Source organism: Mobula birostris, chromosome 8 (genome assembly GCF_030028105.1).
Source record: "Mobula birostris isolate sMobBir1 chromosome 8, sMobBir1.hap1, whole genome shotgun sequence".
NCBI lineage: Eukaryota > Metazoa > Chordata > Chondrichthyes > Myliobatiformes > Myliobatidae > Mobula > Mobula birostris.
The window spans coordinates 161,859,652-162,003,830 of record NC_092377.1 but is presented as its reverse complement, the minus strand read 5'-3'; the positions used below and the strand labels follow the sequence as shown (position 1 = coordinate 162,003,830).

At 42.4% G+C, this 144,179-nt stretch overlaps 3 protein-coding genes and 2 long non-coding RNA genes across 5 annotated transcripts; 3 read left to right on the top strand and 2 right to left on the bottom strand.

Annotated features, from left to right (window-relative positions):
* The first annotated feature begins 27,827 nt into the window (after positions 1–27,827).
* LOC140202344 (interleukin-1 beta-like) lies at positions 27,828–32,633 on the top strand. The gene is made up of 6 exons (XM_072267255.1): positions 27,828–27,940; positions 28,743–28,809; positions 29,117–29,381; positions 30,067–30,231; positions 30,704–30,837; positions 31,847–32,633. Exons 1-6 carry the CDS (start codon positions 27,885–27,887, stop codon positions 32,057–32,059), a joined length of 900 nt encoding a protein of 299 aa, XP_072123356.1. The 5' UTR covers positions 27,828–27,884; the 3' UTR covers positions 32,060–32,633.
* A 9,112-nt stretch (positions 32,634–41,745) lies between these two features.
* LOC140201890 (uncharacterized) lies at positions 41,746–59,332 on the bottom strand. The gene is made up of 3 exons (XR_011886976.1): positions 59,221–59,332; positions 51,291–51,475; positions 41,746–44,969 (listed from the first exon to the last, which is right to left on the bottom strand). It is a non-coding gene; the product is annotated as an uncharacterized lncRNA (long non-coding RNA).
* On the top strand, positions 47,152–51,576 carry LOC140201889 (interleukin-1 beta-like). The gene is made up of 6 exons (XM_072266656.1): positions 47,152–47,242; positions 48,006–48,072; positions 48,366–48,636; positions 49,475–49,639; positions 50,109–50,242; positions 51,249–51,576. Exons 1-6 carry the CDS (start codon positions 47,220–47,222, stop codon positions 51,459–51,461), a joined length of 873 nt encoding a protein of 290 aa, XP_072122757.1. The 5' UTR covers positions 47,152–47,219; the 3' UTR covers positions 51,462–51,576.
* On the top strand, positions 58,863–96,966 carry LOC140201888 (uncharacterized). Its single transcript, XM_072266655.1, has 9 exons — positions 58,863–59,530; positions 63,746–63,818; positions 67,323–67,389; positions 68,930–70,017; positions 81,160–81,361; positions 87,590–87,748; positions 87,859–87,931; positions 90,817–90,961; positions 94,315–96,966. Exons 1-9 carry the CDS (start codon positions 59,485–59,487, stop codon positions 94,532–94,534), a joined length of 2,073 nt encoding a protein of 690 aa, XP_072122756.1. The 5' UTR covers positions 58,863–59,484; the 3' UTR covers positions 94,535–96,966.
* A 5,552-nt stretch (positions 96,967–102,518) lies between these two features.
* On the bottom strand, positions 102,519–116,956 carry LOC140202343 (uncharacterized). The gene is made up of 4 exons (XR_011887078.1): positions 116,882–116,956; positions 112,547–112,670; positions 110,056–110,171; positions 102,519–104,650 (listed from the first exon to the last, which is right to left on the bottom strand). It is a non-coding gene; the product is annotated as an uncharacterized lncRNA (long non-coding RNA).
* Between the last annotated feature and the right edge of the window lie 27,223 nt (positions 116,957–144,179).

The window sequence follows — 144,179 nt, the reverse complement described above, 5'->3', positions numbered from 1 at the left end:
GCTGGGTGGTGAGGATCTTTGATGATGGATGCTGCTTTCCTATGACAGTGTTTCATGTAAATGTCAAGGTGGCATATGGTAACTTTGGTAATAAATTTACTTTAACTTTGGATTCAGAAAGGAAAACACGGAGCAGGAAATGAAATGGATAAAATTAGTATGAGATTTTGGGAGCCTGAACAAACTAAGGTTATAAAAGACAACAGAAAGCAGCCAGACTGCGCATTATCATGTATAACTATATGCAAGGCTGACAGTGACTGAGGGTCAGGTACACAAATCAAAGTACAATATCTGAATGATTACTGAAATGCTGCCCAAAGTGAGGCAGGGTGGCAGTTTAATATTCCTCATCACAGGTTTTCAGCTGAAACAACAGCTTTATAAAGTGAAGGTGGTATTATAATAATCACAATTACATAATGTCAAAAGGATCATCAAATTTGGTCATGTGAGTTGAACTATAGAACAATAAAAAGGGAAATGCACTACTCGATAGAAAATTGAGGATACGGAATTTCTAAACTTAAAGGGAAATACTACCAATTCCAAAGCCCCTGAGATGACATCAGCATGAAGTATCCAGAATACTGTAGTCTCTATTCATCATCATCATCACCTCTGACCTACAAACCTGCCGTGCAAGTGTTGCAGTTTAAGCAAAAACTCAATTTTAAATTATTTCTAGAACTTCTCGTAATTACCCCCCCTTCACCATTTCCCATTCCTGTTTCCCTCTCTCAACTTATCTCCTTACCTGCCCATCACCTCCCTTTGGTGTTCCTCCTCTTTTTTCTTTCTTCCATGTCTTCTATCCTCTCCTATCAGATTCCTCCTCCTCCAGCCCTTTAACTCCGTCACCAGTCAACTTGCCAGATCTTTACTTCACCCCCAACCCCTCTCCCGGTTTCTCCTATCACCTAATATCTTGTACTTCTTCCTCTCCTCCCTCCACCTTCTTATTCTGACTTCTCATCTTTCTTTCCAGTCCTGATGAAGGGTCTGAGCCCGAAACGTCGACTGTTTACTCTTTTCCACGGATGCTGCCTGGCCTGCTGAGTTCCTCCAGCACTTTGTGTGTGTTGCTCTCAATTTTAAGTCAATGTCTTTCATTTCAAATCCATCTTTTACCTAATCTCTCCTTCTCTCTCTATTATTTTCCAGGCATACAACTCTGGAAGTGATCTTCAGTACCTTAGTCTGCCAACCTAAAAGTTACAAATTTACGAGACAGTTTACTACTACAATGTAGAAACACTAAGGCCACTCTGATCATTTGCCCTAAAATAAGTACCGTACATTTATTATCAAAGTATATATGCAGTTCACAACCCTGAGATTTGTCTTCTCCCGAGACAGTCACAAAAACAACAAACAACAAAGAAACAACAAAAATGAACTCTTGTTCTAATTCTTCCCCCACCTTTCTCTTTTTCCATTCCCCATTTGGGCTCATCTCAAACACTTTCCCTTCTCCTCATCTGCCCATCTCCTCACTCTGTTCCCCCCCCCCCACCTTACCTTTCTCCTATGGCTCACTATCCTCTCCTATTAGATTCCTTCTTCTTCGGCCCTTTGCCTCTTTCCACCTATCCCATCACAGCTCTTCACTTCATCTCCCCTCCCCCACCCAACCACCTTCCCCCTCACCTGGTCTCACCTTTCACCTGCCAGCTTGTACTCCTCCCCATCCCCCACCTTCTTTTTCATGCTTCTTCCCCCTTCCCTCCAGTCCTGATGGAAGGTCTCAGACTAAAACATCAACTGTTTATTCCTCGCCACAGATACTACCTGATCAGCTGAGTTCCTCCAGTATTTTGTTCTACCGTACTTAAATCTTGTACAAAATGTGTATAATCTTTGTTTATTTTATGCTTTTCTTGTGAATGTTGTTTTATTATGCTGGGGTTGCTTGGTAGCGTAGCGGTTACTGCAACCACTCTGCGGCGCCAGCAGATCACCAGTTGGAGTCAACACCTGCTGCTGTCTAGAAGTGTGAGCAGAATTATCTGCAGCTTAATGTGAAAAAGACTAAGGAGCTGGTGGTAGACCTGAGGAGAGCTAAGGTACCGGTGACCCGTTTTCATCCAGGGGGTCAGTGTGGACATGGTGGAGGATTACAAATACCTGGGGATACGTATTGACAATAAACTGAGTCATCAAAGAACACTGAGGCTGTCTACAAGAAGAGTCAGAGCCGTCCCTATTTCCTGAGGAGACTGAGGTCCTTTAACATCTGCCGGACGATGCTGAGGATGCTCTGCGAGTCTGTGGTGGCCAGTGCCATCATGTTTGCTGCTGTGTGCTGGGGCAGCAGGCTGAGGGTAGCAGACACCAACAGAATGAACAAACTTATTCGTAAGGCCAGTGAGGTTGTGGGAATGGAACTGGACTCTCTCACGGTGGTGTCTGAAAAGAGGATGTTGCCTAAGTTGCATGCCATCTTGGTCAATGTCTCCCATCCACTACATAATGTACTGGGTGAGCACAGGAGTACATTCAGCCAGAGACTCATTCCTCCAAGATGCAGCACAGAGCGTCATAGGAAGTCATTCCTGCCTGTGGCCATCAAACTTTACAACTCCTCCCTTGGAGGGTCAGACACCCTGTGCCGATAGGCTGGTCCTGGATTTATTTCATAATTTACTGGCATAATTTACATATTACTATTTATGGTTCTATTACTATTTATTATTTATGGTGCGACTGTAATGAAAACCAATTTCTTCCTGGGATCAATAAAGTATGACTATGACTATGTGACAAATAAAGTTAATTTTTAATCTTTATATGATGCTATGTTCATGTGATGCTGCTGCAAGTACCTTCTTTCTTTTGTACCCATGCATACATGTACACATATGCATCTTCCTGTGCAGTAACAATAAACAGGCCTTTAATCAAAGACTAAAGTCGGGAATTTCCTCCCAAACTTCTCCACTTAATTTTCCTCCTCTAACACACATAATAAAATCTACCACCTTGATAAAACTTTACATCATCTGTTCCACTAACTCCTTAAGAAGCTCTATGCTCATTTATGGGGTAAAGCAGTCCTGTCAAGTATCTGATATTATTTAACAATAGTCAAGAGGTATTACAAATAAAGAGAGAAAGTGCTGGAAATGCTCATCAGACTAGTCAGTGTAGGTGGAGAGAAACAAAGTTAATACTACACTCAGTGGCTACATTTATGCAGTATATCTGTAACCCTGACCATTAATGCAAATGTCTCATCAGCCATTCATGTGGCAGCAACTCAATGCATAAAAGCATGCAGACATGGTCAAGAGGTTCAGTTGTTGTTCAGACTAAACTTCGGAATGGGGAAGAAATGTGATCTAAGTGATTTTGAATGTGGAATGATTGTTGGTGCCAGATGAGGTGGCTTGACTATCCGAGAAACTGGAATTTTCATGCACGACAGTCTCTTGTTGAGACAGAGTGGTGCAAAAATCAAAAAAACATCCAGTGAGTAGCAGTCTTGTGGATAGAAACACCTTGTTAATGAGAGCGATCAAGTGAGGATGGCCATACAGGTTCAAGCTGACAGTAACTCAAATAACCACGTGTTACAACACTGGTGTTTAGAAGATAAGTTCTGAATGCACAACAGGTTGAACCTTGAAGTGGATGGGCAAAAGCAGCAGAAGACCATGAACATACACTCAGTGGCCACATTATTAGGTACAGGGGGTATCAAATTAAGTGACCATTGCTTGCAAAGGTCTGAAAATGTTAATTCTGTTTTACTCTACAAACTCTGCCTAACCTTCTATTTATTTCCAGAACTTTCCAATTCATCACACATTTCCAGCAACTTTCATACAATATTTTTGAACTATGAATAGAGTTGTTTATGTTGTACAATGTATGACGTATCACCATTTAATGCTGAGAAAAACGTTTGAAAAAATTCAGAAGTGGAATTAAAGTAGTCCCCTAACTTCAAATGTAGGCTTGGGGAAGAAAATGAGGATGTAAAAGTAACTTTCATTTCCTAAGAATATTTTTCCAGTGGACTCACACAGGTTTCGCTTCCTTGTGATCTTTTTGCCGATGAAGTTAACTGCTTGCAGCCTACCATCAAAACACAATGATTCATTACACTTGTTGCTTGTTAGCTTTGTTCTCTAGAGCACAGTCACCCTCATTTCTAGACCAATAACCTTGCAAGTCCTCTCTTTGTCTCAAACTGTACCACTTCTTTTAAAACAACCAGAATAAGCCAGCTTCTTGAGATTTAAGATTCAAGATTGTTTATTGTCATTCTTCAGTATACAAGTGTAAGGGAGAACAAAACAATTGTTACTCCAGATCCAATGCAGCAAAAAATACACAGTAAATATAAATACATATGATTACAATAGATAAGATAGACTGTATGTACATAGCGTGACACAAGGTAGAGGAGCATCTGTAGAAGTGATTTATAGTTCAAAGTACATTTCTGATCAAAGTATATATATATATTCATAAGACCATAAAACACAGGAGCAGAATTAGGCCATTCAGCCTAATTCCATCATGGCAGATCCCAGATTCCACTCAACACCATACACGTACCTTTTCGGCATATCCGTTGATGCCCTGACCAATCAGAAACTATCAACTTCTGCCTTAAATGTACCCATGGACTTGCCCTCTACTGCAGTCTGTGGCACAGCATTCCAGATTCACTATTCTCTGGCTAAAAAAATCCTCCTTACCTCTGTTCCAAAAGATCACCCCTCAATTTTGAAGCTGTGCTCATTAGTTCTGGATACCCCCACCAGAGGAAATATCATTTCCACATCCACCTTGTCTAGTCCTTTCAACATTTGGTAGGTTTCAGTGAGATTCCCCTGCATTCTTCTAAATTCTAGTGAGGACAGGCCCAAGACTGCCAAATGCTCCTCATATGTGAATACCTTCATTCCTGGAATCATCCTTTTGAGCCTCTTCAAGACTCTCTCAAATGACAACACATCCTTTCTGAGATATGGGGCCCAAAACTGTTAATAATACTCTAAGGGAGGCCTAACTAGTGTCTTATAAAGTCTCAGCATTATCTCCCCGCTTTCATATTCTATCCCCCTTGAAATAAATCTCAACATTGCATTTGCCTTCTTTACCACAGACTCAGCCTGTAAATTAACCTTCTGGGAGTCTTGCACAAGGACTCTTTAAGTCCCTCTGCACTTCTGATGTTTAAACCTTCTCCCTATTTAGATAATAGTCTGCACTATTGGTCTTTTTACCAAAATGCATCATCATACAATTCCCAAAACTATAGTTCATCTGCCACTTTTTTGCCCATTATTCCAATTTGTCTAAGTCCTGCTGCAATTGCATTACTTCCTCAGCACCAGCTGGCCCTCCACCCATCTTCGTATCATCCGCAAATTTTGTCACAAAGCCATCAATTCCAGTATCCAAATTATGGACAGACTGTGAAAATTAGTGGTCCCAATACATCCATCATCTATTTATAAAACCTGCTGGCTCATTCTCAGCTCTACCATACTGCTACCCGTCCCCCTGCCATTTTAGTTTGAACCACTCCCAACAGCTCTAGTAAACCTGTCTGCAAGAATATTTGTCCCCCTCAGATTCAAGTGCAACCCAACCCTTTTGTATGGTTCACACCTGCCTCAGTCTGAAGAGATCCCAATTATCCAGAAATCTGAATCCCATCCTCCTGCTCCAATTCTTCAGCCACGCATTTATCTGTCACCTCACTATACTCCTATCCTCACTGTCGCATAGCACAGGCAGCAATCCCTTGAGGTTCTGCTTCTCAGCTTCCTTCCTAACTCCCTGTATTCTGCTTTCAGGACTTCCTCCTTTTCTATACCTATGTCATTGGTATCAATATATACAATGACTTCTGGCCGCTCACCCTCCCTTTTCAGGATATTGTGGATGTATGCAGAGACATCCTGGACCCTGGCACCCCGGAGGCAAACAACCATCTGCAGAATTGTCTATCTGTCTTCCTAACTTTAGAGTCCCCTATTACTGCTGCCACCCTCTACAGTTCCCTACCTTTCTGAGCCACAAGGCCGGACTGCCAAAGGTGTGGCCACAGTTGCATCCCTCAGGTAGGTTCCTCTCCCTCCCCCTCACCCAACAGTACACAAAATGGAGTACTTATTGTTGAGCGGGACAGCCACGGAAATGCTCCCCAGTATCTGACATTCTCCCTTCCGTCTTCTGAACCTTGTGGAGGGAAAATGGCTGGAGGTGTTGAGTAGACTGATGGCTGGAAGTAAAGTAACTGTTTTTGAATCTGGTGATCCTGGCATGGAAGCTGTGTAGCCTCGTCTCCAGTGGGGGGGGGGGCTGCAAGGAGGGGGTTCATACAGGGGCAACTGAATAATGTAGTAAGTTAAAAAAGGGGTGGAATGGGAACAGAGCAGTTAGTGTAATGCTGTTACAGTGACACAACAATCTGTGTTCAATTCCCATGTTGTCTGTAAGGAGTCTGTATGTTCTCCCGTGACCAAATGTCTTTCCTCTGGGTGCTCCAGTTTCCTCCCAAATTCCAAACATGTACAGGTTAGTAGGTTAAATGGTCACATGGGTGTAATTGTGTGGCACAGGCCTGTTGGGCCTGTAGGGCCTATTAAAATGCTGTGTTGAGACTTTATAAAGCACTGAAGAGGCCTTACTTGGGGTACTGTGAGCAGTTTTAGGCCCCTTACCAAAGAAAGTATGTGCTGACATGGGAGAGGATTCAAAGGAGATTTACAAAATAATTCTGTGATTGAAAACCTTGCCATATGAGGGGTATTTGATGGTTCTGGGCCTCTACTCCCAGGTATTCAGAAGAAATTAAAACCTATAGAATGTTGAAAAGCCTCGATAGTGGGAAAGTTATGAAATCCTTTGGCTTGCTTTTAATATTTAAATGAATCAAAAATTAGCTTTATTTGTAACATACAGTGAAATGTATTGCTTTGTTCAATGACCAACACAGTCTGAGGATGTGCCGGGGACAGCCTGCAAGTGTCACCATGTTTCTGGTACCAGCATTGCATGCCCACAACTTACTAACGCTCATCCATACATCTTTGGAATGTTGGGGGAAACCGGAGAATCTGATTGAAACTCACATAGTCACAGGGAGACCATAGCAGCTCCTTACAAACAGCAGTGGGAAATGAAACCTGACCTGACATTGGAGAGGAGGTTCACAATTTTGGGATTGAAAGGCTTGTCATATGAAGAGTGTTTGATGGCTCTGGGCCTCTACTCCTTGGAATTCAGAAGAATTGGGGGTGATTTTATTGAAACCTATTGAACAATAAGAACAATAGTGACCTATCAAGTGTGACAATGGGAAAGTACTTATGGAACCGGAGGAAATAGCAGAAGTACTTAATGAATACTTTACTTCACTATTCACTACGGAAAAGGATCTTGGTGATTGTAGTGATGACTTGCAGCAGACTGAAAAGCTTGAGCATGTAGATATTAAGAAAGAGGATGTGCTGGAGCTTTTGGAAAGCATCAAGTTGGATAAGTTGCCAGGACCGGATGAGATGTACCCCAGGCTACTGTGGGAGGCGAGATTGTTGAGCCTCTGGCGATGACCTTTGCATCATCAATGGGGACGGGAGAGGTTCCGGAGGATTGGAGGGTTGTGGATGTTGTTCCTTTAATCAAGAAAGGGAGTAGAGGTAGCCCAGGAAATTATAGACCAGTGAGTCTTACCTCAGTGGTTGGTAAGTTGTTGAAGATCCTGACAGGCAAGATTTATGAACACTTGGAGAGGTATAATATGATTAGGAGTAGTCAGCATGGCTTTGGCAAGGACAGGTCACGCCTTACAATAGACAATAGGTGCAGGAGTAGGCCATTTGGCCCTTTGAGCCAGCATCACCATTCACTGTGATCATGGCTGATCATCCACAATCAATATCCAGTTCCTGCCTTATCCCCATAACCTTTGATTCCACTATCATTAAGAGCTCTATCCATCTCTTTCTTGAAAGCATCCAGAGACTTGGCCTCCAGTGCCTTCTGGGGCACAGCATTCCACATATCCACCACTTACGAGCCCAACTGAATTTTTTGAGGATGTACACATTGATGAAGGAAGAGCAGTAGATGTAGTGTATATGGATTTCAGCGAGGCATTTGATAAGGTACCCCATGCAAAGCTTATTGAGAAAGCAAGGAGGCATGGAATCCAAGGGGACATTGCTTTGTGGATCCAGAACTGGCTTGCCCACAGAAGGCAAAGAGTGGTTGTAGATGGGTCATATTCTGCATGGAGGTTGGTCACCAGTGGAGTGCCTCAGGGATCTGTTCTGGGACCCTTATCCTTCGTGATTTTTATAAATGACCTGGATGAGGAAGTCGAGGGATGGGTTAATAAGTTTGCTGATGACACAAAGGTTGGAGGTGTTGTGGATAGTGTGGAGGGCTGTCAGAGGTTACAGCAACCTGGGCTGAGAAGTGGCAGATGGAGTGTGAGGTGGTTCATTTTGGTAGGTCAAATATGATGGCAGAATATAGTATTAATGGTAAGACTCTTGGCAGTGTGGAGGATCAGAGGGATCGTGGGATCTGAGTCCACAGGACGCTCAAAGCAGCTGCGCGGGTTGACTCTGTGGTTAAGAAGGCATATGGTGCATTGGCCTTCATCAATCGTGGAATTGAATTTAGGAGCCGAGAGGTAATGTTGCAGCTATATAGGACCCTGGTCAGACCACACTTGGAGTACTGTGCTCAGTTCTGGTCGCCTCACTACAGGAAGGATGTGGAAACCATAGAAAGGGTGCAGAGGAGATTTACAAGGATGTTGCCTGGATTGGGGAGCATGCCTTATGAGAATAGGTTGAATGAACTCGGCCTTTTCTCCCTGGAGCGACGGAGGATGAGAGGTGACCTGATGGAGGTGTATAAGATGATGAGAGGCACTGATCGTGTGGATAGTCAGAGGCTTTTTCCCAGGGCTGAAATGGTTACCACAGGAGGACACAGGTTTAAGGTGCTGGGGAGTAGGTACAGAGGAGATATCAGGGTTAAGTTTTTTACTCAGAGAGTGGTGAGTGTGTGGAATGGGCTGCTGGCAACGATGGTGGAGGCAGATACTATAGGGTCTTTTAAGAGACTTTTAGATAGGTACATGGAGCTTAGTAAAATAGAGGGCTATAGGTAAGCCTAGAAATTTCTAAGGTAGGGACATGTTTGGCATAAATCTGTGGGCTGAAGGGCCTGCATTGTGCTGTAGGTTTCCTATATTTCTATCTAATATTGAAATGCTTTGATAGAATGGATGTGGAGAGTATATTTCCTATGGGGGGGGAATCTAAGACCAGAGGACACAGCCTCAGATTAGAGGGGTATCCTTTTAGAAAGGAGATGAGGAGGAATTTCTTTAGCCAGAGTGGTGAATCTATGGAATTCGTTGCCACAGGTGGCTGTGGAGACCAAGTCATCAAGACAGAGGTTGATAGATTCTTGATTAGTCAGAGCATGAAGAGATATGGGGAGAAGGCAGAAGTCTGGGGTTGAGAGGGAAAATAGATCAGCCATGATGGATTGGTGGAACAGACTCAATGGACCAAATGACCTAACTCTGCTCCTATATCTTATGGTCTTTTGTTATCTTTAAGTAAACTCTAGAAGTGGTGCCTTTTTTAACATTGGAAAAGGAGAAGGGGGATCCAATTGCTTTTGGAATCAATAATTTAGGCAAAAGGTACCAACTAAAATATAAATGAGGATGTCAAAGATTATAATTCACACATTGTTACCTGATTCATGTAGAAAATGGCACAGGCAGATAAGGGGGGGTGAATGCAAGAAAAACAGGCAATGTTAGAAACATTTGGCTGGTTGGACAGCATCCAAAGAAAGAGGAAGAGCTTATGTGTTAATGTTATAACTGCCTGAATTGATGAGTGTTTCCAGCATTTTCTGTCTTTTATTTCATTTGACCAGAATCTTTTTTTTTTAAGAGGTTAAATTATTTCAAGATTGAAGAAGTGGTGCAGACCAGTTGTTTTTTTTTTAAAGCCACACTGACAGTTACACTGGCACAAAGAGGAAGGGCAGTATCAGATTGGTTCTGTTTTGCCCAGTTTCCGAACAGAGTGGTCAAGAGATCTTTCCACACACACCACCTGACCTGCTGAGTGTTTCTAGCACTTCCTGTTCTTTATTTCAGATTTTTATCTACAATTTTTCTTCATTTTCAAATAAAAAGATCAAGACTCAGTTTCAACAACTCAAAACTCATATTGTCAGTTTTATTTACTAACTGTTTATTTATTATTTATTTGTTTATTCATTTTTATTGATTGAGATACAGCCGTTTGAGCCACACTGCTTAGCAAACCACTTACTTAACCCTAGCCTAATTACAGGACAATTTACAATGACCAATTAATCTTCTAAGACTAACCAGTACACCTTTGGACTGTGGAAGGAAACTGGAGTACCTGGAAAATTTTCACCCAGTCATGGGAAGAACGTGCAAGTTCCTTACAGACAGTGGTGGGAATTGAACCCAGGTTTCTGGCAATGTAAAGCGTTTTGCCGCCCCACTGTATTTGCAGTTTGACCACTTTTGCACATGGGCTGTTTGTCAGTCTCTTTGTGTCGCTTACATTGATTTTAATGTATTTCTTTGTTCTACTGTGAATGTCCGCAATAAAATTAATCTCAGAATAGTATAGGTGACACGTATGTACTTTGAAAATAAATGTTCTTTGAACTTGAACAGTGAACCTTGGCAGTTACTTAAACAAATGAAAGGAAAGAAACAGAACATTGAAATCAAAATACCATCAGACATCGGAGAAGAATTAGGCCATTTGGCCCATTGAGTCTGCTCTACCACCCCATCATGGCTGATTTAAAATTCCTCTCAAACCCGTCCTCCTGTCTGCTCAATGTAACCTCTAATGCCCTTCCAAATCAAGAACCTAGCAACCTCTGCTTTAAATAGCTTGGTTAAAATTCGGTCAAAGAATATGCAATAGGATTTTCAGACAAAGTTAAAGCAGTCACAAAACAAAAATAGCAATAAATTCAAGAGAAATATGTCAGTAAAACTTTAGTGCATCAACAGGTTATGGTGCATACTTTTAAAAAATTTTATCACACAGTGGGGAATGGACACTTCCAGCTCTTCAAGCCGTGCCGCCCAGCAACCCCTGATCTAACCCTAGTCTAATCACAGGACAATTTATAACGACCAATTAACCTACCAATCCATACTTCTTTGGACAGTGGGAGGAAACCGGAGAATCGGGAGGAAGTCCACACAGTTGCGGGGAGAACGTACAAACTGCTTGCAGACAGCAGTGGGAATTAAGCTTGGGTCGCTGGTACTGTAAAGCGTTGTGCTAACCACTATGCAACTGTGCGCATAGCATCTCATAAATCCAAGGGAGTGTGGGTTGAGAAGAAAGTGTATTGTTGGAGGATAGTAAAAGAATTGCACTTTCTTCACACTATTGTCACAACATCAGCAATAAAAGATGCAGTGATAGCAAGCACCAACCCTTTCAGGTTCATTTATTTATCACAGAAATGACTAAACATATAGTGAAATGCATCATTTGTATTAATAGCCAACACAACCTAAGATGTGCTGGGGTGACCCGTAAGTTCTGGTGCCAACATAGCATGCCCACAATGTTCAGCAGAACACAACAAGCACTGAAACAACAGCAAAACAAGTTCCTGTCCTTCCTCTCTTCCACAATGACAGTCCTTCAACAGCAGATCAGGCCTCTGGGTTTCCACTGGACTCATGGTCGACAGGCCTCCAACTTCCCCAGTGGGCTTCAGACCCGAGGACCCAATGCTTCAGCCACTAAGCTTCAACTTCTGATTGATTTTCAGGCTTCAACCTTCAGTATTGACCCCAGGAATAGGCGATTACTGGACCCCGAGCTTCAGACCTCAAGCTCTGGACTCATCGATTTCAAGGCCCCAAACTCAAGACTCATCAACTTGTGTACCAAGAGAGTCATGGGCTCTCGTGCATCCTGGGACCCACCGAGCTGGGAGGAGCTCACTGATCCAGTGGGCCTCCAACCCTCAATCTTGCTGGTCCTTGTCCACAGCAATTGCCAGTCCTTCATGTTGCTGGCCTTCAAATGCGAAGCAGAGGCCAGGACTCCAGATGTCCTTTGTACCCATTGCCACATGTTGTTAGCCTTCAAGTGCGGAGTGGAGGCATAGACTGTGGATGTTCTTCACCACACGTCCAAGTTGCTGGCCTTCATACACAGAGTGTGGAACAGACTTTGCCTGACCTCTAAATCCTCCATATCCCTATTCTTAAACCCTAGCCTGGCCCCTGACTCCCTTCTTGTCTCTTATGAATTTAAAAAACAACTAAATCTAAATCACAAATTTGACAGAGACTGCAGCTTGTGGGTGTCTTGCAGGAATCAAGTATAAGGCATTGGATGCAATTTAGTCAAGTCTTAGGCATACGGATGTAGTTAAGTCACCCTGTATTTTGCAACTTAATACATATGTGACTTTTTTCAACAACGTCAAATGAACACAGGTGTGGTGATTGTTAGTTAAGACATCTTCGTGCGAGAGATTTATAGGAGTTTGCTTACAGGTGAGTGACGAGGAAGGTGTTGAAATGAGAATTGCCTGAGGCTAGTAATTCAAATGGAAGGATAAATGATATTTTATTCTCACTTTTGGAATGTGTGATGTCACTGGCATATCAAGTATTTATTATAACCCCTCCCTGAACTGTAGCAAACCATATGATATCGTAAATTTTCAGACTGTTGGCAGATAAGTAGGATTCTGTGCCAATAATGATGAAAGAAGAGTAATACTGTCATGTCAGGAGGGCATGTAACAAAGAGAGCTTTTGCAGGGCATTCTACTAGTCACCTGATTTGTAGCCATTGGTAAAAATGTTTAAAGTAGTTTCTGTCACATCACAGAATACCCATCATCTGGCTTCTTGTCTCTGGCCTTATGTTCATGTGCCTAATCCAGTTAGGAGTGACCTATATATTAATGGTAGGCTTTCAATAATGGTAACTGTTCACTTCTATCTTGTTGGATGTGATCATTGTCTGGAATTTATGTGGTCTAGACTGCTACTGATCAGTCATAAAGTCATAAAGCCCAGAAAGAGGTTATTTTGCCCATTACTTCTGTGCTGACATTAATTACTATATTATACTAATCTTATTAACCAACATGGCCTTTTATGTCTTGGTGACTTGTGTAGTTATCTAGATATTTAAATGTCATTACCTGCCTCTACTACCACCAGCAGTTCATGTTCCTGATTCCAAATACACCCTGGATAGAAAAAATTCTTTCTTAGATCCTCTCTAAACTTCCAACACTAATTCTAAATCCTTGCCCTCTAATTTTAGATGCTTCTCACATGGGGAAAAGTTTCCAATGATCTATCCTTTCTATGCTACTCATACTTTAGTTAATTTCAATTAGGATCCCCACTCAGGTTCCTCTGCTCCAAGGAAAATAAACCAAGCCAGTCCAGCCCTTCTTTATAACTTTAAGTCAACTAAAACATCTAATATTTCATTTTTGACTGACACCATGTTTTAGAATTTCCCCCTCCCTGAATTCACCAGCTATAATGTCCTTTTTCCTCGTGAGTACAGATGAGGTCTTTATTAGCGAAGATACTCAAATCACAAGAACATAAGAAACATAAGAACTAGGAGCAGGAGTAGGTCATCTGGCCCATTGAGCCTGCTCTGCCATTCAATAAGATCATGGCTGATCTGACCATGGGCTCACCTCCATCTACCTGCCTTTTCCCCATAACCCTTAATTCCTCGACCATGCAAAAATATACCCCACCTTGTCTTAAATATATTTACTGAGGTAGCCTCCACTGCTTCATTGGGCAGAGAATTCCACAGATTCACCACTCTTTGGGAAAAGCAGTTCCTCCTCATCTTCCTGCTCAACTTACTCCCCCGAATCTTGAGGTTACGTACCTTAGTTCTAGCCTCACCTACCAGTGGAAACAACTTTCCTGCCTCTATAATTTAAATGTTTCTTTAAGATCTCCTCTCATCCTTCTGAATTCTAGTCAGTACAGTCCCAGGCGACTCAATCGCTCCTCATAGTCTAACCCCCTCATCTCTGGAATCAACCTGGTGAACTTCCTCTGCACCGTCTCCAAAGCCAGTATATCCTTCCTCAAGTATGGAGACCAGAACTGCACACAGTTCTCCAGATGTGGCCTCACCAGTATCCTGTAGAGTTGCAGTATAACCTCCCTGTTCTTAAATTCAATCCCTCTGGCCAAAATTCCATTTGCTTTCTTGATAACCTACTGTATCTGCAAACCAACCTTTTGCAATCCATGCACAAGTACTCCCAAATCCTTCTGCACAGCAGCATGCTGCAATCTTTTACCATTTAAATAATAATCTGATCTTCCATTTTTCCCTCCAAAGTGGATGACCTTGCATTTGCCAACATTATACTCTAACTGCAAGACCTATGACCACTCACTTAATCTAACTATAACTCTTTGCAGACTCTCCGTATCCTCTGCACAATTTGCTTTTCCACTCAGTTTAGTGTCATCAGCAAACTTAGATACACTACACATGGTCTCCTCTTCCAGACCATTAATGTATATTGTGAACAGTTGCGGGCCCAGCACTGACTCCGGCAGCATACCACTGATTGCCAACAAGAGAAACACCCATGTATCCCAACTCTCTGCTTTCTTTTAGTTAACCAATGCTCTATCCATGCTAATACATCACCCCAACTCTATGCATCATTATCTTATGGATGTCTTTTATGTGGTACCTTATCAAATGCCTTCTGGAAATCCAAGTAATTAACATCCATCTGTTCCCCTCTATCTGCACACTTGTTATATCCTCAAAGAGTTCCAGCAATCTGTCAAACAGGGCCTGCCTTTGCAGAATCCATGCTGAGTCTCCATGACAGATGCATTTCTTTCTAAATGCCTTGCTATTTCTTCTTTAGTAGTAGCTTCAAGTACTTTCCCAACTACGGATGTTAAACTAATTGGCCTATAGTTACCTGCCTTTTGCCTACATCCTTTTTTGAACAGAGGCCTGACATTCGCTTTCTTCCAATCCGCCTAGACCTGCCCAGAGTCCAGAAAATTTTGGTAAATTATCATCAAAGCCTCTACAATAAACTCTGCCATTTCCTTCAGTACCCTGGGATGCATTCTATCAGGACCAAGGAACTTGTTTATCTTTGGGCCCACAAGTTTGCTCAGCACTAGCTCCCCAGCAATAGCTATTGTATCAAGGTCCTGACCTCCCATCGCATCCACATCATCTCTCTTTGGCATGTCCTCCACTGTGAAAATTGACACAAAAAAAGTCATTCAAAGCCTTGGCCATTTCCCCATTACCCAATATCAATTCCCCCTTCTCATCCTCCAAGGGACCTATGTTCACTTTGGCCACCCTTTTCCACTTTATATAATTATAAAAAGTTTATAATTTTTATAATTTATAAATTAAAAGTTTTATAATATACAAATCAGGAGGTCAGGCAGTATCTATGGAGAGGAATAAACAGTCCACATTTTAGGCCAAGACCCTTCATCAAGACTGGAAAGCTGGAATGGGTCCTGTTTTAACCCTTCTCTTCTCTTCTCTTCATTTGTCCATTAACTTCCTTGGGTGCCCTCCTCCTTCCCTTTTTCTCATGGTCTTCAGTCCCCTTCTATTAGATTTCTTCTTCAGCCCTTTAACTTTTCCCCTTTTCACCTCCCAACCTCAATTCATTCCCCTCCACCCACCTACCCTCTCACCTGCTTTCACCGGTCACCTGCCAGTTGTGCTCCTCCCTCCTTCTTGTTCTGGCTTCTTCCCTCTTCCATCTTCGTCCTGCTGAAGGGTCTCAGCCCGAAACGTTGACTGTTCATTCCTCTTCATAGATGCTGACTGACCTGCGGAGTTCCTCAGGCATTTTGCATTTGCTGCTTCCACCAGTACATGAACTTTATTTCCAGACTATCCTTATTCCTTTCCATGGCTACCCTGAAACTTACAGAGCTAGGTCACTGTCTGCAAAATTCTCTCCTAGTAGCACCTCAATCACTTGCTTGTATACATTGACTAAGACTATGTCCAGTAGTGCCTCCTCTACTGGAACGGTATAGATAAGATAGAAATAGAAAAGTTGTTTCCATGTGAGAATAGAACTAGGTGACATTGCCTCAAGATTCAGGGGAGAAGATTTAGGACGGAGGTGAGGGGAAATTGTTTTTCCCAGAGAGTGGTGAATCTGTGGAATTCTCTGCCCAGGGAAGGAGTTGAGGCTTCTTCACTAAATATATTTAAGAAACAGTTAGATAGGTTTTTACATAGTAATGGAATTAAAGGTTATGGGGAAAAGGCAGGTAGGTGGAGCTGAGTTTACGGACAGATCAGCCATGATCTTATTGAATGGCGGGGCAGGCTCAATGGGCCGGATGGCCTACTCCTGCTTCTATCTCTTATGTTCTTATTATGTTCTCTGGTAGATTATCAGTACACTAGTTCAAAATGCTCTTCTGGACACACTTTAAAAATTCCATCCCCTGTATGCCTTTTACACTGAAGTGATCCCAGTTAATATTGGGGATGCTGAAATCCCCTACTACTATAACCTTACTATAATACCGCATTGTGATGTTTCCATCTCTGCTCTTCTATCTCCGAATGACTATTGGGAGGCTAGGAGTACACCGCCAGCAAAATGATCATGCCTCCTCTTTTAAAACGCAAACAACAGGAATTGTGCAGATGCTGGAAATTCAAGCAACACACATCAAAGTTGCTGGTGAACGCAGCAGACCAGGCAGCATCTCTAGGAAAAGGTATAGTCGACATTTCAGGCCTGACACTCACTGTTTCCTAATAGATATGTCTGGAGGGCTTTCTATTCCTATGTGGATACAGCATATCTTCCCATCTCCTCCAATAACATGTACAGTACAGCGTCCCAATATACACTCATTGGCCACTTTATTAGAAACACCAACTTGTTAATGCAAATATCTAATCAGCTTACGTGGCAGCAACTCAATAGATAAAACTATGCAGACACGGTCAAGAGGTTCAGTTGCTGTTCAGACCAAGCATGGGAATGGGGAAGAAATATGATCTAAGTGGCTTTCATCATTGGTGCCAGACAGTTTGTATATCTCAGAAACTGGGATTTCCACACACAACAGTCTCTAGAGTTTACAGAGAAACAGAGCGAGAAACAAAAAGAAATCCAGTGAGTGGCATTTCTGTGGGAGAAAATGCCTTGTTAAAGGGAAGTGTCAGAGGACAATGGCCAGACTGGTTCATGCTGACAGAGAAGTTTAGATTATGAGAAAACTCAGTCCCCTTTCACAGTCATTTAGAAATGCATACATGCATTAAGAAATGATACAATGTTTCTCCAGAGTGGTATCACAGAAAAACAGGACAAACCAAAGACTAACACTGACAGAACCACATAATTATAACATATAGTTACAGCAGTGCAAAGCAATACCATAATTTGATGAAGAACAAACCATGGGCACAGTAAAAAAAAGTCTCAAAGTCCCTGAGTCGATCGACTCCCGAGTCCCCGATAGCAGGTGGCAAAAGGGAGAAACTCCCTGCCATAAACCTCCAGGCACCGTCAACTTGCCGATACCTTGGAAGCAGCCGACCACAGCCAACACTGAGCCCATCCGTCCGAAAACTTCGAGCCTCCAACCAGCCCCTCCGATACAGCCTACTGAGAGCCACCCTCTGCCGAGTGCCTTCGTCCTCACCCTGGCCGCTGAAACAAGCAAAACCAAGGATTCGGGGCCTTCTGTTCCGGAGATTCCGGTTACCACACAGTAACAGCAGCAGCGAAGCGGGCATTTCAGAAGTTTTCCAGATGTTCCTCCGTACTCTCACGTCTATCTCCATCAAATCAGAATTGTGCGCGGTACCCTACTTGACAGATTACAGATATCATTCACTGGAGAGGCCGCGCGTGCTGCTGTCGTGCCGCCATCTTCTCCTCCAGTTGGAGTCCATAATTAAGGGTGAGGTATTAGAGTACTTGAAAGCACATAATAAAATAGGTTGAAGTCAGTGGTTTCCTTAAGAGGAAATTTTGCCTGGAAAATCTGTTAGAATTCTTTGAGGAAATAACAAACAAGATAGATAAAGGAAAGTCAGTAGATGTTGCTTATGTGGATTTTCAGAAGGTCTTTGATAAGGTACCATATAAGAGGCTGCTTAACAAGATAAAAGCTCATGGTATTACAGGAAAGATACTAGCGTAAAGAGAGGATTAGCTGGTTGGCAGGAGGCAAAGAGTTCGAATCAAGGGTACCTTTGCTAGTCATGTTCCACAAGAGTCGGTGTTGGGTCCGCTATTTATTTTATATGTTAATGATCTGAATGATGGAATTGATGGCTTTGTGGTCAAAATTTGTGGACAATATGAAGGTAGGTGGAAGGGCAAGTGGTGTTGAGGAAGCAGGGAGTCTGCAGAAGGACTTGGACAGCTAGGAAGAAGTGGCAGATGGAAAATAGTGAAAGGAAGTGTATGGTCATGCACTTTGATGGAAGGAATAAAGGCAAAGACTATTTTCTAAATGGGGAGAAATTTCAGAAATCAGAAGTGCAAAGGGACTTGGAGTCCTCATGCAGGATTCCCTAAAGGTTAACTTGCAGGTTGAGTCGGTGATAAGGAAGGTGAATGCAATGTTAACATTCATTTCAAGAGGACTAGAATAAAAAAGGAAGGGTGTAATGCTGAGGCTTTATAAGGCATTGGTCAGACCGCACTTGGAGTATCGTCAGCAATTCTGGGACCCCCAATCAAGGTCACATGAAGCCATGGGAGCAGGCAGTGAATGGTCGTATGAGCAGCTGGTGCATATCACAAGTCCTGGTTATGCGACCACTGATGCCAGGCAGACAATCTCTGAAGAATATTGATCATCTTTGGAGTCATCTTCCTTATAAAGCCACTACCCAGAAGAAGGCAATGGCAAACCATTTCCGTGGAAAAATTTGCCAAAAACAATCATGATCACCATGATTGCCTACATCATACAACATGGGACATAATGATGATGATATTATCTTTAAAAAGGTATTCCGGCACTGGACAGGGTCCAGAGGAGGCTCATGAGAATAATTCCTGGAATGAAAGAGTTAAGATATGAGGAATGTTTGATGGCACTAGGCCTCTGTTCACTAGAGTTTAGAAGAATAAGGGGGGATCTCATTGAAATCTACTTGATATTGAAAGGCCTAGATAGAGTGGATATGAAGAGCATGTTTCCTATAGTTGGGGAGCCTAGGACCAGAGGGCACAGAAGGACATCCATTTAGAACAGAGATGAGGAGGAATTTAGCCATAACGTAGTGAACCTGTGGAATTCATTGCCACATAGACTGTAGGGGTATATTTAAAGTGGAGGTTGATAAGTTCTTGATTCGTCAGGGCATCAAAGGTTATGGGGAGAAAGCAGGAGAATGGGGTTGAGAGAGATAATAAATCAGCCATATTGGAATGGCGGAGCAGACTTGATGGGCTAAATGACCTAATTCTGCTCCTATGTCTTATCATCTAAGCTGACTGTTGGTGTAGTGGCATCCACACTGGACTTCTAGGTCAGTGGTCCCAGGTTTGAATCTGGCCAGCTCCTTGCACGCTTTTCCTTCATGCTGGGTTGAGTGTCGAGCTAGCAACTCAGCCTCGTAAAAAACAGACAAATGCTAAAGAAATGGCAAGGTGCCGCTCGATGTGCCACAAGGCGCAGAGAGGAACAACAACAACAACAATGTCCTATCGTCTCAGGTGACTGTAACTCAAATAGCCTCACGTTACAACAGTGATGTGCAGAAGAGCATCACTGAATGCACAACATGTTGAACCATGAAGTAATGGGCTACAGCAGCAGAAGACCATGAACATACACTCAGTAGCCACTTTATTAGGTACTGGAGATACCTGATAAAGTGGCCACTGAGTGCAGTTGTGATCCATGTTTTTCCTGGTTCCACAACTTACACACTTTCCCCAAATCATCCTCAGTTGCATAGCTTCTGACAGGCCTTTTCCCAGTTCAGCCTCGTTTTTAACAGATTTCAGCTAGCCTTAATCAGTACCAGCCTTCATCAATATGTATCCATTTTGTAAGCAGTCTCGTCTGACACTAGCTACATAAAAAGCAAATCAATTATGATTGAGAATATCAAAGTTCAAAGTACATTTATTGTCAAAGTATGTATACATTATACAGTCTTGAGATTCATCTTCCTACATGCAGCCACAAAACAAAGAAACCCAAAAGAATCCATAAAAAGTAGACTAGCAAACACCCAATGTATAGAGGGGGAAATCACAAATCATGCAAACAATAAAAGTAAGCAAATAGCATTTTGAGCGTAAGTGAGTACTCAGACACGAAGCCCAGAGCAGGCCACAGCCTCAGCCTCAGTTTGGCGCATAGTGGAATAAACATCGTGGAGCAGCGAGCAGAACCCTTGCCTCTGGTTCTGACACCCTGCCTTTCAATCCACCTGGCCCGGTATTTAAATCACAGTATCAGTTTGAGATCTTTTTAAACCACCTTTCTCGACAATACTACAGCTTCTCGAAACAAGTTCCTGAATACATAACAGCTCCTATCAAACATATAAAACATAAAGCAGAACTATAATTATCCTGGCAAATAGTACACGTAAAACTCCAAGAACAAACAAATCAACAATGTTTGTTAAGGCTGTAAAGAGCAGCGAACAGTGCGTGGTAAATCAATAAATAGTAATCAGAGGAGTATCGATGAAGTAAAATGCACTGGGGTGTAGTAAGATCCTCATCTCCTTGTTTCTAAGTCTCTTTTCCTTACACATGGCAAACTACTTTGATTTCAGTCAACTGTAAACATAGACCATGATGATCTAGCAGCTCAAGATAAGTAACAGGGAAATTGTGGACCCAAGACCATAGAAAACCAATGCAAGAAAGCCAAACTATAAACAAATGAGGAAGTGTTGTGTGTGTAGGAGTACTGTGGCATAATATAGCAGGACGATAATCTGAAGGTTCTGTATCTGCAGTTTACAGATACTGTAATTTGTACTGGAACAATGTGATCAAAAATTTCCAAAAAGCAAAACCCCTTCCTTATTTGAAATTTTGCTCTGGTTTCAGTTCCTCCTTCACATAGCACTTGGAAGTTTCAATCCCCGTGGTCTTGATCCATTCTGCATAATTAAGAAACAGCAAGGTTTTTGGTCAGATTCTTTCATGTTAGTTTCTTACCTTAGACTAATGATATCCGGGGGAAAATGACTGGTTTTATCTGCATATTGGATATTCCAGTACCCTTGCATCTTTTGGTTCAGTGTGTATTTATGGCCACTTCATTGAAAATTTAAAAACTCCTTTAATACATATAAGCTCAGTATCCATTTTATAAGGTACTTTCTGTACCTAATAATGTGGCCACTGAGTGTATGTTCGTGGTCTTCTTGACCATGTCTGCATGCTTTTATGCATTGTGTTGCTGCACATGATTGGCTGATTAGATATTTGCATTAATGAGCAAGTGGACAGGTGTAGATAATAAAGTAGCCATTGAGTGCCAACTTTTCTTCAGCGTAAACAGGGCAGCACAGTGCCCAACACCCTGGTTTAATCCTGACCTCTGATGCTGTCCTTTAGAAGTTTGCATATTCTCATACCGTCAGCGTTAGGTAGAACAAAGGATTGACTGTGGACTTCAGGAAGCAAAGATGGGAGAACGCACTCCAGTGCTCATCGTGGGGTCAGCAGTGGAAAGGGTGTACAACTTCAAATTCAACAAGACCTTGCTGCCTAGAAAACTGAAGCTCTGGTGCTTACAGTTTGGGCTTCTACCCCGGGTGATGTGGCCTCTCACTGTCTATGAGGTCCCACTAACAACTGCGAAGAAGCTCGAGCAAACCATCACGTCATTCATAAAGAAGAGGCTCAGTGTCCCAAGGTGTATCAGTAACATCAGTCTCTATGGTAAAGGAGTTCTTGAACTACCTTTCACTGGCCTTAATGAGGAATTCAAGTGTTCTAAAGTACATCTGCTGATGACACTCAAAGACTCTCATGACAAGATCATCAGTAACGCTGCACGGACCTTATCAACTGGGCGGAAATGGACCCCAGCTGATGCAGTGCAGCAAGCAACAGCAGCCCTTAAGCACAGAGACATGTTGGGCAAGTCCAACAGGGCAGGGGTGGCTTTGGTCTGGCAGCAAGTAGACTCACCTGGCACAAGGCCACAATTCCAGAGCAAAGGAGGATGGTTGCTGAGGAAGTGCGATGACAAGAAGAGTCAGATGGAAGTGCAAAGGCTGTCTCGCTGGCGAAGTGGGGCAAAGGTTGGTTGTTGAGGAAGTGCAGCAACAAGAAGAGTCAGATAGAAGTGCAAAGGCTGTCTCCTTGGCAAAGCAGGGGCAAAGGATGTGGTGGGAAAGCACTGAGAAGAGGAAAATCAGCTGGAAGGTCATATGGGAGATGGAAGCAGGCAGACTTAGCTTTCTCCTCAGAGCTACATATGATGTGCTTCCCTCTCAATAAAACCTCCACCAGCGGTTTGGTGAGGACCCAACATGTTCCCTGTGCCTAATTCCAGCAACCCTCAAGCATATCCTGGCAAGCTGCAAAACCAGCCTCACACAAGGTAGATAAACATGGTGTCACAACCAAGTCTTAAAGAGTCTGACAGCGGCAATCAAGACCAAGAGGGTAGCAACCAACTCCTTGCCCCCTAGAACGACTAATGCTCTGACGTCAACAGCATTCGTCTGGGAGGGAGAGAAAAACCAACTAATCTCCCTCCTTAGCCAGAAACAAGACAGACTAACATGGCCAGTGACTGGAAAATGCTGGTGGATGTCAAAAAACAACTCACTTTTCCACCGGACATTGCTGCCACTAACCTTAGTCTAGACTTGGTTCTCTGGTCCAATTCACCACAGATGGTCTACATCACGGAACTCACAGCCCCGTGGGAGGACTCAGTGGCTGAAGCATATGAGCAGAAGAGGCTACGCTATGCAGATCTAGCAGCTGAAGCTCAGCGACGGGCTGGAAAACCAAAGTTTGTCCCGTGGAAGTGGGTTGTAGGGGATTTATAGCCACATCCACCATCGAATTGCTGAAGGAGCTAAGGATCCATGGTCAAACTCGACAGCAATCCAACAGACTCACGAGAGGTGGTGGAAAAAAGCAGTCACTGGCTTTGGATCAAGAGAAAAGACCTCTCCTGGGCTCCAGGATAGCATCAAGAGAGTGGGAAGACACAACAGGGGGTGAATCTGACACACTGGAAGTCATTGTCGAGCCCTCTGGAGATCTAGTGGCTAATCGAAGAAACATCGAAGAAGGAGGATGCCCACTTAAAAACCTCTGTGTGTTGCTCTGTGCAACTCCCAACATCAAGGCAGTATTGAGCAAGTGCTCACGACCCACTGGCATGAGAGGCATTAGCATCTTATCCTGTGTGTCTTGATTTTGATTAACTGGACCTGTCAGGGCAGCTGACGACAAGGGAAACACTTTGTGACAGCATGGGAAGACAGCTGACAGGAGGGAATCGACCCCAATGGGGCTGTCATGGACTAGCTACCCATGGCAGCAGTCCTCAATGCTGCTTTAGCACTGCACAAGAGACCACCAAAACACCAGCAGCAATAGTGGGACACAAGTGTTGAGACTGCATCTGTGGGTGGGAGAAAGTAACATAAGAAAAGGGGTTGAAGTTCCATTAAGGGAGCAAAGGGTGCTTGAGGGAGCAGGGACAGGGACCTCACATTGACCAGTACTTCTTGCAAAATCAATCAACTAAGTCAAGTGAAGCGCAGTGACTGGACACAAACCAAAGTTTGCAGAGCACTAGCACCCCTGACACTGAGGTTAGCAGAGAAATCCCAGCTGAGGGAACCACCCAACCACCAACACCTCCTAAACAGAGAAAGATTACAGGGCATAAACCGCTCGTGGTGACCCAAAACTGCTGATAAGAAAGAGTAGTAACCCATCAACAACTTGATGAAAATTTTGGAGCAATTAAAGTGAACAGCAAGAAGTTGAATGAAATGGGAGATATCATCTACTGCTGTGGGGAACAGCAGCTTGGAGTCAGCACAAGGAAGACTGGAAAAACATCGTTGACACCAATAAAGACCAGGAGACAACAAGAGGTTAAACAACTGGTTCAAGAAAGGAGACAGCTAAGGAAACAGTGGAAGAAAGCCCCAGATAGTGAAAGGGAAGGGCTCAACCAACTCCAAGTGGACACCAAGAGCCAGCTGACAAAGTTGCAAAGAGCTCAGAACCTAAGGAACCTGTACAGAAAGAAAGAACAAACAAGAACACAGTTCTACAAAGAACCTTTTAAGTTCATTGAAGTTCTCTTCACACCGGAAACAAGTGGAACTTTGAAAACATCAAAGCAAGAACTGGAAGAGCACCTGGAAAAGATTTACACCAATAGAAAAGGCAGGAACGTATGATCATTTCATCCGACATCCCGCCAATTCAGACCCCCACCCCCACAACCTACCACCTGGATTTTGACCCGACAAAATGGAGAGAAGTGGAGAAAGCAGTCCGATGGGGAAGAGTGACATCTGCTCCTGGGCTGAATGGAGTACCATATAGGCTTTATAAGAACGCTCCAGACGTCTTGTGGTTTCTCTGGAGGCTCATGCAGGTAGTGTGGCAGAGATAAATAATATGCCAAGCATGGTGAAGGACTGGCAATGTTCTGATTGACTGGTGTGTAATTAAAAATTGATCTTCTCATATATTCCAGGGTTGGTTTCCCTGATGACATAGTTGATAAAGACAGCATGCTACTTACTACCTTATGCAGAGCCGTCCCGTCTGTGCTGAGTACATTAATCTCAACAGGATAGCAGATTAGAAAGAGAAAAAATTTTAAGAGGCTTCTGTTCCCACTCAAGGTGCACCAGTCTTTCCAAGGAAGGATGACAGTTGGCCATAAGACATAGATAGAAACAGAATTAGGCCATTCAGCCCATTGAGTCAGCTCTACCACTCCACTATGGCTGATATATTATCCTTATCAATCACATTTTCCTGCCTTCTCCCCGTAACCTTTGATGCCCTTACAAATCAAGAATCTATCAACCTCTGGTATAAATATACCCAATGATGTGGCCTCCACAGCCATCTGTGGCAATGAATTCCACAGATTCACCATCCTCTGGCTAAAGAAATTCCCCCTCAACTCTGTTCCAAATGTCCTTGTATTCTGAGGCTTTGCCTTCTGATCCTAGGCTCCCCCACTGTAGAATACATCCTCTCCACATCTAGTCCATCTATGCTTTTCAATATTCAATAGGTTTCAATGAGATCTCACTTCATTCTTCTGAACTCCAGCGAGTACAGCTCTGTGCAAAAGTCTTACGCACATGTATGAAGCTCAGGTGCCTAAGACTTATGCACAGTAATGTGGTAATTTTATGTAGTGCACTGTACTGCTGCCACAAAAAAAAAAAATTCATGACATATGAGTGGTGATAAACCTGATTCTGATATAGGTCTCTACTGTGGACTGAGCGTGGGAAGGGGGTGGAGAGAGGGGAATTATGGTTAGGAAAAGGGGAAGGGAGGGGAGCAAGAGCAAGAGGCACCAGAGACACATTCTATAATGATCAATAAACCAATTGTTTGGAATCAAATGACGTTGACTGGTGACTCAGGGCTGGGCATGTTTCTGCACCTGCATCACCCCCCACCCTGCTCCTGGCACACCGCCTCTGCCACCTGTCCCACACCCCTCCTGTGGCACTGCACCCTCAACATTCCAAACATTTTTTGCTCCCACCAAATTTACAAACTCACATATATAATATGTGCTTTAGACTTTTGCACAGTACTGCACACCGAATGCTTCAGCCATCAAACACTCCTCATCTGTTATCATTAACCTGTATATAGAGTACAATTGACCATAGGCATTCTGGTATGCATTGAGAGCTAGAATGTTTCTTGTGAATGCAGTTACTGACCTTAGTGAACTGACGTATTACAATTTCCTGAACCTTTCCCTCAAGATGACAGTGGCTTATGTTGCTCAGTTTTGTCTCACATAAAAAACACCTATGATGAAAGTTTGGCATGCAAGTACTGGGACTAAGTCCAAAGGTGATGATCGATACTGATCCCTTTGTGTTAACTGACTTTGAAAGAAGAAATGGGTGTGGACATTTGCTTGTGTTAGTGAAGACGGAATCACATCCGTTAGAAAGTGATACCTTTCTGGGCTTTGAAAACGTGAATGGGCAGCTGAGGGAATATTATATGCTAACATATTTGACTCAACAGTTTAGCTCCACCTTCTGTTAACCTGCACATCCATTCTTTTGTTTTATTTTCAGAGTTAGGCTATAGGGAAGGGAAGGAAAAGGAATTATATGACATCATTTGAGGTTTCATCCAGATGAAAGAATGTTATGGTAGTCACATTTGACTGTTCCTTCACCATAACCCTGCATATTTGCATATTTTCCTTCAAGATTTTATCAAATTTTTGATTGAAAGTTTTGTTATTGAATTTACTTCCACCATCCTTCTAGACAACGCTTTTGGATCCAAAGAAACCTTGATTAAATACTTTCATGGATAAAATTCTGTTTCCACTTTTCTGACCAGCTGACCAGACCATCTACATCTTGTTGCAGTATAAACCTTTCCTCTAGAAATCAATTTTTCTATCATCTGCAAATTAATTGATCATGCCTACTACTTAAACCATGTATATTGTAAAAAGCAAAGCAATGTGTTCTGAACCCTGTAGATCCCTACAGTGAACATCACAAATTCCAATCACACTCAGCAATCTTTATCTTTGTGTCCTGCCATTTAACAAATTTTGGATTTAATTTCCCTCTCTCCCTTTAAGAGCATGGGCTTTATTTTACAGACCAATCTACTATTTGACGACTTTTGACGATATCAAGGGGCAATACTCCTGGAATTCAACTCTTTAAAGTGACTGATGATTAGTTTCAGTTGTGCTTCAGACTTTAGGAAGAGGCTGAGATTGATTGCTGTCTTGGTACTAAAGTCTGATGGTAATTATGAATGCTTGGGCATACCATCTTTGAGGATGGGAATATCCATTGAATAGCCTCCTCAGACCATTTAATACTTAATCTCCATTTTTGATCACAATAGCAGTGACTTTGATCTGATTGTGTTTCCACCTCATGAAGCATCAATTCCACTATGCACAATTACAATGAATAAATTCTTGATTTATTGATCTGCAGACTTTGGCTTTGAGATAGTCTGTAAACACAAAATAGAATGCTCCACTAACTGGAGTTCTGGAAAGGATGATTAAATGCTCGCCAGATCGGTGCACAGGAGAAAATTTTGTTCTTGCTAATGACTATAAGTAGTTTGTATGTTCTCTTCGTGAACGCGTGGGTTTCCACTGGGTATCTAGTTTCCTCTCACATTCCAAAGACATACAGCTAGGGTTGTGGACAGTCGACATTTCAGGCTGAGAACCTTCAGCAAGTGTTTGTACTCTTTTCCATGGATGCTGCCTGGCCTATTGACTTCCTCCAGCATTTTGTGTGAGTGGCTTGGATTTCCAGCATCTACAGATTTTCTCTTGTATGCCACCAGAGCTTAATTTTGGGAAGATCTGCAAGATGAGGAAGTGGGCAGATAATTCACCAAACAAGACTGCAATTGTAAAATTTCCAAACACAGTGGCACACCCGAGAGGAGGAGCATGTGAGTTCAGTGAGCTTTAAATAAGGAACAAAGGCTGTTCGTCAGCAGAGCAACTTTAGAAACTCACACAGAAATATCCTGACAATCTGAGACGGTCAGATACAACTTCAGAGAGCTTCGCCATTATGAGGACCGAGACTGGATCAGTAAAAATCCCAATTGCTGAGAGTGAATCTCTAAGGTAAGCCCACGGTTTTGTCTACTGTAATTTTATTTAGCATTTAAAACTTACAGTACCTATGCAATCACACTGGTGCCCCATTTTGAATAGTGTATATATTTGCATCTAATAAATATGTCTGACCAGAGCTCAAACCAAACCGAAAGAATGAAATTCTTATCATAAAGAATGAGAATACAGGTTGGAGAAATTGCCCAGCCTTAATCATCAGTGCAGTACTTTAGAGTGAAAGGGAAATATAACATTGGTTATCTGTCTGCCATACGATATTAATAATTAAACTTGCCTGTTGCTTATTATCAGATTTGTTAACTGCAGCAATATTCATAGTCTGTAAGGTTTTCTTAGAATAATTTTTCTAATTTACAAAGAAAGGTCAGTGCATCCTGCCTGAGCCCAGAAATATGATTTTGTAAGTGTGTGAAAGCCTGCTGCAGACAAGTGGGTGTGGAGTAGGGTTATATCTGACTGGCCCCACTTCCACTACCTAGGATTCATAGCAACACATAACTGACAATTTCAGTAACTTTGAGATTTTCATGTATGAAATTAAATAAATAGTTGACGTTATGAGTCAAGACTCTTCTTCAGGACTGGAAAGAAAGGGGGAAGATGCCAAAGGAAGGCTAGGTGATGCTCCCTGAGCTGCTGAGTTCCTCCAGAATTTTGTGTGTGTTGCTCTGGATTTCCAGCATCTGCATAATCTCTTGTGTTTGCGATTTTCTTGTGCGGTTGATAATTTACTAAAGGTGGTTTTATCTTTTTCCATATAAACTGACCGAGACAATTCTTTCATCTGCAGATCCTTAAGTTACCGGCACAACAGTGATTGTCATATATCATCTCCTACTTCCTGTGTCCGGGTCAAGGTAAGAATTATCAAGATGATACCAGAACAGATTTCGGGGAAGATATTTTTGTTAAAATTATTGCAAGTTTGAATCAATAAATATTTAATTGCCATGAGGTATCAAAATCACAACAGAAAAGCACGATGTCAGAATTAATTTTTATTTGTGAGGTTTCAAGTCTTACACACTGTCTGATGTTTATCCCACGAATCCTAGGATAGACTTCTCCCTGCTTATCAATTGTTCCGTACCCTAGCTATCAGCCGCTCTAAAATTATTGTGATAGCTGAATTGGGGGATTTATTGGTGGTTTCTCATTATGCAGAGTCCGTTTCAAAAAACGTCACCAATGGGGCTGAGCACTGCACGTCGCCATTCAGACAGTTACCACTTGAAGATCACAGGGAGGTCCTCGTCCATTAGCACGACTGGCTCTGCAAAGCTGACACTGGAGAAAGCCATCATGTTGGCCCTTGCTGTTGAAAGATTCAAGAAGAAGTTGCAGCAGCCATGCACAGACAGCTGGGGCTGTGAAAGTACTTGCTTTGAAGATGCTGACTTGCTTGGAAATTTCAATGCGCTTGTAGAAGGTGAGCTAATCTTTCCTTTCAGTATTGTTACTCTGTCTGTCGTGATTAGTTACAATTGGAAGCAGTGGTTCCAATGTGAAGGCCTGCAATCTGCTCCTGATCCCAGTGGTTCTGTTGACACTGAGCCTTCACTTTTGCTCATTCACTGTCATGAGACAAAGAATGAGAGGTGACCTGATAGAGGTGCATAAGATGATACAATAGACAGTGGGTGGCTAGAAACTTTTCCCAGGGCAGAAAAGGCTAATACAAGGTAGCATAATCTTAAGGTGATCAGAGAGAAGTACAGGAGGAATGTCAGAGGTAAGCTCTTTATAAAAGAGTGGTGGGTACGTGGAACACACTGCCAAGTGTGTGGCAGAGGCAGATAGACTAGGACCATTTAAGAACATCTAAGATAGGCATGAATGATATATTAAAAAATGCAGAGTTTTGCAGGAGAGAAGGGTTGGATTGATCTTAGAATAGGTTAAAAGGACATCACAATTTCATGGGCTGAAGGGCCTATATGGTGCTGCAATGTTCTACATTTAACAGAATAACCACAACAAATCAATACACTCAGAATTGCCAACACTGACAATGCCCAGGAATAGTAAAGAAATAGTTGGGTCAGGGATTTCATTTATGTTTAATCTCTGTTAATATACCATGATCAATAACTTAATCTTATTTGTGCCAACAGAAGCCATCACTTACACCAACTATGAAGATGCTGAAGTGGTGCCCAGCTCCTACAGGTTCATGAAGACTGAGTGTCAGCAAGTGAGGGATGAACAAGACAAATGCCTGAAGTTATCAGAGAATCTCCAGCTCCTGGCCATGTTCTTGCAGCAGCCATCAGACGAAGGTGGGTAAACTTTATGCTCCCACTTTTCTGTTGTACTTAAAATATGGAAAGATTGGCAGAAGTATCTAAATCTTCAAGGTGTTATGACGAATGGGATAGAACATCGCACAGAAGAGGAAATGGCTTCAATTGCTTTTCACATGTCCCTTTCATACCTTTAACTCCCTAAACATGTGCTGCCTTCAGGCTGTGACATTTTACTAAACCTTGTTATCAGCATGCTTCTCCAGCTGAAATAGGAATATAGAGCTAAGCAAAGTTACGAATGAATTATGGGTAGGAATGGGAGTCCGAATAGTTCTGTCTTGCACCAATGTGTCATGCTCCAGTTGTTTCCATGGTTAACTTAGATCCAATGAATGGCTTGGTTATAACTCCAGATAAAGTAGCTACCAAATTGCAGCACTTTTATTGATATGAGCATATATGTGTTTTGATGACTGTGCTAAAATATCCCTCCTTTGGTTGACAGTAATGCTGAATGTGAGGTACTACAAGGCAACTGCCAGTGAAGTAAATCACTTGCCAGTTGTTCTGGGAATAAACAATCAGAATATGTTCCTCTCGTGCTCAGGGCCACCGGACAATCCCAGGATGCGGGTGGAGGTAAGAAATCATGTATGCATGTGGTTAACTAACTGGTACACAGTCCCATGTATTGTTGTCTGGAGAATCTGCCTCTGCTTCCACCTTTTCCTTGAGCCTTCTGCAAATCGCATGTGACAGAATTTGATCCACTTTTCGAAATGTCTCCCTTACAATAGCTTGGTTAGCCTATATCCAGCATTTTTTAAGGTTCCATAACTGCAGGGAGAAACCTTCCAACACCTTTCACCATATCTAAATTCTTCCTGAAGAATTTCCTTTCCAGGGTACTGGCCATTCTCCAGTTTGGATGTGTGCTTGCTCCAGGTGCTCCAATTTCCTCCATATCCCAAAGATGTGCAGATTAATTGTCCCCTGCATGTTACCCAGGGTGTTACTGGATAGCAGGAAAATCAAAGTGAATTGATGGCAAGGAACAGAACAAAGAATAAATTTTTGGAAAAATGGGTAAAATGGCACAATCAAAAGCTAGCATTGAGAAGATAGACTGAAAGCTCTCTCTCTCTCTAAATGGAAAAAAAGACATTTTCTACAGATCTGATCATTGAAACTGAAAGTTCTTGACTGGAGAGTGATTTCACAACTAAATCCTCACTTAATATCCTAATCTGTGAGGTCAGTGGTCAGTACTCTGTACTTTTGTCCCCAATCCTGGAATATTGAGATCTACGTCCCTCCCCAATTCAGGTCAGCCAACTCAGAACAGTTTCAAAACTGAATTGTTAGCAATTTATGGATTATAGATAATTAAGCCATGAGAAGTTCAAACAGAGCAAAGCATACCATTGCTCTCCAGACTGGAACTCCTCATGAACACTTTGACTGCTGAAAGGGTTGGCAAGGTTAGGACTGTCTTTACAAACATGCAGCTGGCACAAATCCCATCCCAGCAACACATGCTCAGACATCTGCTATGTGGAAGCCAACCTGTCCTGAGTAATATCATTTACAGTTTTGTCATTTAAAATGTAACTGTACTTAACTTTGTTTCTGTCATTTCTTTGCTCAGAAATGGGATCAGAATTTGCAAAATATCAGTAGTGCCACTGACCTGCTTCGCTTCGTGTTCTTCAAGAAGGTTTTAGGTGCAGGCCATTACTTTGAGTTTGAATCGGCTCTGTACCGTGGGTGGTACATCAGCACATCCCACAAGAACAGGCAGCCGGTTGAAATGGACGTGAAGGAACACCGCAAGAGAATCACTATCTTCACAGCTCAATGAGGCATTTTAAGTCTCTGTACTGTTCAGAACTCAAATCAGAAATTGTTGGTTTAGTGCGTATGTATGTACTAAGTACAGGGAATCTCTTATATGATTAATAGTTGATAGAACTGTCTTCAAATTATTGAGATGTATAGGCAGCAATATTTGCTTGCTCTTATGTTTTATCATTTGGAGTTATTTATTGGTGAAAAAGGTATGCTGAGTTTTGGAACTCAAAATTATGATATTTCTATATTTATTGTTATTATTTAAATTATTGCTGTACTGGAGGAGAAACCTTGTTTGTTGATTATATATTTGCTTGCATTTAAGTTTTATCATTTGGAGTTATTTATTGGTGAAAAAAGTGTGCTGAGTTTTGGAATTCAGAATTATGATATTTCTATATTTATTGTTATTATTTAAATTATTGCTGTACTGGAGGAGAAACCTTGTTTGTTGATTATATATTTGCTTGCATTTAAGTTTTATCATTTGGAGTTATTTATTGGTGAAAAAAGTGTGCTGAGTTTTGGAATTCAGAATTATGATATTTCTATATTTATTGTTATTATTTAAATTATTGTTGTACTGGAGGAGAAACCTTCTCATTGATTGATTAAATATATTATTTTCAAATAACAAGTTCCCCTCTTCATTTTTCATATTACCTTAATATTCTCAGATTCAGACTGATTTATTGTATGTAAATTAAAATACGTGGTATTCATTAAGCGCCAACACACCAAATCACACTTAATGACAAGCTGGGCAGCCCCCAGGTGTCACCATACATTCCAGCACAAACATAGCATGCCCACAAGCCACTTCCTTCCCTCCCTTGCACACACTCGCACACAGTCCTCCAGACTTTCAGGCTTTGATCATCAGTATCAATCCCATGATTTGTCAATGATGGTACCTCAAACAAAAGCTTTGTACTCTGGATGCTGATGACAGGACCCCGAATTCAGGCCTCAAGCGCCTGCCTCACAGATGTTGGGACTGTAGACTTCAGGACTTTAACTCTGGCCTTGCTGTATCTCAAAGATCACCGACCTTCAAACCTCCTGCCCACATGGACCTCTGATCTGGTGGGGGGGAGGGTTTGCAAGTACAGAAGCCCCATCTCTCATTGGCAAATGATGCTTCAGTATTTCCATAGCCACTTGTTTATTTTTGCCCCCTTTAATTAGCTGCTGGCTACGTTTCTTATCATTGCCTTGAGCTTTTGGCCTTGGGTGGCCCAGCTCATTTTACAGAGCATAAAGGAAGCATGGTTAAAGTTAATCACTAGAGTAATGAAGGAAAGGACAAGACAATTTATAACTAGAGAACAATAAGTGAATAGCTAACATACCTTGCAGTGATGTTAGTTAAATATAGCCAACCATCATAAATACAACATTTTGGTTGTCCATCCGAGGTACATCTTTGCACGTCAAGCCAAGCAAATATTCTCCCTCATAGTTACTTACAATGTCAAACCTTGAAAGAGTAAGGTTTCTTAAATAAAGGGGACAATTTCAAAATGTACAGGAACACAAACTTGAGTGTGTAGTGAACTTTGAAGACTTAGATAGGCCAATGATACAGATGGACATATTGCCATTTAAAGTGAACACTTGAACCTGCTGATACAGTTTAATCGGATGAATGAGCGGATTCCAGTACAACTCGTTAGAAGTTAGTGCACACAGCTCCAGCATTGAAAGCACATTGTGTGGAAAATAGGTTTGAAGCGAAGTACAACATCTTTTTTTGCATCAAAAAGAGAAAAGCAAATATCTGTAGATTCTTAGAAACATAAATAGAAAATGCTGGAGAGGATCTATGGGACGAGAAGCAGAGTTAACAGATTTTCATATTGGTGCACCGCAAGGCTGTGTGCTTAGCCCACTGCACTAGTCACTTTACACTTACAACTGTGAGGCTAAGCACAGCTCCAATGCAAGTTTGCTGACAACATCTCTATTGTTAACAGAATAAAAGATGGTGACGAATTAGCATATACTGTAGGAGAGAGATTGAAAATCTGGCTGAGTGGTACCACAACAACAACCACCTCTCACTCAATGTCAGTAAGACCAAGGAGCTAATTATTGATCGCAGAAGGAAGTAACTGGAGGTCCATGAGCCAGTTGTCATTGGGGCATCAGAGGTGGAGAGAATCAGAAACTTCAAATTCTTCAGCGTTATCATTTCAGAGGATCCGTCCTGGGTCCAGCACGCAAGTGCCATTAGAAAGGAAGCACAGCAACGCCTCTACTTTCTAAGAAGTTTTTGATGATTCAACATGTCACCTAACATTATGACAAACTTCTGTAAATTGAGGTGGAGATTATACTGACTGGTTGCATCACGGCTTGGGATGGAAATACCAATACCCTTCAATAGAAAAGCCTACAAAAAGTTTAAGATACAGCTCAGTCTATCACAGATCACGGATAAGGCCCACCCCAACACTGAGCGCATCTAAATGAAGTGCTGTCACAGGAAAGCAGCATCCATCAGCAAGGACCCCACCATTCAGGCTATGCCCTCTTCTCACTGCTGCCTTCAGGAAAGAGGTACAGGAGCCTCAGGATTCACACCACCGGGTTTAGGAACAGTTATTACCCCTCAACCATCAGGCTCTCGAACTAGACAGAATAACATCACTCGACTTCAGTCCACTTAATATTGTTCTCTCACTCTATGGACTCATTTTCAAGGACTCTTCATCTTGTTGTTTGCGGTTTTTCATTGATTCAGTAGTGTTTCTTTGTATTTATTGTGAATGCCCATAAGAAAATGAATCTCATGGTTGTATATAGTAACATATATGTACTTTGACAATAAACTTACTTTGAACCTTGTGCGTCAGTGACTGATGCCTTTTGGAGCAGATGGGAACCTCTGACTGTAGCAGTGAGAGGTTGAAGATGTCCTTGAACATTCCAGCCAGCTGGCTGGCACAGATTTTCAGTACCCTGTTAGGTACACAATCAGGACCTAATGTCTTGCAAGGAGGGTACACCCTTTTGAAGGAAGTTCTAATTTTGGCTTCTGAGACACGAATCACAGAGTTGCCAGATGACCTGGGGATTTCCACAGATATGGTCTTATTCTCTCTGACAAAATGTATATAAAAGTGTTGAGCTCATCCAGCCACAGCTGTTGTACATCCGATTGTATCTCCAACTTTACACAGAAATGCCTTTTGCTCTCACAATCTCTTGTCTAGGTTGTACAAGTACTTCTTGTAGGGTTCTGGATTGTCAGTCTTGAATGCCACAGATGTAGCATTCAGCAGACTGTAAATCTCTTGGTTCATCCAGGACTTCTAGTTTGGGAGGACTTGGTATGTTCTTGAAGGCACACACACATTCATGTAAATCCTGAGGGAAAACTGCTTTCCATTTACAATCAAGGTTTTACTTTGTATCATCTGCTCTCTCCACAATCTGGCTGAAAATTTCCAGAACTTTGTAAAGTGCTGAAGAATTCAGAGCACCGCTCCATCCGAACAACTGTTCAGCAAAGACCAATGATAACAGACAACTGCAGTAACCTTGATCTGATTGTCCATCTACGTAATGAGGATTCAATTCTATTTGAGACAAAATACAGCTTGATTTATTGACATTCAGCTACTGGATTTGAGATGGTCTGGAAACACAAAGGAAAGTAATCCTGCAACTGGTGCTCTGGAAAGAAATATTGCAAATGCTCATTGGATCAGTTGCATCTATGGAAGATCTTGTCCTGGAAGAAAAATGAAATAGAACTTGCTGGAATGAGAGAAAAACAGTATATCTGGTATATAACAAGATGAATCTTCTGGTACTGTCTCCAAAACAAAGTGATTCTCAGTTTCAAAATCACCAAAATATCAAATTGCTGTCAAGACATTGTCAACAAGTGTAAAGAGGGGAATTTTATTTTTAATTCTTTTACAACATAACATCCGTGAAACTTGTCATAGTGAAACTTGTCCTCACTCTAATTTGTCCTTTGGCTCCTCCCACTTCCTTCAAACAAAAGGTGTAGCCATGGACATTCACATGGGTCTTAGCTATGTCTGTCTGTTTGTCGGCTACGTAGAGCAGTCTATGTTCCAAGCCTGCACTGGTGACCGTCCCGCACTTTTCCTACGCTACATCGACAACTGCACTGGTGCTGCTCCTTGCACCCATGTTGAACTCATTGATTTCATCCACATTGCCTTTAACTTCCACCCTACCCTCAAACTTAACTGGTCCATTTCTGAAACCTCCCTCCCTTTTCTCGATCCCACTGTCTCTGTCTCTGGAGACAGCTTATCCACTGATGTCTATTATAAACCCACGGACTCTCACAGCTATCTGGACTGTACATCTTCCCACCGTGTTACTTGTAAAAACGCCATCCTCTTCTTTCTATTCCTCTGTCTACAACACATCTGCTCTCAGGGTGAGGCTTTTCAGTCTAGAACGAAGGAGATGTCCTCCTTTTTCAAAGAAAGGGGGTTTCCTTCCCGTACCATCAATGCTGCCCTCAACTGCATCTCTTCCATTTCACACAGGTTTTGCTCTTACCCCATACTCCCACCACCCTACCAGGGATAGGGTTCCTCTTGTCCTCACCTACCACGCACCAGCCTCTGTGTTCACTACATAATTCTCCAAAACTTCCACCACCTCCAACTGGATCCCACCACCAAACACATCTACCCCTCCCCCCCAACTGTCTGCTTTCCACAGGGATTGCTCCCTACGTGACTCCTTTGACCATTCATCCCTCCCCACCGATCTCCCTCCTTGCACTTATCCTTGCAAATGGAACAAGAGCTACACCTCCCCCCACACCTCCTCCCTCACTACCAAACAAGGTTCTAACAGTCCTTCCATGTGAGGTGACACTTCAACTGTGAGTCTGCTGGAGTCATATATTGTGTCCGATGCTTCCAATGTGGCCTCTTGTATACCAGTGAGACCGCTTCACTGAGTACCTTCGCATTGTCCACCAGAAAAAGCCGGATCTTCCAGTGCCACCCACTTTAATCCCACTTCCCATTCCCATTCCAATATGTCTATCCATGGCCTCCTCCACTGTCATGATGAGGCCACACCAGGTTGGAGCACAACACCTTATATTCTGTTTCGGCAGCCTCCAACCTGATGGTATGAATAACAATTTCTCGAACTTCCAGTAATGTCCCCCCCCCCCCCCCCCGTCTCCTTCACCGTTTCCCATCTCCTTTTCTCTCTCTCACCTTATCTGCTTACCTGCCTATCACCTCCCTCTGGTGCTCCGCTGCCCTTTTCTTTCTTCCATGGCCTTGTGTCTCTTTCACCAATCAACTTCCCAGCTCTTTACTTCATCCCTCCCCATCCAGGTTTCACCTATCACCTTGTCTTTCTCCCCCCCCACCTTTTAAATCTACTCCTCAGTTTTTTTTCTCGAGTCCTGGCAAAGGGTTTCAGCCCGAAACATCGACTGTACTCTTCTCCATAGATCCTGCCTGCTCTGCTGAGATCCCCCAGCATTTTATGTCTGCTTGTGCTGTTGGGGAGGCTTTAACCTAATATGGTAGGGGGATGGGAACTCACACAGAAAAGAAGAGGGAAGTGATGCAGAGACCAAAGCTAGAGATAGTGAAGAAAAAAAGAGTAGAGTGCATAAAAGTAAAAAGCAAAAATCACAGAGGTCACTAGATTCTAAAAGGACAATGGGTATAAAGGCACTTTATCTAAATGCCCGTAGTATTAGAAACAAGGTTAGTGAACTTGTGGCACAGATTGGTACCAAGGCATATGATTTAGTGTCCATTACAGGAACGTGGTTGCAAGGTGGAGATGACTGGGAATTAAATATCCAAGGGTATCAGGTAATACAGAAAGACAGGTAGGAAGGCAGAGGAGGTGGGGTGGTGCTCTTGATTAGGGATGAGATCAGGGCAATTGTGAGAGACGATATAAGATCTACAGAGCAGAATGTTGAGTCCATCTGGGTACAGATTAAGAATAGTAAAGGGAAAAAAATCACTGGTGGGTGTTGTCTATAGGCCACCTAATAAAAACATTGCAGTGGCAGAGGCGATTAACCAAGAAATAACTGAAGCTTGCTGAGTGGGGTGCTGCAGGTGTCGGTGCTGGACCCACAGCTGTTTGTAAGAGGGGACTGAGTGTAGCCTAGCAAGATTTGCCGATGACACCAAACTGAGTAGAAAAACAAATTGTACAGAGGATGTGGAGAGTCTGCAGAGGGATATAGATAGGTTAAGTGAGTGGGCCAAGGTCTGGCAGATGGAATACAACGTTGGTAAATGCGAGATCATCCACTTTGGAAGGAATAATAAAAGAGCAGATTATTATTTAAATGGTGAAAGATTGCAGCATGCTGTTGTCCAGAGGGACTTGGAAGTGCTTGTTCATGAATCACAAAAAGTTGGCTTGCAGGTATAACAGGTTATTAAGAAGGCAAACGCAATGTTGGCCTTCACTGCTACAGGGATTGAATTCAAGAGCAGGGAGGTCATGCTGCAACTATACAGGGTACTGGTGAGGCTGCGCCTGGAGTACAGTGTGCAGTTCTGGTCTCCATACTTGAGGAGGGATATACTGGCTTTAGAGACAGTGCAGAAAAGGTTCACCAGGTTGATTCCAGGGATGAAGGGTTTAACCTATGAGGAGAGATTGAGTCGCCTGGGATTACACTCTATGGAATTCAGAAGAAAGAGAGGGGATCTTATCGAAACATACAAAATTTTGAAAGGAATAGATAAGGTAGATGTTGGAAAGTTGTTTCCATTGGTAGGTGAGACTAGAACTAGGGGACATTGCCTCAGGATTCAGGGGAGAAGATTTAGGACAGAGATGAGAGAGAACTTGTTTTTCCCAGAGAGTGGTGAATCTGTGGAAGTCTCTGCCCAGGGAAGCAGTTGAGGCTTCTTCACTAAAAATATTTAAGATACAGTTTGATAGGTTTTCACATAGTCAGGGAATTAAGGGTTATGGGGAAAACGCAGGTAGCTGGAGCTGAGTTTACAGACAGATCAGCCATGATCTTACTGAATGGTGGGACAGGCTTGGTGGGCCAGATGGCCTACTCCTGCTCCTATTTCTTATGTTCTTACTTTGATTTCCAGTATCTACAGATTTTCTCTTATCAGTGAAATAATTCGGATTTTCAAACTTACAAATTTCCATGTCACCAGAGTGTAATCTTTGGAAAGATCTGCAAACGGAGGAAGTGAGAGGAAAGTTCACCAAACGACTGCGCAATCATAAAATTTACACAGTGGCACACCCAGGAGAGAGGAGCATATGGAGTCCAGTGTACTTTAAATAAGTATGGAGGCTGTTTGTCAGTACAGAAACATTAGGAACTCACAGACAGCTCTTATGACCATCCTTTGCACATAAGAATATTAAAGAACACTATAGGAGAATATTAAAGAAACATTACAGTCCAATATTTTATTCCTGTTTAAACTGTAATTTACCATGATAAATAATTCATTCTGATTTGTGCTAACAGAAGGCATCAACTACACCAGTGATGAAGATGGTGCCCACTTCTTACAGATTCATGAAGAGTGAGTGTCAGTGAGTGAGGGATGAAGAATACAAATGCCTGATTTATCCGAGTCCCTCTAGTACCTAGCCATGTTCATGCAGCAGCCATCAGATGAAGGTAGGTAAACCTTACACCCCTCTTTTCCGCTGCATTTAAAATAAGAGAAAATTGGCAGAAGTATCTAAATCTTGAAGCTGTTATGGTGAGCAGGGAGAACACTTCACAGGAAGTGGAATTCTCTTCATTTCCTTTTTCACCCTTCCCTACCTCCCTAGACATGCTGCCTCTGAGCTGAGGCTTTGAGTTTCCATTGTGGTTTTATCAATCTACTCGAACAGGGATAGGCATGTAAAGCTCAGAAAAATAATGAATGTCTGCAGGTAACTGGATGATGAGTGGGAATGGGAGTCCGAAAAGTTGTTCTGTCCTGCGCTGATGTGTAGATGAACAATTTGTCATAGTCCAGTTTTTACCTCGGTTAACTTTGACCCAATGAGTAGCTCAGTTATAACTCTAAATAAAGTAGCTACCCAGTAAAACTAAATTGTTATCGATTTGAGTAGTTATATGTTTTAATGACTATGCTCCATATTCCTCCATATCCCAAAGACATGCAGGTTAATTGGTCATGTTACCCAGGAGAATTGAAAGGAATTGATGGCAAGGAACAGAACAGAGAATAGATTACAGGAAAATGGGGGACAATGGAACCAAGAAAAGCTAGCATTCACGAAATAGGCTGAATGGTCACCCTCTCTCTCACAAAATGAACACTGAAGAAAGATTGGCAAGTTTAGGGGTAACTCTACAAACATGCAGCTAGCACAAATCTCAACCCAGCAACACATGCTCAAGCACCTGTACGATGTCAGAATCAGAATCAGGTTTATTATCACTGGCATGTGACTTGAAATTTGTTAACTTAGCAGCAGCAGTTCAATGCAATATATAATTTAGCAGAAAGAGAAAAAAATAATAAAACAAACAAATAATAATAAATAAACAAGTAAATCAGTTACATGTATTGAATAGATATTAAAAATGTGATAAAAACAGAAATACTGTATATTAAAAAAAGTGAGGTAGTGTCCAAGGGCTCAATGTCCATTTAGGAATCGGATGGCAGAAGGGAAGTGGAGTATGTCAGCATCTACTTAATCTGAGTCTCTGTACATTGGGAAGGAAACTGTAAGAATCACTGTATGCCAGTGCCTCTGTTTTATTTCATTGCCTTGTCAACCTCCGTCTCAGCATTGTCCTGTATTTTGAGTACAACTGACAGGTATTCTGGTATGCATTGACAACTGGGAATGTTTCAAGTAACTGCAGTCACTGACCTTTGTAACAAACAAGAGAAAATCTGCAGATGCTGGAAAACCAAACAACACACACAAAATGCTGGAGGAACTCAGCAGGCCAGGCAGCATCTATGGAAACGAGTACAGTCGACATTTTAGACTGAGACCTCAGTGAGCTGTCAAGTTACAATTTTCTGAAACTTTCCCTCATGATGAGATTGGCTTACGTTGCTCACTTTTGTCTCACACAAAAACATCTCTGATGAAACCTTGGCATGCAAGTTCTGGGACTAAGTCCAAAGCTGATGATTGATACCAGCCCCTATGTGTTAAATGACTTTAAAAGAATAAATGGGTGTGGACTTTTGCTTGTGTTTATTAAGATGGAATCCCATCTGTTAGAAAGTAGGATACCTTTCCGGGCTTTGAAAACGTGAATGTGCACCTGAGGGAATATTATGTGTTAACATTTGACCCAACAGTTCAGTTCTACCCTCTGTTAACCTGTGCGTCAATTCTTTTCTTGTTTTGTTTTCAGAGTAAGACTATAGGGAAGGGAAGGAAAAAGAATTATATGACATCATTTGAGGTTCCACCCATCTGAAAGAACATTACAGTAGTCACATTTGACTGTTCTTTCACCATAACATGCATGCATATTTGCATATCTTCTTTCAAGATTTTACCAAATTTTCCATTGAAAATAAGTCCTGTTATTGAATCTACTTCCACCATCCTTCTACTTTCTTTCTTTTTTAAATCTTTTTATTAGTTTTCAAGTTTATAAACATAATAACAATAGTGATACAAAGAGATTGGAGTTACATTATTGGTAATAAATATATATAAAAGAAACTACAAATAATACAAGTGTAATAGACTTCCAAACTCTTGATATAATTAATCATGAAGAAAAAAGAAATAAAAAGAAAAGGATATCACAAAGAAAAACTCCAAAAAAACAAAAAAAGCGAAGAAAAAAAAATAAATTACTAGACCCAAAAAAAACTCCAAACAGAACAAGGCTGAATCAATATATTACATAGAACATATAGAATAGTACAGCACAGTACAGGCCCTTCGGCCCACAATGTTGTGCCGACCCTCAAACCCTGCCTCCCATATAAGCCCCCACCTTAGATTCCTCCATATACCTGTCTAGTAGTCTCTTAAACTTCACTAGTGTATCTGCCTCCACCACTGACTCAGGCAGTGCATTCCACGCATCAACCACTCTCTGAGTAAAAAACCTTCCTCTAATATCCCCTTTGAACTTCCCACCCCTTACCTTAAAGCCATGTCCTCTCGTATTGAGCAGTGGTGCCCTGGGGAAGCGGCGCTGGCTATCCACTCTATCTATTTCTCTTATTATCTTATTAGATCGAATTAATTCATTAACGTCGTCAACTCCGCTCCTCTATTCATATATTCTAAGTTAATAAAAAGGATGCGGAAAAGGTCAAACTACATCATATGAAGATGTTGAATAAATGACTTCCAAGTCTCTTCAAATTTAACTGAAGGATCAAAAATGACACTTCTGATTTTTTCTAAATTTAAACATGATATAGTTTGGGAAAACCATTGAAATGTAGTAGGGGGATTGGTCTCTTTCCAATTCAATAAAATAGATCTTCTGGCCATTAATGTAACAAATGCGATCATCCGACAGGCTGAAGAGGATGAAGGTCTATGTTCCGTCATTGGCAAACCAAAAATTGCCATAATAGGATGGGGTTGTAAATCAAAATGCAAAACTGTTGAAATAATATCAAAAATATCTTTCCAACATTTTTCAAAAAGAGGGCAGGACCAGAACATAAGAGTCAAAGAAGCCACTTCAGAGTGACATCTGTCACAAATAGGATTTATATGGGAGTAAACATGAACTAGCTTATCTTTAGACATGTGGGCCCTATGCATTACCTTGAATTGTATCAGCGTATGTTTAGCACATATAGAGGAAGAGCTAACTAATTGAAAAATGTTTTCCCATTTCTCTACAGGTAGGTGAAGTTGAAGTTCCCTTTCCCATTCATTTTTAATTTTATCAGATATACCAGGCTGTATTTTCATAATTATATCATAAATAGCTGCTATTAATCCCTTCTGATAAGGATTTAAACCTAAAATTTTTTCTGTGATATCAGCTGAGTATGAAATTGGAAAGGTAGGTAGCGTGGTATTTAAAAAGTTCCTTATTTGTAAATATCTAAAAAAATGGGATCTGGACAAGTTATATTTATTAGACAACTGTTCAAAAGACATGAAACCATTATTCAAAAATAAATCACGGAAACATGTTTATACCCTTCCTTTTCCATATCAAAAAGGCTTGATCCATAACAGAGGGTTGGAAAAAAAATTAGATATAATAGGGCTTGATGATATAAATTTGTTCAAACCAAAAAATTTACGGAAGTCGAACCATATTCATAATGTGCGTTTAATTATTGGATTAACCATTTGCTTATTCAATTTAGAAAGCACAAAGGGAAGTGAAGTTCCTAAAATTGAATCCAATGAAAACCCTCGTACAGAGTAACCTTCAAGGTTTACCCAATGTGGACTTAGAATTATATCCCAATCTTGCGTCCAAAATATTAAATATCGAATATTAATTGCCCAGTATTAGAATCTTAAATTCCGCAATGCTAAACCACCATCTTTCTTGGACTTCTGTAAATATTTTTTACTTAACCTGGGATTCTTATTCTGCCATATAATAAGAGGACATTTTAGAATCAATAGTATCAAAAAAGGATTTAGGAATAAAAATTGGTACTGCTTGAAATAGATATAGAAATTTAGGTGGAATAATCATTTTAATAGCATTGATTTGGCCAATCAGTGATAGAGACAATGGGGACCACTTAGTAAGCAATTGTTTAACCTGACTAATTAACAGTAAAAAATTGAGCTTAAATAAATCCTTATGCCTCTTAGCAATTTTAACCCCCAAATAAGTAAAATAGTCAGTAATCAATCTAAACGGTGAACAGCTACAAATGGGAACCTGCATATTTAATGGAAAAAGTTCACTCTTACTAAGATTCAATTTGTAACCAGAAAAACTACTAAACTGAGTAAACAGAGATAATACTGCCGGAATGGTTTTCTCAGGGTTAGAAATATATAATAGTAAATCATCTGCATAGTGATAATTTATATATCTCATTCCCACGGGTAATACCAAATATATTAGGTGAGTCACAAATAGCAATAGCTAACGGTTCCAGGGCAATGTCGAATAATAATGGACTGAGGGCAACCCCGCCTAGTACCACGGAATAACTGAAAAAAGGGAGATCTCTGATTATTGGTAAGTATCGGAGCCAAAGGAGTAAGGTATATCAATTTAATCCAAGATATAAATATCGGACTAAAATTAAATTTCTCAAGCGTATTAAACAAATATATCCATTCGATTCTATCAAAAGCTTTCTCAGCATCCAATGAAATGACGCATTCTGGAGTTCTAGGTGAAGAAGTATAAACAATATTCATTAGATTAGATTAGATTATGAGGACACGCAGTCCTCTTTGACTGTCATTTACAATGTTCCTCCAGAATGATATCACAGAAACACAAGACAAACCAAGACTGAAAAACTGACAAAAACCACATAATTATAACATACAGTTACAACCATGCAAAGCAATATCATAATTTGATAAAGAACAGACCATGAGCACGGTAAAAAAAATGTCTCAAAGTCTCTCGAAAGTCCCATCATCTTACGCAGACGGTAGAAGGAAGAAAAACTCTCCCTTCCATGAGCTTCCAGCGCCGCAAACTTGCCGATGCAGCACCCTGGAAGTACCCGACCACAGCCGACTCTTGAGTCCGTCCGAAAACTTCGAGCCTCCGACCAGCCCTCCGACACCAAGCACCATCTCTGCCGAGCACTTCGACCCCGGCCCCGGCAACAGGCAATAGGCAAAGCCGAGGATTTGGGGCCTTCCCCTCCGGAGATTCTCGATCACACAATAGCAGCCGCAGCGAAGCGGGCATTTCAGCAGCTTCTCCAGATGTTCCTCCGTGCTTCTCACGTCTGTCTCCATCAAATCAGGATTGTGCATGGTACCTACTGACAAATACGAAATCATTTCAGAGTGGCCACGCTTGCTGTGTCACGCCGCAATCTTCTCCTCTCCTAATCTTAAAGAAGGAGTAACGATTTTTAATAAATCCAGTCTGATCAACAGAAATAATTTGAGGCAATACATTCTCCAGTCTCGTTGCCAATATTTTAGAAAAAATCTTAGAATCCACATTCAGCAAAGATATAGGCCAATAAGATGCACATTCAGTAGGATCCCTATCTTTTATAAGAATTAGGGAAATAGAAGCTCGATAAAAAGATTGTGGTAATTTACCTCTAAATACTGCATCTTTAAAGATTCTACATAACCAAGAAGAAAGTACAGTAGAAAAGGATTTAAAAAATTCTACTGTATAACTGTCTGGACCAGGTGCTTTACCTGAATTCATGGTGGATATAGCATTCTTTATTTCTTCTACCGTAATAGGTACATCTAGTTTTAAACGTTCATTGGGTGGTAATTTTGGAATATTCAATGTCTTCAAAAATTCGTGCATTATAGTGGGGTCATCAGGAAATTCTGATTGATATAAAGAAGTATAAAATTCCTGAAAGGATTTGTTTATCTTATCATGATCAACCGTCAGAGTACCATCCTTTTTTTTACAAATCTTAACAATCTGGCACCATCCTTTTAGACAACGCTTTTGGATCCAAAGAAACCTTGATTAATTATTTCCATGGTTAAAATCCTGTTTCCACTTTTCTGACCAAATGACCAGACCATTTACATCTTGTTGCAGTATAAATCTTTTCTCTGGAAATCACTTTTCTAAACAACTGACCAGACCAACTGCATTCTGTTGCTGTATAAACCTTTCCTCCAGAAATCAATTTTTCTATCATGTGCAGATTAATTGATCATGCCTATCTATTTAAAACATGTATATTGTAAACAGCAATGTGTTCTGAACCCTGTAGACTCCTACAGTGAACATCACAAATTCCAATCACAATCACACTCAGCAATCTTTATCTTTGTGTCCTGCCATATAACAAATTTTGGATTCAATTTCCCTCTCTCCCCTTAATAACATGGGCTTTACTTTACAGACCAATCTACTATTCAACAACTTTTGACAATATCAAGGGGCATCACTGTTACTCCTGGAATGCAACTCTTTAAAGTGACTGATGATTAGTTTCAGTCGTGCTTCAGACTTTAGGAAGAGGCTGAGATTGATTACTGTCTTGGCACTAAAGTCTGATGGTAACTATAAATGCCTGGGCATACCATCTTTGAGGATGGGAATATCCATTGAATAGCCTCCTCAGATCATTTAATACTTAATCTCCATTTTTGACTACAATAGCAGTGACTTTGATCTTATTGTGTTTCCACCTCATGGAAGCATCAATTCCACTATGCACAATTATCCATAACACATCTTGATTTATTGATCTGCAACCTTTGACATAGTCCGTAAACACAAAATAGAATACTCCGCTAACTGGAGATCTGGAAAGAAATGATTAAGTGCTCACCAGATTAGTGCACAGGTGGAAAGTTTGTTCTGGCTAATGTCTGTAAGTAGTTGGTATGTTCTCTTTGTGAACGCATGGGTTTCCATTGGGTATCTGGTTTCCTCTCACATTCCAAGGACATATGGTTAGGCTTGTGGGCATGCCATGTTGGCACTGGAAGCATGGCAGCACAAACCTTGTAGATCTGATTTGACATAAACGATGCCTTTCACCGAATGTTTCGATGTACATGTGACAAATAAACTGATCTTAATCCATTTAATAAATGAAATAGAACAGAATGGACAAAGAACCACATTTTCTGTTTGTTACAAAATGAATCTTCCAGCATTATCATTAAACAATTTGATTCTTAGCCTCCAAAACATTGAGATAGAAAATTGCTGTCAAACCAATGTAAATAAACATAAAGAAAGGGGAATTTCATTTTTAATTCTTTTGCAGTGCAACCTCAGTAATATTATTCTGATTTTTTAAAAAAATTTTCAAACTTCCATGTCACAAGGACGTAATTTTGGGAAGATCTGCAAGTGAGGAAGTGAGAGGCTAATTCACCAAACTTTGTAATCATAAAGTTTCCACTCACTGTGTCACACCCTGGAGGAGGAGCACACAAGGACAGTGAACTTTAAATAAGGGATAGAGGCTGATCATCAGCAGAGCAAAATTAGAACTCACGCAGTACTATTCTGACAATCTGAGAGCTACGCTATTACGAGGACTGAGACGGGATCTGTAAAAATTACAATGGCTGACAGTGAATCCCTGAGGTGAGCCAATGGTTTCTCCACAGCACTTTTTGTTTAGTATGTAAAACATAGTTGTGCAAACATATTAGTGCCCTTTTTGAACAGTGAATATATTTACAGCTACTAAATATGTCTGATCTCAGCTCAAACCAAACCAACAGAATGGTACTCTTATCATCAAGGATGAGAGTACAATTTGGAGAAAATATTTAGACTTAATTGTCTGTGCAGTATTTTAGAGAAAGGGAAGTATAACATTGGTTATATGCGTGGCATAGTCTACTTATAGTTGCTTATTATCAGATTTGGTAACTGTGACAATATTCAGAATATTTACGGTTTTCTCAGAATTGTTTTTTCTAATTTTCAAATAAAGGTCAGTGCATCCTGCCAGATCCCAGACATATTATTTTGTAAGTGTGTGAAGACTAGCTACAGACAAGTGGATGTGGAGTAGGTTTATATCTGACTGGGCCCACTTCCATTGCCTAGGATTCAGAGCAACATGTAACTAATTATTTCAGTAACTGAAATGAATAAACAGCTGAAGTTTCAGGCTAAGACCCTTCATCGGGACTGGAAAAGAAGGGGGAAAATGTCAAAGGAAGGCTGGGTGATGCTACCTGAGCTGCTGAGTTCCTCCAGCATTTTGTTTGTGTTGCCCTGGATTTCTAGCATTTGCAGAATCTCTTGAACTTGAGATTTTCATGTATGGTTAATAACTTACTGAAGGTGATCTACCCTTTTCCATATAAACTGACTGAAATAAGTCTTTCATCTACAGATCCTTAAGTTACTGGCACAATGGGGATTGTCATATTATATCTCCTACTTCTTGTCCCTGGGTCAAGGTAAGAATAATAGATATGATACCAGAATAAGTTTTGGGGAAGATATTATTGTTAAAATTAGTGCAAGTTTGAATCAATAAATATTTAGTTGCCATGAGGTATCAGAGAATCCAGACGGGGAAGTATGATGTCAGGGACCCTTTTAAACTGTGAGTTTTACACTGTCTGATGTTTAGCCCACAGATCTTGGGATGGACCTGATTATCAATTGTTCTGTACCCTAGCTATCAGGCCCTCTAAAATTATTATGATAGCTGAATTGGGAGATTTAATGGTGGTTTCTCATTATGCAGAGCCCATTTCAAAAAACATTACCAAGTCCGATGGAGCTGAGCACTGCACGTCACCATTCAGACAGTTACCAATTGAAGATCACGGGAGAGTTCTTATCTATTAGCACGGCTGGTTCTGCAAAGCTGACACTGGAGAAAGCCATCATGTTGGCTCTTGCAGTTGAAAAATTCAAGAAGAAGTTGCAGCAGCCATGCACAGACAGCTGGGACTGTGAAAGTACTTGCTTTGGAGACACTGACTTGCTTGGAAACTTCAATGCACTTGTAGAAGGTGAGCTGATCTTTCCTTTCAGTATTGTTACTCTGTCTGTCGTGATTAGTTACAATTGGAAGCATTGGTTCCAATGTGAAGGCCTGCAATCTGCTCCTGATCCCAGTGGTTCTGTTAACACTGAGCCTTCACTGATGCTCATCACTGTCATGAGATTTCCTACAAAATGCAGGACTGTGCCTTTCCCACAAAGATTTGAGAAGAAAGGTTATCAAAAAAAAAAACCCAAAAGAGACAGCATGCTGACTGGACTGGAAAGCACGTCTTATGAAGAAAGGTTGAGCAAGCTAAGGCTTTTCTCCTTGAAGCAAAGAAGGATGAGAGGTGACCTGACAGAGATGTACAAGATGATAAAATAGACAGTGGATCGCCAGAAACATTTCCCAGGGCAGAGAAGGCTCATACAAGGTAGCATAATTTTAAGGTGATCAGAGGATAGTACAGGAGGAACGTCAGAGGTAAGGTCTTTATAAAAGAGTGGTGGATGTGTGGAATGCACTGCTAAGTGTGGTGGCAGAGGCAGATACACTAGGACCATTTAAGAATATCTAAGATAGCATTGATGATGATATATAAAAAATTGGAGAGTTATGCAGAAGGGTTAGATTGATCTCAGAGCAGATTAAAGGGACATCACAATTTCATAAGCTGAAAGGCCTATATGATGCTGCAATGTTCTATGTTCAACAGAATAACCACGACAAATCAATACACTCAGATTTGTCAACACTGACAATGCCCAGGAATAGTAAAGAAATAGTTGGGTCCAGGATTTCATTTATGTTTAATCTCTGTTAATATACCATGATCAATAACTTAATCTTATTTGTGCCAACAGAAGCCATCACTTACACCAACTATGAAGATGCTGAAGTGGTGTCCAGCTCCTACAGGTTCATGAAGACTGAGTGTCAGCAAGTGAGGGATGAACAAGACAAATGCCTGAAGTTATCAGAGAACTTCCAGCTCCTGGCCATGTTCTTGCAGCAGCCATCAGATGAAGGTGGGTAAACTTTATGCTCCCACTTTTTTGTTGTACTTAAAATATGGAAAGATTGGCAGAAGTATCTAACTCTTCAAGGTGTTATGACGAATGGGAAAGAACATTGCACAAAATAGGAAATGTCTTCAATTGCTTTTCACATGTCCCTCTCATACCTCTAACTCTCTAAAAATGTGCTGCCTTCAGTCTGCGACATTTTATTTAACCCTGTCATCAGCATGCTTCTCCAGCTGAAATAGGAATATAGAGCTAAGCAAAGTTATGAATGAATCATGGGTAAGAATGGGAGTCTGAATAGTTGCCCTGCCCAATGTGTCATGCTCCATTCATGGCCTTAGATTACTTAGATGCAATGAATAGCTTGGTTATAACTCCAAATAAAGTAGCTACCACATTGCAGCACTTTTATTGATATGAGTATATATGTATTTTGATGACTGTGCTAAAGTATCCCTCCTTTGGTCGACAGTAACACTTAATGTGAGGTACTACAAGGCAACTGCCGGTGAAGTAAATTATTTGCCAGTTGTTCTGGGAATAAACAATCAGAATATGTTCCTCTCGTGCTCAGGGCCACCGGACAATCCCAGGATGCGAGTGGAGGTAAGAAATCATGTATGCATGTGGTTAACTGACTGGTACACAGTCCCATGTATTGTTGTCTGGAGAATCTGCCTCTGTTTCCACCTTTTCCTTGGGCTTTCTGCAAATCACATGTGACAGAGAATTTTATCCACTTTTCAAAACATCTCCCTTACACTGGCTTTGTTAGCCTATATCCAGCATATATTCAGGTTCCATAACATCATTGAGAACCTTCCAACACCTTTCACCATATCTGATTTCCTCCGGAAGAATTTCCATTCCAGGGTACTGACCATTCTCTATTCTGGAGGTGTGCTTGCTCCAGGTGCTCCACTTTTGTCCATATCCTAAAGACGTGCAGGTTAATTGTCCCCTGCATGTTACCCAAGGTTTTGCTAGTTAGCATGAAAATCAAAGTGAATTGATGGCAAGGAAGAGAACAAAGAATAAATTATTGGAAAAAGGAGTAAAACGGCACAATCAGAAGGTAGCATTGAGAAGATAGGTTTAATGCTCTCTCTCTCTCACACACACACTCATAAGATAAAAAAAATACATTTCTACAGAGCTGATCATTGAAACTGAACGCTCTTGACTGGAGAGTGATATCACAACTAAATCCTTACTTAATATCCTAATCTGTGAGGTCAGTGGTCAGTACTCTGTACTTTTGTCCCCAATCCTGGAATGTTGAGAACTATGTCCCTCCCCAATTCAGGTCAGCCAACTCAGAACAGTTTCAAAACTGAATTGTTAGCGACTTTTAAATGATAGGTAATTAAGTAATGAGAAGTTTAAACAGAGCAGAGGATCCCAATTCTCTCCAGCCTGAACACTTTAAATACGGAAAGGGTTGGCAAGGTTAGGGCTATCTTTACAAACATGCAGCTGGCACAAATCTCATCCCAGCAACACATGCTCAGCACCTGCTGTGGAGGCAGCCTGTCCTGAGTAATACTATTTATAGCTTTCTCATTTGAAATGTAACTGTACTTAACTTCGTTTCTGACATTTATTTTCACAGAAATGGGATCAGAATTTGCAAAATATCAGTAGTGCCACTGACCTGCTTCGCTTCGTTTTCTTCAAGAAGGTTTCAGGTGCAGGCCATTACTTTGAGTTTGAGTCAGCTCTACATCATGGGTGGTACATCAGCACATCCCACAGGGACAAGCAGCCAGTTGAAATGGATGAGAAGAAACACCATAACAGAATCACGATCTTCACAGCTAAATGAGGCATTTTAATTCTCTGTGTTATTTAGAAAACAAATCAGAAATTGTTGGTTTAGAGAGTATGTATGTACTAAGTACAGAATATCTCTTATTTGATTAATAGTAGATAGAATTATCTTCTAAATACTGAGATATACAGGCAGCAATATTTGCTCACATTTACGTTTTATCATTTAGAGCTATTTATTCATGAGAATAATGTGTTGAGTTTTCAAATACAAAAATATAATTCAACAATTATTGTTATTATTTGAATTATTACTGTACAGGTGGAGAAACCTTCTTGGTTGATTAAATATGTTATTTTCAAATCACAAGTCCCCTCTTCATTTCATATTTCCTTGAATTTTCTGTGAAAAGGTAAAGTACATAAAGTTTCTGACATCTATAAGCTCTCAGGTTCAGAATTATTTATCTGGACATTGTACATTGAAACATACAATGAAATAAAAACGCAGACAAGAGGAAATTTGCAGATGCTGGAAATTCAAGTGACACACACAAAAAGTGCTGAATGCAGGAGGCCAGGCAGCATCTATAGGAAGAAGTACAGTGGATGTTTCAGCCCGGGACCCTTCATCAGTCCTGATGAAGGGTCCCGGCTCAAAACGTCAACTGTACTTCTTCCTATAGATGCTGCCTGGCCTGCTGCGCGCACCAGCATTTTTTGTGTGTGTTGATACAATGAAATATGTTGTTTCTATTAAGAACCAACACATCTAAGGATGAGCTAGGGCAGCTCACAAGTGGCTGTAGATGCCAGTGCCAAAATAGAATGTCCTCTAGCCCCTTTCTTTCCTCTCATACATACAAACACACAGTCCTCCAATCACACGGTATGCCGGGCCTCCAGCCTCCGGACCTGCAGACAATGGTCTCTGGCTTCCCCACTGGAATTACAGACTCATGGCTCTGGCTGTTGGGCCTCACCCTTCAGACTTCTGATTGACTCCAGGATTTGTCAATGATGGTACCTCAAACTATGGCTTTGTATTCTGGATTCTCTCATATCAGGACCCTGAACTCAGGCCTCAAACTCTGGACTCACTAATGCTGGGACTACGACCTTCAGGATTTTAACTCTGGACTTGTCAACTCACGTATCTTGGCGGGGGGGGGGGGTGTCATGGGCCATCAGTCATGGGCCATCACACCTGCGGCCCACATGGACCTCTGATCTACCTGATCCTATGGGGGACATGCTGACCTTGATCAACTGATGAGAGGCCCTTGTCCATGCTGGTCTTTGTTCACTGTGCCTTCTGGGCCAGATGTCCGAAGGCAACATCATCACTGGCCTTCAGATGTGGAGCAGAGGGTTAGACTCAGTCCAAACTTCTACATCCCCACATCCCTGACTCCACTCTCTGTCCTCCAAATCATCCCTATGAACCTTACTAAAACAACTACGCCTGAGCTATGACCTTGATGGAAACCGCAGCTCAGCACCATGTTAACCGGAAGCCCCTTATCCCATTGAGGTTTCAGTATTTCCACGGTTGCTTGCTTCTTTTAGCCCCCTTCAATTAGCTGCAGGCTACCTGTTTCTTATCACTGCCTTGAGTTTTTGACCTTGTGTGGCCCTGTGCATTTTACAATGCATAAAACAATTTTAAAGTTAATTACCAATGTAATGAAGGAAAACACAGGACAAATTATAATTAGACAACAATAAATATATACTGTGGCATGCAAAAGTTTGGGCACCCCGGTCAAAATCTCTGTTACTGTGAATAGCTTAGCGGGTAAAAGATGAACTGATTTCCAAAAGGCATAACGTTAAAGATGACACATTTCTTTAATATTTTAAGCAAGAAAACTTTTTTATTTCCATCTTTTACAGTTTCAAAATAACAAAAAAGGAAAAGGGCCCGAAGCAAAAGTTTGGGCACCCTGCATGGTCAGTACTTAGTAACACCCTCTTTGGCACATATCACAGATTGTAAACACCTTTTGTTGCCAGCTAAGAGTCTTTCAATTCTTGTTTGGGGGATTTTCGCCCATTCTTCTTTGCAAAAGGCTTCTAGTTCTGTGAGATTCTCGGGCAGTCTTGCATACACTGCTCTTTTGAGGTCTATCCACAGATGCTTTATGATGTTAGGTCAGAGGACTGTGAGGGCCATGGGAAAACCTTCAGCTTGCGCCTCTTGATTTTGAGGTGTGTTTAGGATCATTATCCTGTTGTAGAAGCCATCCCCTTTTCATCTTCAGCTTTTTTTACAGACGGTGTGATATTTGCTTCTAGAATTTGCTGGTATTTAATTGAATACATTCTTCCCTCTACCAGTAAACATTCCCCGTGCCACTGGCTGCAACACAAGCCCAAAGTATGATCGATCCACCCCCGTGCTTAACAGTTGGAGAGGGGTTTTCATGAAATTCTGCACCTTTTTTTTCCAAACATATCTTTGCTCAATGCAGCCAAAAAGTTCTATATTAACTTCATCAGTCCACAGGACTTGTTTTCAAAATGCATCAGGGCTTGTTTAGATGTTCCTTTGAACCTTTTGAATAAAACATCTACCTCTGATATCCCCCTATACTTTCCTCCAATCACCTTAAAATTCATCATTGTCATCACGTGCTGGGTCATATGACATAGGTGATCATCAATGTCCTTGGCATATTTTTCTACAGAATTGGTTTGCCATTGCCTTTTTCAGGGTAACCCCAGCTATTATCAATACCCTTTATGTATTTGTCTGCGTGGCATCAGTGGACACATAACAAGGGCTTGTGATATGCACCACTTGCTCATATGACCACCCAGCATCTGCTCCCATGACTTCACGTGACCCTGATTTTTTGGGGGGGGGGGTGGGCTAGCAGAAGGCAGGTGCACCTTACACCTCCTTTGGGTAGGGACGCATCTCCAACCTGCCACCCTCAAATAGGCAGGAAGTGTTTCATAAACAGAGAGAAAATTCAAAACTCTGAGGTGTGATGGGACTTGCGAGTTCTCATGCAGGATTCCTTAAAGCTTAATTTGCAGGTTGAGTTGGTGGTGAGGAAGGCAAATGCGATGATAAGATTTATTTTCAGAGGCGCAGACTATAAAAGCAAGGATGTAATATTGATGCTTTATAGAACACTGGTGAGGCCTCACTTGGGAGTATTGTCAGCAGTTTTGGGCCCCCATGCTGAAACTAGAGAGGGTTCAAAGGAGCTTCATGAAAATGATTCCAGGATTGAAAGACTTAGTAAGTGCCTGGTTTGCTGTAACATCCATCTGTCCTTCCATCACACAAAACCACCACAGTGGGCTTCACAGCTGAACAGGTGAGAAGACAGCTGAAACGTCTCAATACAAGCAAGGCTGCAGGACCAGATGGTGTCAGTACCAGGGTGCTCAAAGCCTCTGCCTCTCAGCTATGTGAAGTACTTCACCATGTATTCAACCTGAGCCTGAGGCTCCGGAGGGTTCCTGTGCTGTGGAAGACGTCCTGCCTCGTCCCTGTACTTAAGACGCCGTGCCTCAATGACTACAGACCAGTGGCATTGACCTCCCACATCATGAAGACCCTGGAGAGACTTGTTCTGGAGCTGCTCCAGCCTATGGTCAGGCCACACTTAGATCCCCTCCAGTTTGCCTACTAGCCCCGACTAGGAGTTGAGGATGCCATCGTCTACCTGCTGAACTGTGTCTACACCCACCTGGACAAGCCAGTGAGCACTGTGAGGGTCATGTTTTTTGACTTCCCCAGTGCATTCAACACCATCCGCCCTGCTCTGCTGGGGGAGAAGCTGACAGCGATGCAGGTGGATGCTTCCCTGGTATCATGGATTCTTGATTACCTGACTGGCAGACCACAGTACATGTGCTTGCAACACTGCGTGTCTGACAGAGTGATCAGCAGCACTGGGGCTCCACAGGGGACTGTCTTGTCTCCCTTTCTCTTCACCATTTACACCTCGGACTTCAACTACTGCACAGAGTCTTGTCATCTTCAGAAATTTTCGGATGACTCTGCCATAGTTGGATGCATCAACAAGGGGGATGAGGCTGAGTAGAGGGCTATGGCAGGAAACTTTGTCACATGGTGTGAGCAGAATTATCTGCAGCTTAATGTGAAAGAGACTAAGGAGCTGGTGGTAGACCTGAGGAGAGCTAAGGTACCGGTGACCCCCGTTTCCATCCAGGGGGTCAGGGTGGATTTGGTGGAGGATTACAAATACCTGGGGATACGAATTGACAATAAACTGGACTGGTCAAAGAACACTGAGGCTGTCTACAAGAAGGGTCAGAGCTGTCTCTATTTCCTGAGGAGACTGAGGTCCTTTAACATCTGCCGGACGATGCTGAGGATGCTCTACGAGTCTGTGGTGGCCAGTGCTATCATGTTTGCTGTTGTGTGCTGGGGCAGCAGGCTGAGAGTAGCAGACACCAACAGAATCAACAAACTCATTCGTAAGGCCAGTGATGTTGTGGGGATGGAAATGGACTCTCTGACAGTAGTGTCTGAAAAGAGGATGCTGTCCAAATTGCATGCCACCTTGGACAATGACTCCCATCCACTACATAATGTACTGGTTGGGCACAGGAGTACATTCAGCCAGAGATTCATTCCACCAAGATGCAACACAGAGCGTCATAGGAAGTCATTCCTGCCTGTGGCCATCAAACTTTACAACTCCTTCCTTGGAGGGTCAGACACCCTGAGCCAATAGGCTGGTCCTGGACTTACTTCATAATTTACTGGCATAATTTACATATCACTATTTAACTATTTATGGTTTTATTACTATTTAATTACTTATGGTGCAACTGTAACAAAAAACAATTTCCCCCAGGATCAATAAAGTATGACTATGACTACTTCCTTTTTGCTTCCTTGCCCCCTTCTTAAGTAGCGGAGTGACATTTGCAATCTTCCTGTCCTCCAGAACCATGCCAGAATCTATCGACTTTTGAAAGATCATCGCTAATTCCTCCGCAATCTCCACAGATCCTTCAGAACACGAGGTGCATTCCATCTAGTCCGGGAGATTTATCTACCTTTAGACTATTCAGCTTCCTGAGTACTTTCTCTTTCGTAATTGTGACTGCGCACACTTCTCTTCCCTGCTACCCTTGAGTGTCTGGTATACTGCTGATGTCTTGCTCAGTTCGATTCCTTAACTATCTGCCCAAAATATTTACCAACTCTGTTTATATATTCCCAAATATCCATTAAAACAGAATATGTCAAATGGGATGCTCCCCCCCACCCTACTAAGGAAGTCCAGTATACAAGGTTCAATTTTTCTCAAGCAGGTCAAGAGACAAATTGCCTAGTTCAACTCCCAATGGATCTTTAGGTGTGGTGTGGAATGCTCTAAATACACTGGCCGATAGAACATCCAACTTATGTAAAACTGAACAAGCTGTCTCCCCATAAATAATTCAACTATAATCCTGACAAGAGCATATTAAAGCACAATAAATTGTCAATACCCCTAGAAGCTCCCCAGTCACACCCAGCCATGCAGCGCATAAAGTTAATGATCTGCTTGCATTTATCCTCCAAAAATTTTATTACGTGCTCTCCAAGTCAGTCCCGCATCCAGCCATAGTATCAAATATGGAACCCCTGAAACCAAACACCCTTACAGAGCAAGGTGAATGTAATCCACACTCTTGAGTAAAAAAAAACATATATTTTGACTTGGAAAATTTTAAACCCTAGTCTGAAGTCCACTTTTCCAATGCTGATAACGCTGTTTGCACAGACCTTACCACAAAGGCAGTATTCTAGAGCCCCATCATCAGAAGCTGAACTGAACCCAGGACCAACACCATCAAAAATACAATCAATCATCAGATTATACATTATCGGACTAATAACACTATCCTAAGGGTCCCATTATCCACCACAAACTCTGATGACATTTCTTCACTTACCCTCATGTTAAACAACTGGCCAAACAAAACACTGCAAAAACCCAGTTGTAAAACCTACCACCAAAACCAAGCGAACTGATTTAATCAGAAGCCCCTCCGTCCATAGCTTATCCTAAACTTTCTCAATCTCCAACAACACAGCAACTACAAATTCTTTCACTGTAAAAGCTTTCTGAGTATCATTTCTCATTAGTACAAGGGCATCACATATAGATCTCCCTTCAAGAAACCCACATTGGTAGCAACTCTCTCTTCTCCAAAACACACATCTGCCTAGTCAATATAATTTTCTCCATTATTTTGCATAGTGAAGCAAGAGCAATAGGCCTGTGGCACTCAATGTCAGTAAGACGAAAGAGCTGATTGTGGACTTCTGGAAGGGTAAGATGAAGGAACACACACCAATCCTCATAGAGGGATCAGAAGTAGAGAGAGTGAGCAGCTTCAAGTTCCTGGGTGTCAAGATCTCTGAGGATCTAACCTGGTCTCAGCATACTGATGTAGTCATAAAGAAGGCAAGACAGTGGCTATACTTTATTAGGAGTTTGAAGCAATTTGGCATGTCCACAAATACACTCAAAAACTTCTATAATTACATCGTGGGCAGCATTCTGACAGGCTGCATCACTGTCTGGTATGGAGAGGCTACTGCACAGGACCAAAAGAAGCTGCAGAAGGTTGCTAATCTAGTCAGCTCCATCTTGGGTACTAGCCTACAAAGTACCCAGGACATCTTTAAGAAGCGGTGTCTCAGAAAGGCAGCGTCCATTATTAAAGACCTCCAGCACCCAGGGCATGCCCCTTTCTCACTGTTACCATCAGGTAGGAGATACAGAAGCCTGAAGGCACACACTCAGCGATTCAGGATCAGCTTCTTCCCCTCTGCCATCTGATTCCTAAATGGACTTTGAAGCTTTGGATATTACCTCACTTTATTTTTAATATATAGTATTTCTGTTTTTTCACATTTTTAATAATCTATATTGATTTACTTGTTTATTATGTTTTATTTTATTGTTTTTTTCTCTCTCTCTGCTAGATTATGTATTGCATTGAACTGCTGCTGCTAAGTTCAAAATTTCACGTCACATGCAGGTGATAATAAATCTGATTCAGATTCCTTTCCAGTGTCCTGGAGGAATTCAGTGCTTCCAGACCTCATTATAAAACTCAAGCAACTTCTCCAGGGCTTCCTCAGGCAGATGCCAGAGCTTATGATAGCTTACATCATAAGCCCTGTCTTTCATCAACATCCCTCCTACACCAGCTAACAACAGAACAGACACAAAATACTGGATGAACTCAGCAGGTCAGGCAACATCTAATAGACAGTCGGCGTTTTGGGCCAAGACCCTTCTTCAGGACTGAGAAGGAAGAGGAAATACGTGAGAATAAAAGGGTGGAGGGAGGAGAAACGAGGAGAGCTGGAGGGTGATAGGTGAAGAGAAGTGGGTAGGAAAGATAAAGGGCTGGAGAAAAAAAAGAATCTGATAGCAGAGAGTGGACCGCGGGAAAAGGGGAACAGTGGACCCAGGGGCAAGTAACAGGCAGGTGAGAAGAAGTGAAAGGGCAGAGGGGGGAATTTATTCACCGCCAGGAGAAATTGATATTTATGCCATCAGGTTGGAGGCTACCTAGACGTAATACAAGGGGTTGCTCCTCCACCCTGAGGGTGGACACAACTTGGCACAAGAGGAGGCATGGACCAACACGTCGAAACGGGAATGGAAATCGGAATGTAAATAATTGGCTATCGTGAAGTCCCGCCTATGGCGGATGGTACAGAGGCGGTCTCCCAATTTACCACGGGTCTCACCAATGTAGAGGAGGCCGTATCGGACCCCGGCAGATTCGCAGGTGAATCTTTTGCGTTACCTCACCTGGAAGCACGGTTTGGGGCTCTGAACGGAGGAGAAAGGGCTTGCTAGGATGGAGGCTGACAACACGTCTCACTCAAGTTCCCGCCCCTCTGGCGGCCAGCCTCCCGAGCCCGCCGACCACGTCAGAGGGCGCGACCGAGGGCATCGGGGCTGCGATTGGCCGAATTTGAAATACGTCGATGGCGGCGCCTCCCGTCAGGGAGCGGCGCGAACGGTGGTGGCTGGGTTGAACGCAACGGCGGTTGTGGTGCGGCGAGTGGCGACATGGAGACGAGAAGGCGGTGTGACAGCGCTCGGATCGCCGAATCAGGTAAAGGTGGGGTGAGGAGGATCTGGCAGCGTCTCAATAAGGGGTTTGCCCACCTTTTCGTCCAGCTGGGGACCGCGGGCGCCCGTGGTCAATATGGGTGGGGAGTGGACATCTGTTTAGTGCTGACATCCATGCTTTAAGGTCTGATCTGCCTTGGGTCTTTAATTTTAGATAGAGTTACTGAAATTATGACCAAAAAAAACCCAAGAATATTGGAAGTGCCCCAGAAGGTCAAAGTGCATCTTTGGGGAAAGAAACAGCCCTTGACATCTCAATCAGTATTTGAATAGTAAACAAACAAGAAGTGCTTTTGGTGGAGGGAGTAGAGAGAGCAATGAATGTCTCTAAGTGCAGAACGAAGTTGTCAAGGTAGAAATAGCTTCTACGAACCGACAGGTTGAGCAGATTGGATGAGGGGTGTAGCCTGTGATGCTGATGCAAGTAAGCTGTTCTACATGCAAGTAGATACTTCTGTCAAATTGCTTAAACGTTGTGGTTTTGTTTTGGTTATTGTGTCATGTAAGTTTTGTGTAAAAGATTTATCATCTTTCTAATGCACTGTGCTATTACTGCTGCTGCAAAAACTAATTTTCATGTCATGTATACACTAGATATGTATGCATGACAAAAAGCTTGAACATGAGATACAACCTCTTGTACCTGATGCTATAGGAGAAACATTGAAGGATGAATGTGATGGAGAATTAAAGTGAGAGGCAACTGGAAGCTCAGAGTCGACCTTACTGACCTTATCGTAGTGTTTTGCAAGTCATCATACAATCTGAGTTTGGCCTCTCCAAATTAGAGCATGAACCATGAACCGGTTTCTTCCAGGGCAGTTTGGTTTGCTGGATGATGGGAGATGAAGAATTTAAGGGTCAGAATAAGATACTGGGCTCTGTCAGCATCCAGAGTGGACTATATCAAAACCTACAATAAAACACGATAGTTTTTGCTCTACCAGGCAAGTGGCATGTGCACCTTTCGTGTCTTATGTAGGAAGAGATGGCAGAGGTCTGCTGCCATGTTGATTCTCAATGTACGCCGTCGATCTAAATTGCCGGCCGTCCTTTTACCTCCATAAATGCTGCTTGACCCACTAAGTTCCTCCAGTGGTTTTGCTGTGATTAATATTGCTGTAATGTGAGCCTGCTAATCTTTCAAAACCTCATATAGGGCTTTTGCATCAGAATGTCCATTAGAGGGTCCTTTTCAAGAGGCCCTCCGTGGGCACACAAAATGCTGGAGGAACCCAGTAGGTCAGGCCACATGTATGGAAATTAATAGATAGCTGATTTTTCTCTGTAGACTCATCATTTCTTGCTGCCTTGGTAAGACAACATGGACATTCTGTCATCTTCACCTCTACTACCAGGTAGAAATTAAAAGCCTGAAAGCACCTGTCAGCAGGCTTGAGAACAGCTTCTGCACCACTAACTATTGAATAATCCACAGTATGATAAAATGAACTTTTGACCTCACAAACTACCTCGTTATGGACTAGCACCTTATGATCGGCTAGCACTGCACTTTCGGTGCATTCTGTTATTGTTTTCCCTTGTATCACCTCAATGTACTGTTGTAATGATCAGTATGGATGGATGCAAAATCTCATTACATGTGACATTAATAAACCAATTTACCAATTTATTTTTAAAAGGTATGGAGTCCCAGTAATTCAACCCATCATTTCAAGTCAAGTCGAGTCATTTTTTATTGTCATTTCGACCATAACTACTGGTACAGTACACAGTAAAAACGAGACAGCGTTTTTCAGGACCATGGTGCTACATGAACAATTCAAAAACTACACTGAACTACGTAAAAAAAACCACAAAACTACACTAGACTACAGACCTACCCAGGACTGCATAAAGTGCACAAAACAGTGCAGGTGTTACAATAAATAATAAACAAGACAATAGGCACAGTAGAGGGCAGTAGGTTGATGTCAGTCCAGGCTCTGGGTATTGAGGGGTCTGATGACCTGGGGGAAGAAACTGTTACATAGTCTGGTAGTGAGAGCCCAAATGCTTCGGTGCCTTTTGCCAGATGGCAGGAGGGAAAAGAGTTTGTATGAGGGGTGCATGGAGTCCTTCATAGTGCTGTTTGCTTTGTGGATGCAGCGTGTGGTGTAAATGTCTCTAATGGTGGGAAGAGAGACCCCGATGATCTTCTCAGCTGACCTCACTATCTGCTGCAGGGTCTTGCGATCCAAGATGGTGCAATTTCCGAACCAGGCAGTGATGCAGCTGCTCAGGATGCTTTCAATACAACCTCTGTAGAATGTGGTGAGGATCGGGGGTGGGAGATGGACTTTTTCAGCCTTTGCAGAAAGTAGAGACGCTGCTGGGCTTTCTTTGCTATGGAGCTGGTGCTGAGGAGCCAGGTGAGATTCTCCGCCAGGTGAACACCAAAAAATTTGGTGCTCTTAACGATCTCTATGGAGAAGTCGTCGATGTTTAGCGGAGAGTGGTCGCTCCATGTCCTCCTGAAGTTAACAACCATCTCTTTTGTTTTTTCACATTCAGAGACAGGTTGTTGGCTCTGCACCAGTCCATTAGCTGCTGCACCTCCTCTCTGTGCTGACCCATCGTTCTTGCTGATGAGACCCACCACGGTCGTGTCATCGGCGAACTTGATGATGTGGTTCGAGCTGTGTGTTGCCGCAGAGTGAACAGCAGTGGACTGAGCACACAGCCCTGAGGGGCCCCCGTGCTCAGTGTGATGGTGTTGGAGATGCTGCTTCTGATCCGGACTGACTGAGGTCTCCCAGTTAGGATCCAGTTGCAGAGGGAGGTGTTCAGGCCCAGTAGGCTCAGCTTTCCAATCAGTTTCTGAGGAATGATTGTGTTAAATGCTGAACTGAAGTCTATGAACAGCATTCGAATGTACGTGTCTTTTTTGGCCAGGTGGAGAGTGATGGCAATGGCGTTGTCTGTTGAATGGTTGGGACGGTATGCAAACTGCAGGGGGTCCAGTGAGGAGGGCTTCATGGTGATGGACGTGAGTGCGACGGGACGGTAGTCGTTGAGGCAGTGCACCTTCACACCATCCGCCACAAGCGGGACTTCCCTGTGACCAAACATTTTAATTCTGATTCCCACTCCCGTTCCGACATGACAATCCATGGCTTCCTCTTGAGTCAAGAGGAGGCCACCCTCCAGTGGAGGACCAACACTTTATATTCCATCTGGGTACCCTCCATCCTGATGGCATGAATATAGATTTCTGCTTCCGGTCAACAAATTCCGCACTCAGACCTTGTACTTCTCACCTGCCTATTACTTACCCCTGCTGGGTCTCCTTCTCCTTCCCTTTGTCCCATGGTCCATTCTCCTCACCTATTAAATTCTTTTGTCTCCGGCCCTTGACCTTTCCCACGAAGCTGGCTTCACCTACCAGATTCCAGCTAGTCTCTTTCCCCTCCCTCCACCTGTCGACTGTTTATTCTTTTCCATAGATGCTGCCTAACCTGCTGAGTTCCTCCACTGTTTTGTGTATGTTGCTAAGTAGGATGGTGTTTGCCTTGAAGGGCATTTTCAGGTACTACTAGCAAGGGCACAGACATTGGAAATTATAATGGAAAAAAGCAGTGAAATTAAACAATTATGGAAGACAAGCAATGTTAGAGAACCAAGGATGTAGTATGAGGAACTGCAGGATTTATCTGTTGACCAAACAGAGTATTAGAAAAGTTGGTGAGTCTGAAAACTGATATATACCAAGGACCTGATGAACTACATCCCAGAGCTTTGGACAGGATTTTAACAACAGTTGATGCTTTGGTTGTCACTTTCTGGGATTCCATACATTTTGGAATAATTTCTGTGGAAGCATTACAAATGTGAACTATATTAAAGAAAGAAGGGAAGAATAAATTGGGGAATTATCAACCTACTCATCTAATGCAGATGGTAGAAAAAATGTTGGAATCTATTACAAAAGCTGTATAACAAACCAGCTTGAAAAGGTTTGAGCTGAGTTGCCAAGAATTTATGAGAAGTAAATTGTGGTTGCTTGATTATGAGCAACTTGCAACAGATTTTTATTGGTTACGCATTGCGTAGTTTGTGATTTCAGCAGTTGTATTTTCAAGCAAATGCAATCACCACTTTATCCTGAGAAAGTTTTGTGATTTCAGTGCATTTTTAGATTTAATTAAATGATGATTACAAGTTTAACCCATAACAATTCTTTCCCCCTCTGAAACAGAATGCCGAAGGCAACAACTTGCAGCCTATCTCCAGAGAAAGGGGAAACTGAAGATTCCGGGTCCTAATGACAGGTTTGTCCACATTAGTTCGGAAAACATTCTAGTCAAAATGCGTATGGGTTACATTACATGAGTGCGGCAATTATCTGATAGATTTGTCCCTTTTCTCCCCTGTAGTATTGTTGGGGTGTTTTTTTTTTCTTTTTGAAAACTACATATTCCTGTTTCTGGCGTAAGTATTGATGATCATTTTTCTCAAAGGTTAATTTTATATTATTTCTGTTGTAATGTAATTTGGTTGAATGACTAATTTCAAACCAACCCGAAGTCTTCCTGCTCTTCTAGTTTTCACTCAACCTCGTAACTTGTCTCCAGATCCCCACCGTTATCTGACATGAACACTTGGTGAGACTCCTTTAATGGTGTGCCGATTTTAACCAACTTTATTATGAGATTAATTTTGCATAATGTACAATGATTAAAATCAGTTGCTATTGAATTTATTTCTTGCTGAAGTTAGCACAAGTTCTATGGGTATAATCTTTTAGAGCCGAAGGATATGGAAGTAACTAGCATTGATACATATAAGAACATAAGAAATAGGAGCAGGAGTAGGCCATCCGGCCCATCGATCCTGCCCCGCCATTCAATAGGATCATGGCTGATCTGTCCATAAACTCAGCTCCATCTACCTGCCTTTTCCCTATAACCCTTAATTCCATTACTATGTAAAAACCTATCCCTCTGTTTCTTAAATATACTTAGTGAAGAAGCCTCAGCTGCTTCCCTGGGCTGAGAATTCCACAGATTCACCACTCTCTGGGAAAAACAGTTTCTCCTCATCCTTGCCTTAAATTTTCTCCCCTGAATCTTGAGGCTATGTCCCCTAGTTCTAGCCTCACCTACTTATCTACTTTCCAACTTCTATCTTATCTACCCCTTTCAAAATTTTGTACGTTTTGATAAGATCCCCTCTCATTCTTCTGAACTCCAGAGAGTATAGCCTCAGGCAGTACAAACAGCCAGTTGAAATGGACATGGAAGAGCACAAGAGAAACACTGTTTCTAAAAAACTGTTTAGAGATGCAGCATAGTAACAGACCCTTGTGCCCCTACGAGACCCTGCTGTCTAATTATTCACTTATGACCAATCAACCTAGTAACCTGTACATGTTTGGAGCTGTTCAGAACCTACATGAGAATTTGCTGGTTTAGAGAGAGTATGTACTGAGTACAGAAGTTTAATTATCCAATGGAATAATTAACATTTGATACAATTATTGTTTAATTGCAGTGGGTTCAGTCATGCTTTTCTGAGAAGTATTTGATGGACAGAGCCAGTACAACTGACTAAATATTCTATCACGCAACACTACTTCCACAGGACTTTGTGTGAGGGAATGTCTCATCATCTACTCTCTTGATGCATCAAAGAATGAAAAGGAAAAATTTGCAGATGCTCAGAAATAAAAACAGAAATTGCTCACAAGGTCAGGTTGCATCAGTGGGAGGTTAATCAGTTACCATTTCAAGTCAATAACCTTTCAATGCTTTTTTTCTTGTTTTTATTTGGAATATTTCTATCTTGGACCTTTTATCTGTTTATCAGGTCAGAAATCAGGCATGTGAACAATATGCTTTGTCCAAACAAAACCAACGAAATGTAATTAGGACCTCAGTGCTTGAGATGCTGGCATGCGAGGGATATTGGTGTTAGTTTCCTTATCCTGCAAGGAGTCAAAGGGTTGAAACAGCAATCACAAAATAGAAAAATGGGCTATTTGTTTAGTTTTAACCAATGTCTGGAGGTGACTTCACAGACAGTGAGGTAGTGTCCAAAGCTTCAATGTCCATTTAGGAATCAGATGGCAGAGGGCAAGAAGCTGTTCCTGAATCGCTGAGTGTGTGCCTTCAAGCTTTTGTACCTCCTACCTGATAGTAGCAGTGAGAAAAGGGAATGCCCTGGGTGCTGGAGGTTCTTATTAATGGACGCTGCCTTTCTGAGTCACTGCTTCCTGAAGATGTCCTGGGTATTTTGTAGGCTAGTGCCCAAGATGGAGCTAACTAGATTTACAACCTTCTGCAGCTTCTTTTGGTCCTGTGCAGTAGCCTCTCCATACCAGACAGTGATGCAGCCTTCAGAATGCTCTCCACTGTACAAATATAAAGGTTTTTGAATGTATTTGTTGACATGTCAAATCTCTTCAAACACCTAATAAAGTATAGCTGCTGCCTTGTCTTTTTTATGACTACATCGATATGGTGGGACCAGGTTAGATCCTCAGAGATGTTGACACTGAGGAACTTGAAGCTGTTCACTCTCACCACTTCTGATCCCTCTATGAGGATTGGTATGTGCTCCTTCGTCTTACCCCTCCTAAAGTCCACAATCAGCTCTTTCGTCTTACCCTCTGCCATTCGATTCCTAAATGGATGCTGAGTGCCAGGTTGTTGCTGCGGCAGCATTCCACAAGTTGGCATATCTCAGGCCTGTACACCATCTCGTCACCACCTGAGATTCTACCAACAATGGTTGTATTGTCAGCAAATTTGGAGATGGTATTTGAGCTATGCCTGTGTGCTTACAAAGAGTAGAGCAGTGGGCTAAGCACACACCCCAGAGGTACACAAGTGTTGATCGTCCGCGAGGAGGATATGTTATCATCAATCTGCACAGACTGTGGTCTTCTGGTTAGACTGCGGTCTAACAAGCAAGCAGATTTAGAGTCATAGAACACAACACAAAAACAGGTACATTGGCCCATATGGTATGTGCCAAACTATTGTGCTGCTTTGTTCCATCGACAACCACTACCCTAACATGCTGCTTAGGTATTGTCTATTCAACCAGGTCTCATTACTGCATTTTAAAAATTTCTTCAGACTGAGTGTTTGATAAATGGAAGTGCATTTTTTTTATCCTCCAAAAATTACAAAACACATAGGGGCATTAATATACTCAAATCTCCCTCTTCCCCAGGGCACCACTGCTCAATACAAGAAGACATGGCTTTAAGATAAGGGGTGGAAAGTTCAAGGGGGATATTAGAGGAAGGTTTTTTACTCAGAGAGTGGTTGGTGCATGAAATGCACTGCCTGAGTCAGTGGTAGAGGCAGATATACTAGTGAAGTATAAGAGGCTACTAGACAGGTATATGGAGGAATTTAAGGTGGGGGGTTATATGGGAGGCAGGGTTTGAGGGTCGGCACAACATTGTGGGCTGAAGGGCCTGTAATGTACTGTACTACTCTATGTTCAAATATTTAGGAGAATTTCAATATAATTACTGAAAACTTGAAGGCGAAGGTAAAGGAAGAAACAAACATGGCACATGGAGAACTAGGGTTCAAGAAAAAATGTAAAAGCTGAAAATATGAGTAACTAGGATCTTAGCTATTAAATTGGAAGATATTGCAATGTGCTTTTTAAGTCCACACTTTTCACTCTTCTCCACCCAACCCCCACTTTTTTTCTGCAATTGACTCTTTGGGGTCAGTATTCTGCTTTGACGATGTCTGTGGAGAATAAAAAATTCAAGTTGTATATTGTTCTCATATTAAAATATCTCTTTTCAGATACTATTTGGGGGACAAAACTAATCAGAAGCTACAGCAACGAATTGCTCCATTAAAAGCTGCCTTGGTAAGTCAGAAACTGATCCGTTTCAGAGTAAGAGTTACTTAGTTAAAGCGAGGCTAATTTTTACTGAAGGGCATTAAGTTTGTAGTACAACACTGTTTCTCGTTTGGATGAACTTGACTGGGCTTAATCTAGAGCTTGTTTTAACAGTTTACCTATTGATAATGACAATTTCTTGCCAATTCCACAACTGCGTATCATTGGGTACAATATCAGAATTGGGTTAATATTACCAGCATATGATAGACAATAGACAATAGGTGCAGGAGTAGGCCATTCGGCCCTTTGAGCCAGCACAGCCATTCACTGTGATCATGGCTGACATGATCACAGTGAATGGCGATATGACAATATGACATGAAATTTGTTAACTTAACAGCAGTAGTACAATGCAGAGTGTGTGTGTGTATATGTATATATGTGTGTGTATATATATATATATATATATATAGTTAAATCAAAAATATTGCAAAAATGGAAATTAGAGGGGAAGAAGCTGTTCCTGAATTGCTGAGTGTGTGCCTTCAGGCTTCTGTACTTCCTTTCCAACAGTAACAATAAGAAGAGGGCATATGGGGAAATGATAGAAATACTTGGGTTAACATCATTTGTTGTGGAAGTAGTTACTGTTTTGAGTTTAAAATCTTTCATCAGAGTGTCTGTGCTTCACTCAAATTGATATGTCAAAGCAGTATCTTGATGTGTATTTTCTTTTCATTAAGCCATTCCAGGTTGTAGTAGTTGAGCCTTATTAACTTGTGGCACTTGTAGGAGGGATCATTGAATATGTCTTGAATTATCTTTTCATTTTCTCAGTTCTGTATTGAATGAGAATTGGGAACAATTGTGTTCAAAACCCACGGGGCAAAAGTTAATATCTCAAATCACTGGTTTAGTAGTTGGTAATCTCTTCTCTGTTCCTTAAGTTGTTGTTAATTTTTGTTTAAAAAGAGATATGAGGAAAAACTAAATAAGCTGGGAAGCAATTGGTAATTGAACATTTTGTTATAAAGAATAACAACAGGATTTATTGGTTTCCGAGGGAGGGAAGATGGAAGTCAGCAATTAAATCTTTCAAAGGTGGTTTTGGGGTGAGAATTTGATGTGAAGCAAATTAAATAGAATAGTTTTGTAAAAGCTCTGTATTCTAATCAGTACAGCATTAGTGTGCTGGTTTACAGTGGTACATGTGAGTTTGCAGAAGTTTAGTTTGGAGCTAGAAAAGCCAGGAAGTGGAGACCTAAATTGTAGGAGATTGAAGATGACTTAAATTTAAGTGATTCTGAGATGGGCTTGGAAGGTTAAAAAAAAAATGCAGAAATTGTGAAATTCCTGGTTGAGTCAGTGACAAACGAGAAAGTGATATGCTCAAATACAGTTTTCATAGTGAATGGATAAGGGGATTCCAAGATTAATAGGTTAGGAGGATAAAGCATTTAAAATTTTCCAAATCATCAGAAACATTTGTGAAATGAAAGGATTTTTTAAAAACTTGGTTTAATCATTGCTTTGACTGATGTTGCATGAACTTCGCCTGTTTCAGGGGGAAAATCGGAAGCATGATGCTCACACAAAACCATCTAAGCTAAACAGTGTGAAGAACCCAACATGCATGAATCATTACGAATCAGTAATTTCTAGGAAACAAGTTCAGTGTGATTCAAAACCCACACTCACTAAACAAGTTATGACTGTTTTATTCCCTGTGGAGTCAAAGGAATCTATCGCTGATCCAGTGACCCAATCCAGACAATGTGTGGGGGATTTGCATCCTGAAGCTTCAGCATGTGGTGAATTTCATCATAACTCAAGCGACCAAGGAAAGGAAAATAAACTCACAGTTGGTAAAGCTCAAATTGTGGGACAGTCTTCAAACAGAGCTTTAATTAAGACGTTTACTTTACGGGCAAATAATATTCAAGACTGCAAATTAAAGAATACTGCTTCAGACAATCAATCATGGGCAATTGGTACTGACAATATAGCCAGGGCCGCCCCGGGAGCAGCCAGGCCCGTGGGTGCGCCCAGGGCCGCCCCGGGAGCAGCCAGGCCCGTGGGTGCGCCCAGGGCCGCCCCGGGAGCAGCCAGGCCCGTGGGTGCGCCCAGGGCCGCCCCGGGAGCAGCCAGGCCCGTGGGTGCGCCCAGGGCCGCCCCGGGAGCAGCCAGGCCCGTGGGTGCGCCCAGGGCCGCCCCAGGAGCAGCCAGGCCTGTGGGTGACTCCAAGCCTGTAGGAGCTTCAACAGTGGCCCCCAGAGTGGTTAAGACAACCTCAGCAGCAGCTAAATCTACAAGTACAGTGACAATTCCGAAAGAGAAGATGGAAAAGATCTGTGGGAAATTAAACAAGAGAGAACAGCAGTTTGCAAGTGTCAAAGTGGAGAGATCTCTGTACAGTGCAAGCATACAGAATGGATCTAATTCTGCTGCCAGTAGGCCAGTGACAATATGGAAACCTTTTACAAGATCTGCTCAAAAGTTGCATTCAACCTTGGAGTCTCCTACAAGAAATATAAAAAGTAAAGGGGCAGTACAAAATGTAAGTGGATCTCCAAAAACAGTAATGAGCACAGTTAAGCGTCGAGATGTCAAAAGCTCTAACATCAAGACACTGAAAGGAAAAGATGAAAGAAGGTAAACAAAATTTCTATTTGAAGCTGACTCCTTTTTAACTTGTTCTTAAGGGTTTTTTTTCAAAATACACACAGTAGCCACTTTATTAGGTACACCTCTACACCTTGTTAACGCAAATATCCAATTAGCCAAATGTGATAGCAACTCAATGCATAAAAGCATGCAGACACGGTCAAGAGGTGTATTTATTGTTCAGAACAAACATCAGAATGGAGATGATCTAAGTGACTTTGACTGTGGAATGATTGTTGGTGCCAGACAGGGTGGTTTGGGTATCTTGGAAACTGGGATTTTTGCACACAACAGTCTCTAGAGCTCACAGAGACAAAACAACATCCAGTGAGCAGCATTTCAGTGGGGAAAAAAATGCTTTGTTAATGAGAGGGGTTAGAGAAGAATGGCCAGACTGGTTCGAGCTGACAGGAAGGTGACTGTAACTCAAATAGCCAAGCATTTCAACAATGGTGTGCAGAAGAACATCGCTGAATGCACAACATGTCGAACCTTGAAGTGGATGCGCTACAGCAGCAGACCATGAACATTAAGTGGCCACTTTATTAGGTATAGGCGTTACCTCATAAGTAACCACTAAGTGTACTTATCACTAGAATTAGTCCTTTTGCTAACCGAATTTATTTCAGTCATGCAGTGGGGTTCAGAGGCACCTTGTACTCTTAAAAGCCGAAATAGGTTTGTCCACCAAAATATCCTATAACCTGGAGGCGAAAACGAGGAAATCTGCAGATGCTGGAATTTCAAGCAACACACACAAAGGTTGCTGGTGAAGGCAGCAGGCCAGGCAGCATCTCTAGGAAGAGGTACAGTTGGTGTTTCGGGCCGAGACCCTTCGTCAGGACTAACTGAAAGAAGAGCTAGTGAAAGATTTGAAAGTGAGAGGGGGAGGGATGAAGCCGAGAGCTGGACAGTTGATTGGCAAAAGGGATATGAGAGGCAGACTGGGAGATTGTTTCACTGAACACCTACGCTCCGTCCGCCAGAGAAAGCAGGATCTCCCAGTGGCCTCACATTTTAATTCCACTAAGATTTTATGTGCGTAGATTGTTCCACAAAGCCAACAAAAAGGCAGGCATAGCTCGGACCCATGCGGGTACCCATAGCTACACCTTTAGTTTGGAGGAAGTAGGAGGAGCCAAAGGAGAAATTATTAAGAGTAAGGACTAATTCTGCCAAGTCCTTCCGGGTGAGGCGACACTTCACCTGTGAGTCGGCTGGGGTGATATACTGCGTCTGGTGCTCCCGATGTGGCCTCCTATATATTGGCGAGACCTGACGCAGACTGGGAGATCATTTCGCTGAACACCTACTCTCTGTCTGCCAGAGAAAGCAGGATCTCCCAGTGACCACACATTTTAATTCCACATCCTATTCCCATTCTGACATGTCTATCCACGGCCTCCTCTACTGTAAAGATGAAGCCACATGCAGGTTGGAGGAACAACACCTTATATTCCGTCTGGGTAGCCTCCAACCTGATGGCATGAACATTGACTTCTCTAACTTCCGCTAATGCCCCACCTCCCCCTCGTACCCCATCCGTTATTTATATTCACACATTCTTTCTCTCACTCTCCTTTTTCTCCCTCTGTCCCTCTGACTATACCCCTTGCCCATCCTCTGGGCTTTTCCCCCCCTCCCCCTTTTCCTTCTCCCTGGGCCTCCTGTCCCATGATCCTCTCATACCCCTTTTGCCAATCACCTGTCCAGCTCTTGGCTCCATCCCTCCCCCTCCTGTCTTCTCCCATCATTTTGGATCTCCCCCTCCCCCCTCCCACTTTAAAATCTCTTACTAGCTCTTTCTTCAGTTAGTCCTGATGAAGGGTCTCGGCCAGAAACGTCAACTGTACCTCTTCCTAGAGATGCTGCCTGGCCTGCTGCGTTCACCAGCAACTTTGATGTGTATTGCAAGATATCTTTTTACTACTCTTGGTATCATGACTACATATCAATAATAACAAGTTTACTTTTATCACAGATTATAAGACATTGGAGCAAAATTAGGACATTCTGCATATTGTGTCTGCTTTGAATACTAGCTGAACTTAAATTTCATAGCAGCTATGATAGGCTTGAATTCCAGTCCAGTAATGTAACAGATCTGCTGCAAAAATTCTCTACTTTCCTTGCTAGTTGATATTTGACCACTAAGATGCTCATGTTCAAATCACTACAGTTAAGATAAAAACTCACACTTCGAAACACCGACGTTACTGGATATTCTGTGAGTGTCTGGTAGTTTAATACGGTGGTCACAATGCTTGTGGTGTCTTTCTCTGAAATGGGACCACACCTAATGCTGGGACCTGCACAATATTGCAACACGTTTGCACTGTAAACACAGCACAGTTTCTCAATTCAGTTTGTCTGTATTCTTCCTCACAGCAAGATTTTTGTTCATTTGGGCATTGTGGTCTTGCTAGCAAGGTGACGCACTTCACACTAATTAGAACCTCAAGTGGAAGATGAGCAGTACAGCACCAGGGCATTAAGCAGCCCAAGAGATGAACTCAAATTTACAAAATCATGAAGGCATAGATAGGAGAGGTCAGAATCTTTACCCCAGGCCAGGGGAATATAGAACTATAAGTTAAAGGTTTTATTTCAGAAGAGATCAATTTAAAAGGAGATCTGAGAGATAAATCTTTCCAACAGAGGTGGTGCATATTTTGAATGAGCTACCAGGAGGTAGCGCAGGCAGGCACTATTACAACATTTAAAAAGCATTTGGATGGCTCAGTGGATTGGAAAAGAGTAGAAGGATATGGGCCTATGTGACTGTCACTTCATCCTAAAGAAGTAGTAGCAATTCTATAGGGATGATGAGGCAACCATAGTTGGCAAGGGAAAAGTACAAAACCAAAAGAGAAAGTGTACAATATTGCAAAATTTAGCAGGAATCTGGAGGATTGGGAATCTTTCAAAAATCACAGAAGACAACAAAAGAATGATAAGGAAAGAAAAGATGAAATATGAAGCCAAGCTACAGAATAATATAAAAGAGGATACCAAAAGTTTTGGAAAATGATGTGTTAGTGAAGAAGTAACCTTTCTCAGGCTCTGTATGTCTAGGGTAGATATGACTTCAGTCCCACCAAACCCGGAAGGTTGGGATGTCTTGCCCACACGAACCCCTCTGTGTAAATACAACCCCCATGCAAATAGCCATCAGCAAGAAATAACAGATCATACACTGCATACAATTATAAAGAAAGTATATTTACAAATGTCAGCTTTATCAAATAGTTAGTATGAGAAAGAAAAAAATAAAAAGGACCTATTACAGTTAACGCAGTCCAAATGTGCATACAAGTTGGAGTTCATCTCAAAGTTGTCTTTAACTGACACGCTAGACCCCCAGTCTGTGTGAAAGTACACACCACCTTCTGAAAGTTGCTTGAAATCCGTCTTGAACAAACGGGCTCCCCCATGGGAATATTGGTCCTTCTTCCTTGAAGCCATTCATCAGCACAGAGCAACTTGTGCAACAGGGATGGCATCCTCAGCCATCTTCCCTCCTGTCTTCTCCCAAGTTCCCACCAAAAGGACATCGACCCACCACCAGTGTCCATCACAAAAACTTCTCTGCCCAGCATTCTCTAGAACCATCTCCTAATTCCACCATTCTGATTGGCTGACACAACATTCCTAAGTTAAACAACAAAGTCCCTTATCTTAGCTCAAACCCAAACAGATTGAAAGCAGAACAGAACTGCTAAAATGAAATACCTACAGCATAGCAGTAAAAACCTTAAACAGGACATTACACCCTCTCCCCAACCAAAAATAGTCATATCCTCATGACTTTATAACTTAACAACTCATCACTAATAACACAGTTTTCAAAGGAATTTCATGATGTCAGGACCTCCAAACCATTTGTAAATGGTAGTGACATATCTCACTAAGGGGATAGATGCTACAGTCTGCTCCCCTGGTGTGTCATCGGCCAGCCTATCTGGGGGTGCCCTGACTCTGAGACTTCCTTATCCCATCTTCAGCTCTTCCAGCTTCACCGCTTGGAACCATCCCTGTCTACTTGAGGGTGCCTCCACCTATTTAACGTTCGTGTCTTCCAGCAGCTCAGGTCCCCTTCTCCATGAAAGAATTTAACTTCCAGCTTAAGTTGGTGTTGCCAAACTACTTCAACCTCCGCTGGTGCTAATAGGTGAGACCTCTCTTGGAAAGGGGTAGTCTTGGTCACTCCAAAAGTGTGGCAAGTACTCCTGGAGTAATGAACATCAGACTTGTCAGTAGAAAACGCATCTTCGCATTCCAAAATCTTCTCCTTTTCCATTCATAGAAACATAGAAAACCTACAGCACAATACAGGCCCTTTGGTCCACAATGCTGTGCCTAACATGTACTTACTTTAGAAATTACCTCGGGTTACCCATAGTCCTCTATTTTTCTAAGCTCCATGTACCTATCCAGGAGCCTCTTAAAAGACCCTATTGTATCCGCCTCCACCACCATCACCAGCAGCCCATTCCACACATTCACCACTCTGCATAAAAAGCGTACCCTTGACATCTCCTCTGTACCTACTTCCAAGCACCTTAAAACTGTCCTCTCATGTTTGCCATTTCAGCCTCTGACTATCCACATGATCAATGTCTCTCATCATCTTATACACCTCTATCAGGTCACCCCTCATCTTACGTCACTCCAAGGAGAAAAGGCCAAGTTTACTCAACCTATTCTCATAAGGCATGCTTCCCAATCCAGGCAACATCCTTGTAAATCTCCTCTGCACCCTTTCTATAATTTCCACATCATTCCTGTAGTGAGGTGACCAGAACTGAGCACAGTACTCCAAGTGGGGTCTGACCAGGGTCCTATATAGCTGCAACATTACCTCTTGGCTCTTGAACATCAACTGTGGAATTGAGAAGGCCAATACGCCGTATACATTCTTCACCACAGATTCAACCTGCGCAGCAGCTTTGAGTGTCCCATGGACTCTGACTCCAAGATCCCTCTGATCCTCCACACTGCCAAGAGTCTTACCATTAATACTATATTCTGCCATCATATTTGACCTACCAAAATGAACCGCCTCACACTTATCTGGGTTGAACTCCATCTACCAGTTTTGCATCCTATCGATGTCCCACTGTAACCTCTGACAGCCTTCCCCACTATCCACAACATCCCCAACCTTTTGTGTCATCAAATTTACTAACCCATCCCTCCATTTCCTCAGTCAGGTCATTTATAAAAATCACGAAGGGGACCCAGAGCAGATCCCTGAGGCACACCACTGGTCACTAACCTCCATGCAGAATATGACCTGTCTACAACCACTCTTTTCCTTCTGTGGGCAAGCCAATTCTCAATCCACAAAGCAAGGTCCCCTTGGATCCTATGCTTCCTTACTTTCTCAATAAGCCTTACATGGGGTACCTTATCAAATGCCTTGCTGAAATCCATATACACTACATCTACTGCTCTACCTTCATCAATGTGATTAGTCACATCATCAAAAAATTCAATCAGGCTCATAAGACACGACCTGCCTTTGACAAAGCCAAGCTGACTATTCCTAATCATATTGTGCCTCTCCAAATGTCATAACTCCTGCCTTTCAGGATCTTCGCCATCAACTTACCAACCACTGAAGTAAGACTCACTGGTCTATAATTTCCTGGACTATCTCTACTCCCTTTCTTGAATAAGGGAACAACATCTGCAACCCTCCAATCCTCCGGAACCTCTCCCGTCCCCAGTGATGACGCAAAGATCATTGCCAGAGGCTTAGCAATCTTCCCCCTCACTTCCCACAGTAGCCTTGGGTATACCTTGTCTGGTCCCGGTGACTTATCCAATGATGCATTCCAAAAGCTCGAGCCACATCCTCTTTCTTAATGTCTACATGCTCAAGCTTTTCAGTCTGCTGTAAGTCATCCCTACAATCGCCAAGGCCCTATTCCGTAGTGAATACTGAAGCAAAATATTCATTAAGTACCTCCGCTACCTCCTCCGGTTCCATACACACTTTTCCACTGTCACACTTGATAGGTTCTATTCTCTCACGTCTTATCCTCTTGCTCTTCACATACTTGTAGAATGCCTTGGGATTTTCCTTAATCGTGTTCACCAAGGCCTTCTCATGGCCCCTTCTGGCTCTCTTAATTTCATTCTTAAGCTTCTTCCTGCTAGCCTTATAATTTTCTAGATCTCTATCATTACCTAGTTTTTTGAATCTTTCATAAGCTTTTCTTTCCTTCCTGACTAGATTTTCATCTACCTTTGTACACTACGGTTCCTGTACCCTACCATCCTTTCCGTCTCATTGGAACGTACCTGTGCAGAACGCCACTCAAATATCCCCTGAACGTTTGCCACATTTCTGCTGTACATTTCTCTGAGAACATCTGTTCCCAATTTATGCTTCCAAGGTCCTGCCTGATAGTTTCATATTTCCCCTTACTCTAATTAAACACTTTCTGAACTTGTCTGTTCCTATCCCTCTCCAATGCCATGGTAAAGGAGATAGACTTATGATCACTATCTCCAAAATGCTCTCCCACTGAGAGACCTGACACCTGACCAGGTTCATTTCCCAATACCAGATCAAGTACTGCCTCTCCTCTTGTAGGCTTATCTACATACTGTGTCAGGAAACCTTCCTGAACACACATAACAAACTCTACCCCATCTAAACCCTTGCTCTAGGGAGATGTCAATCAATATTGGGGAAATTAAAATCCCCCATCACGAGAACCCTATTATTACCGCACCGTTGCAGAATGTCTCCCTATCTGCTCCTCGATGTTCCTGTTACTATTGGGTGGTCTGTAAAAAACACCCAGTAGACTTATTGACCCCTTCCTGTTTCTATTCTATTCTTCCACCCACAGAGACTCAGTAGACAGTCCCTCCATGACTTCCTCCTTTTCTGCAGCCATGACACTATCTCTGATCAGCAGTGCCATGCCTCCACCTCTTTTGCCTCCCTCCCTGTCCTTTCTGCAACATCTAAAGCCTGGCACTCTAAGTAGCTAATCCTGCCCCTGAGCCATCCAAGTCTCTGTAATGGCCACAACATCATAGCTCCAAGTACTGATCCACACTCTAAGCTCATCCACTTTGTTCATGATACTCCTTGATTAAAATACAGTCGGCCCTCCTTATCCACGAGGGATTGGTTCTGGGACCCTTCGCGGATACCAAAAAACACGGATGCTCAAGTCCCTTATTCAACCTGTCTCAATGCGGTGGATCTTAGTTCCCAGTGGAACTCTGGACCTTATTTAACCTGTCTCAGTGCAGTGGACATTAGGACCCGGCGGCGGAGCTCTGAATCCGCAGTGTTTCTGTTCATGAAAATAATCACGATTGAAAATAAAGTGGAAATAATAAAGCGATCGGAAAGAGGTGAAATGCCATTGGTCATTGGAAAAGCGTTAGGTTACAGTCAGTCAATGATTGGAACAATTTTAAAGGATAAAGTGAGAAAGGCCCTGCCCCGGTGAAAGCTACAATTATTACTAAGCAACGCAGTGATTTAATTATTGGGTTTTAGGTTTTTGATCCTCCACATCAACCCGTCATGAATGGAGGGTGCGCTCGGGAGCGGCTGTCACTGGATCAAACCCGGGAACTTCCGTTCCCGAGCCTGGCGCTGAAACATACGTTTCTTAACTGTTTTATATGCATAGAAAGGTAAAATATATACTATATACAAAGACAAACATTTGACTAACTGACGCTAAATAATTCCGGATGTACCTGTTCCAAATTACTTAGTAAGAGAACTTCCAGTTTTTTTGATCTCGATCCACGATAACCTACGCACATCCTCCCGTATACTTTAAATCATCTCTAGATTATTTATAATACCTAATACAAATGCTATGTAAAATAGTTGTTATACTGCATTGTTTAGGGAATAATGACAAGAAACAAAAGTCTATACATGCTTGAACAACAAGTGCTGGAAGAGCACTTCTGGGTTTCCTTGATTCGCGGTTGGTTGAATTCACGCATGCGGAACTCGCGGATAAGGAGGGCTGACTGTTGACACATCTCAAACCATCAGTCTGAGCGCATCTCTTCTCTATCACCTGCCTATCCTCCCTCTCACACTGCCTACAAGCTTTCTCTATTTGTGAGCCAACAGCCCCTTCCTCTGTCTCTTCAGTTTGGTTCCCACCCCCCAACAATTCTAGTTTAAGCTCTCCCCAATAGCCTTAGCAAACCTCCCTGCCGGGATATTGGTCCCCCTCGGATTCATGTGCAACCCATCCTTTTAGTACAGGTCATGCCGGTCCCAAAAAAGGTCCCAATGATCCAGAAATCTGAATCCCTGCCCCCCGCTCCAATCCCTCAGCCATGCATTTATCCTCCACCTCACTCTATTCCTATACTCACTGTTGCGTGACACAGGCAGTAATCCTGAGATTCCTTGGACATTCCGCCAAATTTGTGGGTTCCTGTCATTCTATCTACTCCTCCAGGATGTAACACAACAAATTTAGACTAGGTGTACCACAGTTCCTCATTTTTGCTCAGCATCCCACTAAGGAGGCACCTTCTCAAAAGCAGCTCTGAACACAGGGTGAATGGACAAGGTTTTCAATATGTTCTCTCCATTTCTCTCCTTGCATGCTCCCAAGAGCCTTCTTACAACAGCAGTATTTGTTCCCACGAGAATGGAAGCTCCACCCTTTAAAACCGGATCTGGGCAGACCAACACTGGTGTGTCAATTGTCTCAATTACTCCAACATCTGCTTCAGAAAACTCCAACTTCAACGACGTAACCATCCTAAGGATATCCATCAGTACTAAGCCCCCTAATCTCAAGGGCAATGAGTGGCGTCAATGTCAAATGTGTCAAATACCGGTTGTAAAAGGATCTATAAGCAAAGTAGCTTGAGAACCTGTGTCAAGTATGGCTCTATCATAAGCACCTTCAATCCGTATGGATACAGCAGAGCTCAATCCCACTAAACCTTCAGGAATAGTTATTTGTACTTTAGTATTTCCCTTGATACACTGATAGGAATGCAGCCTCTCTGAAACACCAGCCTGTTCCTTCACTGGGTCCCTCCTTAACATTGCAATGCCCCCTTCTGTTTATATCATTCCAATGCCATGTCTGAAGATTCTGTGGCATGGAATGTTGAGTTACCTATCCTGCCCTCCTTTCTTCCCAGATGCTGCACGCTCATCTCTTCCACTTGGCACTACATACCTATCATCTTAAACCTCTCCTCAGTCAATTAATTACCTCAGAATCTTTTCTCACCACTCCACTCTCAATCTAAGTAAGGAAGTTACTGGAGAAAACTTCTGAAGGACAAATTAATGTACACGTGGAAAAGAAGGAAGTAATCCAACACAGTCATCATTAATTTGTAATGGAGAGATCTTATCTGACCAATTCTGTAATTTTTGAATAGGTAATAAGGACCCCACCACCCAGATCATGCTGTCTTCTTCTTACTGCCATCAAGGTGGTGGTACAGGAACCTAAGACTTACATCACCAGGCTCAGGAACAGTAATTACCCCTCAACCATCAAGCTCTTGAACCAAAGGGGATAACTTCACTTGCCCCATCACTGAAATGTACCACAACCGATAGACTTTCAAGGACTCTTCATCTCATGTTCTTGATATTTATTGTGTATTTATTTATTTTTTATTATTTCTTTCATTGATTCTATTATGGCTATTATCCTATTATGGATTTATTGAGTATGCCAGCAAGAAAGTGAACTTCAGGGTTGTATCTGGTGACATACATGTACTTCGATAATAAATTTACTTCGAACTTTGAACTATTGATAAGGGCAATGGAACTGATGTAGTCTACGTCAACCAGCAGGAAATTGAGAAGGTTTGATAATGGGAGAACAGTATAGGATCTGACGCAGGGTTCAACCCAAATAGTCCACTTCTTTCCTCCTACAGTAGATGCGTGACTCACTGAGTTCCTCCAACCCATTGAATATTGTTTTAAGGATGATAGACTTGGAAGACACATTCCTCCAGGTTATAGCAACGCACATAAAAGGGAAACCAAGTGACAGCAAAGCTTCCTTCTCAGATGTGCTCAATGCCTTCTATGCTCACTTTGACCATCAAAACAAGGAGGCACCTTCACGAACTCCCATAGCCCCTGATGACCTGTGACTTCAGTATCTGAGGCCAACTTCAGGGCAAACTTCAGGAGGGTGAACCCACGGAAAGCATCCAGTCCAGACGGAGTACCTGGCCTGGTACTAAAGACTGTATTGATCGACTGGCTGGAGTTGTCACTGATATTTTTAACCTCTCACTCCAGCAGACTGAGGAAAAGAATTTTAGCAAAGTCAAGGATTTTGCTCTAAGTAAGAACTGGAATTTGATTGTAAACAAGCTGGAGCAGTGGAAACTGATTGAATGAGGACTAACCAATCAGGAGGGATGGACTGGGAGGTATAAATACTACCTGATGAAGGTGGCAGAGTTTGTCCATTGAACTGTTGGTTATAATTGATATCTGTACCCAGCTGGAAGCCCGAGAATTTATTCATTCTTAAACATAACTAATATTCTGCTTAACATCCCAGTAAAATAAACCTAATAGGTGAGCAAATATACAGGAACAGCATCCACTACATATTAATTCCAGGTGAGGTAACACCTCACCTGTGAGTCAGCTGGGGACATTTACTGTATCTGGTGCTCTTAATGTGGCTTCCTGTGAGAGCTGACATAGATCGGGACACCGCTTCGCCAAGCACCTTTGTTCCATTCACCACAAAAGCGGGATCTCTCAGTGGCCACCCTAATGTTATTATAGCACCAGTGACCCGGGTTCAATTCTGCCACTGTCTGTAACTAGTTTGTACAATCTTCCCGTGACCACATGGGTTTCCTCCAGATGCTCTGTTCTCCCCTCACGTTTAAAAGTATGGGTTAGTGGGTTAATTGATCAAATGAATGAAATTGTTACCATGCTCTACCTCAAAATAAAATATAAATATAAATGTTTGGTGGTTATATTGAATTTTTAATGGGACTGACTGGATTGCTTTGCATTCCACATGTTATCTGTGCCATTACAATACTATTGTGGTTCTTTTCATCATTTCATCATGGTTTCCTTTGACCTTTGCCTGTGTTTTGCTTCAGGAAGCAGCTTGAAGAATGGTTGGCTTCCAAAGGGAAGACCTACAAACGCCCTCCCATGCCAACCCCTTTTAAGAAAGTAATAAAGTCCGTTAAGAAGAATTTGGAGCATTCTTTCTTGGAAGTAATGGAAAGAGAAGAACAGAAAGACCTGGCAGATCGGGTACAGGACATGTTGGATGATTGCATGAAGTTACTCGAAAGGGTATGGAAGATTTTTTAGAACACAAGATTATAAAGCACAGGAACAGGCTCTACATTCTACAATGTCTGCACTGAACACAATGCCAAATTAAACTAATTCCCTTCTACCTGTATGTGGTCCACATCTCTTCATTCCCTAACATTATCCAGACTCTAAATACTGTGATTGTATCTGGTTCCAATGATCCCCACCCTGGCAGACAGTTCCAAACTCCTACCGATCTCTATTTGTAAATAAATACAAACAAAACTAGTCCAACACATTTTCTTTAAACATTCCCCCTCACCTTAAAATATATTTCCTCTGGTTTACCTAGAATGACATTAGTATTAATGCTTCGGGGGCAGGGCTTCAGATTCCTGGATCACTGGGGCCTGTCTGGGGAGATATGACCTGTACAAAAAGGACAGGTTACACCTGAACCCAAAGGGGTCCAATACCCTAGCAGGCAGGTAGGGAGGGTTTAAACTAATTTAGCAGAGGCATGGGAACCGGAGTGATAGGGCTGAGGAAGGGGAAAACAGATAAATCAAAGATAGCGTGCAATGGAGATCATAGAAAGGACAGGCTGGAGATGAGGCATAATCACAGCCAGTGGAATAAGTTACAGGGCAATAGAGGCATGGTGCAGTTAAAACAGAAAGCAACACATACTGGACTGAAAGTGTTATATTCGAATGCACGCGGCATAAGAAAGAAAATGGACTATCTTGAAATTCAGCTACAGCGTAGCAAGTATAACATTGTGGCCATTTCTGAAACTTGGCTAAAGGATGGCTGCCATTGGGAGCAGAACTAAATCTCCAAGAATGTACGGTGTATCAGAAAGATAGGTTAGTAGGCAGAGAGGGTGGTGTGGCTCTGTCTATAAGAAATAACATCAAATCATTAGAAAGGGATAACATAGAATTGGAAAGTGTAGAGTCTCTATGGGTTGAGTTAAGAAATGACAAGGGTAAAAGGACCCTAATGGTAGTTGTATACAGGCTTCCAAACAGCAGCTAGGGTGTGGATTACAAATTACAGCAAGAGATAGAAAAGGCGTGTCAGAAGGGCAATGTCATGATCATCGTTGGGGATTTTAACATGGAAGTAGATTAGGAAAACCAAGCCAGTGCTGGACCTCGAGAGAGAATTTTCAGAATGTCTAGGGGATGGCTTTTTAGAACAACTTGTTGTTGAGCCCACTAGGGGATCGGCTGTGTTGGACTGGTTGTTGTGCAATGATCCGGCGGTGATAAGAGAGCTTAAGGTTAGGGAACCCATAGGGAACAGTGATCACAATATGATCGCGTTCACATTGAAATTTGAGAAGGAGAAGCTAAATTCAGTGTGTCGGTATTTCAGTGGAATAAAGGAAATTACAATGGCATGAGAGGGGAACTGGCCAAAGTTGACTGGAAAGGGACACTAGCAGGAAGGACGGCAGAACAGCAATGGCTGGAGTTTCTGCGAGAAATGAGCAAAGTGCAAGACAGATATATTCCAAATAAGAAGAAATTTTCGAATGGAAGAAGGGCACCACCGTGGCTGACAAGTGAAGCAGAGCCAAAGTAAAAGCAAAAGAGAGGGCATACAAGGAAGCCAAAGCTAGTGGGAAGATAGAGGATTGGGAAGGTTTTAACAGCTTGCAGAAGGAAACTAAGAAGGTAATTAGGAAGGAAAAGATGAACTATGAAAGGAAGCTGGTGACTAATATCAAAGAAGATACTAAAGGCTTTTTTAATTTTATAAAGGGTAAAAGAGTTGAGGGTAGATATAGGACCAATAGAAAATGATGCTGGAGATATTGTAATGAGAGACGCAGAGATGGCAGAGGAACTGAATGCGTACTTTGCATCTGTCTTCATAGTGGAAGACATGCAGTATACCAGACATTCAAGGGTGTCAGGGAAGTGAAGTATGTGCAGTGAAAATTACAACTGAGAAGGTGCTCAGGAAGCTTAATGGTCTGAGGGTGGATAAATCTCCTGGACCTGATGGGATGCACACTTGGGTTCTGAAGGAAGTAGATGGAGAGAATGCGGAGGCATTAACAATGAGTTTTCAAGAATCGATAGATTCTGGCATTGTACTGGGTGACTGGAAAATTGCAAATGTTTCTCCACTATTTAAAAAGGGTAGGGGGCAGCAGAAAGGAAACTATAGATCTGTTAGCCTGACATCAGTGGTTGGAAAGTTGTTAGATTCGATTGTTAGGGATGAGATTATGGAGTACCTGGAGGCACATGGCAAGATAGGCCAAAACCAGCATGGTTTCCTGAAAGGAAAATCCTGCCTGACAAACCTACTGCAATTCTTTGAGGAAATTACAAGCAGGATAGACAAAGGAAATGCAGTAGACATGGTGTACTTGGATTTTCAGAAGGCCTTTGACAAGGTGCCACACATGAGGCTGCTTAGCAAGATAAGAGCCCATGGAATTACAGGGAAGTTACTGGCATGGGTACAGCATTGGCTGATCGGCAGAAAACAGAGAGTGGGAATAAAGGGATCCTATTCTGGCTGGCTGCTGGTTACCAGTGCAGTTCCATAGGAGTCAGTGTTGGGACCACTGCTTTTTACAAAGTATGTCAATGATTTGGACTATGGGATTAATGGATTTATGGCTAGATTTGCTGATGATGCAAAGGTAGCTGGAGGAGCGGGTAGTGTTGAGGAAACAGTGCCTGCAGAGAGTCTCAGATAGTTTTGGGGAACGGGCAAAGAAGTGGCAAATGAAATACAACGTTGGAAAGTGTATGGTCATGCACTTTGGTGGAAGAAATAAACAAGCGGACTATTACTTAGATGGGGAGAGAATACAAAATGCAGAGATGTAAAGGGACTTGGGAGTCCTTGTGCAGGCTACCATAAAGGTTAACCTCCAGACTGGGTCTGTGGTGAAGAAGGTGAATGCAATGTTGGCGTTCATTTCTAGAGGTATAGAATATAAGAGCAGAGATGTGATGTTGAGGTTCTATAAGGCACTTGTGAGACCACACTTGGAGTATTGTGTGCAGTTTTGGGCTCCTTATTTTAGAAAGGATATACTGACATTGAAGAGGGTTAAGAGAAGATTCACAAGAATGATTCCAGGATTGAAAGGGTTACTGTATGAGGAATGTCTAGCAGCTCTTGGGCTGTATTCCCTGGAGTTCAGGAGAATGAGGTGGGGTGGGGGGTTCTCATAGAAACATTCTGAATGTTAAAAGGCCAGAACAGATTTGATATGGCAAAGTTATTTCCCAAGAGAACACGACTTCAGAATTGAAAGACGTCCATTTAGAACAGAGATGCGGAGAAATTACTTTAGTCATAGAAACATAGAAAATAGGTGCAGGAGTAGGCCATTCGGCCCGTCGAGCCTGCACCACCATTTATTATGATCATGGCTGATCATCCAACTCAGAACCCTGCACCAGCCTTCCCTAATACCCCCTGATCCCCGTAGCCACAAGGGCCATATCTAACTCCCTCTTAAATATAGCCAATGAACTGGCCTCAACTGTTTCCTGTGGCAGAGAATTCCACAGATTCACCACTCTCTGTGTGAAGAAGTTTTTCCTAATCTCAGTCCTAAAAGGCTTCCCCTCTATCCTCAAACTGTGACTCCTCGTTCTGGACTTCCCCAACATCGGGAACAATCTTCCTGCATCTAGCCTGTCCAATCCCTTTAGGATTTTATACGCTTCAATCAGATCTCCCCTCAATCTTCTAAATTCCAATGAGTACAAGCCTAGTTCATCTAGTCTTTCTTCATATGAAAGTCCTGCCATCCCAGGAATCAATCTGGTGAACCTTCTTTGTACTCCCTCTATGGCAAGGATGTCTTTCCTCAGATTAGGGGACCAAAACTGCACACAATACTCCAGGTGTGGTCTCGCCAAGGCCTTGGACAACTGCAGTAGTACCTCCCTGCTCCTGTACTCGAATCCTCTCGCTATAAATGCCAGCATACCATTCGTCTTTTTCACCGCCTGCTGTACCTGCATGCCCACTTTCAATGACTGGTGTATAATGACACCCAGGTCTCGTTTCACCTCCCCTTTTCCTAATCGGCCACCATTCAGATAATAATCTGTTTTCCTATTTTTGCCACCAAAGTGGATAACTTCACATTTATCCACATTAAATTGCATCTGCCATGAATTTGCCCACTCACCCAACCTATCCAAGTCACCCTGCATCCTCTTAGCATCCTCCTCACAGCTAACACTGCCGCCCAGCTTCGTGTCATCTGCAAACTTGGAGATGCTGCATTTAATTCCCTCATCCAAGTCATTAATATATATTGTAAACAACTGGGGTCCCAGCACTGAGCCTTGCGGTACCCCACTAGTCACTGCCTGCCATTCTGAAAAGGTGCCGTTTATTCCCACTCTTTGCTTCCTGTCTGCTAACCAATTCTCTATCCACATCAATACCTTACCCCCAATACCGTGTGCTTTAAGTTTGCACACTAATCTCTTGTGTGGAACCTTGCCAAAAGCCTTTTGAAAATCCAAATATACCACATCCACTGGTTCTCCCCTATCCACTCTACTAGATACATCCTCAAAAAATTCTATGAGATTCGTCAGACATGATTTTCCTTTCACAAATCCATGCTGACTTTGTCCGATGATTTCACTGCTTTCCAAATGTGCTGTTATCACATCTTTGATAACTGACTCTAGCAGTTTCCCCACCACCGACGTTAGGCTAGCCGGTCTATAATTCCCTGGTTTCTCTCTCCCTCCTTTTTTAAAAAGTGGGGTTTCATTAGCCACCCTCCAATCCTCAGGAACTAGTCCAGAATCTAACGAGTTTTGAAAAATTATCACTAATCTAACGAGTTTTGAAAAATTATCACTAATTGTCATAGGTTGGTAAATCTGTGGAATTTGTTGCCGCAAGTGGCAGTGGAGACCAAGTCATTGGGTGTATTTAAGGCTGAGACAGATAGTTTCTTGACTAGCCAGGGCATCAAAGGGTATGGGGAGAAGGCAGGGGAATGGGGATGATTGGAAGAATTGGATCAGCCCATGATTGAATGGCAGAGCAGACTCGATGGGCCAAATAGCCTACTTCTGCTCCTATATCTTATGGTCTTACCAAAAGAGGACCACCAGACTCAAAAACAGTTACTTCCCAAAGCTGCCAGGCTGATCAACACTTCCACCCACCACACATCCCCATCATCATTACTTTATCATCTTGTGTGCCAGAATCACTTTGGGTACAGAGACTTCTGTACCTAGCATCACTTTATGTACATACAATTTAATCTTTTAAAAAGGGTGGGGAGGGAGGGAACGTCGACTCAGACCATGAGAGGCCTGTGTCGGGCATTTTCATGCCATACAAGGCGCAGATTGGAAGTCTGTGTGGGGCGCCACTCCTCACACAGACACTGGAACAATGTATGGGTAAGTGCCTTGCTCAAGGGCACAAACACACTGCCACAGCTGAGGCTCGAACCAGCGACCTTCAGATCACTAGACGAACGCCTTAACCACTTGGCCACGTGCCCAACATTTAATAAAATACAAGTAAATCTTTAGTTTTTTTTAATTGTTTTGTTAATACTGCATCAGATCCAGAGTAACAATAATTGTGTTGAGCGTTACATTTGTGTACTGAAGAATGATAATTAACTATCTTGAATATCTTGAAATTAATAATGTAGATAAATGCATAAAATGCAATTATTTATTGAAATACGGCGGGGAGTAGGATCTTCCAGCCACGCTACCCAGCAATCCCCTAATTTAATTTTAGAGTAATCATTGGGTAATTTACAATGACCAATTAACCTACCAACCAGTCTTTGGTCTTGGGAAGAAACCAGAGCACCCTGAAGAAACCCAAGCGGTCACAGCGAGAACGTGTAAACTCCTTACGGGCAACAGCGAGAATCGCTGGTACTGTAAAGCATTGTGCTAACCAACTAAGCTACTGTGCCGCTGCTTTTAAGAAAGTAATAAAGTCTGTTAAGAATTTGGAGCAGGGGTTTTCTTCATTCTTCTATTGACATCCAATTGGGACTTCTAATCAGCTGCGAAGTAGCAGAACTGATTGCTCAACTTTGGTTTTTTTTTGTAAACTAAATTGGCCTTTAAAATAATTGACTGTACTTAATTGTTTACCGGTTTCTGTCAGTTTATCAGTGGGTTCAATCACTGCTAAATTCACCAGATTTTGGCTGGATTTTAGGTGCGGTCTCGAATCACTATGCAGGTGATTGTTTTCCCTCGATTTCCCTAGGGTTCCTCTCCTGAATACGTATATGAAGCACTGAAGAATGTTCCAGAAGGTGAAAAATTTGCCAAGTACTGGATTTGCCAAGCACGTCTGCTGGAATTAACTGACACAATGGAGGCTGTCATTGCCCTTTTTGAGAAGGCTGTTCACAGTGGTGCAGAGGTAACAATATTTGGGTAAAACACTAAAATGCATTTGAATTATTGAAAATAGCAGGTTTAAATTTTTGAAGTTTTGTCCTTTGCAATGAGAAACTCTTAACTCTTTCATAGCCTGTTGAAGAGCTGCGGTCTGCACTTGTGGAAACCATCATGAGAAATGCAAACTCTCACACAGCCTGTACAGGTAAATTTGTAGCTTTAAAAGAGTTTCCTTTAGATTTATAATGATTTTTTATAAAATTATTTCTAAATGATGTTCTTGTACTAAATTAATGTCATCAGTTTTAAACCATCAAGGCTGCTTAAACAAAGAAATTCAAGTTTTTCAATGGTGTACCTAGAACCATAGAACAGTACAACACAGATAACAGGCCCTTCAGCCCATCTAGTCCATGCCAACCTATTCTGCCTAGTCTCATTGACCTGCACCTGGACCATAGCCCTCCATATCCCTCCTATCCATGTATTTATCCAAATTTCTCTTAAATGTTGAAATCGAACCCACGTCCACCACTTATATTGGCAACATGTTCCACACCCTCACCACTCTCTGAGTGAAGAAGTTTCCACCTCAGGTTCCCCTTAATTATTTCACCTTTCACCCTTAACTTATCTCCTCTAATTTTAGTCTCACCCGACCTCAGTGGGAAAAGCCTGCCTGCATTTACCCTATTGGTACCCCTCCTAATTTTGTATCAAATCTCCCCTCCAACCCCTATGCTCTAGGGAATAATGTCCTAACCAACTCAACCTTTCCACTATACAGGTGTTCCCCGCTTTTTGAACGTTCGCTTTACGAAACCTCGCTGTTACGAAAGACCCACATTAGTTATCTGTTTTCGCTAACAGAAGGTGTTTTCACTGTTAGGAAAAAAGGCAGCATGCGCCCCGAGCAGCCAAGCTCCTCCCCTGGAGCTGCATTCTAGCCGGCATTGCTTAAACACATGCCTGTGAGCAGCCGTTAGCAAGATGAGTTCTAAGGTATCAGAAAAGCCTAAAAGAGCTCGTAAGGGTGTTACACTTAGCGTAAAACTAGACATAATTAAGCGTTTCGATCGTGGTGAACAAAGTAAGGACAACGTGAGTTTGGCATGTGGAAATTGACGAAGATGATGTTGAAGCGGTTTTGGCATCCCATGTCCAAGAACTGATAGATGAAGAGCTGATGCAATTGGAAGAGCAAAGGATAACAATCGAAACCGAATGCAGTAGCGAACGGACCGAAAGTGAAGTCGTCCAGGAACTAAACATAAAGCAACTGCATGAGATGATAGAAAAATGCACGAAGCTAAGCAGTCAAGCATACTGTCGTTTTTCAAGCCTTCCACATGAGCCACAGCAGACGATGAACCTCGACCTTCGACATCGAGGCAGGCAGACATAAAAGAAGATGATCTGCCTGCCCTGATGGAAACAGACGTTTATGAGATGACACCCCAGTGTCCCACCATCCCAACTCCAGACCACGGACCGATACATTGCCGCGGAGAATGCAGTGGTAGCCGGGATGCATCCAACATATCTTTAAGAAAAAAGCCGAAATAATCAAGCTAATTAATTAGGTGCCGCCCGGCACGTAAATGTCAGCCCAGATCAGAGGTTACAGAAGTGCAGAATGGCTACATTCAGCAAAAGTGTCCTGTCCCAATTAAGCAGCATAGTGTCCTGAATAAATGAAGAAAATCCTGGCTACTTTTTTGATTAGTTTATATTCTTTAAGTGTTGTCCCAAATAAGTGGCTGCCCTGATTAACTAATGGCCCAGTTAACCGATATCCACTGTACGTATTTAAAACAGGAGGTTGATAGGTCTGTGATTAGTAAGGGCATGCAATACTCCAGATGCAGTTGAACTAGAGTTCTATAAAGCTGCCACATAACTTCCTGATTTTTGAATTCAATGCCTCAACTAATAAAGGCAAGAATTTAAGGTGCCTTCTCCCACCCCATCAACTTCTGTAAGCACTTACAGTGAGCTATGAACATGGGCCCCCAAGTCCCTCTGCTCATCAACATCTGCAGATCATCACTGATCAAAAACATCTAGCTAGAATAAGTCCTTTCAACCACTACCCTGTGTCTTCTATGGGCAAGCCAGTTCTGAATCCAAGTGGTCAATTCACCAGGGATCTTCTGCATCTTAATCTTAAGACTATAGACTATACGACCTTGGAGCAGAATTAGGCCAATTGGCCATCGAGTCTGCTCCGCCATTCCATCATGACTCGTTTATTATCCCTCTCAACCCTATTCTCTTGCCTTCTCCCCATAACATTTGACGCCCTGATTAATCAAGAACCTACGAACCTCTGGCTTAAATATACCGAATGACTTGAACTGCACAGCTGTCTGTGGCAACGAATTCCACAGATTCACCAACCTCTGGCTGAAGAAAATTTTCCTCATCTCTTCTAAATGGACATCGCTGAATTCTGAGGCTGTGGCCTCTGATTCTAGACTTCCCCCACTATAGGAAACATCCTCTCCACATCCACTCTATTCAAACCTTTCAATATTCAATAGGTTTCAATGACATACCACCTCATTTTTCTAAACTCCAGTGAGTGCAGGACCAGAGCCATCAAACACTCATATTAACCCTTTCATTCCTGAGATTATTCTCAGGTACCTTCTCTGGACTGTCCAATGCCGGCGCATCGTTTCTTGGATAGGGAGCCCAAAACTGCAATTAATACTCCAGGTGTGGTCTGACAAATGCCTTGTAAAGCTTCAGCATTACACCCTTGCTTTTGTACTCTTGTCCTCCCAAAATGAACATTGCATTTGTCTTTCTTATCACCAACTCTACCTGCAAGTTGAACTTTAGGGAATTATGCAAAAGGACTCCCAAGTCCCTCTGCACCTCTAATTTTTGAATTTTCTCCCCATTTACAAAATTGTCCACCCTTTATTCCTTCTGTCAAAATGCATAACTATGCAGTTTCCTATATCACATTCCATTTGCCACTTCTTTCCCTATTCCCCCAACCTGTTAAGTCCTTCTGCAGACTTGGCCGCAAAGCCATCATCCAAATCATTCTCAATTTTGCCTGTGTTTATATTCTGGCAGAAAAAGAAGATACTAAAACAGAAAGTTTTGAAGAGACTGCAGTTGTCACACCTTGTACAAAAGTGAGGCTTTTGTGTGGCAAAACAGATGAGCGTGGTTCATCCGTGATCAAATACAAAATCACTGCAACACCTCAAGTGCTCAGGTAAGATTTTGGAATCAACCCACTTCCACTGATGAGAGTGAAAAGAAGCAAGAGAGCCAACCAATGTACTTCTCTATATTGATCCCTTCTACTTGCATTTGTTGCCTTCCTTATGTTGACAATTCAACTATCTAGATGCTGCTTAAAGGTTGTGAGAATACCTGCCTTCACCACCGTGTCAGACAGTGAATTGTAGATTCCAGCCACTTTGTTGGGAGGAGGGGTGGAAATTCCCCTTGAATCGCCACTAAACCTTCTACCTATACCTTATTCCTTTGCCCTCTCGTTTTTGACACACACTACCATGGGGCGAAAGATAGAACCTATCTATTCCCTTCCTAATTTTGTATTCCTGTTATTGCTTGGCTATTTATGCCCCAGCCTATTTAATCTTCCCTTGTAACTCAAATGCTGCAATCCCAGGAATGCCCTGATTAAATCTCCTTGGTAAACTCTTTAATGCAATCACATCCTTTTTACAGTGTGGTAACCAGATCCGCATATAACCCTCCAGGTGTGCCAATGCTCTGCCCAACTTTCCGGCTGATCAGTGCCATGGTAGCCTAAAACAATCCTCCGAGATTACAACACAGTTTGCAAGTGACATTAGTTATACCTCTACATTCTCATACAAGTTGTTAATCACTAACATCAAGGGTCCCAGGACCAGTCTTTGTGATATTCCACTGGTTACAGGCTTCCAATCAGAAAAACAAATGCACAACCACGCATTTGACTCTTATTATCAAGCTGACTTTGGTAACTTGCCTTGGATACCATGAGCTTGATAGAAGTGTATATGTTACGAACAATACACACAATGTGCTGGAGGAACTCAGTAGGTCGGGCAGCATCTATGGTTGGAAATAAACAGTCAAAGTTTCAGGCTGAGACACTTCTTTGGGACTGGAAAGGATGAGGAAAAGTCAGAGGAAAAAGGTGGTAGGTGATAGGTGAAACCAGAAGAGGGGGACGGGGTGAAGTAAGGAGCTGGGAAGTTGATCGGTGAAAGTGATAAAGGGCTGGAGAAGTGGGAATCTGATAGGAGAGGACAGAAAACCATGGAGGAAAGGGAAGGGGGAGGAGCACCAAAGGGGGGGTGATGGGCAGGAAAGGAAAGAAAGTGTGAGAGGGAAACAAGAATGGGGAATGGTGAAGGGGAGGAGGGGGAGCAATTACCAGAAGTTCGAGAAATCAATGTCCATGCCATCAGGTTGGAGCCTACCTATATGGAATATAAGTTGTTGCTCCTCCACCCTGAGTGTGGCCTCACCGTGGCAATAGACGAAGACTGACATGGCAGAATAGAAAGCAGAATTGAAATGTGTGGCCACCTAGAAATCCCAGATGGAGCAAAGGTGCTCAATGAAGTGGTCTTCCAATCTACATCAGGTCTCACTGATATACAGGAGGCTGTATATCGATGAAACACGATATGAAATTATAAACATGGAGAGGGAATATAGCCAGAGACTTTTTCCCTGGACAGAAATGGTTAATATGAGGAGTCATAATTTTAAGGTGACTGGAGGAAAGTATAGCAAGGATGCCAAAGGCGAGCATTTTATTCTCTAAACGAAAGGGCATAATTAGTACAGGTAACTGATGCAGCTCATTTTAACACTAATAAATATTTAACAGTGATGTAAATATATCAAGAACATTTAAACTGCAGAGATGACTTATTACAAAATACTGACTTGTGCTGCATAAGATAAAAATATCTACATTGCAAGTGTGGCTTAAAATCATTAATTCAAATGTCAAACCTCTTTCCAGAGATTTGAGCATACAGTATAATCTAGTTCAGAGTTGGGTGGCGGGTGAAGATGTGTCTCTACATAAGAATGTGTAAGGCACTCTTTCCCTCCGCTTCCCTGCAGGTCACCCATGGGCAAGGTGTAGCACCTGCTTAGCCCCCTGATCGGGGTCATGTGAAGCCATGGGTGTAGGTGGTGGATGGTTGTATGAGCAGCTGGTACATATCACAAGCCCTGGTTATGTGACCACTGACACCAGGCAGACAATCTCTGAAAGGTATTGATGATGGCTGGGGTCACCTGTCTTGCCCAGAAAAAGGCAATGCAAAACACGTGTGTAGAATTTGCCAAGAACAATTATGGTCACAGACCATGATCGCCCACATCATACGATACGGCACATGATGATGAATACTGTAACATTGAAGGTTCTGTCTTCTGAGGGGAGGGGGGGTGAATAGGGTGCAAGGGTTCTTCACACAGAGAATGGTGAATCTGTGGAATTCTTCTTCACACAGAGAGTGGTGAATCTGTGGAATTCTCTGTCACAGGAAACAGTTGAGGCCAGTTCATTGGCTGTATTTAAGAGGGAGTTAGATATGGCCCTTGTGGCCAAAGGGATCGGGGTATGGAGAGAAGGCAGGTACAGGGTTCTGAGTTGGATGATCAGCCATGATCATACTGAATGGCAGTGCAGGCTCGAAGGGTCGAATGGCCTACTTCTGCACCTATTTTCTATGTTTCTAAGGGTAAGAGGAGAATAAGAATCAGATGCAAGAGAGCCACAGTAAAAGCTCAAAGAACTATGATCTAGTGTTCTGGCCACTATCACTCAAGCAATACCACTAAACCGGACTGATTTTGAAATTGGCAGCAAATACATCTGTCCTGGCCAATAATCTTTTAGCACATTTTCAGATTTGATTTATGATATCTACCTCAGCTTGTTATCAGAGCTGACCTTACTTGTCCCTGTGTAAGTTCCCAGAAGTAATGCAACACTACAGATTATCATGGGGGCAGCAAGAAATGTTCCAGTTGATTAAATTTGGCTTCTTACCAAAACAATCAAAAGACTTTTGTAATGTTTTTTATTTTTGAAAGTGTTCCAGACAACTTAAGGCATAATGCATAAGACAGAACCATTCTGGAATTCTTAAATAGTTACCAGGCTCTCAATTTATCAAGTATTTTGAGTAATCAAAAACATTATGATAAGGATCAATGATAAAAATAATTGGTTGTTAATTTCTCAAACAATGGACATATTTCCTGTTCATGAGTTGTAATTGTTTCTAATGCCTTGCCCTACACTTAGAAATTGTTTGTCATAAGTAAATAACTGTGAGGCTTTTAGTGATGCCTTCAGATTCCAGATTACAGAAAGTGCTTACCAAACATTTATTTTTTTAATTGGGCCAGTTGGAGGATGGTGTGCTTCTGTGCAGATGCTCCCTACATGTTCTGTCACTATTAGCGTCTTGTTTTGGGGGCTCTCCATCTCACCAGTTCCTGCAAAGATGGGGAACTGCAAAGAGTGAAATCAAAGAAGTGACACTTTTTCAAACTCACATATAATGCATTCCTTTGCAGAATGAATGAATCTATGAGACGAATCCGATCAACAGGTCACCAGGATCTGAAGTTTCTCACCCCGGTCCGGCGTTCAGTTCGCATTGAGCAGATTTCTGCTTCACACCCTGAGATGCTGAGAGAACATGACTGCTGTGTGACCTCACTGAATGAACTTCTAGATGAGGAAGAGGCTGAAGCATTTGTATACAGAGAAAACCAGGCTCTGCTGGGAGAATAACAGAATTGTGACTGGAATGCTTCAGATGTTTAGTGCATAACATTCACATTAGCTACCAGATTATTTGTACATTATGTATAGAATAAACTATTGCATTTGGTAATCTCAAAGATAAGCTACATTTTTATTTTTATTTTAGAGATACAATGCAGAACAGCTCCTTCTGGCCCAATGAGCCACACCACCCAGCAACCCATCTATTTAACCCTGGCCTAATCACAGAGCCATCTACAATGACCATTTAACCTACTAACTGATATATCTTTAGAATACAAGAGAAAATCAGAGCATACGGAGGGAACCAACTCATTCACGTGGAAGAACATACGAACTCACTACAAACAACATTGGAATTGAGCTCCAAACTCCGATGCCCCTAGCTGTAATAGTGACATTCTAACCGCCAAGCTACTGTTGTTGCCTATAGATGTGCTAACTTATCTCCTTGGCTAAGCAATCTCCTGATTCCACAAATACCAATACTCTATTACTGCTTGATTTTTACTGGGAAAAGCTAATTACTGGGTGGTAAGTTCATATTTCAATCGATAGACTTCCAAGTACTTCCTATTGTTTCTCTCTGCTCTTCCACCCATCACTGTAAATATACCTTTATGTTGTTTTATCTTTCTCAAGTTTTTCCTATCTCCATTACATCAATAACAGCTTGTTAAAATCTGATTGGATGACTTTCAAGGGCTCTGTGTAATTCTGAGGTCATTGATATCATTTATGGAAATGAAGTAAACACAAGAGCTTCTGCCGATGTTGGAAAAAAAGTGCTGGAGTAGTTCAGCAGGTCATGAAGCATCTATGGAGAGGAATGAAGAGCCAATATTTCATGCTGAAACCTTTCACCGGGACTCCATAGATGTTGCCCAAACTGCTGAGTTCCTCCAGTAGTTTTTTGTGTGAAGTAACTCGTACCTGTTCACTGTGGCATGTAATCTGTGAAGCAAGGTTTATTAGTTTGTACTTTCATCAACTATTTAACATATTCCAAAGCAGAATATTAGTAACATTGCTTATTAAACTTATCCTCATATTTCACTATGATATGAGAGGCTGCCATTTGGCTCATTGTGCCTACGTTAGTTCCAATCAATTCCATTTCGTCTGTTTATTCCTTCGTGAGATATTGTCTCTTGTTGCTTCCCTCACCACATCCACAAATAGGGATAGTTTACAAGTTCAGATTGACTTATCACATGTAGATTGATGATGTGTCATTTGCATTTACAGCCAACACAGCAAATGTGCTTGGGGCAGTCCACAAATGTTGCTACACATTCCAGTGCCAACAATGCAACATGCCCACAATGAACCTACCAACCAGCATGTCTGATATAGGACGGAATTGATTTCCCCGGGTACTCCAAGGTGGTCACAGGGGCAATACACAAGCTCCACATGGCAGCACTAGAGAATGGGATCAAAGCTAGATGACTAGAACTGTGAGCTAGCAATACTAAATGCCGTGTGACCATGCTGTCCTACTGAGCATATGAGGCAAGACATGATATGTATACACAGTGGCTGTTTTATTATGTAGGAGTGGAACCCAGTTTGGTCTTCTGCTGTTAGCCCCTTACTTCAAGGTTCGATGTCTTGTGTATTCAAAGATGTTCTTCTGCACACCACTGTTGTAAAGCGTGTTTATTTGAATTACTGTTGCCTTCCTGTCAGCTTGAACCCATCTGGCCATTCTTTTGAACTCTCATTATCAAGGCATTTTCGCGCACAGACTGTGCTCACTGGATGATTTTTTGTTTCTCGTAGTATTCTCTGTAAACTCTAGTGCAGGGGTTGCCAACATTTTTTTTATGCCATGAAACCTTACCATTAACCAAAGGGTACGCGGAACACAGGTTGGGAACCCCTTCTCTTGAGACTGCTGTGCATAAAAATCCCAGGAGATCAGCAGTTTCTGAGATGCTTGAACTACTCTGGCACCAATAGTCAGACCATGGTCAGAGTCACTTAGATCATATTTCTTCCCCATTCTGATATTTGGACTGAACAATAACTGAATCTCTTGATCATTTCTGCATGTTTTAATGGATTAAGTTGCTGCCACATGATTGGCTGATTAGATAGTTGCATTAACAGCCAGTGTGCTAATAAAGTGGCCTCTGAGTGAGTGTGTGTACGTATGACTGTAAACCCATCCACATAGTTGATTCTTAACTGCCCTTTGAACTTCCCAAGCAGTTCAAGCTAACTTGGAGTAGGTACTAAATGCTAGTTCTACTTGCATTGTCTATACCCTAGCAATAGGGAGGAAATTATGTAACCCTGCCATTGAAGGAATGGCACAATTGCTGTAAAGTTTTTAAAACGATAAGAATTAAACTTGTACATAATAAACTTGTGTATAGGCACCATCGTGTGCTTAAAAATAAAATGTTGCTTACTGAAATGGCCTTGGTGAAATAAATGTGTTTGACAACTGATAAATTTCTGGGAAAATGATATAACTACGCTTATCTTGGCATGAGACTCTCCCATTCTCAGGAGTCAACATGCATAACAAAAGGCTAATCTGAGGTAGTTGATTTCAAGTGGATTAGTAGCAAAGTGACTGTGTCTCAACACCTGTTATGCGATGATTTCTTAGGTGCCAGTTTGAGCTACTTCCTTCCACCCACTTACCCCAACAATAAAGGCTGCTACTATGTGATGGAATTTTAAGTGGGAGGCATATAGCTGTTAGAATTCTTTTGAGGAAACAAGCAGTTTAGCCAGTGGACAGTATTCCTGATGCTGGAGAGATAGTAATGGGGGGGAGGAGGGCAACAGAATGGTGGACAAAGTGAGTAGGTGTTTTGCCTCAGTCTTCACAATGGAAGACACTAGCAGCATGCTAGAAGTTCAAGAGTGTCGGGGACAGAAGTGAGTGAAGTTGCCATTACTAGGGAGAAGGTGCTTGGGAAACTGAAAGGTCTGAACTTGGACCAGATGGACTAGACCTCCAGGGTTCTGAAAGAGGTGGCTGGAGAGATTGTGGAGGCATTAGTAATGACCTTTCAAGAAGGATCAATAGATTCTGTTGTGGTTCAAGAGGACTGGAAAATTGCAAATATCACTCCACCCTTCAAGTAGGAAGAGGCAGAAGTAAGGATATTATAGGCCAGTTAGTGTGACCTCAGAAGTTTGGGAAGATGTTGGAGTCGATTGTTAGGGATGTGATTTTGAGATACTTTGATAAAATAGGCTGAAGTCAGCATACTTAAAGGAAAATTTTGCTTTACAAAACTTTTGGAATGCATTGAAGAAATAACAAGCAGGATAGTCAAAGGAGAGATGGTGGATATGTGGTTGGATTTTCAAAAGGCCTTTGACAAGATGTCACACATGAGGCTGCTTAACAAAATAAGAGCCCATGGAACTACAGGAAAGACTATCATGGATAGAGCATTGGCTGATTGGCAGGAGATGAGGAGTGGGAGTAAAGGGAGCCTTTTCTAGTTGGCTGCTGGTGACTAGTGATGTTTCACAAGGGTCAGTGTTGGGACCAGTTCTTTTTACGTTATATTTCAATGATTTAGATGATAGAATTGATGGCTTTGTGGCCAAGTTTACAAATAATCTGAAGATAGATGGAGGGGCAGGTAGCATTGAGGAAGCAGAGAGGCTACAGAATGACTTAGACAGATTAGGAGAATGGGCAAAATGTGGGAAATGGAATACAGTGTCAGGAATTGTTTAGTTATGCACTTTGATAGGAATAAAAGTGTAGACTTTCTAAATGGAGAGAAAATTTCAAAATCTGAGATGAAAAGGGCCTTGGGAGTCCTTGTGCAGGATTCCCAAAAGGTTAATTTACAGGTAGGGTGAATGGTGAGGAAGTCAAAAGCAATGTTAACATTCATTTTGAGAGGATTAGATTATGAAAGCAAGGATATAATGCTCAGGCTTTATAAGACACTGGTGAGGCTTCATTTGGAGTATTGTGAGCAGTTTTTGGCCCCTTTTCCAAGAAAGGATGTGCTGACATTGGAGAGGGTTCAAAGGAGTTTCACGAAAATGATTCTGGGATTGAAAAGTTAATATATGAGGAACATTTGATGGCTCTGAGCTTGTACTCACTGGAATTCAGAAGAACAGGGGGGAGGCTGGGTCTTCATTGAAACCTATTGAATGTTAAAAGGATTTAATAGAATGAACGTGGAGAGGATGTTTCCCGTGGTGGGGGAGCCTCAGAATACAGGGATGTCCTTTTAAATGGAGATGAGAAGGAATTTATTACCACAGTTGGCTGTGGAGGCCAAGTCATTGGGTATATCTGAGGCAGAGGTTGATAGACTCTTGATTAGTCAGGGCATGAATGGATATGGATGAAGGCAGGAGACTGGGGCTGACAGGAAAATGGATCAGCCTTGATTAACTGATGGAGTAGACTCAATGGGAGAAACATCCTAATTCTAAACATCCTTATTCATTTGGAATTTCAGACATGAGGCTGCTAAATAAAGTAAGAGCCCATGGTGTTAGAGATGTGGTACTAGCATGGATAGAAGATTGACTGGCAGAAGGCTGGGACTGGGGATAAAGGAGTCAGTCACCTTTTCATTTTCAGTTAATAATCTGGATGAAGGATTGATGGCATTGTGACCAAGATTGCAGACAGTAATGTGGGGGCAGCAAGTCTACAGAAGGATTTGGACTTATTGGGAGATGGGAAAGAAGTGGCAGTTAGAATACAGCATGTGGAACTGTTGGGTTGTGCATTTTGGCAGGAGGGATAAGGATTTTCTAAATGGGAAGAGTATTCAGAGAATGGAGATCCAAAGGGATCTGGGAGTCCTGGTTCAGGATTTCCCTAAGGTTAACTCAAGGCTAAGTCAGTAGTGAGGGAGGCAAATCCAATGTTAACAGATATTTAGAGAGGACTAGAATATGAAAAGCAAGGATGCACTGCTGAAGCTCAATATAAGGTCAGAATATTGTGAGCAAGTTTAGGTCCTACAGCAGGGGTCCCCAACCCTTTTTTGCAGCACAGACCGGTTTAATATTGACAATATTCTTGCAGACCAGCCAACTGGGGGGGGGGGGGGGCGGGAAGGGTGTTAATCACAACCGGAATATAGGTGATAAGTCAACTACAAGTCACTTATAAGTGACCAATACACTCAATTTCGTTTCTAAAAGGGTTTACAGTATCTAACAAATTTAATATTAAACACGCAGCGCATATTTTCCTTGCATGAATATAGTGATAAGTCAATTATAAGTCAATAGCATCATAACATTTTAAGTAACTTTTGGATATTAAACACAGCACACACTTTCCTCATTTGAACATATAAAATCATTGCAACACACCAATATTGCTGAATCAGTGGGAGCCCTGGGCTTGTTTTCCTGCAACAAGATGGTCCCATCGAGGGGTGGTGGGAGACATCAATACTCGAAGGGGGTTCATTATGTCCAGTCTATTCCACAATTTAGTTTTCGTTGCATTCATTGCATTGAAGGAAGTTTTCTTTTTTCTTGCAGTCTTGGCCTCAGCTGTCTCTGCATTATCATCATCATTAGGCTTTTTATGTCCCCTACCACCTCTTCCAAAGAACTCTCAAGCAACATTTGTTTTTTAACTCATCGAGTACAATAGTTGTAGGTTAATGACCTACTGATGACCTCACGTAGGTAGTGACCTCATGTGCGTAATGACCTCACGTGCGTTCAAGTTCAACAGTGGGCGTGACAGGGAATGAGGAAAGGTGCAGGTTACTCATATTGTTTCATATCGCCAAATTATATCATTTCCTCGCAACCAAAGCACATGCTTTGCGGCCTGGCGGTTGGGAATCACTGTCCTACATTATATCTAAGAAAAGATGTGGTGCCCTTGAATAATGATCCTGTGAATGAAAGGTTTAACATAAGAGGAGCAGTTGATATCTTGGGGCTTGAACTTCATGAGGAGAGTAAGGAATTCATTAAAATCTACTGAATATTGAAAAAGACAGGATATAGTGGACATGGAGAGGATGTTTCTAGTGGTAGGAAAATCTAGGATCCAAGGACACAATCTCAGAATAACCAGACAACACACACAAAATGCTGGTGGAACACAACAGGCCAGACAGCATCCATAGGAAAAAGCACAGTGAATGTTTGTGCTTCTTCCTATAGATGCTGTCTGGCCTGCTGCGTTCCACCAGCATTTTGTGTGTGTGTTGCTTGAATTTCCAGCATCTGCAGATTTCCTCGTGTTTGTGTCTCAGAATAACCAGGTCTCTTTCGACCTGCACCAGTTTTGATTGTGGGAAGAGCTGATGTTCTTGGATGCAATACATCACACATTTTGGAATCAGCAAGGCTTGAGCCATGCAACACACATCAAAGTTGCTGGTGAACGCAGCAGGCCAGACAGCATCTCTAGGAAGAGGTACAGTTGACGTTTCAGGCCAAGACCGTTTCACCAGCAACTTTGATGTGTGTTGCTTGAATTTCCAGCATCTGCAGAATTCCTGTTGTTTGAGGCTTGAGTCATGTCTCTTTAGGTCCCCACTTTGTACAGCCTCGCCTTTGACCTGCTGCATACTGGAAGCTCTTAAGTACCAGCTCCCAATTAACGTCTCTGCTTGAAGTGGTAAAACCACTTCGATTGTGTCTCTTATTTTCATATAACATCAAAGACAATCAAGTCTATGTCAGCTCTCAAAGAATTCCCCTTAGCCCCATTCTCTCATTTATTTCCTTAAAATCCTTCTCATGTCCCCGATCAACACTTTTTGCCACACTTTCCCAATTCTCTCTCCTGAATATTGAAAAAGCCAGGATATAGCGGATGCATTAATGAGTTAATGTAAGTTACATTAACTGAATAATCCACCAGCCACCTTTGGGATATAAGGCAGCACTAGCACATGTGACTGGGCGAACCTGCAAACTCTACTTCGATGGAACCCAAAATCAGAATCAAACCCTGCTCCCTGGAGCTACGTAGCAGCAGCACTGACTGGTACGCAGCTCCACTATGAGATTTCTTAAAAGTACTAATGGTGAAAGGAGAGATCACCAACCAGCTGTGACAGGGCACCTGGTCAATGAGTTTATTACTGTCATGTGCTGATACAATGAAAAACTTGCCACCCACACAGATCAGTGAAATGAGGTAGTACAAAGGAAAGCAATAACAATGCACAATTAAGTGTTACAGAGAAAGTGCAGTGTAGACTGTTGTGCTTGATATAGAGAGAGTGCAGAGCACACAAGGACACCACCAGTATGCAGGGTGTTCGAATGAACTTTAAATGGCAATGCTGCTTGTACAATACGTGATCTCTCCCATGTGGGGGTGGCTAACCAAATGGCATAGGAATACAGCAATTAACTACCACAACGAGATAAGTTGTGAGTTGAATAGTCCATTTTATTGTACAAGGGGAATGGTCAATAGTTTTATAATATGTGCTCTCAGGGGGATCTTCCACCTGTTGGGAAGGGGGTGGGGGGTGAAGAATATCTGGTTTGAGTGTAGTCTTTGATATGTTGGCTTTAGTCATATTGCCTGGTGCAAAGATTTGTATGGGAGGATGGTCACATATATATAGAGAACTTGTCCTGAAAGATGACTGTGGGTTATCCTGGAAAAATGAAGTGGAATATTAACAAAGAATATACCCAGACAGGTACAACTTTCTTATAACATACCTGGCCTTCCCCATACTTGAATTCAAGACCTGGTTGTGAACCATGTACTTGTTAAAAACTCATTAGTGACACCAGTCACACTTTTACAGAACATACCAATTTAAAGACATCTACCCACTGAAGACTTTCCTCAAGTATGTAAGTGTGGTTGAGGATGTGACTAAATTCCATTGTGAAGGACCATAAGGTTCCACGATGAAGTATAATTTCAAGGTTTTCAAGAATTTTAAGGACATCAGCACGAAAGAATATTATCGAGTCTACTAAACTCAATTATCAACAACCAAACAACACAGTTAGACATACAAACAACATATTTATTAACAAGTTATTAATATAAAATATTACAAGACACATCAACTTTCACAGTTTTAATATGAATAATATAGAGTGCATGAGTAATTTTTTAATCAGGTGACTAATTAGCTGAGTTCCAAAGAAGTTAATGCTAACTGCCTAATTGAGCAGAACATGCAATGACAATGGTCACAGTCCAATTTATTTACACAGCAAATTAAAATCTACTCCCACGTCTTGGAGGACTTCTGGGATTTCAGTTTGTGCTCTTCATGACCTTCCATTCTATTTGACCAACATCTGGAAAGTTACTGATAGTAAGTTGGAACAGTTCCAAGCTTCAATAACAATTGTTAATTAATTCAGGTAGTAATTTTCGAGTATGTTATACCGATTACTAAATGCATATTAGACCATAAGACATAAGAGCAGAATGTATCGAGTCTGCTCTGCCATTCCATCATTTATTATGGCTCTCAGCCCCACTCTCCTCTCTTCACCTGGTAACCTTTGTTATACTTACTAATCAAGAACTTATTTAATCTCCATTTTAAATATATTTAATATTTACTCTCCATTTTAAATATACCCATTGACTTGGTCTCTGCAGCTGTCTGTGGCAATGAATTCCACAGATTGACCACCCTCTGGCTAAAGAAATTCCCTCTCATCCTTGTTCTAAAGGGACCTGGAGTATTGTGTGCAGTTTTGGTCTCCAAATTTGAGGAAGGACATTCTTGCTATGGAGGGAGTGCAGCGTAGGTTCACTGGGTTAATTCCAGGGGTGGCAGGAATGTCATATGTTGAAAGATTGGAGCGACTGGGCTTGTATACACTGGAATTTAGAAAGATGAGAGGGGATCTGATTGAAACATATAAGATTATTAAGGGATTGGACATGCTAGAGGCAGGAAACATGTTCCTGATGTTGGGGAGTCCAGAACCAAAGGCCACAGTTTAAGAATAAGGGGTAGACAATTTAGAATGGAGTTGAGGAAAAACTTTTTCACACAGAGGGTTGTGGATCTGTGGAATGCTCTGCCTCAGAAGGCAGTGGTGGCCAATTCTCTGGATTCTTTCAAAAAAGAATTAGATAGAGCTCTTAAAGATAGCGGAGTCAAGGGATATGGGTACTGATTGTGAATGATCAGCCATGATCACAGTGAATGGCGGTGCTGGCTCGAAGGGCTGAATGGCTTACTCCTGCATCTATTGTCTATTGACGTCCTTGTATTCTGAGGCTGTGCCCTCTGGACCAAGACATCCCACTATTGGAAGTATCCTCTCAATGCCCACTCTACTTAAGCGTTTCAATATTCAATAAGTTTAAATGAGATCCTCCCTCATTCTTCTAAACTCTAGTGAGTACAGGCCCAGAGTAATCAAACTCTCTTCATACATTAACCTTTTCGTTCCCGGTATCCAGGATCCACGGGCAAAGCCTCAGAATAAAGGATATTGTTTCAAGCTGATATAAGAAGGAATTTTTTTCCAACCAGAGAGTAGTGAACCTGAAGAATTCATTACCATAGGGAGCAGTAGAGACTGTCACTGTGCACATTTAAGGCAGAGGCTTATTGGTAAGGGGCAGGAAGCAGGGTGTGGAATTATGTGATAATCTTAATCTCTTAAAATAAGTGAAATGGGGAAAAGGTGAGAGAATGGGGTTGAAAAAAGAAAAGTAAATCAGCCATAACTGATTGGCAGAGAAGACTTATGGATTGAATGGTCTAATTCTGATCCTACAGTTTATGGTCTAAGAATGGAAAAGTCTGATTTAAAATAATGCCTTAAATGGAGTGACGTAGCTAGTAAAAGAGTACATGGATTCAAATCGATAAAGAGGTAAATGAAACACAGATTGCACGGTACTTTTTCACACTAATCACTGAACACTGAGTAAGGCAGAATGCAGTCTCAACAATAACGATACTTGGAGAGCTTGTAGGCAATCTTCTACATTGACTGTTCGATTTCTTTAATTTTAAAATATTTGGCTTCCATTTCGAAGTTATTGTTATTGATTGTCACCTTGTTGCTTTCACTATGGATAAACCAACCTTGCATGACACATGACTCAAAACGTGCCCGCTGATCGGACTCCACCTTCTGAAAGAAACGGAAGCTCTTGTCTAAGTTCCCTTGTTCAGGGTCGCACTGGAATGAAGAAAATGAAGGAATCAACACCTGTTTACTGTACAGTACTTGTAGAACATGGCAGATATCTCAATAGATTTCCTTCTGTCAGTGTTTCTGCTGATTTGACAGGCTATTTCCAAATGTTTGGGAATCATTTACAGTAGTAAAGTGGTTCTACATTAGTGCTGCAGTTAGATCTCCCTGTAACCTTTGACATAATCAAGGAGTTTAACCTCCACTTTGGGCAGCACAGTAGTATAGTGGTTAGCACAATGCTTTACAATACAGGCAACGCTGCCTCTCAATAAACATTAAATAAATAAATATACCTAATGACTTGGTCTCTACAGGAGTAACCTACTGCCACAAGTGGACCAGTCTAAACAGAGAGGAGAATGAGTATAATTGGCCAAAAGATTTTGATGTGTCCCTTCAGGCAAAGGAGAGGTAATTCAAAGAGTTGGGTTATATTGAAGTTATCTGGCTGGGCATAACGAAGGACTAAGAAGTGACTACTGCTTATCATTTCCAGGTCATGAACAAGCTAGCAGAAGTACTGAGTGCAGATTTCATTGCAGCATTTAAGAGAAGTATGAATAAGTCCATCAATGGAATGGGTACGGAGGGCTATGTGTCAGGTACAGGTCAATGGGTCTAGGCAGAATAATAATTCAGCACAGACTAGATGGGCAGAAGGACCTGTTATCTGTTTATCTGTTATAGTACCCTATGACTATGTCTATCAGATCCTGCCAATATTTCTGATCAATGTCATCAATTTCTGGTCATTTCTCCTCTTTTGTCCTTTTTTTTTCATTCTTGCTCCCCTCAGATCTTTACTCCTCACCTGCCTAATACCTCTCCCATGCCCTTCCTCCATTTCTTTCTCCCATGGTCCAATGTCCTCTCCTATCAGATTCCTTCTTTACCTTTTCCAAACTATCACCTTCCAGCTTCTCTCTCTCATTCCCCACAGCTTCGTTCATCCACCTTCCCCATCACCAGGCTTCACCTATCATCTCACAAAGAAGAGAAAACCTGTAGATGCTGGAAATCCCAGCAACACACACAAAATGGTGGAGGAACTCAGCAGGCCAGGCAGCGTAGATGGTACCTGGCATGCTGAGCTCCTCCAGCACCTTGTGTGCATTGCTTCACCTATCACCTGCCAGCTTTTACTCCTTCCCCTCCTCTGCCTTCTTCTTCTGGCCTCTTTCCCTTTCCTTTCCAGTCCTGATGATAGCACATGCCCTCTAAACCAGGCAGCATCCTGGTAAACCTCTTCTGTGCCCTGTCCAAAGACTCAACATCCATCCTATAGTGGGGTAACTAGATAATCCAGATGAATCTTTTGAATTTTCTACCCCTGGTGGCTACGTACTGAGCCACTGGTTTTTAAGACCATAATACCTAGGAGCAGAATGAAGCCATTTGGTCCATCAAATCATGGCTGATTTATTATCCCTCTCAACACCAATCTCCTGACTTCTCCCTGTAACCTTTGATCCCCTGATTAATCAAGAATCTATCAACCTCCACCTTAAATTCCACAGATTCACCACCGTCTGTTTCCTCATCACTGTTCTTCTCTGTTCTCAATTCTGATGCTGTCTTCTGGTTCTAGACTCTCCCTCTATAGGAAACATCCTCTCCACATCTACTCTATCCAGACCTTTCAATATTCAATAGGTTTCAGTGAGATCCCTCATTCTTCTAAACTCCAGTGAGTACAGGCCCAGAGCCATCAATTGCACTTTATATATTAACCCTTTCATTCTTGGAATAAATCTCGTTAACCTGCTCTGGACTCTTCAATACCTGCACATCTTTTCTTAGATAAGGGTCCACAACTGCTCACAATACTCCATGTGTGGTCTGACAAATGCCTCATAAAGCCTTAGTATTACATCCTTCCTTTTGTATTCTAGTCCTCTTGAAATGAATGCTAACATTGCACTTACCTTCCTTACCACCGACTCAACCTGCAAGTTAACCTGTTAAGAACTCTGCACAAGGACTCATAAGTCCCTCTGCATCTCTGATTTTTGCATTTTATCTCCATTTAGAAAATAGTCCACGACTTTATTCCTTTTGCCAAAATGTATGACTGTGCACTTCCCTACATTACACTCCATCTGCCACTTCTTTGCCCTTTCCTCCAACCTGCAGACACCCTGCTTCCTCAACACCCACCTGTCCTTCTACCTATCTTCCTATCATCTGCAGTACTGGCCACAAAGCCATCAATTCCTTCATCCAAATCACTGACGTACAAAATGGAACGAAGTGAAACAACACTGACCCCTACAGCACACCGCTAGTCTCCAGCAGCCAACAAACAAAAGCTCCCTTTATTTTCACTCTCTGCCTCCAGCCGGTCAGCTAATCTTCTGTCCATGTTAGTGTCTTTTCTGTAATACTATGGGCTCTTATTTTTTTAAGCAGCCTCATGTGTGGCACCCTGTCAAAGGCCTTCTGAAAATCCAAATAGGTGACATCAACACTGGCTTTCTTTTGTCTATTCTTGTAGAATATCTTTACCTTTATTGTCATTGCTGTGGAGCAATGAAACACAGTTTAGCAGCTCAACGTTTTGCAGCATGACAAAGAATATATACATAAAATAAACTCTAAAACCTCAGGAATGCAGTCCAAAATTAATAATATATGGATGGGGGGGTAGTACTATTGCACACCCGCCATTCCTGGAAGTGTAAACAACAGGAATTCTGCGGATGCTGGAAATTCAAGCAACACACATAAAAGTTGCTGGTGAACGCAGCAGGCCAGGCAGCATCTCTAGGAAGAGGTACAGTCGACGTTTCAGACCGAGACCCTTCGTCAGGACTAACTGAAGGAAGAGTGAGTAAGGGATTTGAAAGTGGGAGGGGGAGGGGGAGATCCAAAATGATGGGAGAAGACAGGAGGGGGAGGATAGAACCAAGAGCTGGACAGGTGATAGGCAAAAGGGGATACGAGAGGATCATGGGACAGGAGGTCCGGGAAGAAAGACAAGGAGGTGGGGGGGGGGGACCCAGAGGATGGGCAAGAGGTATATTCAGAGGGACAGAGGGAGAAAAAGGAGAGTGAGAGAAAGAATGTGTGCATAAAAATAAGTAACAGATGGGGTACGAGGGGGAGGTGGGGCCTTAGCGGAAGTTAGAGAAGTCGATGTTCATGCCATCAGGTTGGGGGCTACCCAGATGGAATATAAGGTGTTGTTCCTCCAACCTGAGTGTGGCTTCATCTTTACACTAGAGGAGGCCGTGGGATAGACATGTCAGAATGGGAATGGGATGTGGAATTAAAATGTGTGGCCACTGGGAGATCCTGCTTTCTCTGGCGGACAGAGCGTAGGTGTTCAGCAAAGCGGTCTCCCAGTCTGCGTCGGGTCTCGCCAATATATAAAAGGCCACATCGGGAGCACCGGACGCAGTATATCACCCCAGTCGACTCACAGGTGAAGTGTTGCCTCACCTGGAAGGACTGTTTGGGGCCCTGAATGGTGGTAAGGGAGGAAGTGTAAGGGCATGTGTAGCACTTGTTCCGCTTACACGGATAAGTGCCAGGAGGGAGATCAGTGGGGAGGGATGGGGGGACGAATGGACAAGGGAGTTGTGTAGGGAGCGATCCCTGTGGAATGCAGAGAGAGGGGGGGAGGGAAAGATGTGCTTAGTGGTGGGATCCCATTGGAGGTGGCGGAAGTTACGGAGAATAATATGTTGGACCCGGAGGCTGGTGGGGTGGTAGGTGAGGACCAGGGGAACCCTATTCCTAGTGGGGTGGCGGGAGGATGGAGTGAGAGCAGATGTACGTGAAATGGGGGAGATGCATTTAAGAGCAGAGTTGATAGTGGAGGAAGGGAAGCCCCTTTCTTTAAAAAAGGAAGACATCTCCCTTGTCCTAGAATGAAAAGCCTCATCCTGAGAGCAGATGCGGTGGAGACGGAGGAATTGCGAGAAGGGGATGGCGTTTTTGCAAGAGACAGGGTGAGAAGAGGAATAGTCCAGATAGCTGTGAGAGTCAGTAGGCTTATAGTAGACATCAGTGGATAAGCTGTCTCCAGAGACAGAGACAGAAAGATCTAGAAAGGGGAGGCAGGTGTTGGAAATGGACCAGGTAAACTTGAGGGCAGGGTGAAAGTTGGAGGCAAAGTTAATAAAGTCAACGAGTTCTGCATGCGTGCAGGAAGCAGCGCCAATGCAGTCGTCGATGTAGTGAAGGAAAAGTGGGGGACAGATACCAGAATAGGCACGGAACATAGATTGTTCCACAAAGCCAACAAAAAGGCAGGCATAGCTAGGACCCATACAGGTGCCCATAGCTACACCTTTAGTTTGGAGGAAGTGGGAGGAGCCAAAGGAGAAATTATTAAGAGTAAGGACTAATTCCGCTAGACAGAGCAGAGTGGTGGTAGAGGGGAACTGATTCCTGGAAGTGTGATGCATTTAGCTGCCGCCGTCTTTTACTGCCTATTATTTCCTCAAAAAATTTAAACGGATTTATTCAGGACCAAATTGAATGGATTTTTGGGCGTGAATAGAATACAGGATACAGGATTCTTATAAGAAAGTGGCTCTGAGGTAAAGTTTAGCTGTGAATAACTAGAATAACACAATATATAATGTAGTATAACATTCACAAATTTCTACAGATATAGCATGGAGAGGATTCTAACTGGCTGCATCACTGTCTGGTATTGTGGTGGGGGCGGGGAAGGTTTTACTGCACACGATCAAGATAAGTTGCAGAGAGTTGTAAGTTCGGACAGCGGCATCACGGGCACCAGCCTCCATAGTATCCAAGACATTTTCAAGAAGTGATGCTGCAAAAAGGCAGCATCCATCATTAAGGACCCTCATCACCCTTGCTCTGATTGCTACCATCAGGGAAGAGGTACAGAAGCCTAAAGGCACACTTTCAACCACACAGGAACAGCTTCTTCTCCTCTGCCGTCCGATTTCTGAATGGACACTGAACCCATCAATACTACCTCACTACTTTTTTATTTCTATTTTTACAATACTTATTAAATTTAACTACTATATATATATGTATTGTGTAATTCACATTTTTTCTATTATTATTGTACAGTTTAGGTCATAAAAAAGTGCTTAGAAATTCAATGCTTTAGCTTCAGTACTTTGCCAGTGGACAATTTGGATGCACGTCCCTCTACAAATATTATCCCAGTCAATCGCTCTGAATAGTTGATCTTTTATTTTACCTCCCTGGGCTTCAAGCGACTTTCTCAAAATGAGCTGGTTAAAATTCAAGAAAGGCATGATATGTAAAATTGCTGCACCCAGCAATAATAGACTTCAGGGGTGAGGCGGGGAAGGGAAAGGTTTGGAAAGTAGATTAAGGTTTTAAATCTCTATACGTCCCACAAATTTGCATTTACAGAACAAAAGTGCATTTACCAGTTTGAGTGTTAGTTTCTTTCCCTCCCTGACACAGCAGCATAAGAACTTCCTTTTTCCTTTGAGAAAAAGCAAAGACTTAGTCCCGTCTTTGTGAGTCTTGATGTGTGCTGAGACTGGAAAGCAAACAAGAAAGATATAACAAATAAGAGAAAATCCGTGGATGCTGGAAATCCAAGCAACACACTCAAAATGCTGGAGGAACTCAGCAGGCCAGGCAGCATCTAGGGAAAAGAGTAAACAGTCGACGTTTCAGGCTGAGACCCTTTTACACATAGTGGTGGATGCGTGGAACGATGAAGTGACCTGATGAAGGGTCTCAGCCCAAACTGTCCACTGTTTACTCTTTGCCTGGCCTGCTGAGTTCTTCCAGCATTAGGTGTGTGTTGCAAGACAGATTTTGACAGATCCTGGTGCTGGCTTGTCATTGCAAGTGTTGTTGGTTGCAGAACGGCAAGAGCTGTAGTTAGTCACTACTCAGAGGTCTCAGGGTTTTGCTTTTACAGTCCTCTACAAATCAAGATTTTTCCTTCATCAGATCTTACACAAAAATTACCCAATATTGTAGCCATTGTTCTTTTTTGTGCCTTGTGGCTGATCAGGCGGCATTTTAGCAGCTTCCATTGCATTTGGCTTTTTTTTAAACAAGGCCAAGTTGTTAGTTTGACGCTCAATCCAGCACAGACAGAAAGTGTGCAAGGAGCCAGCCAGATTTGAACCCAGGACTGTTTGCCTCGAAGTCCGATGCTACACCACCAGCCAGCCATACCTCCACAATATTGTAATGAATGGCAACAAAAGCACTCTCACCTAGAACGTGGAACATAGAATACTAAAGAACAGTACAGGCCATTCAGCCAACGATGTTGTGCTGACTTTTAATCTCCTCCAAGATCAATCTAACCCTTCCATCCCACATAGCCCCCCCATGTGCCTATCTCAGAGTCTCTCGAATGTCCCTAATGTATCTGCCTCCACCAGCACCCCTGGCAGGGCGTTCCACACACCCACCACTCTGTGTAAAAAAAAAAACGACCTCTGACTTCACTCCAGCTAAGTTTTCCTCCAATCACCTTAAAATTAGCTATTTCTGCTCTGGGAAAAAGTCCTTTGCTGTCCGCTCCACTTATAAGACTGACAAGAACAATTACTAGAAGTGGACAAAATGACAGGGCAAGATAAAACTCTAGGCAGTTTCGAGCGTAGGTCGCTGGGAAATTCTAGGCAGTCTCTAGAGTAGGCTACATGATCAGCACAACATTGTGGGCCGAAGGGCCTGTAATGTGCTGTACATTTCTATGTTCTATGTTCTAGTTACGAAGTTTGTAGGAATGAGTGTTTGTAAGAATGTATGTTGGACATTGTAGGAGCTCCTGTCCTATGCACAGGTATCTATAAGCCAGGTATTCAATACTGACGGACAGCCTGCAGAGTGACTGACCTTGGTAACAGTTTCAATTGTCTGCTGTAATGAGTTGTTGCAGATGTCACCGAGGAATTTCAACATCTCTGGACTTCTAAAGACTGAGACAACCAGGCATTAACTGTATCACTAACATTGTTGAGTTTGTTCATTTATAGTTATTTAGAATTCTTGCTTTTATTAGCCAAGACGTTGAGTTCAAAAGTCAAGGGGTTATGTTGTAACTTTATAGAACTCTGGTTAGGCCACATCTGGAGTATTGCATTCAGTTCTTGACGTTCCACTATAGGAATGCTTTGAAGAGGGTGTAGAAGACATTTCTCAGGACGTTGCCTGGTTTTGAGGGTATGTGCTGTCATGAGAGGCTGGACAAACTTGAATAGTTTTCTTTGGAATGGAGGAGCCTGAAGGGAGATCTGATAAAGGTTTATAAGTTTATGAGAGGCATAAATATAGTAGACAGGGAGTATCTGTTTTGCAAGATAGAAATGTCTAATATCAGAGGGCGTGCATTGAAGGTGAGAGGGGGTAGGTTCAAAGGGGATGTGAGAGATAAGTTTTTTTTACTCAGAGAGTGGTGGATGCCTGGAATGCATTTCCTGGTGTGGTGGTGGAGGCAAATACATTAGAGGCTTTTAAGAGACATTTAGATAGGCACATGAATGTCAGGAAGATGGAAGGATATGGACATGGCATAGGTAGGAAGGATTAGTTTCTGGGAGCATTTTGATTTACTTTTTAGCTGGTTCAACACAACAGTATGTGCTGAGGGGCCTGTTCCTGTGCTGCGCTCTTCTCTGTTTTATGTTCTATTACCTCAACCACTTTCTTACCTGTACGTTGCACTGACTTACTTTTATCTCTGGAGAAAATACTAAGTCCTCAAGATATTTCATCAGGGGCTACGATTTGTTTCTTTCTTACATTTCTATTTAGGATTGCTCAACTATTTATTACTGTGGTTGTAAATTTTGCCTCTGATTTTTCCAGTTATAATTTATAACTTGATGGCACCACCTTGCATGCACCAGCAGAAAATGTGTACATAACCAGCAATCTAGGGCTTACCATGACGTCTGTGATCATCTGTGGGTATCAGCTTGAACCTATTTGGAGAGCTCGTGTATATGCTCAACACCCTGTTATCTGAAGTATAGATGACACACTTTTCATACTCTCCCATCATTTCTACCTGAAAAAGATTATCACTATGGTCATCATTTGCATTTTCTTGAGAATTCAAAAAAAAAACACAGAGCTAGCATTTGCCTACTCTGTACTCCCTGTGTTTTACTTACATTTTAAATTTTCAGTTTACAACAAAGTCTCCTGCTGAAAATACAAACATTTTGCACCACCTCTGGCAAACCCCTGGCTACTGTGCTGAAGTTAAATGCTGCAAAACCAGCTACCCATTTTCTCCCTGTGCAGCCACAATACTGGGGCATATCCAGAGTACCCCAGTATTTGCAGGTTTCATCAGCTCATTACAGGAAGGATGTGGAAGTTTTAGAGGGGATGCAGAGGAGATTTACTGGGATGCTGCCTGGATTAGAGAGCGTATCTTATGACAATAGTTGAGTGAGCTACACACACAGAGTGCTGGAGGAACTCAGCAGGCCAGGCAGCATCTATGGAAAAGAGTAAGCAGTCAAGCTTTCGGGCCGAGACCCTTCTTCAGGACTGGAAATATCGCCTGTACTCTTTTCCATAGATGCTGCCTGGCCTGCTGAGTTCCTCCAGGATCTTGTGTGTGTTGCTTGGATTTCCAGCATCTGCACATTTTGAGCTAGTGTTTTTTCTCTTTGGTGCCGAAGGAGATAGAGAGGTGACAAGATGATAAGAGACATAGATCAGGTGGATAGCCAGAGATTCTTCCCAGCATGGAAGTAGCTAATACAAGGGGTCATAATTTTAAAGTGATTGCAGGAAAGTATGGGGGGGATATCAGAGGTAAGATTTTACACAGAGTGGTGGGTGTTGTGAATGCCCTGCCAGGGTAGTGGTAAAAGATTCTTAGATGGGCACATGGATAGAAGAAAAATGGAAGGCAATGTGAGAGGGGAGGGATCTTAGTGTGGGTGAAAGGGTCCACACAACATTGTGGGCTGAAGGGCTGTACTGTCCCATGTTCCCTTTAAGTGGGGAAAAAAAACAAAAATGTGTTAATTAGTATATGGGATAGAATAAATTGTAACACTACTGGGGACCAAGGGGTATAGAGAGAACAGAACTGATTGTCTTTTGTCTATGGAGTGAAAGAGGACGAGAGGTGACTTGACAGAGGTGCACTAGTTGATGAGAGACATAGATAGGGTGGGCAGTCTCCAATGAAAGCTAAAGTCCTGTAGACATCAGCGTCAGTAGTCTGCAAGCCCAAGTTCTGAATTAATCTGTTTGATGTCCTGATTCTATTTTCTACACAAGCAAAGATATATTGATTATTCAAGTGAAGTAAAGATAGATCAGCAACCAAGGTGTTCCAAACACAGCCCAGTTCATCACATAAACCAAACTCTCCTCTATTGATGCAAACACGAGGAATTCTGCAGATGCTGGAAATTCAAGCAACACACATCAAAGTTGCTGGTGAACGCAGCAGGGCCAGGCAGCATCTCTAGGAAGAGGTGCAGTCGACGTTTCGGTCCGAGACTCTTCGTCAGGACTAACTGAAGGGAGAGCTACTAAGAGATTTGAAAGTGGGAGGGGGAGGGGGAGATCCAAAATGATAGAAGACAGGAGGGGGAGGGAGATCCTCTCATATCCCTTTTGCCAATCACCTGTCCAGCTCTTGGCTCCATCCCTCCCCCTCCTGTCTTCTCCTATCATTTTGGATCTCCCCCTCCCCCTCCCCCTCTCAAATCTCTTACTAGCTCTTCTTTCAGTTAGTCCTGACGAAGGGTCTTGGCCTGAAACATCGACTGTACCTCTTCCTAGAGATGCTGCCTGGCCTGCTGAGTTCACCAGCAACTTTGATGTGTGTTGTTCCCCTCTATTGATTCCATCTTCACTTCCCACAGCCCCCCACAGCCTCAAAAAAGCCATGAATATAACCAAGGACCCCTCCCACCCCAAACATTCTCTCTTCAACCCTCATCTGTCAGGCAGAAAATAAAAAGTTTGGGATCACCTTCCACCAGACTAAAGGACAGCTTTTATCCTGCTGTTATCAGGCTCTTGAATAGATTCCTGATGAAGGATCTTGGCCAGAAACATCAACTGTGTACTCTTTTCCATAGATGCTATCTGGCCTGCTGAGTTTCTCCAACATTTTTGTGTTTTACCTTTAGCATGGTACCAGCACATGCCGCCCAATTACACCCAAGTGACCAATTAACCAGCTAACGCATACATCGTTGGAATGTGGGTGGAAACCAGAACAACCGAAAAAAAGACATGAATAAACTCCTTACAGCCAGTGGTGAGAATTGAATCCAGGTTACTGGCACTGTTACTGTGTTACATTTACCGCTGTGCTGCCCTCTTGAACTTTTGATGTTCTGGTCTACCTCGTCATACTCCTTGCATTTCTTTATTTTTGGCTTGTGCCTGCCTGCGCGTCTGCGATGATGGACTTTTCATAGCTTTTTTACGAGGCGCGAAGCGAGCGAGCGAGAGAGAGAGAGAGAGAGAGATTGATTTATGTTGAAAGATTGGAGTGACTGGGCTTGTATACACTGGAATTTAGAAGGATGAGAGGGGATCTGATTGAAACATACAAGATTATTAAGGGATTGGACACGCTGGAGGCAGGAAGCATGTTCCCGATGTTGGGAGAGTCCAGAACCAGAGGCCACAGTTTAAGAATAAGGGGTAGGCCATTTAGAACAGAGTTGAGGAAAACCTTTTTCAACCAGGGAGTGGTGGATATGTGGAATGCTCTGCCCCAGAAGGCTGTGGAGGCCAAGTCTCAGGATGCTTTCAAGAAAGAGATGGATAGAGCTCTTAAAGATAGTGGAGTGAAGGGATATGGGGAGAAGGCAGGAAATGGATACTGATTGTGGATGATCAGCCATGATCACAGTGAATGGTGGTGCTGGCTTGAAGGACCGAATGGCCTACTCCTGCACCTATTGTCTATTATTGTCTATTGAATATAATGTGTTTAACTGCCGATGCTGATGCTTTGCAATAGTTCAACTAAGCTAAAACTGTCTTGCTGATTTTCATGTGTCTGAGGCTTCTTGATCTGCCTGGACGGCACATAAAAGGTAGCTCTTCTTCCTAAACAATACTATTACGGCAACTCTGTTCCATTCTCTGGTCAAGACTGACATACTTTGTGATTTTTTTTTTGTTTTGATGCAGCAATTCAATGCAATACATAGAAGTTACTTAGGCATCCTAGCTATATGAGTATGTGCCAAGAACTTTGCACAGTACTATAAATACCTCTCAGTCCTCCTTCGGATTCTTCATAGTGGCCACCTGTTTTGGATGTGGGAAGAAATGGGAACAACCAGAGAAAATCTATATAGTGATAGAGTGAAGGTGGAAGCTTCAGATCAACTCACACAAAATGCTGGAGGAACTCAGCAGGTGAGGCAGCATCTACAGAGAGGAATAAAGAGTCACGTTTCGGGCCGCGACCCTCCATCTGTGCGACTTCGTCCCATCGAGTCTGCTCTGCCATTCCATGGTGGCTAATTTATCCCTCTCAACACCATTCTCCCGCCTTCTCCCCATAACTTCGTTTATGCTTACTAATGAGGAACTTGTCAACTTTCGCTTTATATATACCCAATGACTTAGCCTCCACAGTCGTCGGTAGCAATGAATTCCAGATTCACTACCCTCTGGCTAAAGAAATTCCTCCTCATCTCTTGTTCTAAAGGGACGTCCTTGTATTCTGAGGTTGTGCCCTCTGTCCTGGAGTTTATGAGATGAAAACTTTACATGACACAGCGCCCGAGGTCAGGATTAAATCCGGATCTCTGGCACTGTGAGGCAGTGCCGTTTATTTTACCTAGTTTGATAACTCTGCTCAGCCGGTTATTTTGAATTGCTTGAGAGCATTCTTGATCCTAAAAGACCCCCATTTCACAAAGGACCCACTCACTCAATGCGCACCTAATAAAGACGACAGAAGCCGTTCTTAAATAAAACCGTGCGCACTAGATATTGGAACTGAAGCAAAAAGAAAATACTTTTTATTTCTCTCTGGAGGAGTATCAAATGCATTCAGCGTAACGAACAACCTGCAGGAAAGTAGCATTAACGGATCAGACTGCATAATGTTCTGAAGCAATGCTACGATATTATATATAAACGGGACACAAAATTAAAAGACTGAGAGCAGCTAAATTCGACTTTTTAACGAGGCTCCCCATCTAATGCATCGATTTGCAACATTAACCCAACTCAGTACAACACAAGTTTTTGGCGCAGCAAACATATACTCACGAAGTCTTCCAGGAGTATTGAGTTTTGCTGGAATGCTCAGGTTCGCCGGATGACGGATGCTAGACCCCTGATTTCTGCTCCCTTTATAGTGCTGAGAGCTTAAATTATTTCCTGTTGCGAAATGTCTCTAATTTGAAGATGTTAAAGAATGTGATATTACTCATTGCTAATGGCAACGCACCTCACATTAAATCCTGATCTGAGGAAAGAAGCTGATTTTGTAATTTAAGACAAAAATATAAGCATGTTAAATTTTTAGGAACAGGGGCCAACAAGTATCACCTGCTTTCATAAATATTCTGTACCTGAATGAGTTAACTGTACTGTAAAAATTGTGTGTAATTTATTTTCTTTCTTATTGATCTATCTATCTATTTATTTATTTGTGACACATCGATGTAGCTATAAAGAAGGCAAGACAGCGGCTATATTTCGTTAGGAGTTTGAGGAGATTTGGTTTATCACCAAAAACACTTGAAAAATTCTATAGATGTACCCTGGAGAGCATTCTGACTGGCTACACCACCGTCTGGTATGGGGTGGGGGAATTTGGTAGGCTACTGATCAAAGTAAACTGCAGAGAGTTGTAAAGTTAGTCAGCTCCATCACCAACACTCCATATTATCCAGGTCAGCCTCCATAGTATCCAGATTACCTTCGAGGAGCGATGGCTCAAAAAAGCGGCGTCCATCATGAAGGACCTCCACTACCCAGGACAGGCCCCCTTCTCATTGCTACCATCAGGGAGGAGGTACAGAAGCCTGAAGGTACTCTCTCAACAATACAGGAACAGTTTCTTCCCCTCTGCCACACAATTTCTGAATGGACATTGAATCCATGAACACGACCTCGTTACTTTTTTAAAAAAAATTCGTTTTTGCACTATTTATTTTAACTGAACTATTTAAGTTACATACATATACTTACTGTGATATAGATATTTTTCTATATTGTCGTGTATTGCATTGTACTGCTGCCAATATATTAACAAATTTCACGACAAATGTGGGTGATATTAAACCTGATACTGATTGTTTATTTAGTAATTACTCATCTATCTATCTATTCTACTGCCCTTTATGCCACTGGCATTTAGGGCAGCAATGAAGGAACTCTATCTCTTGGGGGTGTTCAGGGCTTCCTTCATCGTATTGGTAGCTCGTCCCAGGTGGAGACTCAGGAATACCGTTGCACTTAGGTGTAGAAGGATTCTTCATTGCTGTTCCCTTTTTTACCAGTCAGGGTTCTTAGCCCTGAGCTGAACCCCCGAACCTGGAGGATTGGTGGACCACTCATAGTCTGACCCCTACTCCGTGACATGTTTGGCATGGGTGACCCTACCAAGAGCCAAAGCATAAAGCCCTGACTCCAGCCAACACAGCTCTCTGGGTCAGTGAGGTATGCAAGCCTCCAAACCCCAAGACAAGGTATCTATCTGTCTATTTATTTATCTAAATGTAACAGGGAATAGGTCCTTCCTGCCCTTCATGCCACACCACCCAGCAATCAACATGCCTAAATTAAAAAGTTGGGGAAGGAGAAAGAGGATAGATGGAAGGTGATAGGTGAAACCAGGCATCTGACAGGAGGGGAGCTTGGATAATAGGAAAAACGGAAGGGGTAGGGGACTCAAGGGGAATTAATAGGCAGGGGAGAAGGAATAAAAGACCAGAGTGGGGAATAGAGAAGGGAGGAGGGAATTTTCGTTCACCAGAAGGAGAAATCGATATTCATGCCATCAGGTTGGAGGCTACCCAGAGGGAATATAAAGTGTTGTTCCTCCACCAAGAGGGTGGTCTTATATTGACACAAGAGGCCATGGACTGACATGGTGGAAGGGCAATGTGTCATGGTCCGGATCGGGTCCCTCTAAATTTAGCTTGTTTATGTTACGATCCGGACCGTTGTTTCCCTGTTTTCCCGTGTCCCTCGACTTTGGTGATTAGAGGCAATTAATACTTGGCTGAACCGGTAGTTTATAGTCTCCGGCTTTCAGCCGTTTGCTGTGGGAGCGTTTGTCAGGTTACGGCGTGCTAATGTTATCTTGTCGGAGCAAGCCTAGTCTCCGCCCGAAGCGAGTGCCGGTAATTTGCCTTTCCTCACCGGAGCAACCCTGTGCAGTTACCTCGCCGAAGCGAGCCTGCGAAGTTTCTTCATCAAGGTGGGTCCGTTAGTTAATCCGCCGGAGAGAATCAAGAGCCGCTGTCTACTGTTCCCGGGCCGAGTCGAGAGCTCGGCACTACCCGGCGGCGTCTAAGTACCACGTCCACGTCCTGACTCCAGCGGCTTCCCAGTTCTGAGTCAAATCCTGGCCCTGGTGGTCTGATTCCTGTCCTACCCCCTTGTCTGAATCCCCTCTCGCCTCTAGCCCTCGTCTGCAGCCCCTGCCTGCACTTTGGTCTAGTTCCATCACTGCAGATAGATAGGTACTGTCTGGTGTTCATTTGTGTTGGCCTTGTCTTGTCCTTTCCTCTGTGGGGTAAGTCTGGCCATCTTGCTGTTGCCCTACAGGGAGTCATGTCTTGTCCTGTCCTTGCCTCTGGGGTGTCAGGCTGTCTTGCTGTTGCCCTGTGGGGAGTGGTGTCTTGTCTTGTCCTTGCCTCTGGGGTAACTCAGGCTGTCTTGTTGTTGCCCTGTGGGGGGTCATGAGTCCTGGCCCTATGTCCTGTACCCAAGGAGGGGTCCTGGCTCTCTGTCCTCTGTATATGTTCATGGTTCCTTGTACCTGCTCTCCTGAGACCAAGGCTCTGTTTTCCATGTTCCTCCTCTCCCTAGCTCATGTCATGTCAATGCCTGGTTCTGGGGTCTGCGCCTGAGGCAAGACCCAGATACTGGCTTGGAGTTCATACCCTAGCTGCTTTATGTCTCCTCTAGTTCTGGGAGCTGAATCAAGAGTCCTAGCCCAGACCCTTGGTCCCAGCCTAGTTGTAGTCCTCAGTCCTTGTCTAGTTTGCTATTCCTACTCCTGCCTTGCTCTCCTGGTTTTGAACTATAAACTAAATCTATGTAACCTCACAAGATGTGTCTTGCATTTGGGTCCACCCTTGCTCCCAATGCCCCCTGCCATTGTGATAGAATGGGAGTTGGAATTGAAATGTCTGCCCACTGGGAAGTTAGTCACAGAGCCCAGCACCACTGTAACAGGCTCTTCTAGTCCATGCTGACCTGTTTTTGTATTTACTGCCTAGTTCAAACTACCTGCACCAAAGCCTTCATACACCTCCCATTCATGTCCTCACCCAAATTTCACTATAATGTCTAAATCAAACACATCCACTACTGCTGATGGCAGCTCATTCCACACTCACCAACCTCTGAGTGCAGAATTCCCCTCCTGATTCCCCTAAAGTATTTCACTTTCACCCTTAACTTGTGCCCAATGTTGGGGTGAGAGGGAAGACAGGGCAGAGAGGGAAGGCAATAAGGGGAGGGTGATGCTGATTGGGGACAAGGAAACAAAGGGGGTGTTTATACTTACTGTCTTTCAAAAGTAATTTTGATCTAAGTTGCTGCAAACTTGCCCTGCAACCACACCCTGTACATTTCCAACCAAATTACTGGTTACAGGTGACAGGTAACACAAAGCTGTGTGAGCTGCCTTAATGACTATTATTCAGTGGCTCTCACTGTTTGTTCTGTAGAACTCAGTTCTGCTTGTGGGATACAGAAGAACATAAGCACCATTTACAAGATAAACATTACTATAAATTAGACATTTTTTTGCAAGAAAGAACACAATTACAACAAATAAACAAAGTCTATTTTAGGCAGCAACTACACTAGCACGCCAGCCTGAGAAATCTGATGGGCTAGTTATCTTGAACTGTGTACACAGATTCCTGTGCCTATGACCATAAACAGGACTTTGACTGTGTTCTTTTGTTCATATCTTGTCAATGAAGAGCTCTGTGTAAAAATTCACAAAAAAGTTACATGGTAAGAAAAGGTGGTAGGGTTCACTGTTGTGCCAAATCTATATGTTTTCATTTACTGAGGTATCATTAGCATTTCTGAATATTTAGGCAATTCTAGTTGAAAACACTAATTTATGCAGATTTTGAAATTTTGGCTTGGAACTTTGCCTCAGGGTTGATTATGTAAGAATTAATAGAATGTATACCTGGCAAATGAGTAATTTCAAACAAGTAGTTCCAAAAGAGCAGCTTTTTAATATGCACAAACATACAATGTTCACTCTAATTTACCAGTGTGCACAAAAATCCTGTGCTGTTCAATTTTTTGCCCAGTGACAACAACATGAGCTCACTGAATAATGTATTAATAAAAGCAGTATAAATAAACCAGTTCTAAAATCTGTAGACAAACCTTCAGGGGAATATATATTTTTAACCAGAAAGAGAAATCAATATTTATGCCATCAGGATGGAGTTGCCCAGACAGAATATAAGGTGTTGCTCCTCCACCCCGAGAGTGGCCTCATCATGAAGCAGCACGTAGGAACAGGAATGGGAATTGGAATTAAGATGCTGGGACACTAGTAAGTTCTACTTTTGGCGGATGGAGTGGAGGTGCTGGACAAAGCGGTCCCACCAATGTGCAGTGGGCTGTATCGGGAGCACCGCAGACAATTGACGACCCCAGCAGATAGTAAGCAGTAGTGTAGGGGTGGTGTGGTAGTGTTGCTTTCCAGTGGAGTGCAATACCCGCTGCTGTCTATAAGGAATTTGTGCATTCCCTTCATGATCCTGTGGGTCTCCTCCCACATTCCAAAGGCGAGCATGCTCTGTTGCCAAGGTGAAACTTGCAGGCTGCCCATCGCCGCTTTGATTTGAAACAAATCACATGTCTCGCTGGATATTTCAATGCACATGTGACAAATAGAGCTAATGAAGATTCAAGACTCTGGTTTGTTTAAGCTCATTTCCAGAACATTTCATTTTTTAAATTTTTTATTAATTATTATTAAAGATCAACAAAAAATATATTAAAGTAATTAAGTCAATATGTACAATGAAGAATTAAATTAACAAATGACTGATTAACAAAGCTAAGCAATATATCAATAAGAAGAAGAAAAAATAAAGTGTTAAGAATATTTTTTGAAAGAAAAAAAGGAAAAAAAGAACCCCTACTAAATAAGAAAAAAAACACTACTACCTTTAAAAAAAAAACAAAAAAAAAAAGCCATTGGGAGCAGGACCATGGAGCTATATCTCATACAAGCTACCATAAAAGAAAAACATCAATCTACCAACTCAAATCCATTTAAACAAAAATTGGAAGGAAACCATACTAATTAACTCATTTCCAGAACATAAGTGTAAAGGAGAACAAGATAATTGTTACACTGGATCTGATGCAGTGCAAAAATAAACCCAGTAAGATAAAGAATGTAATAATAAAAACACAATAAGTATAAATACAGCTTATATTCTTAGATTGATTGTATGTCCATAAAGTGGCACAGGAATATTTGTACATAATGTAACTTTGACAGGAACTGACAAAGTAGTGGTGTTTGGGGCAGCGGAGAGGTGGATTACTGGGTGGAGGTGATCATCAGTCTTACTACTTGGGGAAAGTAACTATTTTTGTGTCTGGCGGTCCTGGCATGTTAATCTTTGTAATCTTATTTTATCTAAATAGACCATACAAACACTACATGTTAAAAACATAGAACACAGGAACAGGTCATTCTGCCCACAATGTTGTACCGAAGCAGCTAAAAAGCAAATCAAAATCACCCAAATGAATCCCTCCTACCTACACCATGTCCACATCCCTCCATCTTCCTCACATCCATATGCCTATCCAAACATCTCTTAAAAGCCTCTAATGTATTTGCCTCTACCACCATACCAGGCATCTACCTGTCATGGTCCGGTCCATGAAGTCCGCATTCCGGTTCACGGTCCGGTCCATCGACCCTTGCTCCAGGTTTTCCTGTCTAGCCTGTTTCTGTTCCTGTTGAGCACTAATTGAGGCAGCTGATTCTCATTGGGTCTGGCTGCATAAATACCTCCAGAGACCAGGGCATGGGCTGGATTGTTCTTGTCCTTACTCCTTGTATTCCTTCCCCTACCTTCTGTTTCCTTGCCTGAAGCCTTGCTTTGTCTTGCCAGTAACTCTCACCTTGCCTGAAGTTCTTGTCTCGCCTTGCATTGCCTGAAGCCTTGCCTTGTCTTGCTGGTAACTCTCGCCTCGGCTTGCCTGAAGTCTTGTCTTGGAGCCACCCTGTATCTATGTCCCTTCCTGTCCCTTGCCTCCGTCCGGTAAGTCAGGCCAGATTGCCATTACCCTGCGGATGGTTCTGTCCCTTCCTGTCCCTTGCCTCCGTCGGGTAAGCCAGGCCAGATTGCCGTTACCCTGCGGTGGGTTCTGTCCCTTGCCTCCATCGGGTGGAGATCCGCGCCCTGCCCAAGAGGAGCTTCAAGACCCCAAGTCTCTGGTCTCCAGCCTCGCCTCAAGTCTCAAGCCTGAAGACTCCGCCTCGTCCTGCCTGCCAGCCAAGTCACGTCCTTGCCTTGTTCTGGAGTCCGAGCCAGAGGCAAAACCCAGGTTCTGGGTCCTTGTCCAGTCTCTGGCTCGGAGTTCAAGCCCTGGCTCCTAGCTCTCTTGTCCAGTCATGTTCTGGGTTCCCGGTTTTCATGTTCATGTCCTAGGCCTTGCCCTGTATCCCAGTCCTGTCCCTTGTACTTCAGTGTCTGTGTCTCGCACTTGGGTCCGTTCCCAGCTACCACCTTATGACACTACCACTCTCTGAGTGAAATACTTACCCCTCACATCCCCCTTGAACCTATCCCTTCTCACCTTCAATGCATGCTCTCTGGTATTAGACATTCAAACCTGGTTAACAGATACTCTCTGTCTACTCTATCTATACCTCTCATAATCTTGTAATGTCCATCAGATCTCCCTTCAGCCTCCGGCACATTTATCTAGCCTCTCATGATAGCATATGCCCTCTAAATCAGGCAGCATCCTGGTAAACAAATTCTGCACCTTCTTCAAAGCCTCAACATCCTTCCTATAGTAGGGCAACCAGAATTCTATGCAATACTCCAGATGTGGCCTAATCAAAGTTTTATAAAGTTGCAATATAACCTCTTGACTTTTGAACTCAGTGCCTTGACGAATAAAAGCAAGCATTCCATAAGCCTTCTTAACCACCTTATCGACCTGTGTAGCCATTTTCTGCTTTCCGCAGGAATCAGTCCCTCCGTGATTCCCTTATCAATTCCCCTTCTACACTAACCTCTCTCCCGGCGTTTATCCCTGCAAGCCACCAAAGTGCTACACCTGCCCATTCACCTTCACCTTGTCCTCCATTCTGGTCCCAAACAGTCCTTCCAGGTGAGGCAATGCTTCAGCTGTGAATCTGTTGGGGTCATCTTTTGTATGTGGTGCTCCCGATGTTTATCTTGAGAACACTGCTTATATGATGCTATGTTCTTTTTTTCAATATTTTTATTGATTTCTATATAGAAGAATACAGAGTCCAAGAGAATACATATTATAAAACAAAAGAAAAAATATAATAATACCAGATACAGTATATTGAATCACATTAACGAACTCCTTACTCTATATTCATATAGATTAGATTAATTCGTATATTAGAATATAAACAATTTTATAAAAAATAATTTATACCAACTACTGAAGTCGAAGCTGTTTGGGGAAAAAAAAAGAAAAAAAAACCTTATCAGATAATAAAATATGCTATTAACTAACCTATACTTTAACGAGAAGTCAGATTATGAAAATAATTTAAAAACGGCCCCCACAAATTTTGAAAATCTTGGTTAGGTTCAGAAATTGAACAACGATTTTTTTCTAAATTTAGGCATGCCGCAACATCCCGTAACCACTGAGCATGATTAGGCAGAACAGCATCCTTCCATTTAAACAAAAGCGCCCTCCTAGCTGTAAGAGTGATAAAAGACAGAATGTGCAAATCAGATGTCTTCAAGGTGTTATCTTTCCTTCCAACAATACCAAATAGGGCAGTCAAAGGATTAGGCTTAAAATTTACTTTAAAGTATACAGAAAAAGTTTGGAATACTTCCTCCCAATATTTTCCAAGACCTGGACATGTCCAAAACATATGAATAAATGAAGCTTCTCCATTGTTACACCTATCGCAGTAGGGAGATATATCCATATAAAAACGAGATAACTTATCCTTGGTCATATAAGCCCTATGAACCACTTTAAATTGTAGGAGGGAATAACGAGCACATAACGATGAAGTATTAACCAATTAAAAAATTTCATTCCAAGTTTCTTCAGAAATTGAAGTCTGTAAATCTTGTTCCCAAAGAGTTTTGATTTTGTCTAAAGAATCATTTCTCATTCCCAATAACATATAAATATTGGATATTGAACCATTATAAAATGATTTCCTATTAAGAATTTCATCTGATACATTCTTATCAGAGCTATTTGGAAATGTATATAATTGAGATCGCAGAAAATCTCTAATTTGTAAGTACTGACAAAAATGGGCTTTTGGTCGACTATAGTTAGTTGACAATTGTTCGAACGAAGAAAGACTTCCTCCACAAACAGATCCTGGAAACATGTAATGCCCACCCAATCCTTCCCATTGAGAAACCAATTCGCTTATTTGGGTGTAACAATTACTAAGAATTATAAATACCTATTTAATGAAAATTTTCTTACTTTATTAAATTATATAAAAAGAACACTATCAAATTGGTCGCCCCTTTAGTTATCATTGATTGGTCGAATTTTAAGACATCCGTTAGTCTTGCGAGACCATGGATCTGCGCCTGGAAAGTCTTCACTCTCCAGGGTGCAGGCCTGGGCAAGGTTGTATGGAAGACCGGCAGTTGCAAGTCTCCCCTCTCCACGACACCGATGTTGTCCAAGGGAAGGGCAAGGGCCAATATAGCTTGGCACCAGTGTCGTCGCAGAGAACTGTGTGGTTAAGTACCTTGCTCAATGACACAACACGCTGCCTCGGCTGGGGCTCGAACACACGACCTTCAGGTTGCTAGTTGAATGCCTTAACCACCTGGCCACGTGCCCACACATTGGTCAAATTAATTCTATTAAGATGAATGTTTTACCTAAATTTACATACCTCTTTCAGGCTTTACCCATTTTTATTCCTAAATCCTTTTTTGACTCTTTGGACTCTATCTTATCCTCCTATATATGGAAAAATAAACGTCCTCGATTGAATAAAGTCCATCTCCAGAAAGTTAAAAAGAATGGAGGTTTAGCTTTACCAAATTTTAGTTTTTATTACTGGGCAGCTAATATATGGAATCTCATGTTTTGGTTATAATAACCATGAGGACCGTCGCGGGTGAGTTTCTTTACAAGCTAACTCAGTTAATAAATTTTCTATTATCTCTCTTTTGGGATCTTCACTTCCTTTATCCTTAAGTAAGGTAACTGAAAATGTGGTAGTCAAACATACTTTGAGGATTTGGCTACAATTTAGAAAGCACTTTGGTTTATTGAGATTCTCCCTTCCTAGTCCCATTTTTTAAAATGATCTTTTTAAGTCTTCTGTGACTAATGTAGTTTTTAAACAATGGGAGGGATGTGGTGCTATGTTGAAAGCAGCAGGAAGTGACAATCAAACAACATAATGATTTGTTTTTGCTTACATATAGGTTAAATTATGGAGGAAAATGCTGGCTAGGAACATTAGTCAACATCCTGAAGTGCATCATCTGTCTTTAAGCATGAAGGGTAAAAACCCAGCAGCATGCTAATAACATGAAGGTGGAACTCATGCCAGCCCTAGCTTACTGAGGGCTTGGATTATGTGAACAGATTGGGACTGTTTTCCATGGGGCGAAGGAGAATGAGGATTCTTAAGGAGGATCAGTCTTTTTTCCACTGTAGGGGAGTCTAACCTCCAAGAGGACCACAACCTTGTCATTGGGTTTGGAGGCTTGTGTGCCTCAATGACCTGGAGATCTATGTTGGCTGGATACAGGGCTTTATGCTTTAGCTCTTGGTAGGGTCACCCATGCCAAATAGATCAAAGGGTAGAGGACAGACTAAGCGTGGCCCACCAATCCTCCAAGTTAGGGGGATCAGCTCAGGGCTAATAACCCTGAATGGTAAAACAAAATTGTACTGGAAACAGCAATGAAGAATCCTTCTATATCTAAGTGCGAGGGTATTCCTGAACCTCTACCCAGGACTTGCATGACTGACAGTAGTGAAGACTGATAGGAAGCTACTGACGTGGTGAAGGAAGCCCTGAAAACAACCAGAGATGGAGGAACTTCATTGCTGCCCTAAATGCCGGCGGTGTAATGGGCAGTAAGTAAGGGGAGTCCAAAACTAGGGGATGTAGATTTTAAGTGAGAGGGGATAGATTTTAACACAGACCTGAGGGGCAAGGTTTTCACACACAGGGTGGTGAATATATGGAATGTGCTGTCAGGAAGTGGTAGAGGTGGATACAATGAAAACGTTTAAAGGACATTTAGACAGGTACAAGATAGGAAAGGTTTAGAGCGGGGGTTCCCAACCTGCGCTCCACAGACCCCTCATTTAGTGGTAAGGCTCAATGGCATTAAAAAAATTGGTTGGGAACCCATGGTTTCTTTAGCCAGAGGGTGGTGAATCTGTGGAATTCATTGCCACAGACAGCTGTGGAGGCCAAGTTATTGAGTATATTTAATGCAAAGGTTGATAGGCAAATGGGACAATTTCAGTTAGGTACAAACAAGAGAAAATCTGCAGATGCTGGAAATCTGAGCAACATACAGTCAGGTAAATTGGTTGGGCTGATTGCTTAATGAATCTCTGTGACCAAGAAAAAGCAAGGAGCCTAGGAGGAAATAATTGCTGCTCACTGCTGACATCGACATTTCTTGCTGTTCTTTTTTGATTGATCTTTTGACTGAAGAGATTGCCACATCTGCTACATGAAGTCAATTGTTCTGCTGAAAATAATTTTCTTTCCTGTAAACTCTACTTCCAAATTTCTTAGCTGAGCTGCAAACTTTATGAGAAGTCATAGTCATACTTTATTGATCCTGTTTTTGTTACAGTTGCACCATAGATAATTAAATAGTAATATGTAAATTGTGCAGGAAGTAAGTCCAGGACCAGTCTATTAGCTCAGGGTGTCTGACCCTCCAAGGGAGGAGTTGTAAAGTTTGATGGCCACAGGCAGGAATGACTTCCTATGACGCTCTGTGCTGCATCTCGGTGGAATGAGTCTCTGGCTGAATGTACTCCTGTGCCCAACCAGTCCATTATGTAGTGGACGGGAGCAATTGTCCAAGATGGCATGCAACTTGGACAGCAACCTCTTTTCAGGCACCACCGTCAGAGAGTCCAGTTCCAACCCCACAACATCACTGGTCTTACGAATGAGTTTGTTGATTCTGTTGGTGTCTGCTACCCTCAGCCTGCTGCCCCAGCACACAACAGCAAACACGATCACACTGGCCACCACAGACTCGTAGAACATCCTCAGCATCGAGTGACCGGTGTTAAAGATATCATCGCACAGAGACACAGATAAAACAAACAGAAACGAGCTTGTGTAAACTTGCTGACATGTAAAAGTAAAAGTAATTTATGTCATCATTCAGACATGAGGGAGGAAGAAAAAGATAGTTTAGGTCCTGTGGGATGATATAGTCCAAAGTCTGGACTACACAGGGGCAGAATTATGCCATCTGAACCATCAGCTCTACTCCATCATTCCATCATGGCTGATTTATTATCCCTCTCAATTCCATTCACCTTTGACACCCTTACTAACTTTGCATTAAATATACTCAATAACTTGGCCTCCACAGCTGTCCATGGCAATGAATTCCATGGATTCACCACCCTCTGGCTAAAGAAATTCCTCCTTATCTCTGTTCTAAATGGACGTCCTTGTATTCTGAGACTGTGCCCTCTGGTCCTAGACTATAAGATATAGGAGCAGAGTAGGCCATTTGGCCCATCGAGTCTGTTCCGCCATTCAATCATGGGCTGATCCAATTTTTCCAGTCATCCCCACTCCTCTACCTTCTCCCCATACCCTTTGATGTCCTGGCTAATCAAGACCCTATCTATCTCTGCCTTAAATACACCCAATGACTTGGCCTGCACAGCCGCTCATGGCAACAAATTCCACAGATTTACCACCCTCTGACTAAAGCCATTTCTCCACGTCTGTTCTAAATGGATGTACTTCAATCCTGAAGTCATGACCTCTTGTCCTAGACTTCCCTACCATGAGAAATAACTTGGCCATATCTAAACTGTTCAGGCCTTTTAACGTTCAGAATGTTTCTATAAGATCCCTGTTCATTCTCCTGAGTTCCAGGGAATCCAGCCCATGAGTTGCCAGACATTCCTCATACGGTAACCCTTTCATTCCTGGAAACATTCTCATGAATCTTCTCTGAACCCTCTCCAATGTTAGTATATCCTTTCTAAAGTAAGGAGCCGAAAACTGTACACAATACTCCAAGTGTGGTTTCACGAGTGCCTTATAGCGCCTCAACATTACATCCCTGGAGGAAGAGAAGATGGCGGCGCGACGGCAGCGTGTGCGGCCTCTCCGGTGATGAATATCTGTAATCTGTCAAGTAAGGGACTGTGCACAATTCTGATTTGATGGAGACAGACATGAGAGTACGGAGGAACATCTGGAAAACTTCTGAAATGCCCGCTTCGCTGCCGCTGCTACTGTGTGGTAACCGGAATCTCCGCAGCAGAAGGCCCCAAATCCTCGGCTTTGCTTGTTTCAGCGGCCGGGGTGAGGTCGAAGGCGCTTGGCAGAGGATGGCGCTCAGGAGACTGTATCGGAGAGGCTGGTTGGAGGCTCGAAGTTTTCGGATGGATGGACTCAGTGTCTGCTGTGGTCGGCTGCTTCCAAGGCATCGGCAAGTTGACAGTGCCTGGAGGTTTATGGCAGGGAGTTTCTTCCTTTTGCCGCCTGCAATCGGGGACTCGGGAGTCGATCGACTTGGGGACTTTGAGACGTTCTTTTTACCATGCCCATGGTTTGTTCTTCATCAAATTATGGTATTGCTTTGCACTGTTGTAACTATATGTTATAATTATGTGGTTCGTCAGTGTTAGTCTTTGGTTTGTCCTGTTTTTCTGTGATATCACTCTGGAGAAACATTGTATCATTTCTTAATGCATGTATGCATTTCTAAATGACAATAAAAGAGGACTGAGTGTTCTCATAATCTAATTTAATCTATATTCTATACCTCTAGATATGAATGCCAACATTGCATTCGCCTTCTTCACCACCGACCCAATCTGGAGGTTAACCTTTATGGTATCCTGCACAAGGACTCCCAAGTCCCTTTGCACCTCTGCATTTTGAATTCTCTCCCCATCTAAATAATAGTCCACCTGTTTATTTCTTCCACCAAAGTGCATGACCATACACTTTCCAACGTTATATTTCGTTTGCCACTTCTTTGCCCGTTCTCCTAAACTATCTGTCTCTCTGCAGGCTCTCTGTTTCCTCAACACTACCCATTCCTCCATCTATCTTTGTATCATCGGCAAATTTAGCCATAAATCCATTAATCCCATAGTCCAAATCATTCCCATATATTGTAAAAAGCAGCGGTCCCAACACCGACCTCTGTGGAACTCCGCTGGTAAATGGCAGCCAGCCAGAATAGGATCCCTTTATTCCCAATCACTGTTTTCTACCGATCAGTCAATGCTCCACCCATGCTAGTAACTTCCCTGTAATTCTATCGGCCCTTATTTTGCTAAGCAGCCTCATGTGCGGCACCTTGTCAAAATCCAAGTACACCACATCTACTGCATCTCCTTTGTCTACCCTGCTTGTAATTTCCTCAAAAAATTGCAGTAGGTTTGTCGGGCAGGATTTTCCTTTCAGGAAACCATGCTGGTTTTGGCCTATCTTGCCGTGTGCCTCCAGGTACTCCGTAATCTCATCCCTAACAATCGAATCTAACAACTTTCCAACCACTGATGTCAGGCTAACAGGTCTATAGTTTCCTTTCTGCTGCCCCCTACCCTTTTTAAATAGTGGAGTAACATTTGCAATTTTCCAGTCACCCGGCACAATGCTAGAATCTATCAATTCTTGAAAGATCATTGTTAATGCCTCTGCAATCTCTCCAGCTACTTCCTTCAGAACCCAAGGGTACATTCCATCAGGTCCAGGAGCTTTATCCATCCTCAGACCATTAAGCTTCCTGAGCACCTTCTGAGCCGTAATTTTCACTGCACATACTTCACATCCCTGACACTCTTGAATGTCCAAAATACTGCAGATGTCTTCCACTGTGAAGACTGATGCAAAATATGCATTCAGTTCCTCTGCCATCTCTGCGTCTCTCATTACAATACCTCCAGCGTCATTTTCTATTGGTCTTATATCTACCCTCAACTCTCTTTTACCCTTTATATGCTTAAAAAACCTTCTAGTATCTTCTTTGATATTAGTCGCTAGCTTTCTACCATATTTCATCTTTTTCTTCCTAATGACCTTTTTAGTTTCCTCCTGCAAGTTTTTAAAACCTTCTGAATCTTCTACCTTCCCACTAGCTTTGGCTTCCTTATATGCCCTCTCTTTTGCTTTTACTTTGGCTCTGACTTCACTTGTTGGCCATGGTAGTGTCCTTCTTCTATTCGAAAATTTCTTCTTAATTGGAATATAGCTGTCTTACACTTCCCTCATTTTTCGCAGAATCTCCATCCATTGCTGCTTTGTTGTCCTTCCTGCTAGTGTCCCTTTCCAGTCAACTTTGGTCAGTTCCCTTCTCATGCCATTGTAATTTTCTTTATTTCACTGGAATAGCAACACATCAAATTTTAGTTTCTCCTTCTCAAATTTCAAAGTGAACTCGATCATATCGTGATCACTGTTCCCTAAGGGTTCCTTAACCTTAAGCTCTCTTATCACCTCCGGATCATTGCAGAACACCCAATCCAGCACAGCCGATTGTGCTCAACGACAAGCTGTTCTAAAAAGCCATCCCGTAGACATTCTACAAATTCTCTCTCTTGAGGTTCAGTACTGGCCTGGTTTTCCTAATCCACTTTCATTTAAAATCCCCAACAATTATCATGACATTACCCTTCTGAGATACCTTTTCTATCTCCCGCTGTAATTTGTAATCCACATCCCAGCTATTTGGAGGCCTGTATACAACTGCCATTAGGGTCCTTTTACCCTTGTCATTTCTTAACTCAACCCAGAGAGACTCTGCACCTTCCGATCCTATGTCATCCCTTTCTAACAATTTAATATCATTTCTTATACATAGGGCCACACCACCACCTCTGCCTACTAACCTATCTTTTGAATCACCGTATATCCTTGGACATTCAGCTCCCAATGGCAGCCATGCTTTAGCCAAGTTTCAGAGATGGCCACAACATCATACAGCTGAATTTCAAGATTGTCCATTTTATTTCTTATGCTGTGTGCATTCTAATATAACACTTTCAGTCCAGTATTTGTTGCTTTTTGTTTTAACTGCACCATGCATCTATTGCCCTGTAACTCATCCCACTGGCTGTCATTATGCCTCATCTCCGGCCTGTCCTTTCTATCATCTCTGTTGCACACTATCTTTGACTTATTTCTTTTTTCTCCTTCCGCGGCCTTATCACTCCGGTTCCCATTCCCCTGCCAAATGACTTTAAACCCTCCTAACAGCTTTATTAAACCTACCTGCTAGGATATTGGACCCCTTTGGGTTCAGGTGTAATCTGTCCTTTTTGTACAGGTCGTACACAGTCCCACTATTGGAAATATCCTCTCAACATCCTCTCTGCCTTAACCTTTCAAGGTTTCAATGAGATTCCCCTCACCCTCCAGTTCTTCAAAACTCCGGTGAGTACAAGCCTAGAGACATCAAACGTTCCTCATACATTAAGCCTTTCACTCCTGGTTTCATTCTCATTGCGACACGGCATCCAAGCAGGAGTCCATGCTGCCCCCAATATTCGCTCAGCAGAAGACCAGCTCTATTGTGGTTGATAGAAGATTTCTGCAGGATTGATGAACTCAGGGTCTGGACTACATATATACATATTTTTTGCATGGCTGTATCTTACTGACATCTTTATGTGCTATGCGTGCTTTGTGCTGTGTGCGACTGTTGGTATTGTGTTTTGTATTTGGCCCCGGAGTACTGTTGTTTTGTTTGACTGTGTTAACGGGGATTTGTTATGGTTGTATGACAACTAAACTTGAATTTGTCCAACAGAGAAAATGCTATCAAGTCACAGAGCCTTATACTTCACAAACAGGTCCCTTAACTCACCACATCAATTACTCAACTGTTCTTATCTTCACCTCAGAGACTCAGAGGACTTCTGATCTCTGTAAAGGAAGGGTACTGTTAGTTTCCGTTATTTCTTTTGAGAAATTATTATTAAGTTTAATAATTCCCTTGAGATATTAGTGCGTGATTAAAGACATAACCAGAAGCAATTGCACTAGCACAGAATGGTAGAAAATTTTCCTGAAGTATCTCTTGGGAAAGGGCTGCACGATACTCAAGATTGTTCAGTGGACAAGTGTATAAGAAAACAAAATAATTGTTACTCCAGATCCAAGGCAGCATAAAAAGTAAGCATAAAGAACACTATAAAAAACAAAGTTAAACTATAAATATAAAAGCAATCCTATAAAACAGAATGTATAAGTAACTCTTATATACATAGACTGATCATATATCCATAAAGTGACGCTAGAATTGGGAGAAGGAAGACTGAGATTCGCAGTGGGAGTGTGGAGGAAGCCTTTTTTAAATTTTTCGGTTTTTTTCATAGGCGTCAAGAGAGTCAGGACTGCGCAGGCGTGTGACGTCGTGGAGGGAAACGAGGAAGATTTAAAAGGAACACAGCCTTGTATAGCGGGCAGCGTAGTTTGCGGGCTACGGAGTGAGCCGGGAGCAGAGTGAAGGCTTAAGGGCTTTGGCTAAACAGGCTTAGGCGGAAACGGGCGAGGCGAAGAGGGTTTGGTTATTCATTTTTTTTTTCACTGTTATTTGAGGAGAGGGGGAAGTATGAGTGTGAGGGCAGCTTGTTGTTCTCAGTGCCGGATGTGGGAGGTAGTGGAGTCTCCCAGCCTCCTGGACGTCCACGTCTGTGCCAGGTGCGTCGAGATGCAGCACCTAAGAGACCGCGTTAGGGAACTGGAGCTGCAGCTCACTGACCTTCGTCTTATCAGGGAGAGTGAGGAGTTGATAGAGAGAAGTTACAGGCAGGTGGTCACACCAGGGCCATGGGAGGCAGACAAGTGGGTCAAGGTTAGGAGGGGGAATAGGAAGAATAAAGTAATAGAGAGTACCCCTGTGGCTGTGGCTGTGCCCCTTGTTTGAGTACTGCTGGGGGGGACAGCATACCTGGGGGAAGCAACACTGGCCGTGCCTCCGACACAGAGTCCAGCCCTGCAGCTAAGAAGGATGGGGAACAAAAGAGGAGGGCAGTAGTAATAGGGGACTCAATAGTTAGGGAGTCAGATAGATGATTCTGTGGATGAAGTCAGGAGACCCGGATGGTAGTTTGCCTCCCTGGTGCCAGGGTCCGTGATGTTTCTGATCGCGTCCAAGAGATCTTGAAGTGGGAGGGAGAGGAGCCAAAGGGCGTGGTACATATAAGTACCAATGACATAGGTTGGAAAAGGGGAGAGGTCCTGAAAGAAGAATATAGGGAGTTAGGAAGGGAGTTGAGAAAAAGGACGACAAAGGTAGTAATCTCAGGATTACTGCTTGTGCTACGCGACAGTGAGAGTAGGAATGCAATGAGATGTAGGATAAATGCGTGGCTGAGGGATTGGAGCAAGGGGCAGGGATTCAGGTTTTTGGATCATTGGGATCACTATTGGCGCAGGCGTGACCTGTACAAAGGGGACGGGTTGCATTTGAATCCTAGGGGGACCAATATTCTGGCAGGGAGATTTGCGAGGGCTACTGAGGTGACTTTAAACTAAAATGGTTGGGGGAAGGGAATCAAATTAAGGAGACTAGGAGAGGGGAGGTTGATGTAGGGGAAAAAGAAGAAGAAGATAACAAATTTGTTTGCTCAATTAAGGATAAACAGAGAGTGGGAGGTGGAGAGTTTCTTAAATGCATCTATTTTAATGCTAGGAGCATTGTAAGAAAGGTGGATGAGCTTACAGCATGGATTGATACCTGGAAATACGATGTTGTAGCTATTAGTGAAACGTGGTTGCAGGAGGGGTGTGATTGGCAACTAAATATTCCAGGATTTCGTTGCTTCAGGTGTGATAGAGTAGGAGGGGCAAGAGGGGGAGGTGTTGCATTGCTTGTCAGAGATTATATAACAGCGGTGCTCTGGCAGGATAGATTAGTAAACTCGTCTAGGGAGGCTATTTGGGTGGAATTGAGGAATGGGAAAGGTGTAGTAATGCTTATAGGGGTGTATTATAGACCACCTAATGGGAATCGAGAACTGGAGGAGCAAATTTGTAAGGAGATAGCAGATATTTGTAGTAAGCACAAGGTTGTGATTGTGGGAGATTTTAATTTTCCACACATAGACTGGGAAGCTCATTCTGTAAAAGGGCTGGATGGTTTGGAGTTTGTAAAATGTGTGCAAGATAGTTTTTTGAAGCAATACATAGAGGTACCAACTAGAGAAGGGGTAGTGTTGGATCTCCTGTTAGGGAATGAGACAGGGTAGGTGACGGAGGTATTTGTTGGGGAGCACTTCGGGTCCAGTGATCACAATACAATTAGTTTCAATGTAATTATGGAGAAGGATAGGACTGGACCTAGGATTGAAATTTTTGATTGGAGAAAGGCTAACTTTGAGGAGATGTGAAAGGATTTAGAAGGAGTGGATTGAGAAAAATTGTTTTATGGGAAGGATGTAACAGAAAAATGGAGGTCATTTAAAGGTGAAATTTTGAGGGTTCAGAATCTTTATGTTCCTGTTAGGTTGAAAGGAAAGGTTAAAAGTTTGAGAGAGCCATGGTTTTCAAGAGATAGTAGAAACTTGGTTCAGAAAAAAGAGAGGGATCTTCAATAAATATAGGCAGCTTGGAGTTAATGAGGTACTCGAGGAATATAAAGAATGTAAAAAGAATCTTAAGAAAGAAATTAGAAAAGCTAGAAGAAGATACGAGGCTGCTTTGGCAAGTAAGGTGAAAATAAATCCAAAGGGTTTCTACAGTTATGCTAGTGGCAAAAGGATAGTGAGGGATAAAATTGGTCCCTTAGAGAATCAGAGTGGACAGCTATGTGTGGAGCCAAAAGAGAAGGGGGAGATTTTGAACAATTTCTTTTCTTTGGTATTCACTAAGGAGAAGGATATTGAATTGTGTAAGGTAAAGGAAACAAGTAGGGTAGTTATGGAAAGTATGACAATTAAATAAGAGGAAGTACTGGCACTTTTAAGGAATATAAAAGTGGATAAGTCTCCGGGTCCGGACAGGATATTCCCTAGGACTTTGAGGGAAGTTAGTGTAGAAATAGCAGGGGCTCTGACAGAAATATTTCAAATGTCATTAGAAACGGGAATGGTGCCGGAGGATTGGCGTATTACTCATGTGGTTCCATTGTTTAAAAAGGGTTCTAAGAGTAAACCTGGCAATTATCGGCCTGTATGTTTGATGTCAGTGTTGGGTAAGTTAATGGAAAGTATTCTTAGAGATGGTATATATAATTTTCTGGATAGACAGGGTCTGATTAGGAACTGTCAACGTGGATTTGTGCATGGAAGGTCATGTTTGACAAATCTTACTGAATTTTTTGAAGAGGTTACTAGGAAAGTTATCGAGGGTAAACCAGTGGATGTTGTCTATATGGACTTCAGTAAGGCCTTTGACAAGGTTCCACACGGAAGGTTGAAGGTTCAATCCTTAGGCATTAATATGGAAGTAGTAAAATGGATTCAGCAGTGGCTAGATGGGAGACGCCAGATAGTAGTGATGGATAACTGTGTGTCAGATTGGAGGACGGTGTGTATCGGTGTGCCTCAGGGATCTATACTGGGTCTAATGTTGTTTGTCATATATACGAATGATCTGGATGATGGGGTGGTAAATTGGATTAGTAAGTATGCAGATGATACTAAGGTGGTGTTGTGGATGATGAGGTAGGTTTTCAAAGCTTGCAGAGAGATTTAGGCCAGTTAGAAGAGTGGGCTGAAAGATGGCAGATGGAGTTTAATGCTGATAAATGTGAGGTGCTACATTTTGGTAGAACTAATCAAAATAGGACATACATGGTAAATGGTAGGGCATTAAAGAATGCTTTAGAACAGACAGATCTAGGAATAATGGTGCATAGTCCCCTGAAGATGGAATCTCATGTGGATAGGGTGGTGAAGAAAGCTTTTGGTTTGCTGGCTTTTATTAATCAGAGCACTGAGTGTAGGAGTTGGAATGTAATGTTGAATTTGTATAGGGCATTGGTAATCTGGAGTATTTGTGTACAGTTCTGGTCACTGAATTATAGGAAAGATGTCAATAAAATTGAGAGAATACAGAGGAGGTTTACTAAAATGTTGCCTGGGTTTCACCTCCTAAGTTAAAGAGAAAGGTTGAACAAGTTAGGTCTTTATTCTTTGGAGCGTAGAAGGTTGAGGGGGGACTTGACAGAGGTGTTTAAAATTATGAGAGGGATTGATAGAGTTGACGTGGTTAGATTTTTTCCATTGAGAGTGGGGAAGATTCAAACAAGAGGACATGGGTTGAGAATTAGAGGACAAAAGTTTAGGGGTAACATGAGGGGGAACTTCTTTACTCAGAGAGTGGTAGCTGTGTGGAATGAGCTTCCAGCAGAAGTGGTTGAGGCAGGTTCTATGTGGTCGTTTAAAGTTAAACTTGATAGATATATGGACAGGAAAGGAATGGAGGGTTATGGGCTGAGTGCAGGTTGGTGGGACTAAGATAGGGTAAGAGTTCGGCATGGACTAGAAGGGCCAAGATGGCCTGTTTCCGTGCTGTAATTGTTGGTTATATGGTTATATGATGTGTATGCAGTGGTGGTGAGGGGTGCCGGGGTAGGTCATTGGGTGGAGGTGTTAATCAACCTTACTTTGGGGGGGAAGTTAACTGTTTTTGAGTCTGGTGGTCCTGGCGTGGATACTGTGTAGCCACTGATGGGAGTGACACTCAGTGACAGCCTTGATGGGAGTAGGACACTCAGTCCTTGAATAGGATGGATGGGATCCTTTATGATATAGTTGGTCTGTTTCTGGCACCTTTCTGTATATATGATGGTGGCTAGGCTGGGGCTAGAGATGCCTTGAGAAGTTTTAACTACTCATTATAGAAATGTCTGGAGTTGTGAAATAGAGGCATATGATGCATGGTAGAATATTGATTGGGTACTTGATAACCAGCAAAGTGTATCCTACAGTAAATGAGATAAGCTGGTATTTGTGTAATAAAATGTTGAAAATTGCATGCACAAATAAATGAGTTGTATAAAAGTTGTTCAAATAAACTCAAGGGTGATACCACATTCTTACTTTGATAATAAATGTACTTTGAACTTTTGAACACTGTCCAGGAAAATGAATAATCTGCTCACAAAATAGCACGAAAACAGCTGAACAAATAATACACAAGATGCTGGAGGAACTCAGCAGGCCAGGATGGAAAAGAGTATAGTCGGCGTTTTGGGCCGAGACCCTTCAGCATGACTGGAGAAAAAAGGATGAGAAGTCAGAGTTAGAAAGTGGGAGGAGGGGAACAAGTAAGAACAGAGGCAGAAATATAATACTGCCTTAAAAGAAAACTAAGTTCAAGATACTATAGGTTTAGATTAAAATAATCTTATAATCTTCTCCAGTCAAAGAAAAATCTTGAACACAATTAATAAATTAGGGACACTATTTGTATTACAGGAGCCAAACTGGTATAATATGATTGCTTTTGATCAGGGTTATCAAGTACGCAATCAGTTCTGAATGGGAACTACAGAATATCTACCCTTGACTTGAATAGGAACTGGAGATAGTGATCATCATTCTGGATCATTGGGACCTCTTTTGGGGCAGGTGTGACCTGTACAAAAACGACGGGTTGCACTTGAATCCCAGGGGGACCAATATCCTGGCGGGGAGGTTTGCTAAGGCTAGTGGGGCGAGTTTAAACTAGAATTGTTGGGGGGTGGGAACTGAACTGAAGAGACTGGGGAAGAGGCGGTTGGCTCACAAATAGAGAAAGCTTGGAGACAGTGTGTGAGGGAGGATAGGCAGGTGATGGAGAAGGGATGCGTTCAGACCGACGGTTTGAGATGTGTCTATTTTAACACAAGGAGTATTGTGAACAAAGCGGATGAGCTTAGAATGTGGATCAGTACTTGAAGCTATGATATGGTAGCCATTACAGAGACTTGGATGGCTCAGGGACAGGAATGGTTACTTCAAGTGCTGGGTTTTAGATGTTCAGAAAGGACAGGGAGGGAGGCAAAAGAAATGGGGGCGTAGCACTATTGGTCAGAGATAGTGTCACGGCTGCAGAAAAGGTGGAAGTCATGGAGGGATTGTCTATGGAGTCTCTGTGGGTGGAGGTTAGGAACAGGAAGGGATTAATAACTCTACTCGGTGTTTTTTATAGGCTGCCCAATAGTAACAGGGATATTGAGGAGCAGATAGGGAAACAGATCCTGGAAAGGTGTAATAATAAAAGAGTTGTCGTGGTGGGAGATTTTAATTTCCCAAATATCGATTGGCATCTCCCTAGAGCAAGGGGTTTAGATGGGGTGGGGTTTGTTAGGTGTGTTCAGGAAGGTTTCTTGACACAATATGTAGATAAGCCTACAAGAGGAGAGACTGTACTTGATTTGGTACTGGGAAATGAAACCGGTCAGGTGCCAGATCTCTCAGTGGGAGAGCATTTTGGAGATAGTGAACATAATTTTATCTCCTTTACAATAGCATTGGAGAGAGATAGGAACAGACAAGTTAGAAAAGTTTAATTGGAGTAAGGGGAATTATGAGGCTATCAGGCAGGAACTTGGAAGCTTCAATTGGGAACAGATGTTCTCAGGGTAAGGTATAGAAGAAATGTGCAAATGTTCAGGGGATATTTGTGTGGAGTTCTGCATAGGTATGTTCCAATGAGACAGGGAAGTTATGGTAGGTGTGACGAAAAAAACCAAGTTGTCAGAAGATTGATGCTGATGAGAGAGATAAGAGAGACAAAGGGAGAAACGTTCAAAATGTTAATGAGAGAGGAGAGAGATTAATGAAAAGAGACACAGTTCCGAGTACTGACAGACCAGTTGCTTTGAACCTGAACTGTTTGAAGTTTGATGGACAGGCGATACCCCAGCAGGAGGATAAAAGGAACAGGTTTGCTAAGGCACGACAGACACCACGAGATCACGAGTTAACGAGACCCTGGAAGTGCGGTGTGCCCCCACAAGTTGGTGGGAGTTTGGAGGTCTGGTCGCGGGACCGACCATAGACGCACAGGGTGAAAAGGTACGATTGGCGGAAACCTGGTGTGTGTGTCCGCCCTTGCCTGGGTGCCGGGTTCACCGCGGAAGAACGATCGTATCCGGAATGGAGGGGTCACAGTCGGTGACCTCAGACGACATTAAAAGGGCTCACCCGAAAGCTAACTGCGAGGAACACCAAAGGTCTGTCTGAATCGAAATTTGCATTCCCCCTCTCTCTCTCCCCAACGGCACAACAGTGATTACTGCGAACTGTACTAAGCTGAACTGAACTCTGCGTCACATGAGACTGAACGTTTTACCCCTAGACTGCGATAGAGCTTGTTTGATTCCTATTACCCTAGTTCTGTGTACATGTGTGTTTTATCATTGCTAACCTGTTGCAATTAGATTACCTTACGATTAGAGTACTGTGTTACTTATTTCTTTAATAAAACATCCTTAGTTCCAGTAATCCAGACTCCAACTAAGTGGTCCATTTCTGCTGGTTTGGCAACCCAGTTATGGGGTACGTAACATAGGGTACAGGAACTGTGGTGGACAAAGGCTGTAGTAAATCTAGTCAAGAAGAAAAGAAAAACTTACAAAAGTTTCAGAGAGCTAGGTAATGTTAGAGATCTAGAAGATTATATGGCTAATAGGAAGTAGCTCAAGAAGGAAATTAGGAGAGCCAGAAGGGGCCATGAGAAGGCCTTGGGGGGGTAGGATTAAGGAAAACCCCAAGGCATTCTACAAGTATGTGAAGAGCAAGAGGATAAGACATGAAAGAATAGGACCTATCAAGTGTGACAGTGGGAAAGTGTGTATGGAATCGGAGGAAATAGCGACGTACTTAATGAATACCTTACTTCAGTATTCACTATGGTAAAGGATCTTAGTGATTGTAGTGATGACTTGCAGTGGACTAAAAAACTTGAACATGTAGATATTAAGAAAGAGGATGTGCTGGAGGTTTTGGAAAGCATCAAGTTGGATAAGTCACCGGGACTGGATGAGATGTACCCCAGGCTACTGTGGGAGGCAAGGGAGGAGATTGCTGAGCCTCTGGCGATGATCTTTGCATCATCAATGGGGACGGGAGAGGTTCCGGAGGATTGGAGGGTTGCAAATGTTGTTCCCTAATTCAAGAAAGGGAGTAGGGATAGCCCAGAAAATTGTAGACCAGTGAGTCTTCAGTGGTTGGTAAGTTGATGGAGAAGATCCTGAGAGGCAGGATTTATGAACATTTGGAGAGGTATAATATGATTAGGAATAGTCAGCATGGCTTTGTTAAGGGCAGGTCGTGCCTTACGAGCCTGATTGAATTTTTTGGGGATGTGACTAAACACATTGATGATGGTAGAGCAGTAGATGTAGTGTATATGGATTTCAGTGAGGCATTTGATAAGGTACCCCATGCAAGGCTTATTGAGAAAGTAAGGAGGCATGGGATCCAAGGGGACATTGCTTTGTGGATCCAGAGAAGGACTGTCCCACAGAAGGCAAAGAGTGGTTGTAGACAGGTCATATTCCGCATGGAGGTCGGTGACCAGTGTTCTGGGACCCTGACTCTTTGTGATATTTATAAATTACCGGGATGAGGAAGTGGAGGGATGAGTTAGTAAGTTTACTGATGACACAAAGGTTGGGGGTGTTGTGGATAGTGTGGACGGCTCTCACAGGTTACAGTGGGACATTGATAGGATGCAAAACTGGGCTGAGAAGTGGCAGGTGGAGTTCAACCCAGAAAAGTGTGAAGTGGTTCATTTTGGTAGGTCAAATGTGATGGCAGAATATAGTATTAATGGTAAGACTCTTGGCAGTGTGGAGGATCAGAGGGATCTTGGAGTCTGAGTCCATAGGACGCTCAAAGCAGCTGTGCAGGTTGACTCTAGAGAAGGGGCAGTGTTGGATCTCTTGTTAGGGAATGAGATAGGTCAGGTGATGGAGGTATGTGTTGGAGAGCACTTTGGATCCAATGATCACAATGCCATTAGTTTCAATATAATTATGGAGAAGGATAGGACTGGACCCAGGGTTGAGATTTTTGATTGGAGAAAGGCTAACTTTGAGGAGATGCAAAAGGATTTAGGAGGAGGGGATTGGGACAATTTGTTTTATAGGAAGGATGTAATAGAGCAATGGAGGTGAAATTTTGAGGGTATAGAATCTTTATGTTCCTGTTAGGTTGAAAGTAAAGGTTAAGAGTTTGAGAGAGCCATGGTTTTCAAGGGATATTGGAAACTTGGTTCGGAAAAAGAGAGAGATCTACAATAAATATAGGCAGCTTGGAGTAAGTGAGGTACTCGAGGAATATAAAGAATGTAAAAAGAATCTTAAGAAATAAATTAGAAAAGCTATGAGGTTGCTTTGGCAAGTAAGGTGAAAATAAATCCAAAGGGTTTCTATAGTTACATTAATAGCAAAAGGATAGTGAGGGATAAAATTGGTCCCTTAGAGAATCAGAGTGGACAGCTATGTGCGGAACCAAAAGAGATGGGGGAGAGTTTGAACAATTTCTTTTCTTTGGTATTCACTGAGGGGAAGGATATTGAATTGTGTAAGGTAAAGGAAACAAGAAGGGCAGTTATGGAAACTATGATGATTAAAGAAGAGGAAGTACTGGCACTTTTAAGGAATATAAAATTCGATAAGTCTCCGGGTCCTGACAGGATATTCCCTCGGACCTTGAGGGAAGTTAGTGTAGAAATAGCAGGGGCTCTGACAGAAATATTTCAAATGTCATTAGAAACAGGGATGGTGCCAGAGGATTGGCATATTGCTCATGTGGTTCCATTGTTTAAAAAGGGTTCTAAGAGTAAACCTGGCAATTATCGGCCTGTATGTTTGATGTCAGTGTTGGGTAAGTTAATGGAAAGTATTTTTGGAGATGGTATATACAATTATCTGGATAGACAGGGTCTGATTAGGAACAATCAACATGGATTTGTGCGTGGAAGGTCATGTTTGACAAATCTTATTGAATATTTTGAAGAGGTTACGGGGAAAATTGACGAGGGTAAAGCAGTGGATGTTGTCTATATGGACTTCAGTAAGGCCTTTCACAAGGTTCCACACGGAAGGTTCAAATGTTAGGTATTAATATTGGAGTAGTAAAATAGATTCAACAGTGGCTGGATGGGAGACGCCAGAGAGTAGTGGTGGATAACTGTTTGGCAGGTCGGAGGCCAGTGACTAGTGATGTGCCTCAGGGATCTGTAATGGGTCCAATGTTGTTTGTCATGTACATTAATGATCTGGATGATGGGGTGGTAAATTGGATTAGTAAGTATGCAGATGATACTAAGATAGGTGACGCCGTGGATAATGAAGTAGGTTTTCAAAGCTTGCAGAGAGATTTAGGCCAGTTAGAAGAGTGGGCTGAAAGATGGCAGATGGAGTTTAATGCTGATAAGTGTGAGATGCTACATTTTGGTAGGACTAATCAAAATAGGACATTCATGGTAAATGGTAGGGCATTGCGGAATGCGGTAGAACAGAGTGATCTAGGAATAATGATGCATAGTTCTCTAAAGGTGGAATCTCATGTGGATAGGGTGGTGAAGAAAGCTTTTGGTATGCTGGGCTTTATAAATCAGAGCATTGAGTATAGGAGTTGGGATGCAATGTTAAAATTGTACAAGGCATTGGTGAGGCCAAATTTGGAGTATTGTGTATAGTTCTGGTCACCGAATTATAGGAAAGATGTCAACAAAATAGAGAGAGTACAGAGGAGATTTACTAGAATGTTAACTGAGTTTCAGCACCTAAGTTACAGAGAATGGTTGAACAAGTTAGGTCTTTATTCTTTGGAGCGTAGAAGGTTGAGGGGGGACTTGATAGAGGTATTTAAAATTATGAGGGGGATAGATAGAGTTGACGTGGATGGCTTTTTCCATTGAGAGTGGGGGGGGGATTCAAACAAGAGGACATGAGTTGAGAGTTAAGGGGCAAAAGTTTAGGGG

Bases quoted from the DNA above. Each gene is read 5' to 3' on its own strand.
- LOC140202344 (XM_072267255.1), top strand. From the start codon at position 27,885: ATGAGGACCGAGACTGGATCAGTAAAAATCCCAATTGCTGAGAGTGAA. The intron at 28,810-29,116 runs GTAAGAATTATC...CTCATTATGCAG, and splicing joins CTTCCTGTGTCCGGGTCAAG to AGTCCGTTTCAAAAAACGTC. The intron at 29,382-30,066 runs GTGAGCTAATCT...TTGTGCCAACAG, and splicing joins TTTCAATGCGCTTGTAGAAG to AAGCCATCACTTACACCAAC.
- LOC140201889 (XM_072266656.1), top strand. From the start codon at position 47,220: ATGGCTGACAGTGAATCCCTGAG. The intron at 48,637-49,474 runs GTGAGCTGATCT...TTGTGCCAACAG, and splicing joins CTTCAATGCACTTGTAGAAG to AAGCCATCACTTACACCAAC. The intron at 49,640-50,108 runs GTGGGTAAACTT...TTTGGTCGACAG, and splicing joins GCAGCAGCCATCAGATGAAG to TAACACTTAATGTGAGGTAC.
- LOC140201888 (XM_072266655.1), top strand. From the start codon at position 59,485: ATGGAGACGAGAAGGCGGTGTGACAGCGCTCGGATCGCCGAATCAG. The intron at 63,819-67,322 runs GTTTGTCCACAT...ATCTCTTTTCAG, and splicing joins ATTCCGGGTCCTAATGACAG to ATACTATTTGGGGGACAAAA. The intron at 70,018-81,159 runs GTAAACAAAATT...GTTTTGCTTCAG, and splicing joins AAAGGAAAAGATGAAAGAAG to GAAGCAGCTTGAAGAATGGT.